Genomic DNA, 144,179 nt, shown 5'->3' with positions numbered 1-144,179 from the left:
GTCTTCAGCCCATTCAATAAAACACACACACACACACACACACACACACACACACAGACACAAATCTATGTGGTTTTTCTTTTCTGAAACTTCTTTATCAAGTTAAAGTATCTTAGAGATTTCTCTGCATCAGTATCAGCCTTATTCTTTTCCTCATTTGCATATTCAATGTATGGATTTTGTCTGGATTGTATGGATTTCTCCCATCTGCAAATTCAATTGTATCCATTGCTCCTATTGTAGGATTACTAAAGTGGACTTGCTGACAGCCTGTGCACTTTTTATTTTGAAGGGTGTTACCAAATTGCCCTCCAGACAGGCAATATAAATGTACATGCCCACCAGCAATGCATGCTAGGCAGGGTGTGGTCACTGGGCCTGGTGCAGGCATCTGCAGGGAGCTTGTTAGGAATGCAAATGCTCAGGCCCCACTCCAGACTTTATCCATGAGATTCTGCAAGTTAATCACATCTCCAGGTGGTCTCTATGTGTGTAAGATTTAAGAAGTCCTCTTGCCTCTTTATTGACAGCTGTCACTCTGACTGTCTTTTTATGGTTTTATTTTGTATTTCATCTAGTATGAGTAAGGTTGAGAATATGTTTATGTACTTTAAGAGCCATTCGTAAGTCTTTATATAGTAAGGAAATTATCTCCATGTCTGTGATATGGGTTGCTGTTACTTTTCTAGGTGATGGTTGTCTTGAATTTTTGTTTTTTCTTTGTTGTGCAGAATTTTAAATTTTCACATGGTTAAATTTACCTTTTTTATAGTTTCTGTGTTCTGAGTCATAGAAAGTTCTCGCCACTCCATAATTATTTTAAAATGTTTTTGTTTTCTTTAATACTCTATGGTTTTATTTATATTTAACTATGTTTTCTACCTGGCATTTGTTTTGGCTCAAGGAATGAGATGTGGATTTATTTAACTTTTTCCAGGTGGCTACCTCCTTGTCCTAGTACCATTTATTGAATAATTGAAATTTCCCCATTTATCTGAAATATAACCTTTAATACACACTAAATTTCCCTATGTGAACTCTCCATCAATTACTTATTGTATCATGCTGCCTTTTGATTAACCAAGATTCTCTACTGAATTGCTGAATATGTTCTCCCAGGGCTGTGCTTCTAGCCTCCAGATAATAATTAAAAGGATCAAAAGTTATTGCCTTGTACCCCATCCATCAGAATTCCTATAGGTGACAATTCATCTGATAAAGAAATGCAGGATAAAGGCTTCCCAGCATTTACAGGTGCGTTTTTTTTTTCTTTCATTTTGTTTTAAATAATGCCTCTAAACGAAGTAACTGAAAGGGATAAGAAATTCTAGAATAGGTCAGGTTTTTAGAATTTATTATTTTATATCACAGAAGCAGTGGCTTACTGTGCTTTCCCAGTCCTAGTTCTAAATTAGGAAACCAGACTTAAATTCTCCCCCCTCAATTTTCCTAAGTTTTCAGAGCTGTTCGTTGACCATCTAGCACTCTTTATGTTGCTGTCATCATCTTTATCACCTTCTTGCCTCTGATTCATTCCTTTTTCTTTTCTTTGAATCAAAACTTTAAAGTACTTAAGTTTCTTGACATTCTTTTTAGCATCTCTCTTTAAAGAAATTTGTGCAGCAACGCTGATAAGTGAAAACAAGGATTGGACCTCAGCTATTATCACTTAAAAATAGGAATATCGGCTTTTGCTGTATGTTTTTGTCATATTCCTTCTAAATATGATAGAGTTATTTTCTCTGATGATGTAAAATGAGGACATTATGACCAGAACAAGGCTGGTTCCTTGTGGGTCTCAAGATATTCCTACAAACACACTTGTGCGAATGTTAGCAGATGACTTTATGTGAAATGCAGGCAGTTTTCCACTAAGAAATGAAATTCTGGGAATTCAGCTGAAGATTCCTTCTTAAGGGCACCACACATTTTAACCACAGTTTAGTTTGGAAGAAGAAACTCCATTAAACTCAGTAATAAGAGGGATGTGTTAAATTTCTTTGTCTCTTATCATGATAATCTTCCTCTTACCCATTTTGGAACAATTTTAAGCGCCCTCCTTTTGTCAGACTCGCTTGAATGTTGCAAGCCTGCAATCTGGGGACACTGGTTGTTACCGATACCATTAGCAACAAGCACATGGTAGCATAATGTACAGTGGATTGAAGTTCATCTTCCTCTTTAAGAGCTCTGTGTGGTAACACTGTCACAGAGCCTTGGCTAAAATCCATGCAAGGCTCATGCCATCCTGCTCTTGTGGTCTTTCCTGCTGTCTGAGCCTGGAAACACACAGCCAGAGACTAGGATTGGTGCCTAGTCTCAGACTAGAGCAGCCAGTATACTTAGGGATTTGAGCCCAAGAAACAGAAGGAAGGGGGCACTGGGGAGAGTGAAACAGAGAAAGAAGGAAAGCCAATTCAAGGAGGCATGATTGAACTTGTTACGCCTGTAATCAGTGGGGATCTAGCCCACTGTGGCCCCTCTGAGAAACCTTCTAGAATGTACTTTGGGACTATCCAGAGAAAGGGAGCATGGGAGTATTTACTCCTTGTCTCAACTTCTCTTGCTCAAGGATTATTCTGAAAGTGTTGACTCCCTTCTCTCCCAGAACTGTATAGAATGTGGGAGTATGTGTGGCTCAGCGGCCTCTGCAGACATCCCAGGTGGAGAGCTCCCGGCAGCCAGCAAGAGAAAAGCCACTCCACCTGAGGGCGCCTGGCGACCTCGGCAATGGGCACAACAAAAAGAGGTGCTGAGAGGGTACAAAACAGGCATTAAAGATGCCCCCCATCCCATACACCAGGAAACCTATTCCTAAACGTAACCGGGCTTCTGACTACACGTCATCACCTGCTCCTGGCACCGGGGGGTAGATGTGGACATGACATTTTAACACCAGCAAGATGGTGAGTGACAGAGCACTGCTCCTTGTGGCTCTCATCCACAATTCTCAGGGCCTGGGGCAGCATTTTCAGAGTCCCACAGAGGGCAGGCCACCCAACCAGCACCTACACCTTATCCACTTGGGAAGTGTCCTTGGGCTTCTGTGATACCACAGACCATTTCTACCTACTTACACCTGCCAGGCCTCAGTGCTAATAAAAAAAAATCACATCCCAGGGAAGTAAGTTCTGAGGTTTTGTGGTTACCTGCTAGTGCCAGGAACACGGCTAATGCTGCAGGGGGCACTGCACAACTCACCCAGATTCAGCCAACCGGGGCTAAAGCCACACACATGTCATAAAGCTATTTTTATGGGCATTAGGTACGTACTAGCCCAACCTTTGGCAAATGATGGGCACCAGTTCACAAAACTTTCTCCAGTGGCCTCAGATCATTTCTGGAATAAAATAGAAACTCCATCCTTATGTCTATATAGGTAAGCACAGCTATAAGCATATACATGCCAAGACCAGTCCTAGTGTGAAGACAGACAACTGTCTATAAAAATGCTCTCGGGTTGTCTCTGAAGATCCAAGTCAAAGGGATGTCTGATGAGGAACAAAAGGATATGTGGCCTTTTAGGAAGAGAGAAATTTTATTTTTCTGGGAGAACCAAGAGCAGGACCCAGCCTGACCCTGATGCTCAGAGAGGCAGATTCAGGTGTGGATGCTCACGCCTGCTCAGCAACATGGGATGCGGGGTGGAATCCTGACCTGGCTGGACAGCTCACTTTACACCCAGGCTCCCTGCCCCTCTTTGTTGTGTGTTGGCTGACCATCTCAGCCCCTGCATCTTCACAACTTGTTTGAAAGCACTTAAGAACACATGTTATATGTCAAGCATTAATCTAAGAACCTCACAAACACGGACTCAGCTCTCATAAAAATAGTACGAAGTGCATAGTATTATCACTCCCGTTTTACAGATGAGGAAGCAGAGGCAGGAGAGGCTATGGAATTCAATGCAACGGTGAGGGAGGGGAGAACTGGGACATGGGGTGCTTTCTGTGCCCTTTTTTTGTCTGCCCCTGAAGATGGATTCACCACTTCCCCCCTTTTCCACAGTGTTTATAGTTGTGGGGTTTGATTCTAGTCCGACCTATATGATTCTCAACTGTTTTGCATGTTTGTCTTGTTTCCACAACTAGATTGTGAGACACCCACAGGTAACATGCAGAAGCTTACCAAGTCACTGAAATTGTCAAACAGAGTCTGAAGGGTATGATCTTTCAGAGAGTCCCCAGATTGTCACTGGGGGCTTATTAACTCCACTGATCATCTTAGCCAGCTTAGGTGTCTTATTTCATGTAAAGAACAGACCATCAGCAGAAAATCAGAAGTGGGGAGGTTGGAAGAGGCAAACACACCAATGGCAGGGGGCACACAGTGGAGAGTGACCGAGACTGTGGCAGCAAAGGAGAAGCAGAAACTACCTTGTTGCTGCGTCAGAAATGTCAACCTTGTCCCTCAAGGAAAACTCACATGATGTTCTATCTTCTTTTTTAAGAGATGAGGGGAGATCCACTCTATCACGAGGCAGTCAAGATGCAGTAATAGGCTAGGGAAATTAACTGCCTTTTACAGAAGGAGGGGAAAGCAGTGTTTAATAACAAAGCGTACGAGTGCAATTTCTCAGCTCTGTTGAGAAGCCAGGTTAAAGCATTTACGATAAGCCAGGCATCGAGTGTTATTCCCAATCCTCCCTACAGCCACTGGAGGTGGGTATTATTATCCCTAATTTTATGATAAGAAAAGAAAATACAGGGACATTAAGTCACTCGCTCTAGGTCACAACCCTAACAAGTTGCTAACACAGGAGTCTAGCCTTGAACATCTGATCAAGTTCAAACCCTCTCTCACGGCTGCGCTGTATAATAGAACGTGGATAGGTGAAAGGCAGGCAGAGAGATGGAAGGATGAAATGATCCAGGGCAAGGTTGTGAGGCGGCATTTGGCTAGAGAAAATGCCAAGTGTAACCAAGAGCTGTTCTCTTGGAGGGAGAGCTGAGATTCCTTGATGGATAGTAACACTGGACTTTACTTGTCCTGCCTCTGTATTTTTGGGGGGGAAATTGAGAAGGCGCAAGACGCAGGTGTCAAAAATTGAGCAGGAGTAGGTGTGTTGTGAAAGGTGGTTGTGTGATAGGAGCTCTCCCTGCTACTCCAGTGGAAACCTAATTGAGGCTGTGCTTCGAAATGCAGCCAGGGAGTGTCCTGGTAGCAGAGGGGAAGGGGGAGGTTTAAAGGAGAAGAGCCCAGAGAAGAGAGAAGGGAGTTTGCATTCGGCCTTGGCTGAGAAACCAAACAAGTATTTGGATGCAAACATGTATGACAGTTTATTCGCTCAGCTGCTTGGTCTTTCTGGTCCATTTCAGCTGAGCCACCAAGCAAATCACTAAGAGGCGAGCTCTCTAGGTGCTGGAAAATGGGGACTAGAAGAGCTTCAGCCCCTTAAAAACAAACATACCAATCCCTGACTCCAAGTCTTTTGAAAAGAAAATCTAGACCTTAGAAAATAAGCAGCCATTGATAAACTCGGGGTAAATCTTGTCTAACTGGCAAGGAACACAGTGGCCTCCTGGCTGGGGTGGGGGAAGGCAGCGGCTGAACGTGTTTGGACCACGTTCCTCCTTTTAAAGGCCCCTTGGCCAGCTGGAGGCTTTACAAGGGCCCCTACTCAGGCCAGCCAGCAGGGAGTTAAAGTAATCTAATTTTAATTATGTGACAAAAGCATGAAGAATCATTTAAAGGTCTGTCGAAGGGAAAAATGGCTCCAGTCTGCCAGGACTCCTTAGATGGTAATAAAGAAACCTATGGGCTAAAAGCTGGGTTTTGGTGCTGAAAAAATAAAACTCACATAATAACCAGATTGTACACTATTGAAACAGAGACAGGCAGTGAGGAGACAGCCACAGCTCTATCAGATAAAGACAAAGGCGGCTATGAGGCAGCCGGCTGCATGACAGTAATTCTAAATTGTTATTGGGGTTAAATAGTCATAAAAACAAGGTTAGTATTCTCCATTTCTCTAAAAAGTTCAAAAAGCACTTTCAAGTACATTATCCAATTGGGGCTTCAAAAATATTAGCTCATCAGGTCTTTAAGGAAAGTTCTTAGCTTTAAGTAAAAAGGGTTGATTTTGAGATCTCATCTGTTTAATTTACCACTGGCTATTATTTATGTAACAATGAAATGTCCTTTCGACTAAATGCTATGTTCTGTAGCACTACTTTGAAATTTTGAGAGCCTAGAGCCAAGAGGTCAGTTTTTCTTTGGAGCACCTGCCTTGACCAAAAGATCCTGGAAAATTGGAGGCAGCCTAGTGCTACAGAAAGTCTTCAACATCAGTTGAATAAATGGGAAGGAAGTGTTGAAATCATTAAGCAAATTAAGACCAGTGGCTTCATCAAAGGTGTTGCCACATCTTTTTCCAAGTTAGCACAGAATTCTGTCCAGGCTCGACTCCAGGTAAATGCAGTAAGGTTTACTGAAAAGTTGGTCACAAAAGGCATTAGTCAGGAGATCAGTGGGGACCTCAGAGAACTAGGCAAATAGATACAAAATTATCTTGCCTCACAATGTTCATATCTCATCTGTCTTTGTGGCTCTCATCAAGTGGGAAGGTAGCCTTCCTGAGTTGATTTCTAGAGTAGTGGCCATAGTCTTTCCTCCCTGTACATAGTTTTCCAGTAAGAAGAAGAGCAGAATCTTTTCCCCATTTTCCTCAGAGACCATGTGAGTCAAGGTAAAGCTAGGTTATGCTTCAATAACAAATAAAGCTCAAGTAATTCTCAGGGGCTTAATGTAACAAAACTGTATTTGTGCTTGTAACAGGCTGATGCAGGCTTCCCTTGGTAGCTCTCATCCAAGCAGAGATTTGGGAGTCTGGGCTTCCATCCCACTGCTGTGCCATCTGCATCATACAACTTCCGGTCACTGTGCAGAGAGGGGAAGTGAGAGGAAGCACTTTAGCTTTGAAATGTCCAGGCTTGGAAGTGACAAACGGCACTTCTACTTGAAGTTCATTGTCCAGATCTAGTCATTAGGCCCCTAACTCAGCTGTAAGGAGTTGGGGGCAATGCAGGGAAGCCCACCCATATTTGGGGGATATTAACCAGCTCTGTCCCTGAGGACTCTGTTCGGCACCATTTCCCACTACACCCTTGCCCAGTTATTGTGAACCAAATAAAAGGAAGTTCTTTCACATGAGAGATCGGGTTTATACGAGAAAACGGTGGTCTGTGTTACTACTGACCAGAACAAATTTTTTCCTTGCTTCTCTCATATGACTATCTACAAACTACTTTAAATTTTAGATTCCATCTGCAATAGAGTACAGGCATGCCTTGGAGATATAGTGGGTTCAGTTCCAGACCACCCCAATAAAGATAATACTGCAATAAAGTGAGTCACATGAATTTTTTGGTTTCGCAGTGCATATAAAAGTAATGTTTGCACTATACCATAGTCTATAAAGTGTGTCTAAAAACACCAATTTACATATCTTAATTTAAAGTTACTTTATGGCTAAAAATGTTAGCCATCACCTGAGCCTTCAGCTAGTTGTAGTAGTAACATCAAAGATCACTAATGAAAAAGTTTGAACATTTCAAGAATTACCAAAATGTGACACAAAGACACGAAGTGAGCAAATGCTGTTGGAAAAAATGGCGATGATAGACTTGTTTGATGCAGGGTTGCCATAAACCTTCAATTGGTAAAAAAATGCAGTAAAACGAGTAAAAAACACAATGAGAACATGTTTTGTTTTGCTCTTCTCTCGTGATGCTGAAAAATCAACTAGTCATGGTAACAGCTTGTTAATAAAAGTAGATATAAATGCTGAAAAGGTGGAGTGTTGCCCCAAGGACCTTGCATCTAATGTACAATGGGAGCAGAAAGTCCCTGGGGCAGCACTGCAGCTCCCAAAACTATGTTCCTATTTACCTGATATTTGCATATCTGGAACCAGCCTCAGAGTGTGGGGGTGTATCCATGGAGCAAATGAAAGTACTTAAAAAAGCAGCTCCACCCCCTTATTTGTGTTTCTCAGAGAATGTCAAAAGGATCCCTTTCATAATCCACAGTAACACTTTTTCTCTCCCACCTAATTCTCTCAGACCCCAAAGCTGGTCCAGAACAAAATTCTCTCAACAAACAGCCAATGCAGTTTTCTGGTATTTCTCCACCTTCCAACTTCCACCATCTAGATTCCCTTCCATCTGGGGGGCGGCGGGGGAGGAAGAGAGTTGAAGTTAAGTCGACAATCCAAAATTCTCTTCAGCAGTGGGGAAAGGGCAATGCCGTGAACACTGAGGTGCTCATAACTCGTGCCCCATCACGTTGGCCTGCATTGCGATCCACGAAGCATCTTGCACAGTTCTGGTTCCTATCACCTCTCCCCACAGTCTCCCTTAGCATTCACGTTACCACTCAAAATCAGAGGCCCAAATATGAATCGTGCTAACGAATGCCTTTGAAATAGCAAAAGAAAAACAAAAACTTTTTGTTTTTTTTGCAGTACGCGGGCCTCTCACTGCTGTGGCCTCTCCCGTTGCGGAGCACAGGCTCCGGACGCGCAGGCTCAGCGGCCATGGCTCACGGGCCCAGCCGCTCCGCGGCATGTGGGATCTTCCCGGACCGGGGCACGAACCCGCGTCCCCTGCATCGGCAGGCGGACTCTCAACCACTGTGCCACCAGGGAAGCCCAAGAAAAACAAAAACTTTGAACGTGGGGCTAGAAAAAGACATTGGAAAGGGAAATTAAAATCAGAATCCCTCTCAGCAGAAAAATATCTATTTTCTACTCAACTGTGAAGAAAAACTTTAGTTGGTGCTAGGGTACCTTCATTTTCCATGAGTCCAAAGTTATAGAAATAGGGTTTTCCTTTCACATTCTTCCAGGTTCCACCCTGTATTGTCATGTAGTCTTACAAAGAGTCCCTCCTGCTCTCTTCCTAGTGAGACATCCTCACAGACGGACTTCACAGTGGACTCTGCCAGCTTCCAGTCTCTGAAGCCGTCTTCCTCACGTATCTGGTGCCAGTGACTCCTTTGTAGCTCATGTTGCAGACTCTCAGGTCCTACCTCTCCTGCTCAGGAGTTCTCAATCCTGGGTGCATAGTGGAATCATCTGGAAAGCGTTGACAAATACCAGTGCCCAGGTGCACCTCAAACTGCTTAAATTAGCAGCTCTGGGGTGAGACCCAGGCACCAGTGTTTTGTAGAGTTCCCTAGCTGATTACAGTGTGGAGCCAAGGTTGAGAACGACTGCTCTAACCCAATGTCTCTCTCTCTTTTTTTAAAAAATTTATTTTTGGCTGCATTGGGTCTTCATTGTGGCTTGGGCTTTTTCTAGTTGCGGTGCGCGGGGGCTACTCTTCATTGAGGTGAACGGGCTTCTCATTGCTGTGTCTTCTCTTGTTGTGGAGCACAGGCTCTAGGCTTGAAGGCTTCAGTGGTTGCAGCACGTGGGCTCAGTAGCTGTGGCGCACGGGCTTAGTTGCTACGCGGCATGTGGGATCTTCCCGGACCAGGACTTGAACCCATGTCCCCTGCATTGGCAGGCATATTCTTAACCACTGTGACACCAGGGAAGTCCCTTGACTTTTAAAATGATGATTTAAAATGGTTTTACATTCCGTCATTATCCTGTCACAAAGCCCAGTATCTTCACTTTACTTGAGCCCTGTGTTATCCCCTCCAAGGTCTCAACCCCTTGAGCAGTGTGGTGTACACAGTGGGTACTCCATAAATGCTAATGATTTCTTATGATTACAGATGTGTAGATACAACACACACATATCCTCCATCACTCTTGAGACTGTCACAATTTATTAATTACAATCCATGAATTGAGTGACTATTACATGTGTAGGACTGCATCAGACAACCCCTGAAGATAGAGTCACATACCCATGCTACTGCCGCTCAAGGGTTCCAATAAAAAAAATCTACAGTCATTTTAAAATATATTAAGTGGAATGATTGGTACCTTTTAAAATGTACTGTTGCAAATTCAGAAAGATTATATCATTCTATAAGAGTCTTTATCAGTAATCCCTTTTTTCTTAAACATTTTCTTCTTTATTTCAGGCTTTCACTTTAGGGAGTCAAAATAATTTCCCCTAAAACAGCCTCTTCCGTCATGCCCCATGCCGGCCCCTTTGTTATTTTTATAATATAGACTCAAAGAAACATAGCCTTGTAGAGCTGGAAGGAAGGTTGGATACATATCCCTTTCCAATTTTCTCTTTGAAATGTGTGTCATGTTACTTTCCACTCCGTTATATATATTGTGCAGCTGCTCAAGTTTTGAACATGGGGAAGGCCACTGGTATAAATAGGACACCTCACCAAGTGGGGGATGTGCTCCCAGGACCTTTGGAAGTGAGGGAGCTCAATACCGCCACCATCACTAAGATGGAGATTTACTGTTCCCCTTGCTCCTTAGTCACTGCAGATGGGAGAGGCAAAAGGGATTATGGAAGCTGAGCAGAAGCTGGGAGAGGACTGTGAGAAGTGATTTCCTCTGCCAAGTTGTGTCCTCAAACTAGTTTGGTGTTTCCAAGGTTCAGGTCCTTGGAAATGGCTTGGAAAAAAGTCCTCAATAAGTAAATTTGTGTAATGCCCTTGGTGGTATTCAGGCCCAACTCCCAATATGATGAACTGACTTTAGGAGGGAAGAAAAACATAATCCAAGGTGTTAAATCACCCAGAATGAGGTCTTTGACCATAGAGTGTCTTAAGAGGCCTAGCATGTTGTCAGGTTAAGGTCTAAATAAAGTTAAGACCTAAATAAAGACCTAAATAAAGTTAAGGTCTGTATTAATTTCACCTGTATTTATAACTACCATATTTTTTAGAAATACTGATTCATTTTTCTTCAGAATGTATCTTACATTTAATGTATGAATGATAGGAATAACTTTCTTAACTTTGGAGCCTGCCAATAGGAAAATTCACAACGGAAAAGAGTAGCGTATTTGACCACGTAACTATAAGGAACATTCATTTATTTGTTTATTCAACAAATAGTTAATGAACTCTCATTTTGTGGCCAACCCTGTGCTCAGGGCTCGGGGCCCTGCTTAACTTGATCATTCCAACTCTGTGCGCTGAAAAATAAAAACTAAACACAAATATAGTGGAAAATATTTCCATGAAACTGGCGAATTGCTCTTCTGTTTACTGTATAAAGTCCAGTAGAATATAATCTGTGATACTGATACTATGCCTGGCTAGGTTATTAAAACATGAAAAAGCTGACAAGATAATAAGAAATTAACAGGTTAAAATCTAAATGGAAATGGGAACCAAGCGGACTACATGGGAACCCAAGCTCTTAAAACTCTTGTGCCCTGAGGGCATTTGTTCAGCCAGGTAAATGTAGGCTTACATTTTGACAGTTCCCTGCTGCGAAGGGGACAGATGCCAAAGGCAGCTTCCCCCTAAGGTAGGGAGCCTCCTAGGAGCTTCTCACTGTTATGGCTAAATTTTGCACCCCCTTCCCAAACTCTTACGTTGAAGCCCTAAACCCCAGGATCTCAGAATGTGACCCTTTTGGAGACAGGGCTTTTAAAGAGATAATTAAGTTAAAATGAGGCCCTTAGGGTGGATACTGATGCAATCTGACTGGTGTCCTTATAAGAGAAGATTGAACTAAAGGTTCAAACTAAAGACAATACATTTTAGGCAGTATAACTTATTCATTTAATCCCCAAATTTTGTAGACAGATAGATAGATAGACAGACAGAAATGTAAGAAAAAAGAGACAAATCCACAGTCATAACAGATTTCAACATACACCTTTCAGTAATTGATAAATTTAGCATATAAGAATTAGATAGGGTACAGAAGATTTTAATAGCATTATTAACAAACTTGATCTAATGAACATAGATGTAAAACTGAACCCACTAACTGCAGGATTCAGTTTTCCCTGGCACACATAGAGTATTTATAGCAAAGGACCAAATACAAGGTCATGAGGCACGTCATAATAAATTTCAAAAAACTGAAATTTTACACAGTTTGGTTCCAATTGCAATGTAATTAAGCTGAAAATCAATAATTAAAATGAGTAGAAAAGCTTACATTTTTATAAATTAAATATGTAACTCCATGTAACATACAAGTCAAAGAAGGAACCATAATAGATATTAATTACATAATATTTTGAACTGATTATAAAACTAGTATATGTTTAGCTGCTTATGGAATGCCGCTAACATGCCTTATAAAGGAAAATATATATTAGATAAGAAGAGTGGCTGAAAATTAATGAACTAAGCAGCAGAAAATACCCAACGTGCCCCCCCAAAGTAGAAGAAAGGAAATAAAGTACAGAAATAAATTAAATGAACATTAAATGAAGAAATCATATGCAGACTCAAGCATGGGAAAGGCGGTTCTTTGAAAAATATATATATACTGAAAAATGTCCAGTGAGATTGTTTAAGAACAAAAAAAAAGGAGGCACAAATAACCAATAACAAGAATGAAACCAAGTTTCCACTACTGATGTTCTGGTTATTTTACAAATAAGAGGATAATATGAGCAACTGTGTTCTAAAATTAACATCTAACAACTAAGATGATGACCTCATTTCTAACTTCCATGAGAAACTGGAAATAGTCAGAAGAGAACTTCCACAGACCTCGACCACCCAACACAAGCACCCTCGTCTGCACCCACATATTTCCTATTAACATAATGAACTTACCCATGCTCCTAACCCTTCCTTTATGCCCTACATCCCATTCCTCTCTCCTACTTAAGGATATTGCTTTATCAATTCTCCCTTCTCCTTGTTCCCTATTCACTTTTTTACTCGTTACTGGGTTATTTCCACCAGTGTGCAAACATGCTTATTTCTCCATCCTAGGGAGCAAAACTCCTCTCTTGGCCCCAAATCTCCCTCCATCTACCCATTTTTCTGCTTCGGTTTGTTTTTCTGCTTCTGTTTCTGCTTACCTTTCCTGTTCTCCCATTCTTTCTCCACTCACTCATGTCCTTTCTCCTACCACTTTACCAAAACAGCTCTTGTCAAGGACAACAAATGACCTTGCTAAATTTAATGGCCAAACTCTGCTCTCAACTTAAGTTACCAATCAACAGCATCTGACAGAGTAGAAGTGCCCTTATTCTTTCTTCTTGAAGTACCTTTTCCTTTGGCTTCCACAACAGCACAGTCACCTGGTTCCTCACCTCCCTCACTCTCTATTCATCCCCTCTCTCTTTTGTGGATTCCTCCTCTTCTCCTCAAAGTCTTAATGTTAGGGTTCATCAGGGGGAACCCCTGAATCCCCTCTTCTTACTTTTATGTACATACACTTCCTTGGTAATCTCACCAGACTATTAACTCCAAATATCGTCCATATGCTGAGAACTCCCAAATTTATATTGCCAGCCTGAACTTCTCTCCCAATTTCAAGATCCAACTACCTAGTTGACAAAACCACTTGGCTGTCTAATAGAAACCTCAAACTCAACATATACCAAAATGACCTTGAGATTTTATCTGCCAAGCACTCATAACCATTCTTCCGGCCACATGTGTGAAAAAAAATTGGAGCTAGTTTTAACTCCTCTTTTTCCCCCCTCACTCTCCACATCTAATCTGTCAGGAAATCCTGTGGTCTCAGCCTTCAGAGCATATCCAGAATCTAACCACTGTTCACCATCTCCACTGTTATCACCCTTCCTTGAACCACCACCACCTCACGCGTGGATTATTTTAATAGTCTTCCCTGTTTCCAAGCTTGCCGTCTTATAGTCTATTCCCAACACAGCTGCCAGAGTGGTCCCTTTACGGTGCAAGTCAGATCATGTCATGCCTCTGCTCAAAACCCTCAGTGCCTCTTCATTTCACCCAGAGAATCCCAAATCCATCAATAGTCTACAGAGCCCTATATGATCTAGCCCTTTAACTTTCTGACTACCTCACCTACTGGTCTCCCCATAGCGACTCCAGTTCAGCCACACTGACCTCTTTGCACTTACTCTTGCTCTTCCCTACTCCTACAACGCTATTCATCAGATATCCACATGGGTAGTGCCCCTTATCTATTTTAACTCTTTTCTTAGCTGTTATCTTTTCAACAAGCCATATTCTTATCATCTTATTACACTGCACCCTCCCATCCTATCCCTGAATCTCTGTATCCTCCAGCCCCTGCTCCATTTTTCTTTATTCCATAGAACTTCTCATCTTCTAACACACTGAATAGTACTTATCAATTATGTTTAGTTATTCTTTTCTGTCTCTCCCTGCTAAAATTTATGTTCCATGAAGGTAAACATCCTGGTTTGTTTTGTGGATGTGGAACTGTGTCTGGCACATTGTATGTGCTCAATAAATATTTGCTAAGAGAATGAATGAATGAAATATATACATTTCCACAAAAATCAAATCCATCAATATTCTAAAAGGGCAATATATTATGACCAAGTTATGTTTGTCCTAGGAATACAAGGTGATTTAACATTAGAAAAGTCAACTGCAGCAATCCACCACATGAAATTCTTACAGAAGATTCATCCTATTATTTCCTTTATAGATTAAAAAAACCACATTTGATCAAATTCTACACCCGTTCATAATAATAATTTAAAAGATACTTTTAGAAAACTAAGAACAGAAGGAGAATTTCTTATGTTCGTCTGAGTATCTAAACAAATCTTTAAAAAAAAGGAAGCTTTCTCTTTGGTTAGGATCAGACAAAGATATCCACTATCACCACTTATATTTACCAGAGATTCAAGTCGGAATGATAAGACAAAAATAAATAAAGATAGTAAGATTGAAAAATAAGAAACAAAGTTGTCATCATTTGTAAATGATATGACAATGTATGTACAAAATACACAAGACTATACAGATAAATTATTAGAGTTAATAAATGAGTTTATCAAGGTTGCTGGATACAAAACCAACATGCAACATTTACTTGTATTTTTAGTGCTAGCTACAAACAACCAGAAAGTGAGGTAAGAAAAGGAATGCTTTTAACATGAACAACTAAGCATACCCAGGAATAAATCTAACAACAGATGTGCAAAAGACCTGTATGGAGAAAATAATAAAACTTCATTGAACATTAAGGAAGACCTAAATAAATGGAGAGCTAAACCATGTTCATGGATTGGGAGATTTAGTGTTACTTAAACATGCTAATTGTCCCTAAACTGAACTATAGTCCTTTTAATCATAACAAAAATTAAAGCAGATTATTTATTGAAATTGACTCATTGCTTCCAAAGTGTATGGAAATGTAAATGATTTTTTAAAAAGGCCAAAACACTCTTAAAGAAAATACAAGGGATGAATTTGTCCTCCCATATGGTATAAAGCTACAGTAATTAGTGTGGTATTGATGCAGAAATGGTAAAGAGAGTGATGGAATAAAGACCCCAGCAACAGAGATATACTCGTATAGAAAGTTGATATGTGACCGCTATGTCCTTGTATATCAGTGGGGGAAAGTGGACTTTTCAAATGGTACTGTGGGGACAAGTATTATTCCGTAACATCCAACGGGGAAACCGAACGAACTTTTTGGCCAACCCAATAGGTATCCATATGGAAAAAAGCAAAAGTGGATCCTTGCCTCATATTGTACATAAAAATCAATTCCAGGTGGAGGAGAGACCTAAATATGAAAGGCAAAATTATAAAGATGAAGAAGATAGGAATATATCAATGACTCAAGAGTAATGAAAGATTTCTTAATCATGAAGGAAAAAGTTGATATATTTAATTTTAATAAAATTAAGAATTCTGTTAATCAGAAGACATCATAGAGTGAAAATGGGGAGGGGGGGGAAAGCCCGAATAGAAAAAAATAGTTGGCAACATGTGTTACCAAAAAGTCTAGTATCTTGCATATATTTAAAATTCCTACAAATCAATAAGGAAAGAACTGAGAACTCATAGAAAAAAATGAGAAAAACTCCCACATAAACAGGCACTTCACAAGAAAAGGAAATAAAATAGCCAATAGACAAATGAGAAGCTGCCCAGTCTAACTGGTGGTCAGGTAAAGTACTTTAAAGTCACATATAGAATCTACATTTTAAACACTTCCTAGGAAACTTTAAATTCTTTTTAAAGTTTCAGAACTATCTTGTAGCCCATGAATTATTAAAATCAATGTTGCATATATGTTTTTCTCCTTCTTTGGGTGATTTACTTATCAGAAATGAAATGACTACATCAAAGGAATAAAGAAGAACTAAATAAATGGAAAGATATTCCATGCTCATGAATAGGAAGACTCAATATTATCAAGATATCAATTCTTGCCAACTTGATCTATTGATTCAATGCAATCCTAATTAAAATTCCAGTAAGTTATTTTGTGGATATTGACAAACTGATTCTAAAGTTTCTATGGAGAGGCAACAGACTCAGAATAGAAAGCAGAAAATTGAAGGGCAAGAATAAAGTCTGAGGACTGACACTGCCTGACTTTGAGACTTACTATTAAGCTACAGTAATCAAGACAGTGTGGCATTGGAGAAAGAATCGACCAACAGATCAATGGGACAGAATAGAGAGACCAGAAATACATACCCATACATATAGTCAACCGATCTCTGACAAAGTAGCAAAAGGTAATACAATGGAGCAGAGATAATCTTTTTAACAAATGGTGCTGGAACTACTGGATATCCATATGCAAAAAAAAAAAAATAGAATCTAGACACAGGACTTACACCCTTCCCAAAAATTAACTCAAAATGGATCACAGGCCTAAATGCAAACACAGAACTATAAAGCTCCTAGAGGATAACATAGGAGAAAATCTCGATGACCTTGGGTTTGGCAATGACTTTTAAGGTACAACATCAAAGGCATGATCCACGAAAGAAAGAATTGATGAGCTGGACTTCATTAAGCTTAAAAATTTCTTCTATGCAAAACACACTGTCAAGAAAATGAAAAGACAAACCACAGACTGGGAGAAATTATTTGTAAAAGACATAGTTGATAAAGAACTGTTATCCAAAATATACAAAGAACACTTAAAACTCAACAATTAAAAAAAACCTGATTTAAAAATAAACCAAAGACCTTAACAAACATCTCACCAAAGAAGATATACAGATGGCAAATAAGTGTATGAAAAGATGCTCCATATCATGTGTCACTTGAGAAATGAAAATTAAAACAAAGACCTACGACTAGCACCTATTAGAATGGCCCAAATCCAGAACACTGACAACACCAAGTGCTGACAAGTTTGTAGAGCAACAGTAGCTCTCATTTATTGCTGCTGGAAGTGAAAAATGGTACAGCCACTTGGGAAGACAGTTTGACAGTTTCTTTCAAAACTAAACGTCCTCTTACCATACAGTCCAGCAATCACACTCTTTGCTATTTATCCTAAAGACGTTAAATTTATGTTCACATAAAAACCTATACACAGATGTTTATAGAAGCTTTTTTCACAATTGCAAAAAGTTGGAAGCAAACAAGGTGTACTTCAGTAGGTGAATGAATAAATAAATTGTGGTATGTCAAAACAATGGAATTTAATTCAGCACTTAGAAGAAATGAGCTATTAAGCCATGAAAAGACACAGAGGAAAATTAAATGCATATTGTTAAGTGAAAGAAGCCAATCTGAAAAGGCTACATGCTGTATGGTTCCAACTACACGACATTCTGAAAAACGCAAAACTAAGAAGACAGTAAAAGCATCAGTGGTTGCCAGGGGTTAGTGGGGAGGAAGGGATGCCTAGGGTAGGGCACAGAGGATTTTTAGGGTGGAAAAACTGCACTGTCTGAAACTAGAATAGTGGATACATATCATTACAGATTTGTCCAAACACATAGAACGCACAACACCAAGTGTGAACTCTAATGTAAACTGTGGACTTTGGGTGATAATGATGTGCCAATGTATGTTCATCTATGGTAATAAATGTACCGCTCTGGTGGGGGATGTTGATATGCGGGAGGCAGTGCAAGAACAGGAGCAGGAGACACATGTGAAATCTCTGTATCTTCTGCTCAATGTTGCTGTGAACCTGTATCCCCATATACTGGGTAAAGATAACTATACCACAGAGACCTGACATTGGAATGTTAGCAGGGAGTGCTGGAGTAGTGGAGCATGGAGTGAAGTAACAGGGGAACTTGGAGTTAGGGGGACTGAATGATGGACCCAGGAGGATAAAATTAAGCTGGATGTGAGAGCACTTGGTGCTCTTGGGAAGAGTAATGGTCCTTCTCCCTGCTGGTCCTTTACCTCTCCTCTGCCTTGTTCCTCCTCAGACCTCTCAGATCTACATTCTGAAAGATGACCAGACAGAAGAGAACTACTGTATTCCAGGACTTCCTTGGTAGTCCAGTGGTTAAGACTCTGTGCTTTCAGTGCAGGGGGCACAGGTTTGATCCCTGGTCAGGGAACTAAGATCCCACATGCCATTTAGCAAAAAAAAAAAAAAAAAAAAAGAGCTATTCCAAGAGATTTTAAACACAATAATTTAACTGTACACCCCCAGTGGGTTATACCTTTAGGATAAACATAATGGGGAAAAATCTAAACACAAGTTTCAGTATTCATATTGTCAGTGAGTGGTGGCATTACTTCTCTAAGACCGTTGTGAGTATACTGTGGGATAAAACAAATGAAAAATGGTGTGATATTCTAATTGTATCATTTCCAGTGTCACTGACAACCAGTTTTATTGGTGCAGGAAAAAGGACATATCTATGATAGAAAAGGTTAAATAAACCCTTTACTCCTGAATTTGAAGTATCAATATGTTCTCATGATGTATTTTGTCTTTTAAAAATTAAAAATAAAATCTTTTTCGAAAAAAAATTCCTAGTTCTGTCTACAGAAATAGCCAAAAAAATAATGATCAACTTCATAGCAATGTATATCCTGAGTGGCCCGACTGTGATCTTACAATACCATTTCCCACTATAAGGAAAGATTTCTCTGGAGAGATGACTTCTTCTAGGTCTGGGTCAGGAAACATACAAGAAAAACCTGGAATATGTGTTCAGATCAGAAATCAAGGAAGAAAGGATGACGGCAAAGACATCTTACTCTAAGGCATGTCAAAAGGACTTGGGGCTGACCTAAGAGGCTCTCCCTAGCTAAAGACTGAGCAATTTTAACATTATTAAGGACAATAATTGCAATGGATTGAAACACATAAAATATGTTGAAATCCACAAGTTCACAATGGTACAGAAAAACAAACCAAAAAAATCAACTCAGATTAATTACCAATTGGTCCCCTTTGGAGAATGCTGGTGAACCAACACATTAATTTGAAGCCAATAAACAAAGGGAAATAATCAGGATTTATCCTGATGTTGTTATCTAAACTGTACTGGATAACCAAACAGTAGATGAGGGAAAGTTTCTCTTTACAGAATTATTCCAGCTAATAAATAGATAAGGATCAACAGAATATTATCATTTTCATCCCTTAGTGAATTAATGGGTCTATGTGCCTGCCATAGTGCCTGCCATCAGTGCCTGCCAACATCACAGAAACAACTAAATATTATCTTCATTCACATGGAAGATCACAGCACCCTTATAAAGCAGTCTTGAAAGAATTCGTCCTGAATCTTGCCAAGCCTAGAGATCCAACTGGCCATTTACAGGAAATCACAAAAGAAAGAGGAACATTTTAAAATACCATGAAGATAAGACAAGCAAATCCAAACAGGGGAACCCTATAGGATAAATCGTCTGGCTTTCCCCACAATGACAATAACAAACAACAACAACAAATTCAAGGAAATAAAATAATGAATGTGGACCCAATCGATTATAAGAGACTTAAATGACATAGAATTAACTGCCGTTGATGGCCCTTTCTTGGACTTTGACTCAAATAAATTATTTGTAAAAATAAAAATGCACACATTTATGAAACAAATGGAAATGTGAATATCGGGTACTAGATAGTTGATGGTATTGAGGAATTACTGGTAATTTAAAGGGATGTGATCATTATGGTTATTTCTGAAAACTTATCTTTTGGAGATAATGCAAAACATTTTATGGATGGAATTTAAAAAAAGAAAGAAATCACCCCAGAAATAATAGAGAACTCATCACAGATGTGAAAGAAATAGAATTAGTTTCAGGAAAGTTTCATTCCCTCCTCACCACACCCCTGAGAAGCCAGAGTTTATTGATTCATGGATGAACAAGCAGAGCCTCCTTGGGAGGTGGATCTTCAGCTACAGACAGAGAGGAAGGCGGATGAAGAAATGGTTCCATGTTGTCGTAATCTTGGCTCTGACACTATGCCCCCTGTATCAGTCAGCTCAGGTTGCCACAACAAAATACTGTAGCCTGATGGCTTAAACAACAAAAATTAATTTTGTCACAGTTCCATAAGCTGGGAGGTCTAAGATCAAGGTACTGGCTGGTTCAACTTGTGGACAGCCACCTTCTTGATGTGTCCTCATGCGGTACAGGAGGTGGGGAGAGAAATGGAGAGAGAGAGAGAGAGAGAGAGAGAGAGAGAGAGAGAGAGGGAAATAGAGAGAGAGGAGAGAGGTCTCTTCCTCTTCCTACAAGGCCTCAGGTCTACTGTATTAAGGCCCAACCCTTATGAACACATTTAACATTCATTACTTCCTAAAAGCCCCATCTCAAAATACCCTCACATTTGGGGTTTAGGGCTTCAACATATGAATTTTGAGAGACACAATTCAGTCCATACCACCCCCATGCAGGACTCTTCTGCTCAGTGCTGGGTCCACGCCAGGTCTCTGTGTCAGTAGCCAAGTACCTGGAAGGATCCAGCTACATGAATATTTGCTGGGCTTCACCACAGCCCATATGGCTTTGCACTGTCCGCCAGGGCTGAATGAATTAGATCAAATCAAAGAAGAGAGCCCAACAGGATACTGCTTTTTTGCTAGTTCTTTCCCTCATTTGAACAAATACTAAATATAATTAATCATGTGATAGAAATGGGGAAGGTTGGTTTTTTGTTTTGTTTTGTGTTCATTTCGTTTCATTTTGTGAGGGATTTCTTCAAGGACCATGCCCAAACATTTAACTCACCTGCTTTTTAACGTAAGGATAATGAACATGAAACAAATCTAAGGAAACAACAGATTCTACTGGGAAGACTTCAATATTGAAAGCAGTTGAAAGGCAGGGAGGAGCAAGAAAGACAAAAGAAATAAAGAGAAAAAGAACAATAACAAAAGAGAAGCCCCCCCCCCCCAAAAAAAAAAAGAGAGAAGGCCCAGGGCAAGTCTGGAAGGAGGGGGAAGAAGCACAAGGAGGGCAAGGGAGAAGGGGAAGGGGGAGGGGAGGGAGGGAGGGGAGGAGAGCTCCCTGGAGAAAGGGCAGACACCAGCGGTATTCCAGAGGACAACCAACAATTCAGAAAGAGAGGGAATGGCTCAGGAGCCCCTGAGGTTGGTATTTCTTTCTTTCTTTTTTTTTTTTTTAACATCTTTATTGGAGTATAATTGCTTTACAATGGTGTGTTAGTTTCTGCTGTATAAGGAAGTGAATCAGCTATACATATACATATATTCCCATATCTCCTCCCTCTTGCGTCTCCCTCCCACCCTCCCTATCCCACTCCTCTAGGTGGTCACAAAGCACCGAGCTGATCTCCCTGTGCTATGTGGCTGCTTCCCACTAGCTATCTATTTTACATTTGGTAGTGTATATATGTCCATGCCACTCTCTCACTTCATCTCAACTTACCCTTCCCCCTCCCCAGGTCCTCAAGTCTATTCTCTACATCTGCGTCTTTATTCCTGTCCTGCCCCTAGGTTCTTCAGAACCATTTTTTTTTTTTAAGGTTCCGTATATATGTCTTAGCATATGGTATTTTTCTCTTTCTGACTTACTTCACTCTGTATGACAGTCTCTAGGTCCATCCACCTCACTACAAATAACTCAATTTCATTTATTTTTACAGCTGAGTAATATTCCATTGTATATATGTGCCCCATCTTCTTTATCCCTTCATCTGTCAGTGGACACTTAGGTTGCTTCCATGTCCTGGCTATTGTAAATAGAGCTGCAATGAACATTGTGGTACATGACTCTTTTTGAATTATGGTTTTCTCAGGGTATATGCCCTGTAGTGGGATTGCTGGGTAGTATGGTAGTTCTATTTTTAGGTTTTTGAGGAACCTCCATACTGTTCTCCATGGTATTTCTTAAAATAAATAGCTCTCATTTCTTGCTGAGGTTGATTTGGGCTGAAAGCATAAAGGATTAAATCATAATCTTTTCTAATTGTAAGGTTAGTTAAATATTGTTCATGCACAGTTCTGTAGCCTTAAGTCATGGGATAGTCTGTTCTAAAATCTCAAAGCCCCAAGTGAATGGAATTTGTTTTGGCATTTCAGAATGATGTCAACACGACTGTAGAAAGGAATCAAACCGAGGACCAAAATATCTTTATCCCTCAATGTGAGCTTTTTAATTAGTAGGGGAGACATCATTGGTGGCCTCCCCAATAGCCATTCTCCATTCTTCGTTGCTAACGGAAGAGTGATTTTGTTTGAATGGCAATGTCCCCCACCCCATGGAACAATCCCATGTGCCCTTGGTAGTGGCAGGACTAGGGGTGAGCAGAGAGGGATAAGGGAATATCCGCTTGTGGGTTTATGGGAAAGATTTTCTACCTAATAAAGGAGAGAGTTCCTTCCTGCTCTGGGTGCTATCGTGTGAAAATGAGCTGCTGCAGCCAGACTGTGTCCAGGTGTAGCAGGCCACGAGCTGCTGCCCTAAAATCCTGGTGTTCTTGAACCACCGAGCAAACTCTGAAGCTCCCTCCCTCAAGGCTTCTTGTAACAGGGGACAATTCAGTGGCTTCTTGCTCAAATTCTAGCTACTCTGTCACTTGCAACTAAGCACCCTTAACTGAGAACATTAAGTACAAATAAAGCTAAAGGATGTGAGTAGGATTTGGCTCAGTTATGAGGTACAAACCCCCAAATAGCAGTGGTTCAAAGGAGACAGAAATGTATTTCTCTTTCATATAAGAATCTGGAAGCCATCCGTCCATGATGCTGTATAGTGCCCTACAGCCTCGGGAACTCAGGGTCCTTCCGGCTTAATGATCAGCAATCCATGACCTCATTTTCCAAGGTCACCTTCTGGTCTATGTTGGCTGTTCCAGTTCAGCCACCAAGTGCATTTTTCAACCAACGGGAAGGAGTAAAGGGGTAAAAAGGGGCACAGACATATAGCTTATGTCCAAGTCCTCAAGAAATAAAGGTATAATAATAACCCCAAATAACCATCCATGTAACGGCCTCTGCTTAATGCCTGGGAGGAGAGCCTCCCTTTCAGAAGCAGCCACGGAGCGGGGCTTTGGAGGGTGTTGGCCAGAGGACACGCCTGGCTGGTGGGGCGGGTAGTACAATCCCCTCACTTCTCACTCCACCTGGATGGAGTTTCAAGGTGGGAGAGGGGAGCAGGAAGCCCTGGGGAGGAGGGGACTGCAGAGCCAGAGAAATATTTTGCATTATTGTCAGCAGGCCTTCGTTTTCTCTCTGCGTCAGTGTGAACTGGGAAACGTAGGCTCCACAACCGCGCATGCGAGTTACGCACCAGAGAGGCCGAGCCAGGCAGGCAGGGCCGTGGGTAGATGATGTGGGAGACGTCAGCTAACTCTCCAGTCCCCAGAGCTCACCCCACTTCCAAAATTAACCCCTACCCTTAGGTGGGCATGACTGCAGCTGTGGCTTCCCCAGCTGATAGGAGACAGCTAAGGGAGAAGAAGCCTGGGGCCAAGCTCTCGGGAGAGCTACAGTTCAACTCCCAGGAGAACAAATGAGGCAGAGCAGATAAAGACAGATCTGGGTTTGAAGCTGGCTGCTTGACTTCCCAGTTCTTGTTCAAGATACCACCTGAGGGCTTCCCTGGTGGCGCAGTGGTTGAAAGTCCGCCTGCCGATGCAGGGGACACGGGTTCGTGCCCCGGTCCGGGAAGATCCCACATGCTGCAGAGCGGCTGGGCCCGTGAGCCATGGCCGCTGAGCCTGCGCTCCGCAACGGGAGAGGCCACAACAGTGAGAGGCCCGCGTACCGCAAAAAAAAAAAAAAAAAAAAAAAAAAAAAAAATACCACCTGAGTTCCGAACCAAGAGAATCCCAGGGGTGAACATGTCTTCTTCTTTAAAAGAGAAGTGTTTCTAATTCTTAAATATTCATTCCCCCCAAATAGTAAATTCTACCAATTAAAGATTTCTAAGAATCCTCTCTAAAAATGGAAATGTTTTGAGCAAATGATGGCATTATCTATTCTGATGAGAACTGATTCAACCAAATAGATTTTCTTTGAATCTTTAACTGACATGAGCCACATTTCAGAAGCGGGGGCTTTTCTCCAAAGAAGACATACAGGCACATGAAAAGATGCTCAACGTCGCTAATTATTAATGAAATGCAAATCAAAATTACAATGAGGTATCACCTCAAACCAGTCAGGATGGCCATCCTCAAAAAGTCTGTAATAATAAATGTTGGAGAGGGTGTGGAGAAAAGGGAACCCTTCTACACTGTTGGTGGGAATGTAAATTGGTGCAGCCACTATGGAGGACAGTATGGAGGTTCCTTAAAAAACTAAAAACAGAGTTACCATATGATCCAGGAATCCCACTCCTGGGCACATATCCAGAAAAGATGAAAACTCTAATTCAAAAAGATACATGCACCCCAATGTTCACAGCAGCACTACTTACAATAGCCAGGACATGGAAGCAACCTAAGTGTCCATCCACAGGTGCATGGAAAAAGAAGATGTGGTATATACACACAGTGGAATACTACTCAGCTATAAAAAAAGAATGAAATAATGCTATTTGCAGCAACATGGATGGACCTAGAGACTAAGTCAGACAAAGACAAATATCAAAGGGTATCGCTTCTATGTGGAATCTAAAAAAAATGATACAAATGAACTGATTTACAAAACAGAAACAGACTCACAGACGTAGAAAACAAATTTATGGTTACCAAAGGGGGAAGGGGAGTGGGTAGGGATAAATTAGGAATTTGGGATTAACAGATACATGAGAAAAAAAAAAGACGTGGGGCCGTTGATAGTGGGATGGGAAAGTGGAAGGTAGAGATGAGACGTAGTAGGGGGTGGGAAGATGGTGTGTAGAAGGGAGGTCTGTGTGGCATGGGGAGGGATGCCAAAGGGCTTTGAGACTGTATGAGTGTCCTGTGGCTGCTGTGACAAACTGCCACAAATTTGGTGTCTTAAAATAATAGACATTTATTCTTTGACAGTTCTGGAGGCTAGAAGTCTAAAATCAAGGTATCAGCAGAGCCATGCTCCCTCTGAAGGCCCTACGCAAGACTCCTTCCTTACCTCTTCCTAGTTTCTGACAGCTCTTAGCATTCCTTGGCTTGTGGCAGCACCACTTAATCTCTGCCTCTCTGCTTGCCTCTTTACAAAGCCTCTTCTCTATCTGTATCTCCCTGTGTCCTCTGTTCTTATAAGAACAGTAGTCATTGGATTTAGGGCCCCCACCTAAATCCTGGATAATTTCATCTCAAGCTTTTCAACTAATTACATCTGCAAAGATCCTATTTCCAAATGAGGTCACATTCTGAGGTTCTGGCTGGACATGAATTTGGGGTGGGACACTCTTCAACCACTATATAGGCATTGCAAGAGTGGGAGAGAGGGGAGGGGGCCTCATAGGTGGTGCTGGGTAGGACATGTACAAGCTGCAAAATTTAAATGCGTACTCTAGAACTGGTCCTTCTTCCTCTTCTCTTTGCCAGGTGAGACGTGGCTTCTCCTTTTGGAAAATCAGGCCCAAGGGAGCAGGAGATGGTACCTGCAGATGCCCACCTGGAGGGTCGAGCTCTCTTCCATTCCTTAGACCTGCTGTGTATCTGGAGAACCTTCTCTCCTGCCTTTCTCCTCTGCCTGCTTACTCCTCCCTACAGAGGACCTGATTCTAAGGCGCCTGGGTAGGCTTCACAGGGATAGGGCCATAGTGTTCTGAACATGATAGGCTGGTGTTTGAGGTTTCTGCCCAGGAAATAAATGACTAGTGGCGTTCACTCATATAAATGGCATTCTCCAATTGCCTAAGTGTAATTGTTAATTATTGACAAGACTTGAATGTGATTGGATCCCCTCAACCTCTCTATAGAGCACCATTTTGAAAATTTCGTCTCTACATTCAAAGACTTGTGTTTCACGGATTCCTGAGCTCAGCTTCTTTTGGGACAGAGCACAAGCCCGGGGTGGAGTGCTGGATTCCTATTAGCATTTTCCACCAGCCAGGCTGTGCGCTCTTATGCAGATGTGCTGAATGCTTTCCTTTTATGTAATGTCTGATGCACAGCAGGACTACCCTGTGCCTGCTCTCATCTTGCTCAGCTCTTACCGAGTCCTTTTAAGGTAGGGACCATTTGGCAACTCTATCAAAGAAGTTGGCTTCCTTATATCAAGAAGTTAAAATTCTGACATAGTCCTGAAATTTCTTGAGACGAATAGTTCATATAGTTTCAGTTTGATGGCATGTTAGTCAAGAGTTGTTTTTTTCTTTGAATGTGATAAAAGATCAACTCAAATGAGCTTATGTACAAAGAGAGATTTGATGGGATATGGGAGTTTCTTATATCATCAAAGGAAACTGACACCCAAAGAGCCAGAGGGGCGAGGATGAAGATGCAGCCCTGCTTGAGAAACTATGATGGGAGACCGAAATATCACAGGATCTGCGCTTTGTCTATGCTTTTCTCTACCTGTCGACTTCATTATCACTACACACTGGTCCACATTTTACATCTCGCTACTCCCACAACTAGAACAGGACCAATCCACTTTCTTCTTGGTCCCAAGGTTAAATAAAATGCCAGGGAAGGGCAGTGATTGGTTCAACTTGGGCAAGCACGTCACTCCTGGATGAAGAGCCCTCAGATATCTGGAAAAGTTGTTTCCTTTGGACAGTTTATCAAATTATATTGAGTGCTTGAGCCTAAATCATCTCTTTTGTGTAATGCAAATCTTGATGATTTTGCTGTGTACATGTCACTTTTTGAAAAATGAATGCTTTGAATATGGTGTTTGTTTCCTTCAACAGAACCTTTCTGGAATGAGTGGAAACATCGATCCATCTCGGCAAAAAAGTCTGCCATTTATGAAAATGGGTCGGACATTCTGTTCAAAATCCTGTATTAAATGCTATTGTGTAAAAAATATTTAGTGTTGTGAATAATCGATAGATTTAATAAGCACTATAGCATTGTTTCTAGCGAGAAAAAACTTTTAAATATACATTTCATTTGTTGAGGAATTAAAGCTGAGGTTTTGGGGGAAAAGCTGATAAAAGCAGCTCTGGGCTATGTGCCCATATTTTAAAATAGGAATGAGCACTGGTAGTATGTGTCACCATCCTTTAAAAAGCCAAGTATCGATTGCAGCAGAAAAGCAGCCCGGGTTCCACCAATAGGTTCAGCCTTGTTGCATTCAATCATCACTTCACAGAGCAGAATTCTTCCTTTATCCCGCCTACGCCCCATTCCCGGGTCCTAGGGGTAGCTAGTACTTCACTGGAGATATTTGTTTGCCCCCTTTGAAGGATGTGGACAAAGTCTGGAAAACCAAGCAGAAAACCCTGCTCTCACAAAGGGTGAGACTTGGAGGCAGACTGGCCTGGATTCAGGTTGAGACCCGGCCACGTCCTGTGTGGCACTGACTATAGCATACTCAACATTTTAAAGTTTTTATGTTCTCATTTGTAAAACCGGGATGATATTGGGCTGTCCAAAAAGTGCCCTCGGTTTTTAAGTAAAACTAAAAGACACATTTTTCATTTTCACCAAGAGCTTTATTGAACAACGTATTCACCCTTTTGTTCCACTACCTTCTGCCATTTTTCAGGCAACTTTATAATTCCATCTTCCCAAAACTTTTTATCTTTTTGAGCAAAGAACTGTTCCAGGTGCCTTGTACAGTCTTCCAGGAAATTGAAATTTTTTCCATTAAGAGAATTTTGTAAAGACCGAAATAAATGGAAATCTGAAGGAGCAATGTCTGGTGAATACGATGCATGAATCAGAACTTCCCAGCCAAGCCGTAACAGTTTTTGCCTGGTCATCAAAGAAACACGCGGTCTTGCGTTATCCTGATGGAAGATTATGCATTTTCTGTGGACTAATTCTCAATGCTTTTCTTCAAGTGCTGCTTTCAGTTGGTCTAATTGGGAGCAGTACTTGTTGGAATTAATCGTTTAGTTTTCCAGAAGGAGCTCATAATAGAGGACTCCCTTCCAATCCCACCATATACACAACATCACCTTCTTTGGATGAAGACCGGCTTTTGGTGTGGCTGGTGGTGTTTCATTTCGCTTGCCCCACGATCTCTTCCATTCCACCTTGTTGTACAGTATCCACTTCTCATCTCCAGGCACAATTTGTTTTAAAAATGGAACGTTTTCATTAAGTAGAGAATTGCATGAGGAAATATGGTCAACAGGGTTTTTTTTCGCTTAACTTATGTGGAACACAAACACCAAAGCTATTAACATAACCAAGCTGGTGCAAATGATTTTCAATGCTTGATCTGGATATTCTGAGTATGTTGGCTATCTCCCTCGTGGTATAACGTTGATTGTTCTCAATTAATGTCTTGATTTGATCGCTATCAACTTCAACTGGTCTACCCGGCCATGGAGCATCATCCAGTGAGAAATCTCTAGCATGAAACTTCATAAACCACTTTTGACATGTTCAATCAGTTACAGCACCTTCTCCATACACTTCTCCAAAAAGAGAGCACAAATCTCTGTTTGCACTTTGGTTGAGTTTTTACCTTTCTTGAAATAATAAAGCATAATATGCTGAAAATGTTGCTTTTTTTCTTCCATCTTCAATATTAAAATGGCTACACAAAAATTCACCAATTTTGATGTCTTTTTTTAAATGCACGCTGATATGACAGCTGTCACATACAATCTAACAAAATGGTTTTGAATGAAGTTAAAGACAACTAAGAGCTACTACAGCCATCTTATGGAAGAAAACAAATGAACCTTTTGGCCAACACAATACTATCACCCAGGGCTGTTTGGGGTCTTAAAGGAGATGGTTGATGTAAAGTGCTAGGCACATGATGACTTGGTGAGAGTTGTACTTGGTCGCAACCATACTCTGACCTCCTTCCCTTTGCTGGGTCATCTGAGCCTCTCTCGGTCCCCTCCGCTCCCCCCAGCATACAGGGGCATGTTGAGGATGAGCCTGACCATACCCACGTTAGCCTGACTTCCAGTGGCCCCGCTTAACTCACACTGTCCCTTCCCTCTCTGCTGTTTTCACATGAACTGCGGGTCATGGCTGGTTGGCTGGCCTCACGTAGGACAAGCACCCATTCGACGTGGACGGTCTGCCTGTCCTGTGTGTCCAGCTCCCCACTGAGGTGAGAAGTCGGCCTTGAGCAGAAGATTGCTCTTTTAAAAGCTATGACTTAGGTGTTCCAGTCCTGCATCCTCTCACCTTCCATGTTTACTTTTGTGTTCATTCCAAGTACCCCATGTTCTTGGAGAACATTTCTTAGAAGGAGGAAGCAGTGTTCGTGTAAAAGCACCAGCACAGATGGTGGGGCTCTGCTTTGTGGTGTGAGAGGCCGGCTAACCCTATCCACAGCTGACTTGGGCCCTGGGAATGACGGGAAAGAGAATTAACTAGCAATCCGAAAGAGCACCATGTAAACACTCAGGCACCAATATCCTCATCCAAGAAGCTGCTACGAACGTCAAGTGCATCATATTTGCCGAGGCAGGCTCAGAGACCAGCCAAACTCTAGGCCATACCAGTGGAAGGATGAAATACTACTGTCGTTTTCCCTGCCGTTAAGATCCAGTTTTCTGAGGTTTCCTCACACTGAGGAAACCTAGTGCGAGAAAGAAGCAAACATGTCTCTGTCCTTCTCTGGCTCTTGATATCAAACTTAGTTTTATGAAGAAGCACCCAGGCTCATTCCAATGGTCTATCCATATCAACAAAAATGGCAGAAAGAATCTATGGGGCAGGACCTGCACTTAGATGTGGATGAACGCAGGATACACTGTGGCATTTGGGCTTCCTGGACGGTCAAGAATCCTGCCCTTTCCAGAGTAGCTGAAGGAATGGCAGTGACCAGCTGCCTTTGGAATTTGCACAAGCACCACGAGTGGCAACTCCACCCTGACCTGCCTTCTGCTGAATACTGTATATTAGTCTAGCCAAGGGCTCAACCACCCAGGCCCAGGGCCAAGGACAGTCCTACTTCTGTTGAGAAGAGTCAGGAATGCTTTTCTTTTAATCCTGTCTCAAATAACATTCAGATGCTTTAACACATAAAAATAAATTCAATTCTCTGAGGCCTAATGTGTGTTTGGATCTTTATATATAGATGATGGGGGCTGTATTTCATTATTGGCTTTAACAGAAAAAGAAGGGACTGAGTGTCTGTAAGATGAAGCCTGTGAAGCCATTTTGAAGTCTATAATTATCTTGATAATTGGGTGGAGATGCAGTAGAATTTAATAACATAATAAGGTAGATTTTTAAAATTCTAAAGACAATATTTGGATTGATCGTTATAAATACTGTTCAAGCAGGCCTAACTTCATTTCTCAATTAGAAAAAGGTAAGAAAACCATTTCTGATTGCTGCAGATCCAGACCATGAATGAATAGCCATTTCTGCCACAGAAAGATTGAATTTCTCTAACGGGACCCCCAACTGTGGCAAAGGCAACAGCTTATGAATTTGTCCAGAGTACCACCTAGTGGAGAGAAGTATTGCTGCAGAAACCTCAGGGGGCGATAGTGTAATGAGTTAAAATTTCTTGTTAAGAGAAATAACGTGAAAACCCTCTTTAATCTCTAGTTTGTAAATGATTTTTCTAATATGTACATATATATTTTTTACCTCAGTAAATGTAGCATAGTGAACGTAACCAACCATTTCTTAGGCAAGTCGGAATCTGATCGTGCTTTAAGGTCAGCCTTTTGAAATGATGCCACTGGTTGATCAAATTATAGGTTATAGTTAAGTGGCACACATGGGTATACATACGTGTGTATGTGCAAATACATGTATACACGTGTGTGTGTATATATATACATACATATACATATATATAAAATCACTCCCTTATGAAAACATTCAGAATGTGCTTTGTCCCCCAAACCACCCAGTTGTGAGCTCCCTAAGAGCAGGGCTCACTGCATATGGGCCTTTGCAGCCTGAGTGCCTGGCGTAGTGCTCCTGTGGCTGCAGATTCAAAACAGTGGTTCCCAGCCTCGGCTGTACTTTGGAATCCTCAGGGGAGCTTTCCAAAAACAGTGATGTCAGGTCCCACCCCCAGAGACTCTGATTTAATTGGTGTGTAGAATGTGCTGAGAGCTGGGAATTTTAAATGCTCCCCAGATGATTCTAATGTGCCGTCAATGTTGGCAACCAGTGCTTTCAGGAATAAATTCTCCCAAGTTCAGAAACGGCATTCTCACTCCTCTGAGGGAGCAGGGGGCAGCAAGAAGGAAGAGGGTAACGCAGAGGCGGCTGGGGATTTGCCTGGAACCACATGGCAATTAACTGGTTACCTAGTGTTACCCACCGAGTTACCTAGTGTGAAAATAGAGCATTACGGGCATTTTTCTGGCCTGCCAGTCACAGGTAGTGGAAATGAGTGAAAGAAAGAGCTTGAGGACATTAGAAAGTTCCAGAAATCAACCTGCCATTGGTTTACAAACTATCACAAAAACAATTCACAAAAGGGAAATAAATTAATAAAGAATATATGGAAAGTGTTTAATTTTAGTAGTAATTATATGGGTGCAAATGGACATTTCTTCCCCCTTAATTACAACGAAAATTATTTTAATGATATTCAGTGTTAACAGGGAGAGAGTGAAACTAATCTTCAATTGACTAAATCCGTTTTGGAAAACAATTGAGCAGCACGGATCAAGGCTGATAAACATGTTTACCGCTTGACCACATAATTCCCCTAAGAATCTAAGGAAACAGTTCATAATATGGGAAAATCTAGATGGACAAAAATGTTCATCATGGTTAGCCCCAACAGTGCAATATCAGAAATATCCAAAGTATTAAACAACAAAAGAAAGTTTAAAAAAGATAAGATTTATACCCACAGGGAGGAATATTATGCAGCCATTATAAACATTGATAGAAATAAAAATGTTTCGCATCAAAATCTTTATGCTCTACACTGCTAAGTAAATCATGATATAAGGCTGTTTGTAAACTATGATTTCAATTGGGTTTTTTTTTAAAAGTCACCTGGGACATCTTTAATTCCAAAAAATTCTTCTCCAGGAAGGACTACTATTCTGACACACCAAACATTTGCTGTCTCTATTGATTGGCCTATGATGGCATAATTTTGTCTTCAGGTCTTTGATCTAAACTATCATTTGAAATAGCTGTTGGTTCTTTTCATGAGAGCTGACTATGGGTACAGAGTCTTTTAAAACTCTCTCTCTTGCACTTTCTTAGATGAGCCAGAGATCAATAAAAGGGGAGCTAATCAAATCCCATGGGAATGTTCTTTTTGTACTGGAGAGAGGAGGAACAAGAAGCCCATTCCATTCATCTTTTAGATGAACTATTCCTGGGGCCCCTCCCCTTCAGGTTGAGATTTCTGGGTGTTCTTAAAGGGACTTGCCAACCACCTTGAAAAGCAGTTTAGGGGCATGGTGCCTTACCAGCAGACCGGGGTCTCCAACTCGGGCAGTGACAAAAATAACCAAGTAGGAAAGAGGATGAACAAGAAGGGGAGCCGCTCCAAAATGAATGAGAATCATCTAGCAAATCCATGTGAGGTTTTCAGAACTTATATGGATTTTGGCGCTTTGGAGCAGAATCAGTTGCGTACTAGAAAGCAAAGCGGTTGCCTGACGCATAGGCCGCAGTTCATTTTTTCTGCTAATGAAACCAGTCAGCACTTTTAGATTGTGCAGCAAAATGCGCCACAGCCAGTACAGCAATTAGTGAACACACTGAGCTAAATGCAGATTCAGTTGTGGTAGAGCACATGTACTCTGTTATTAACCTATTATTTAAGAAAGGACTTACAACATTGTGGTCTGAAGGATAAAATAAAAGTCAGGCTGGATCCTATAGTATGCCTTTTTCCCTGTTTTTAAAAAAAAATTTTATTGGAATATAGTTGATTTACAGTGCTGTGTTAGTTTCATCTTTTTTTTTTTTTCTTGAAGGAAATAAAAAAGGAGTTTGATTGTCTCTCCTAACTGAAAATGCCAAAGGGTTACTGTTTCAGGTATTACATGACCCAGGGGCTCAAATGACGTCACTAAATCTCAGTCTTTGTTCATCTTTTGACTTTTTATCTCCTCTTTGTTAAATCATGATTCCTTTCCAGCAGAGAGGATGGAAATCCTTCTAACCAGATAAGCAGCAACCCTACGGGTGAGGTGATAAATGGGGGTTATTTGGACCTTAAGACTCTCTATCTATCTATCTACTTACCTACATATCTAACTATCTATCATTGTGGTAAAAGAAACATAAACTTTGCCATCATAATTATTTTTAAGTGTACAGCAGTGTTAAGTATATTCCCATTGTTGATCTCTACAATTTTATCATCTTGCAAAACTGAAATTCTATACCCATTGAATAAGCACTCTTCATTTCCCCTCCCCTCAGCCCCTGGCAACCACCATTCTCCTTTCCTATTCTATGAGTTTGACTACTTTGGTTACCTCGTCTAAGTGGAATCATACAGTATTTGTCTTTTTGTGGCTGCCTTATTTCACTTAGATAAAATGTACTCAAGGTAAATACATCCATGTTTCATCGTGTGTCAGAATTTCCTTCTTTTTTAAGACTGACAGGCCTCTGTTTTTTTTATTGTTTGTTTCATTTAACCTACAAATATGCTCAGTGATTCCATCTAAAAATAAACATACAAACATAATAATTCCCTGTCTTTTCTCAGATAAACCCTCAAACTTCTCTTTTTCCTTTTTTTCCTCATTATTATAATAAAGGTCTATTTACCCTGTACTTAGTCCTTTACTCTTTGGGATCCAATTTCTAACTCACCACTTTTCTAAAACCAATTCCTTGAAGAGTATTAGAATCTTCTTCAGTTAAAAAAAAAAGTATTTTAAAAATAAAGTCTTCTGTAGCATGATGTACTCATGGGAAATCTACTTCCACTTCTTGGTTTATGTTTTCTTCCAGACTGGGTTCTTTGCCCATTTGTTGCATGCTCTTTTTTTCACTTTTAATTTTCTTTTAGTTTAGTTTTGTTTTCAGCCACAGAACACCTGTAGAGCAGACAGAAGTTATTCGTGCTTTAAATAGCTCTGCTCAGTTGTCTAATTGCTCTCATTTGGTGGAATGGATTCTACTTGATATGTTCCCCACCTTATTTTGAGGCCAGGTTATTGTGCCTTTCCAGTTTGAAGGAAAGGTGTTGCTCTTAGATCACTTTTCTGTAGCCTGCTGGTAGGAGGACTGTGGAGGTGGAGCCAAGCTGGGGCTGAAGTCTGAGCCTAGGAGACATGAGCTCTGAAAGTGCTTGGAGATTCTGTCAAGTGTAACGGAGCTCAGTCAACCCAGCAAGGGATACACCCAACTTCTGTGAGGTTTGGCTCATCACTCCAACTCAACCCAATGTCTTGGAGGATGGGAAGACCTTGTAGTCTTTCCGGCATCTTTCAAGGGCCCCAAGGGAGAGAAAAGCGCTTCTAATCTTGAAGACTTTTCTACAGTTTCTCCCCGGGATGCCAATCCATGCCCTTGGTCCTCTTCTTTGCAAATAGGAAGGTGTTAGTGAGAAGATTCAACATTTTGTTGGCTTGATATAGTGCTTCTGGGGAGGAAAAAGCAGAAGCCACAACAGACTGCACCACTCCAGGATCACTTGGTTCTTCTGTTGATGCCTCTTTTTCAAAGTGTATGAGGTGAAGTTTTGCCTTTTTTCTTATTTAATTGAGGCTGGTAAGTTTTTATTGTTTTATTGTTTCGTTGGCTTTTGTGTATTTTCAATATTTTTTTTGTTGCTTCAACTCTTGGGGAGAGAAGAGAGCCCATGAGTTGGCTTTGTTCTGCCATCTGTCTGGAAGTCCAACAGTTATCATCCTCATTACTAATCATAAAGATGTTTTATGGTACTCAACCTCCTTCACCTTTTAAGCATTTTAATACACTTGATAATAGCTTATCTGACCCAGGTTACATGGTCTGCTCCTCCTTGACCCTAGGATCTTTTTTTTCCTCTTTTTTCCTAAAGTGAAGCTGTTGGACTACATTATAGTTCTTATTGCTGGTTGCACATTAGAATCACCTAGGGAGCATTTTAGAAATACATCACTCCCAGGAACTCTAATTTATTTAAGCTTGAAATTGAGCCTGAGCAGCAGCATTTTAAAATAAATTGTCCAGGGGACTTAATGAGTGGCAGGAATTGAGATTCCTGGGTCTCTTCGTGGTGACAGCACTTCTCAGCTCTGATGCTGTAAGGCCATCTTCCTCCCTAAAGAAAGCAGGTGGTACTTACAGAAACTCCCCCAAAGTGCAAGTAGTTGAACAACTTTAAAAAGAAGGAAGATTCCATGAACAAACACCACAAAATGCAAAGAAGACATAGGAGCAGCAGAAGAGGATCCCCAAATAGGATGCCAATTCTGTTTAATGAGTCAAGAGTGGGACCCAGGACTTCCCTGGTGGCTCAGTGGTTAAGAATCTGCCTGTCAGTGCAGGTGACAGGTGTTTGATCCCTGGGCCGGGAAGATCCCACATGCCGTAGAGCAACTAAGCCGATGAGGCACAACTACTGAGCCTGCATTCTAGAACCCGTGCATCACAACTACTGAGCCCACACGCCGCAACTGCTGAGCTCGCATGCTGCAACTACTGAGGCCCACGCAACTAGAGCCCATGCTCCGCAACAGGAGAAGCTGCTGCAATGAGAAGCCCGCACATCGCAACGAAGAGTAGGCCCCTCTCACCACAACTAGAGAAAGCCCGCGCGCAGCAATGAAGACCCAACACAGCCAAAGGTAATAAAATTTAAAAAGTAAAATTTAAAAAGAGATAAAAAAGTGGGACCCAGAAGATAAAAATTTTAAAAGTCACCCAGAAAATGCTGGTGAGATTTGACAACTGGTGCTCCAGATATCCTTTGCTTATCTCCTGCCAAGTGTAAGGTTTTAGAAAGTTCTCTCTAATGCATCCTGTCCTGCCCACACTCATGCCTCTGGCTTTTTTTCAGGACTGAGCTATGTGGAACAGCCTATCGAGCTTCAATCTGTATTTACCCCACTGCATCTTCCCTGTTGTTACCGGAACAGTGGTTCTTAAACTTAAGTGTGCATCGGAATCAGCTGGGCACCTTGATACAACACAGATTCCCAAGCCCCATGACCAGAATTTCTGATTCTGAAGTCTGGGATTGGAGCTGAGAATTTGCAGTTCCATCAAGTTCCCAGGAGAGGCCACTGCTGCTGGTCCAGGGCCACACTTCTAGGAGCGCTGCACTGGAATGAGCGTCCTAAAATAGACTGATGGGTTTGTCCTTTGCCTAAAAGCCTTGCATGTTTACAGCAGAAAGCCCAACCACTGAGCAGGGTCCACAGACACTTCAGCTTTCCCAGTGACCTCTCCCTCCTGTCCACATCTCTGGCTCATGTACACCAAACACTTCCCTGTGCTACCACCATGCTGTGTTCCTTCATACTCACAGTCTTTGCAGATACAAGTCTCTCCCTGGAGAGATTCTCTTCTTTCTATATTGGGTCAACTCCCACTCATCAGTCAAGATTCTGCTTAAATGTCACTTTCTCCATGAAACCGTCACAGGATCCTTCAGAAATATCATTCCTCTCTCTGCTCCTCTGTGCTCCGATGTGGAATACAGTGCCTTGCATTTTGATTCTGTTTGAATATCTCGATTATCTGTTTACATATCTTGCTAATGCTTCATGAGCCTCTTAAATAAAGCTAAATTTTATTCTCTGTATTGCTTATTCTCTATATCCCTAAGACCTAGCACAAAAGACATGCTAGATTAACACTTGTTGCACGAAAGACTGGATAGTCAAGGGCACTATAGGCAAAGAGTTGGTTGGCTTTTTCCTTAAAGCATAAAAGTATTTAAAGTAAAAAAACAGAATCACTGTTTAATGGGGGTTAAGCTATCAGCGAGATCTGGAAACTGTTTAAGGCTGGACAGTGTGGAAAATATAGATTTCATAAAGAACGTCCTTAGAACACTATCCTTTCTACACAGGAATTAATGCTACATTCTCCATTCCTTACCCTACCCTCCAAAAAAGGTCTTAGCATTTAAAATTTGGTACAAAAGAGTTTGGGTGTGGTCTCTCTCTTCTGAGCAAATAAACTGCAAATAAAATTACTTCACCTGACAAAAAAGAGAAATGGCTTAATAACACCCATCACATTTGAAATATAGGACATGTAATTTGGAGGATAGAGACCCAAAGTCCTTCCTTTTTATTCAGATTAATGCAAGTATCTTAGGGCTTAAAGACACATAAGTGGCTACAGGAGAAACTTATCGTGGTTCACAAAAATAAACTACAGTCATCCATTCTCAGGGTTCTAAAACATTGGCTAGGCTGACAAAATCCTAAATTTATAGATGATTCTAAGGGTGAGGATGCTTTTCTCTCACTGGCTGGTATTTTACAACACATGTCATTGTGTTCAGCCTTGTAGAATTTATGCCATTAGGAGTCATACATTCAGATAAAAGCTGGATCAAGGAAAGAGGATTGTTGGCAGACTATCTGTCAGTAAATGATTTACAAAAGCATGTGACTTCCTTTGTTCTGAGTTTCAAACTTCCTTTTCAATAAAACCTTGACCAAGGGCTTGGAGATCTGCCCATGCTTGTACTTCGGAAGGGCAAAGTACTCTATGTCATGAGGGCTAGGTGACATTGGTGTGCTGAGAAATATTGGGATTCAACCACTAATTCAATGTAATCATTTATTTATTCACTCATTCAACAAGTTTTTATTGAGGGCCAATCATGTGCCAGGCACCCTTGTTGGCCCTGAAGATACAGCAGTAACAAAACAAGCCTCTTCCCGCATGGATCCTACGCTCTAGCTGGGGAAGAGATGGGTTAAAAAAAAAAAAAAACCAAATGTGTGCATGCGCGCGTGCGTGTGTGGGCATGCCTGTGCGTGCATGCGCGTGTGCGAACCACCCCAGGAGAATAAAGCGGGGAGCACGCTAGAGAATTATGGGAGTTGTAGGACTGGTTTTCATCCAGGGAAGAGCTCACTGGCTGTCCCACCTGGAGAGGTGGAAGAGTGACCAATCAGCTGTCTGGGGGAGGAACCTTCCAGGCAGAGGGAACGAGAGGCACAAAGGCTCTGGGTGGTGTCACGCCTGTCACGCCTGAGGAACATGGAGGGACTAGTGTGATTGGAGCAGAGTGAGTGAGGGAGAGTGTTAGAAGATGAGATCCAAGAGAACAGGGTGGCGGGAGTTGGGGGGTGGGGTTTGGTCTTACATGGCTTTGTAGACCACTATTATTTTGGCTTTTACTTGGGGTGAGGTCAGAAGTCTTTGTATCGTTGAGTGGAAAAGCGATAGGATCTCTCCTATGTTTTAACAGAGTCAATCCGGCTGCCGTCTCTGGAACTGACTGAAGGGAGACAGGGCAGAAGCAGGGAGATGAATCAGAGGGCTATGACAACCGTCTAGCTGAGAGATGGCTGCTGCTTAGACAAGGATTTAGTGCATAGGTGGTGAGAAGTGGCCAGACTCTGGATATATTTTTAGAGAAGAGCTGACAGGATCTGCTGAAGGACTAGACAGAAAACGTGAGAGAAAGAGAGAAGTAAAAAATGATGTCAGGGTTTGTTTGGGGGGTGCACATGGGAAAGGCTTTGAGAGAAGCAGAGAGCTCTACCTGGAACATGTTGAGATGCTGACGAGACATCCAAGTGGAGCCTGGACTTAAGGAACATGTCCATGTTGAAGATATAAATTTGGCGGTCATGTGCATGTAGATGGTATTTAAAGCCATCAGACAGGATGAGATCACCAAAGATGAGTATTGTAAAAATAATTAATAACCAGAAATTGCAATTAGAGTTGGGAAACCAGAAGGGGGAGCTCTCACACCCTGAGCCATGCTTAACGCAGCAGGAAGAAGAAAGACTCCTTTCCTGGCAAGGACTCAACCAATGAAAAGCTATGGACTCTTTGTTTACTACAGCCCTCCCAACTTTCTTTTCCTTTTATAAAAGTGTTCCTCTCTTCCTCTGCAGGGACTTGCGTGTGACTCACCATGGTTGCAGACCCCGAATTTCAATTCTCTGCTGATCCCAAATTAACCCAGCCTTGCAGGAGAAATATGTCAGTCTGTTTGTTTCAGGTCAACAGTATGTATATAGATAGAAAAGAGAAAAAGCCCAAAGCAAAATGTTCTGAGCTCTCCAATGGGAAGAGATCAGAGATATAAGAAAGTCAAGGAACCAAACCAAGAAGTGAAGGATGTGGGAAGGATCTTCCACGAGGATATTGAAATCACCAAGAATTAAAACAAGAGGAGTGTTGGAGAGTGTAACAGTGACCCAGGAGCTAAAATATTCAAGGGACAGACCATCCAAAGTTTTGATTATTATGCAGTCAAGTAGGACTCAAAATGCTGTATACTCCGACAGATTTTTAGTCTACGGTGGAGATGCATATTTTCTATTAACTATCCTTTAGTGCCACCTGCTGGACATAGATCAAAGCAAATATCAATAACTACAGAAGGATGAACCCTTTAAGGAAAGTCCTTGTGATTAACAGAATTTCACAGCAGGTGGGAAAAAAAGTTCTTAGTGTACTCTGATTAATTAGATAATCACTTTGCAATTTCACCAGAGGTAATCAATTTCACAAAGCTTGGTTTCTGAACTATCTAGGGGAAAAAATAGAGAACAAAGGAGGATATATAAAGAGGGAAGTAGAATTTGGAGAAGACTAAAAAAATAGGCACACAAAGGGATAAAAAAAGAAGTGGAAATGAGACAGAAGAATTGTCTAATTATTCTATGATTTGTCTTTTGGGAAATACACTATCCATTTTTGAAATTTCTCATGTGTACACGTGTTATCCCCTCTCCCAAAGGTTAAAGTTTTCTGTCATCAGGTCTCCCGTCTTACACATTACTAGTGACATGCCTATCCTACCACTGTATCTATGACAGAGCCAGGCAGAGTAGATGCTTACTATTCACCAAGGACTGCAGTAAGAAGAAACAATCAAGAGTAAAGATAGTTTAAACAGACTCACAGACATAGAGAACAGACTCTTGGTTACCAGTGGGGAGAAGGAATGGGGGAGGGGCAAAATAGGGGTCTGGGATTAAGAGATACAAACTACTATGTATAAAATAGATAAGCAACAAGCACATCTATTTTACATATGTGTGTGTACAGCACAGGGAAATACAGCCATTATTTTGTAATAACTTTGAATGGAGCACAATCTATAAAAATATTGAATCACTGTGTTGTACACCTGAAACTAATATAGTATTGTAAATCAACTATACTTTAGTTAAGAAAAAAGTTAGTTGTACAATATGAATTCTTATTACCAAACTGTACACTTAAAAATGTTAAGATGGTTCATGTTATGTGGTTTTTAAACCCACAATTTAAAAAATTTAAAACAATTTTAAAAGGGCACCATGAAGCGTCCTTGTGGTGATGGAAATATCCCAGATCTTGATCGAATTGACGTTAATTAATATCCTAGTTGTGATATTGTACTACAGTTTTGCAAGACGTTACCCCTAGGTAAAGGGCACATGGATCTCTCTATGTTATTTCTTACGACTGAAAAATAAAAGTTTAATTTTAAAAAAACGAATATCTAATAAAATGACTTGGTATTGAAAATAAACTGCTCAAAGACCAGAGCATGAATAAATTAGATACTGGTGAATTGAAAGGATGGTCTAAAGTTCGCTAACGTAGCTTTCTCAAATGCAGCCAAGATGAAAGCAAGTTATTCAAATCCCTTAGTGATAAATAGCAGGAGACAGTCAGACAGCAGCTTGGGAGGAAGATGCGCTGCATAATTTTAGGTTTTTGGTAGAGAATCTTAAAAGAGCTTTCTTATGTGAAATAGCCATAACGAAGAAAACCACATAACAGTATGAAAAATTCAACATATGATATTAGCAAAATGAGTCCAGCATCATATTAAAATAACAACACCTCACAACTGTGGTTTACATTGTACAGCACTCATTTGCCCTCCTCTTTTCTGAATGGAACCCAATTTTATTCAGGTATCCACCCCTTTCCAACTTGTCTCCAAGAAAACAATTCTGTCCTCAACTCCAAGCAGGGGAATTTGATTGTCCCAAAGGTAACTCCCGTTCCCTTGACAGCGGCTGGCTCAGGAATTGGCATGGACATGATCTAGGCATATGGAATGCAAAGGGATGCTTTCAGGGTTCTTTAGGAAACTCCCCCTTGCTTTTATGGGAGCGCTTCCTGAAATGACTCTCTTCTGCCGAAGGTAAGTGAGCATGTAGCCCCAGCTGCTACTTAAAACCATCCCATGACCACGAGGAATACCTGCCTTAGAAGGAAGCTAATGATGTGGGTAGAAGAATGAGAGCCGGAAAACCTGGATCCAGGATGACTGCTGAGCACTGGATCCACATACCATGGACTCGCCTTGCCTTTTATTTCTGATTATATACATCAGTACATTTCTTTATTTCTTTATTGTTTATATTGGTGCAAGTTGAGCTCTTAATTATTTCTACGTGAAAGCATCCTAACTGATAAAATGACTTGGTTGAGGGTTTAATTCTGGGAGTGACAGTGTTGTTCAGTATTGGCAAAGATGCTGTATATTCACCCCATCAATGGGTCAGAGGAGAAAAACACCGTAACCATTTTGAGACCGTGTGTGTGTGTGTGTGTGTGTGTGTGTGTGTGTGTGTGTATGCATGTAATCTCAGAAAAACTGGGAATTGGAGTGATGGGGTAGTGACTAAAATCATTCCAAAACTTTCAATTTAAGACCATGGGAAGGATTTGGGATTAGCAGATGCAAACTATCATATATAGCATGGATAAACAACAAGGTCCTACTGCATAGCACAGGGAACTATATTCAATATCCTGTGATAAACCATTATGGGAAAGTCTAAAAAACAATGCATATATATGTATAACTGAATCACTTTGCTGTACAGCAGAAATTAACACAACATTGTAAATCAACTACACTTCAATAAAATAAATTTTTAAAAAGACCAAAGGAAGGAGAAAAACAAATGGAAGAATATTCACTGATCTTGTTGAAGCAATGTGGGAGATGGGGAGAAACACTTCATGAAGTGGCCACCCCTGGGAGGGCTCAAGCCGCCTGGTGGTTGGGAAGTTGGGGAGTGTGCTCACTGTGAGGGTCCTGAGTCCCCCACTGAGGCTGTCCTCACACTGGCCTGGGGAAGTGCTGTCTAGGCAGGCCCTGAAATGCTCCTTGATCATATGAAAGAGCAGGCTTTTATTAGACTGAGTGACATAAAATTGCCAATGACTGGACCACATTTAACCTACAACTTCCATATTACAGCGAGTTCTAGCACCTGACTGGCGGGCCAGCAGTTGTTCATCTTGGGCTGAGGACGAAGGTCCAGATGAATTTCTCCACCTCGGCTGCAGCTGGTAATTACTTGCTTTTTTCTGGTGTGGGTTTCCCACATTCAAGCTGCACAGATTTCAACAAGTCTGGAAGGACAAAGGGATAAACAGTCCCTCCTTGAAGAATTAAATAAATGGTTCCAAGTATTCTGGGCTAATCTGGCAATCGCTCATTGTCACCATACTCCTGTGGAAATAGCAATTCTCTGCATCACCAACTTCTCTGCAATGCTAGACACAAGATCCAAAATGAAAATGTCCATTTTATAGAATTTATGAGGTGAAATTTAAGACTAACAAGCTGGCATTTTGGTGATGACTGTAGAATTGTTTACAATAACTTACTGATAAACTGAAAATAACCAAAACCTCCAACAAACAGGCACTGGTTAAATAAATAGTAGCATCTTTCAACTTTTTAAAAACTGTAAACCCCTTAAGTGGTTTAAAAATTTTTTTTCTGCAATTTTGAATGGCATGTGAGAAAAAAGCTCATTTTAAATTTAACATGTTAAACATTTTGGGGTCAATATACTAAAGATTGTGTTAGAAAATTTCTTAAAAATACAATAGATGAATCGTGTGGAAGATTATTAGTTAATAAAAATAGTCAGTTAGACAGGGAGTCTTAAAAAACAGTGCGTATATACCCTAAATATTTTGTTTGAACTTAAAACATTTATATATGCTTTCACCTGAATATACTGTGATGTAACACCAAGGCATGGTCAGGATTCTTACAAAAACCACATTCGTAATGCATTATCTACAATTGCAGGTTTAGTTTCCTTGAATTGGAGGGTGAAATTTGTACATTTTATGAAACCATGTGAGTCTAGAAGCTTCCAAGATTTTTTTTTTTTACAATCTTGTCTATTCCTTTATAGAGCACATTTTTTCAAAAAGCATTTCAAAATTAAATGTAACAGCCAGTTGTTGGGCTGCACCCCACAGGCTTGCAAGCCTTGTAGTTGCCCAGCCTCTAGACCAAAGAAAGAAAGAGCCCGCAGACAGTGACAGAGACATCAACGGCTATCGGATAGGGGATCTTACGCATCTGAAGCAAAAGGTCCTGGACTGACATCCTGCCATGCACAGCAGACAGCAGGCAGGACACAGCTGCAATCTTCAGTACTCGCAAGAGAAGGAAGCTACCATTTATATAGGGAATTGACATCAGGTTGACTCATCAGTTACCATGGAAACCAGCGAGTAGGGCAGGGGGCAAGCAGGTAGGCAGCTGGTTAAGCCTTATAATTAAGAGAAGTGGATAGTCATGAGTGAAGCAGAGACTGGTCAAGCAGGGGGATGTACAGCGAGCAAGAGTACAGCCATCTTGAATGGCCTGACCATACATCAGTACAAATGGTGTTAATACGTTTTAGAAGAGACATAACTGACTCTCGGTAAATATTCAACTTGACCCTTGGGTGCATGGGTACTTGAACTTGCTGGAAGTGGCCGACTAGTCATAAATGGGCAGCTTACTGTGGGCATGGCTGGATAGGCTTACGGAGTGAACGAACACACAGGGCAAACCTGAGTGTGCATCACCTGGAGGGCTTGTTAAATTCTGATTGCTCAGCCCCGTGATTTGATACAGAAGGTCTGGGGTGGGGCTGAGAACCTGCATTTATTACATGTTCCCAAGTGATGCTGATGTTGCCAGTGGGGGGGCCACACGCTGAGAACCACCGGCACAGGCCAATCCCACAGGGTTGGTTAAGGGCTAAAATCCTCTGTACAGTCTTTCTCTCCTTTAACAAGTGAACACTGCTAGTTCCTCCTTAAGAGGAAAAAGCATGAAGTGTCATATACCTTTTATTTGTCATACATCTTTTTAAGCGATATGGTTGGTTCAGGAATTGAACTGTATTACACAGAGAGGAAATGTATGTTTCAATTACTAGAAATGACTAGGAATTGAATCACTGCTTTCATGATCCTGATGTTTAGAATGACTGCATTTGGTGCTCAAAATAGCTGATCGCTTAATTTTTCTGACAGTAATTTCTTGTTTCTAAATGACAAGAGAAAAGGTTACGGATCCTTAACTGCAAACACTTTTCTGTCAATAACACGTTGCAAATGTAGGTAGCCTTTATTCCTGATCAGTGAAAAACTAACTCAGACATAACTGATTCACTGTGTTATAAAGCAGAAACTAACTCACCACTGTAAAGCAATTATACTCCAATAAAGATGTTAAAAAAATAATTTTATCATGTGGGCTTTTGAAGCATACTTGAGATCTCAGTGTGCTGAATACAAACTATGGTGAAGTGAATACAGTTTCCTGAACAGGAGAAGAGTCTGGAGGTGAATTTGCAAGACTGGTCATTTGTCCTCTGAGGGACAGGGACCAATAAGGGCAATGGAAAGCGGGGTCCTGGACAAGCAAGCATGGCAGCTGTCCGACTTCCCGGGGGTTCAAGACTGTTGTTAAACGGGGAGTGTTCAAATTATTTTACTCACCAACTTATAAAAAACAGAAACAGAAATGTGTTATGACTGGCTTTAAGGATGAGAATCCCTAAACACATAACAGGGAAACTCAACAATGTTACATCAAGAATGACACTGTGGGGCTTCCCCGGTGGCGCAGTGGCTGGGAGTCCGCCTGCCGATGCAGGGGACGTGGGTTCGTGCCCCGGTCCGGGAGGATCCCGCATGCCGCGGGGCGGCTGGGCCCGTGGGCCGTGGCCGCTGGGCCTGCGCATCCGGGACCTGTGCTCCACGGCGGGAGGGGCCGCGGCGGTGAGAGGCCCGCGTACCGCAAAAAACAAAAGCAAAAACAAAAAAAAAAGAATGATACTGTGGGAGCAGATTTAGTTACATGAAAAGATATTGTACTTCTGAGTGAAAAAAGCAAGTTACAAAACAGTTTATGTTGTATGAGTCCATTTATGCGAGGAAAAAAGCTACAGTACCTGCAAAATGTTCCCAGTAGTTTTCTTGGTAGGAGGGGAAAATGTTGGATTCTTGGTGTTTTTTGATTCTTATGTTTTTCAGTGCATATTTCCTATAACATATTACTTACGGGCTTTAGAAAAATAAAAACAACGAGGTGGCTATTATTTTTAAGAAGCAAATACAAGTGACACAGAGAGACCGTAAGGGTCATCTCCCACTGTTTATTTTAAAATAATGCCCTTTATCGATCTCCTGAGACAAAAATTCCACCGTCCTATAGGAAGGCGCTGTATACACAGGTTATATGGGTGCAAAAGTGATCTATCTGCTGACACACCGTAGCATTATATATCTTTAGAATGCAGCATTTACTGTATAATTACTCCTTCAAATATGAGCTATTTACTGATAATGAAATAACAAAGACAGAAATAGGCACAGTCATAAATTACTGGTAGCCACTATACCAACACCCTATAATAAATTCTATTTTTGTCCTTGTGATTGTAAAATTTCTTTTGTTAACATAAGAATCTTACATTGTGTATCTTTTAAATATATGTGAAATATTTTTAAATACATCTTTTAAATATTATTTTAAATAAATATGTTATCCGTAAGTTTTTTCCCCCAGAAAAACTGGGGGATTTTTACTAGATATCAAAGTACCTTTTATTAGACACAGCAAGGCCATCTTTCACAAGGAGATCAATACAGGCATGTTTTCAGCCGCCCTCAATTAAAATGCTTACAAAGATGTCTATCTAATCCCTTCTTCTGACTCATAACTTTCCTGAAGGTTGTGGTTTGGTTTTAATTGAAGTACGCTGGTGATGTTCAAAATTTTGTTTTAAGAATGAGAAAACCAATTATGTTATTTCAATAGATAAAATTAACATTATTCCCAGAGGAAATATTTTAGAAATCTCAATCCTTTAACGTTCAGTGTGAATCATCTTTAAAAAAGAAAGAAAGTTGATCATGGAAAAAAGTCACATTTACATTTGAAGTTGTTGGTTTTGTTTTGTTTTGTTTGTTCGTTTTTTAAATTTTGCAGAGATGGGGTTAACGGCTCATTAGAGGCAGAGCGGATTCAAAAACAAGCCTCCTGCCCAGTTGATGCTAGTGGCTCTGGGAATGTGGGAAGTGCCTACAGTCTCTGAGCCTCCTCTTCACCCCTAAACCCTGAGAAAGTTTTACGAGTAGTAACACGCCTAGAGTTTTGGGGCAGTTCCCAGAATCCAGGTAACTGATCGTCCCTCCATCCTGTTAAAATGGATGGTCTTGCTAAGAAAATATATGGCTTACCGTTTAGGGTGTGTTACTACTTGGCAAGTTTCACTCTATATATAGAGAGAGAGGTTTTCAAGCCAGGGTATCAGTGATAATGCTCACATCTATATTGTATATATTTTAACTCAATAAACATGTCTTCCAAGCCACTATAAATAGCATAGGCAAGAGCATGAGATTTCAAGAGAAAGTGTTATTTGGGTATTTAGCAAGTTTGAGGATTGATTTAACTTACAAGAATTACTAAAATTTGAACTGAATGTACTTTTGGTCATTTAAATTTTATTATTTGCAGAGATCTGAATGATAGTCCAACTTTTCCTAAGTGTCCCAGTACAATCATTCTGTACTAGTAAATCACCTGCTGATCTAATATTTCGTAAGATTGGCACATGCCACCACGAGATCATCTCCACAGAAAAAGCAACGGACAGACGAAAAACATCATGCTGTCCACGTAGGATTTTATATAAATAATATGCTATAAATATTGCGGCATATTCTAGTTTGCACAGTAGTTTTAAACATTATTTCATTTGGTATAACTCCGGGAAAATGGCGATCCCAAATTAACATATACAGTATGTCCCCTACATATGAACGAGTTCTGTTCCGAGAGCGCATTGGTAAGTCCACTTTGTTCGTAAGTCCAACAAAGTTAGCCTAGGTACCCAACTAACACAACTGGCTAAACAGTACTGTACTGTACTAGGTTTATAATACTTTTCACACAAGTAATCCATAAAAAACAAACAAAAAGTAAAGAAAGCATTTTTAATCTTACAGTACAGTACCTTGAGAAGTACAGTCCAACAGCTGGCATACAGGGGCTGGCACTGAGTGAACAGGCAAGAAGAGTCACCGACTGGAGGAGGGAGAGGAGGTGGGAGACGGTAGAGCTGAAGGATCGTCGGCAACAGGAGACGGAGGGCAAGCTGCAATGTCACTCACGCCTGACACTGATGGAACGCATGTTCACATCTTCGAAAGCTCTCAACCAGAAGGTTCGTATGCAGTGGACTTACTGTAAGGTAAAAGAGGTCCAGGGAGCCTAAAGGACTTTCCAAGGTACCGCTGTAAGAAGTAGACTGGTTCTTCAAGGTTTTGGTTCTGGAATGAGTTAGGAAAGAAGCCCCCTCCACCACCACCATCATCATATCTCACTGCTGCAGGAGTTCTCAGTCCTACAAGCTATAGGAAGATGAGGTGTCCATTTGCAACATCCCAAAGGGAATGTACAAACAGGAGGTGCCCAGTGGTCTTCTGCTCAAATCAGCACTGCCATGGGTTCCCAGGGAAACAAGCCATCTCCTGGGGCTGTCCTCCAGCTTCTGGAGGATATATGGGTATACTGATTTATCCACAGAAGAAACATCTACACACCATGTATCATGTGCCATTCACTTTCCAAGGTACAAAACTGCAACCGTGATCAAGACAGACCCATCCTCCGTCCTGTTAGAACTGACACATCTAGCGATAAAGATGGACACGCACCCGGTAATTCCAAAAGAGGGTGGCAAGTGCGACACTGAGTAATCCGGGCTGCCAAAAGGCAACTATGAGAGAGGGCCACCAACCCAGACCAGGGGCTTCAGAGAAAGTGCTGTCTGAGTGGAGACGTGAAAAACAAGAAGGCATCAGGCAAGTAAAGCAGTGAGACGGGGAGAGGGGAAGGAGGGAACAGCATGTGCAAAGACGCAGAGGCTAGGGAATGTGCTGAGTGTGACAAGCTAGAAGGTCAGCAGGAGTGAGTTATGAAAGCTGAGAGTCTTACCAGTCAGAAGGCGGAGGCTGGACTTTACCTTGACCATAAAAGGGAGCCAACAAAGGGTTTCAGCAGAAGACCATTGAATAGGGACTTCCCTGGTGGTCCAGCAGTTAAGACTCTGCGTTCCCAATGCAGGGGGCCTGGGGTTCAATCCCTGGTCAGGGAACTAGATTGCACATGCCACAGTGAAGATCCCGCATGCCACAACTAAGACCCGGCGCAGCCAAATAAAGAAATAAATATCAAAAAATAAAAAAGAAGACTGTTGGATAAATACTAAGAAGACTGTTGTAGTCATATAACTGAAAATGGTCGGGTGGTCTGAACAGGTAATGACAGGGGAAAGTAGGAAAAGGGATGCAAGAGATCTTCACAGAATGTAGACTCATAAGACCTGATAACTTTTTCATTTTTCATATGAAGAAAACTCCATACTTCATTTAATTCTGAGAAGTGGATTTTGCTTCCTTAGGCTATATGGATGAAGCTATAATTCAACCAACTTCAGGATATTGCTTTAATCACAACACAACACAAAGAGAATTAGAAAAAAAAACACACCTAAACATAGAGCATAAGAAGCATACAGATCATTAAAATACTTAACACAAATCCATACAATTTGTCTTAAAGGACCCTCAGAGGGCAGACACAGCCAAGAGACAGGAACCAAAAAGAAGGATTTCATTTGGCACGAATACATTAATGGAAGCTGAAAGGTGCTCATAAATGAAAGACATTTTCACATGTTGGAAGCCACATTGAAGGAGAATGACAACTTTATAAAACCAAAGCTAGTCAAATCTTCCTCTTCTTTTTTTTAAGCTAACATAGTCATTTGGTTTACTCAGCTAATCTCCAGCCCAGGCAGCTCTCACAATCATTCCTAAACCCAAGGCACATCCCAGTGGGTCAAACAAAGAAAACATGAGACATACTAAGAAAGTCACACCTGGGGGAAAGGATGCCTTTTCACGAAATTCACATAAAACGGCTCATTAGAATACGTCATCTGCTTGGTTGTAAGACATGTCTGACTCCACGACCCCGATACCTTCGTACCTGTAGTTTCTATAATTTTATCATTTCAACAGCTTTCCTTCCGGCAGGTCAGAGGGTTCAAACGCGGCACAACTCACAGTTTTAAGTCCTTCTGCAAACGGAGCCTCCTTCCCACCTGCTTCAGCTGAATCTGAATGATGGGCTGGGGGCAGAAGTCGGTCACTCCGCAGCCTTTTTCTTATTTCTTCTTCTTTAGTCTGAAAAGCAGTATTAAAGAGTGAAAACGAGTCCGAGTGACTTTCTCCAAGTTCTCATAACTGCCTGTAATGAACATTCCTGGCTTCCCTATTTCATTATGCAATCATTCGACAAGCAGAGGTTGAGGAATTACTGTTGAAGAAGACAGAGCCAGCCGCCAGCCCCCACCCCATACCCTCCAGACACCCTCCAGACATACCCTCACAGGGCTATGGTCTGTCCTTGCTCTCTGAGAGGCCAAGTAGGGACACCGAAGTAAAGGGTGTCAGACCAGAGCAGTGAAGGCTGGTTCCGGCAGAAGGGCAGACAGAGGGTTTATGGGCACCACGTGTGTGTCAATGTTGCAGAAGTTGTCTGAGGGTCTGCACGGCCTCCTCTCATCTCCCATCCTCCACCTGGGACCTCCTGCCACCCCTGGCCCCAACTGAAGTTTCTCTTTTTTTTAATAGGAAAAAAACACCATACTTAATTCTCAGAAGTGGATATTGCTTCCTTAGGCTACAGGGATGAAACTGTAATTCAACCAACTTCAAGATAGTGCTGCATTTCTTCACCACACAAAGAGAACTTAAAAAAACTAAACATACAGCATAGGAAGCATAGAGATCACTAAAAGAATTAATACAATCCACGCAATCGGTCTTTAAGCTGGCGACTGGAGAGGATGCGCGCGTTTCAGAGGCAGCGCCCCTCACGCGAGACCTGGGCTACCTTCCTGCACTCCTCCACTGCCTGCATCTTCTCTTCTATGTCCTTCATCAGGAAATCTTTTATTTCCTTTTTAAGTTTTTTCAGCCTGGCTGGTGGCTTTCTCAGCAGCTTCTCAGTCATGTTTACGTGCAGAAAGACACTTTTTAAAATGCAGAAACAAATGTATTTATTAGCAGAGGAGAAAGATAAGAGAGAGAGAATAAACATTGTTTAAGGTTTTAGTCCTAAAAATCTAAACAGATTTTTGGATAGATTTGTAAAAATAATTACGTGAAAACTGGTAACAGCTGAACTCATCCCTAAAGACTTTATGCCTGGTAACAACAGAACTAATTCCTAAAGAAAAAATATCTATTAGATGTCTAGGAAAAAACAGGCTATTATCAAAAAACATGAAAGAAACATGCAGTGATGGAGGAGGGCTCTTGAGAAGTAAAAAAAAACCCTGGAGAACAAATAAAAGATGGGAAAAGGTGGCGAATGAATGATGCATTTGTAGTTCAAGGTAAAAAGTTAAACCCCATGATTTTATAATATTCCATAAGCTACAAATGACTTTCATTTGGGGTCGAAATTAGTTTTAGGACTTTTGGTCTGGTGAAAGAGAGAATTAACACTGGCCTTTGCTGTCAGTACTTTACAAATGTTTTCATGACAATAGAAAAAAACCCATACTATTTCCTGACTGACTACCGTTTATATGTTTAGAGCAGTGCTAATGACTTTGATTATAATTTCTAGTTATTAAAAAAGGTTAAACTGTTGTAAAGGGTTTATAAAGTTTAATTTTTTTAAATTGGTTTTTAAAAATAATATACCTTGGTTATAAAAAAATTCAAATGATACAGAAATAGTCCCCTAATTCTCTGTTTAACCAGCTGGCCCCCAATCCCACTCATCAGCACGAACCGTTTTCAAGAGTTTGGTGTGTGTCCTTCCAGACATTCTCTGTGCACATATATCTACATACACATATATTAACAGTGCATCTGTCATGTTCAACCAATCAATGGGATTATACCATATACACTGTTTTGCAATTTACTTTCTTCATTTAATATGGACATCTTTCCAGGTCAGTATATAAAGTATATATAAAGAGTTATTAAACTGACTTAATGAACACCAAGCCTTCATTATAAAATGAACCAAAACAGGCAGACCTCATTTTATTGTGCTTCACAGATAGTTTGGTTTTCTTTTTTTTTACAAATTAAAGATCTGTGGCAACCCTGCGTCGACCAAGTTGCAGGTTGGCGCCATTTTTCCAACAGTGTTTGCTCACTTTATGTCTCTGTGTCACATTTTGGTAATTCCTGCAGTATTTCAAATTTTTTCATTATTATTATATTTGTTATGGTGATCAGTGATCTTTGATGCTACTACTGCAAACCGATAATGACTCGATGAAGGCTCAGATGATGGTTAGCATTTTTTAGCAAAATAAGTATTTTTAAATTAAGATCTGAACATTGTTTTATTAGACATAATACTATTGGACACTTAACAGCTACACTATAGTGTAAACATACCTTCTATATGCGCTGGGAAACCAAAAAATTCGTGTGACTCGATTTATTGTGATATTTGCTTTATTGCAGTGGCCTGGAACCGAACCCACAATATCTCCAACTAGGTACTCCTGTATTATTCTAGATAATTTCTCTAAAGACTTTTAAAGACAAAGGAGCTATTGATATCCATTGTCATATCGAAAAGACGGTCTCTTCAGATTGCAATACTGTAGTTACTGAGAAAGTAAATCACACAAAGACAGACAGGTCAGCATAGCAGGAAAGGGTACCAGATCCAGACACATACAGCCCTGGGTTTGAATCCTGGCTTGGTCACGGTGTGGCTTTGCATGAATTCTTAAACTCCGTAAGCCTTCCCTTCCTCATTTATAAAATAGGTTTTATTTCACAGGATTCTTTTTAGAAAAAAAAGAGGAAAATCTTTGCCAACTTGGTCTAGCAGGCAGATCACTTCTCTGGTTGAGGCACTGACTGGTGCATCTCTCCTGCCACGTCTGGCACAGAGAAGCGAGGCCCAGCCACCAGTGGTCAGAACAGAGCAGGTAGTGGGATGGGCCACGACCCTGGATCAGTCAGGGGAGGAGTGGTGCCTGCCGAATGGCGTACCAGGGTCGGCCGAGACGCAGCCCCTAGGGATTTCCAGGTGGTAGTGCGAACTCTTCGGGCAAAGGAGGGTGGGCAGGAGGGCGCCCAGCCCATAGTCAAGGAGTACTGGGATGTACAGCCGGTAGGAGAGTGGGAAGAGGCAGAAGAAGAGGAGGAGAGAGTTGGACAAGGAGAAGGAGAGATGAGGGAGAGGATGGACCAAGAGGAAGAGGGGGACGATCCTCCTGAGGGCAGGGTACTAGATTCTGCTGCTGATTTTAAATTGGGATACTTTTTCCGCCAACTTATGATCCCAAAGTCTGTATGGTTCTAAAGAAAGAGAGTGAATATCAATATGAAAACGCTGATGACGAGGATGGGAATGAAAAACCAGAAGAAGGACTCAAAATAGATACGGTCTCAGCAGAGGGCAGCTCTGGAGAGCACAGTTGGAAGGCATAAAAGAAATGGACGGCAAAAGAAAGATGCATTTGCTCTTCATGGATATTCTAGTCTTCATTAGCCCAAAATACCAATTTTGCTTCAAAGTTCAACACCCCAAAATGATATTAACTGACATCTGACTTTACTCTTACCTTTTAGAGATAACAGTATTGTTCACATTGAAAATAAAAGCTTGTTTGAAATGAAAAAAATAAAGAGGAAAGTATACAGTAGTCACTCAATAAATGGTAATTACTTATTCAGTGAAAGCAGTGACCTTTTTCAATGACAGCACACAGAATCACAACCAAATACAGTTTTTGTAATGAAGGGGAGAAATGAGACTCAGAATCACAGGGGCCAGCAGGCAGGAGGCCTGGGCTCTGTTTAACCCCGGGTCTACTGCTAATACCCACTGTGTGACCTGACACAAAGCACTTCTCTTTGGACTCACTTTTCTCAAAATTATACCATATAACGCTCCTCTGCAACTTGCTGAGGATGGCTAGGGTTCCTTCCAGCTTTAAAACCTATGATCCTTGGAAAGAGTCCTTCTAAAGGATAAACATTTATTAAAGTTCTGGTTCAGTTGCAGCCTTCAGACACTTTTATGTGATGAGAAATTTTTCACTACAGGAAAACTGGGAGATGTTTGTCAAAGCAAGTTCCCCCTCCCCCATCCTTGTGTCATCTTTTATGACAATTGGCTTTTAGGCTCCCTGCTGACAAAAGCCATCTGCTAAAAAGACGGGACATGCTTGCTATGGAGGCTCAACTAGAGATACTGTGAAATTAGGATGAAACAGTTTTTGGGGGAAGTTCACTCATAGATGGCTAACAGAGAATGGAATAGTCATCTAAGATCCAATAAAGCAAGTCTCCCTCAGGCTTACACAGGAGTCTCAGCCTTGATTTAAATCATGAGATCAACAGTTTCAAGAGAGCTTGGGCTTTCTGGTTTGGCTGACCTCTTCCTGTGGCTTTATCCCAAAATGATGCAAAAGAAATCATGTACTTCCTTTCCCTTGTGGAAGTTAATCCTACCTGTGTAGCCCTTGTCCTTTCTTGAGTTTGACACTTTAAAGAAAAGCACTGAAAGACCTGAGGAAAGCTATCTGTATTCTTTACCACTGGATTTTATAAAGGCAGGAGTTACCAATTGTTGGCACTTAGAAAATGATAGCATTATATGATCACATTATACGTAGAGAGGTACTACCCATAGAAACTCTAAAAAAAAAAATTAACTTTAAAACCTATAGAAGTTACTAGTTCAATTATTCTCCTTAAGAACACCAGCAGGGGATGGAACCAAAGATGCTGCGATAAGAAGGGGATCTCGTTTCTAGCCAACCTGCTTGTGTACATTACTTCTTGCATCTGCTGTGTCTTCCTCAGAGCTTTCCTAGTTAATTATTGACCGACAGATAAACCTACCCTGGCTATGTTCTCTTAATAGGACTCTTGTGCATAGAATAAGCCGAAGTTTCTCACAACAGATCTGTCACTCCTGCTCTGCCACTGTCAAGACCTCCTAAGATGGTCACTCTGAGCGTTAACTGCCATTCTTTTGTCTTTACCCTGGTCAACTTCCTCCTCCTTAAAAGACTCCCCATGAGGTTCAGCAAATAATGTTACAGACTCTGATCCATTGTCAACAAACTCCCTAACTGCACTGAAGGTTATCAAGGACAGAGGTTGCCTGGAAAAGGGAATCAACTTGGACTAGAGACAGAAGGGATCAATAGAGGATTGAGAGTCTTGTGTAGGGAAACCCAGAACGGGAGAAATGAGTTTGGATGAAAAACACCTAAAGTGGATAATACCTATGTGGATAAATGAGAGCCACTCCCATCTCTTTAAAGAGATCTGTACCAATCCATACATGTATTTACATGTGGATATAAAACTAATATACATTTATAATACAGCCACTGGAGTCTCAGTAGAATGTTTTAAAATATACTGGAAGATTCACTTAGTCTGATAATTTATCTCCTTAACATCGTATTACTTACATATCATTATAATTCTTTCTGAGTGAGCGTAACATCTATTAGCGTGAATGTGCTTGCAGGCGGGTTACCCAGAGGGGCTACAGAATGGCTGTAGCACTGGCTAAAAAGCTGATGACGAAAAAAATTAAGAAAAAAGACGACAGGGGGCCCTGTGGACACAGATACTGCTGTGGATTTCTAGGAAGAGACTAGCTCATAGGGGAGTCCCCTTTTCAGCATCCTTTATTATATTTCACTCTAAATGATAACTGAATTAAAGATAACAACCTGGCTAAGACAGGGACAGATCTATGTCTAAAATTCCCTTGTATTTATATATAATATTGGTCTACAGAAGGAGCCTTCTTTTTAAGTATTCTCACTTTCATTGTTCTGTTTTTTTCTCATAATATTTCACTCTAAGTTTTTTTTAAAGCAATGAAGAAATGGTGTTCACATGTCTGATTGGATACATCGTATTGTAGTATCTGCTGCCATTAACATCCCTTTTTTTGACTATCCCCTTTTTGTTTCCTTTGGCTCTTTGTTTCTTAGTTAAAAGTATTAACTGTCTCATAATATTTTCATTTTCAGTCCTTCAATATTCATTCTCATCTTTTTGTACTGGCCTCAGAACTTTCCCCTGAATATCCAAGACATCTGGTGTCTGACACACATGTTCTCAGCTACACCTGGATTGAAAGAGACTTTACCTGTGACACCGAGCAATTATCTCTCTTCATTTCCATACGCTTCCTGGGTATCATCTCAGTCCTATAGTGAACACATGTTCTATTTTCAGGAATATTTTAGGACTCTCTTTCACAGTGAATGGGGGATTTCAGTTTCGAAAGCTTTAACCCTCCCCAGCTGGATAATGGATTTGAGGGCTTGGTGTACATTTTTATTGAAACTTCATGGCAGCGGTTCTCAGCCTGGGCTGCCCACTGGAATCACCTGGGAGCTTTCAAAAGCACCACATTCTGGGCCCACCCCAAGCCATTTGTCCCAGGAGTTTTGAAAGTTTCCTGGGTGATGCAAATGTACAGGTTAAGGACTGCACTAGGCAATAAGATGCACAGCTGTGCATTACAGCTCCGGCATGTTGCAAGTCTGGCTTTTGTTGGCCATCTTGGCCCAATTCCAAAGCAAAAAAATAATAATAATAACTGTGTTATTCTTTTTTTTTTTTTTTTTTTTTTTTTTTTTTGCGGTACGCGGGCCACTCACTGCTGTGGCCTCTCCCGTTGCGGAGCACAGGCTCCGGACACGCAGGCTCAGCGGCCATGGCTCACGGGCCCAGCCGCTCCGTGGCATGTGGTATCTTCCCAGACCGGGACACAAACCCGTGTCCCCTGCATTGGCAGGCGGACTCTCAACCACAGCGCCACCAGGGAAGCCCAACTGTGTTATTCTTGCCTACCTTTGCAGTCCTGTCACATTTAAATCCTTCTGAGAACACTCCACCAACGCCCCTGACAACCATTCTATTTCTACGTAATACGAATAGGATCACAGTCTTCATCTTTGGCTCTCTTAATGATGTTACTGAAAGTCAAGCCTGTAGTTTTCATTTCTTAATAGATACGTTTCCTTCACAATGTAGCTTATATTAATTAACCTTGCTGGTGCCCTTGCAAGGTCCGAGTCTGAAGTCATTCATCTCTGGCACTGGAATCACTGAAAAATGTTTTAATGTTACTCCCACTGATGTGAGCATCAAGAGTCCATAGCATCTCTCTTCAGAAGGCTTGCTTAGCTACTGTATGTTCCCACAATCTATCCTCCTCCAGATGGCTCTCCTGTTTATTTTTTTTGAATTTTTGAATTTTATTTTATTTATTATTTTATACAGCAGGTTCTTATTAGTCATCAATTTTATACACATCAGTGTATACATGTCAAGCCCAATCTCCCAATTCATCACACACCCCCACCCCCCGCCGCTTTCCCCCGTTGGTGTCGATACATTTTTTCTCTACATCCATGTCTCAATTTCTGCTCTGCAAACCAGTTCATCTGTACCATTTTCCTAGGTTCCACATATATGCGTTAATATATGATATTTGTTTTTCTCTTTCTGACTTACTCCACTCTGTATGACAGTCTCTAGATTCATCCAAGTCTCTACAAATAACTCAATTTCATTCCTTTTTATGGCTGAGTAATATTCCATTGTATATATGTATCACATCTTCTTTATCTATTCGTCTGTCGATGGGCATTTAGGTTGCTTCCATGACCTGGCTATTCTAAATAGTGCTGCAATGAATATTGGGGCACATATGTCTTTTTTTTTTTTTTTGCGGTATGCGGGCCTCTCACTGTTGTGGCCTCTCCCATTGCGGAGCACAGGCTCTGGACGCACAGGCTCAGTGGCCATGGCTCACGGGCCCAGACACTCCGCGGCATGTGGGATCTTCCTGGACCAGGCCACGAACCCGTGTCCCCTGCATCGGCAGGCAGACTCTCAACCACTGTGCCACCAGGGAAGCCCCACATGTGTCTTTTTGCATTATGGTTTTCTCTGGGTATATGCCCAGCAGTGGGGTTCCTGGGTCATATGGTAATTCTATTTTTAGTTTTTTAAGGAACCTCCATACTGTTCTCCATAGTGGCTGTATCAATTTACATTCCCACCAACAGTGCAAGAGGGTTCCCTTTTCTCCACACCCTCTCCAGCATTTGTTGTTTGTAGATTTTCTGATGGTGCCCATTCTAACTGGTGTGAGGTGATACCTCATTGTAGTTTTGATTTGCATTTCTCTAATAATTAGTGATGTTGAGCAGCTTTTTATGTGCTTCTTGGCCATTTGTATGTCTTCATTGGAGAAATGTCTATTTAGGTCTTCTGCCCATTTTTGGATTGGGTAGTTTTTTTAATATTGAGCTGCATGAGCTGTTTATATATTTTGGAGATTAATCCTTTGTCCGTTGATTTGTTTGCAAATATCTCCTCCCATTCTGAGGGTTGTCTTTTTGTCTTGTTCGTAGTTTCCTTTGCTTTGCAAAAGCTTTTAAGTTTCATTAGGTCCCATTTGTTTATTTTTGTTTTTATTTCCATTACTCTAGGAGGTGGATCAAAAAAGATCTTGCTGTGATTTATGTCAAAGAGTGTTCTTCCTATGTTTTCCTCTAAGAGATTTATAGTGTCCAGTCTTACATTTAGGTCTCTAATCTATTTTGAGTTTATTTTTGTGTATGGTGTTAGGGAGTGTTCTAATTTCATTCTTGTACATGTAGCTGTCCAGTTTTCCCAGCACCACTTATTGAAGAGACTGTCTTTTCTCCATTGTATACCCTTGCCTCCTTTGTCATAGGTTAGTTGACCATAGGTGCGTGGGTTTATCTCTAGGCTTTCTATCCTGTTCCATTGACCTATATTTCTGTTTTTGTGCCAGTACCATATTGTCTTGATTACTGTAGCTTTGTAGTATAGTCTGAAGTCAGGGAGTCTGATTCTTCCAGTTCCGTTTTTTTTCCCTCAAGGCTGCTTTGGCTATTTGGGGTCTTTTGTGTCTCCATACAAATTTTAAGATTTTTTGTTCTCATTCTGTAAAAAATACCATTGGTAATTTGACAGGGATTGCACTGAATCTGTAGATTGCTTTGGGTAGTATAGTCACTTTCACAATACTGATTCTTCTAATCCAAGAACATGGTATGTCTCTGCATCCATTTGTATCGTCTTTAATTACTTTCATCAGTGTCTTACAGTTTTCTGACTACAGGTCTTTTACCTCCCTAGGTAGGTTTATTGTTAGGTACTTTATTCTTCTTGCTGCAATCGTAAATGGGAGTGTTTCCTTAATTTCTCTTTCAGGTTTTTCATCATTAGTGTATAGGAATGCAAGATATTTCTGTGCATTAATTTTGTATCCTGCAATTTTACCAAATTCATTGATTAGCTCTAGTAGTTGTCTGGTGGCATCTTTAGGATTCTCTATATATACTATCTTGTTATCTGCAAACGGTAACAGTTTTACTCCTTCTGTTCCAATTTGTATTCCTTTTATTTCTTTTTCTTCTCTGATTGCTGTGGCTAGGACTTCCAAAACTATGTTGAATAATAGTGGTGAGAGTGGACATCCTTGTCTTGTTCCTGATCTTAGAGGAAATGCTTTCAGTTTTTCACCATTGAGAATGACGCTTGCTGTGGGTTTGTCGTATATGGCCTTTATTATGTTGTGGTAGGTTCCCTCCATGCCCACTTTCCGGAGAGTTTTTATCATAAACAGGTGTTGAATTTTGTCAAAAGCTTTTTCTGTATCTATTGAGATGATCATATGGTTTTTATTCTTCAGTTTGTTAATATGGTGTATCACATTGATTGATATGCGTATATTGAAGAATCCTTGCATCCCTGGGATAAATCCCACTTGATCATGGTGTATAACCCTTTTAATGTGTTGTTGGATTCTGTTTGCTAGTATTTTGTTGAGGATTTTTGCATCTATATTCATCAGTGATATTGGTCTGTAATTTTCTTTTTTTGTAGTATCTTTGTCTGGTTTTGGTATCAGGGTGATGGCGGCCTCATAGAATGAGTTTGGGAGAGTTCCTGACTCTGCAATTTTTTGGAAGAGTTTGAGAAGGATGGGTGTTAGCTCTTCTCTAAATGTTTGGTAGAATTCACCTGTGAAGCCATCTGGTCCTGGACTTCTGTTTGTTGGAAGATTTTTAATCACAGTTTCAATTTCATTACTTGTGATTGGTCTGTTCGTATTTTCTATTTCTTCTTGGTTCAGTCTTGGAAGGTTATATCTTTCTAAGAATTTGTCCATTTCTTCCAGGTTGTCCATTTTATTGGCGTAGAGTTGCTTGTAGTAGTCTCTTAGGATGCTTTGTATTTCTGTGGTGTCTGTTGTAACTTCTCCTTTTTCATTTCTAATTTTATTGATTTGAGTCCTCTCCCTCTTTTTCTTGATGAGTCTGGCTAATGGTTTATTAATTTTTTTTATCTTCTCGAAGAACCAGCTTTTTTATTGATCTTTGCTATTGTTTTCTTTGTTTCTATTTCATCTATTTCTGCTCTGATGTTTATGATTTCTTTCCTTCTGCTAACTTTGGGTTTTGCTTGTTGTTCTTTCTCTAGTTCCTTCAGGTGTAAGGTTAGATTGTTTATTTGAGATTTTTCTTGTTTCTTGAGGGTAGGCTTTTATAGCTATAAACTTCCCTCTTAGAACTGCTTTTGCTGCATCCCACAGGTTTTGGATTGTCATGTTTTCATGGTCATTTGTCTCTAGGTATTTTTGATTTCCTCTTTGATTTCTTCAGTGATCTCTTGGTTATTTAGTAACGTATTGTTTAGCCTCCATGTGTTTGTGTTTTTTACGTTTTCTTCCCTGTAATTGATTTCTAATCTCATAGCATTGTGGTCAGAAAATATGCTTGATATGATTTCAATTTTCTTAAATTTACTGAGGCTTGATTTGTGACCCAAGATGTGATCTATCCTGGAGAATGTTCCATGAGCACTTGAGAAGAATGTGTATTCTGTTGTTTTTGGATGGAATGTCCTATATATATCTATTAAATCTATCTGCTCTATTGTGTCATTTAAAGCTTGTGCTTCCTTATTAATTTTCTGTTTGGATGATCTGTCCATTGGTGTAAGTGAGATGTTAAAGTCCCCCACTATTACTGTGTTACTGTCGATTTCCTCTTTTAAAGCTGTTAGCAGTTGCCTTATGTATTGAGGTGCTCCTACATTGGGTGCATATATACTTATAATTGTCACATCTTCTTCTTGGATCGATCCCTTGATCATTATGTAGTGTCCTTCCTTGTCACTTGTAACATTCTTTATTTTAAAGTCTATTTTATCTGATACGAGTACTCCTACTCCAGCTTTCTTTTGATTTCCATTTGCATGGAATATCTTTTTCCAACCCCTCACTTTCAGTCTGTATGTGTCCTAGGTCTGAAGTGGGTCTCTTGTAGACAGCATACAGATGGGTCTTGTTTTTGTATCCACTCAGTGAGCCTGTGTGTTTTGGTTGGAGCATTTAATCCATTCACGTTTAAGGTGATTATCAATATGTATGTTCCTATGACCATTTTCTTAATTGTTTTGGGTTTGTTTTTGTAGGTCCTTTTCTTCTCTTGTGTTTTCCACTTCAAGAAGTTCCTTTAGCATTTGTTGTAGGGCTGGTTTGTTGTTGCTGAATTCTCTTAACTTTTGCTTGTCTGTAAAGCTTTTGATTTCTCCACAAATGTGAATGAGATCCTTGCCGGGTAGAGTGATCTTGGTTGTAGGTTCTTCCCTTTCATCGCCTTAAATATGTCATGCCAGTCCCTTCTGGCTTGCAGAGTTTGTGCTGAGAAATCAACTGTTAACCTTATGGGAGTTCCCTTGTATGTTATTTGTCATTTTTGCCTTGCAGCTTTCAATAATTTTTCTTTGTCTTTAATTTTTGCCAAGTTCATTACTATGTGTCTCGGCGTGTTTCTCCTTGGGTTTATCCTGTATGGGACTCTCTGCGCTTCCTGGACTTGGGTGGCTATTTCCTTTCCCATGTGAGGGAAGTTTTCGACTATAATCTCTTCAAATATTTTCTCGGTCCTTTCTCTCTCTCTTCTCCTTCTGGGACCCCTATAATGTGAATGTTGTTGTGTTTAATGTTGTCCCAGAGGTCTCTTAGGCTGTCTTCATTTCTTTTCATTCTTTTTTTCTTTATTCTGTTCTGCAGCAGTGAATTCCACCATTCTGTCTTCCAGGTCACTTATCTGTTCTTCTGCCTCAGTTATTCTGCTATTGATTCCTTCTAGTGTAGTTTTCATTTCAGTTATCGTATTATTCATCTGTTTGTTTGTTCTTTAATTCTTCTAGGTCTTTGTTAAACATTTCTTGCATCTTCTTGATCTTTGCCTGCATTCTTTTTCCGAGGTCCTGGATCATCTTCACTATCATTATTCTGAATTCTTTTTCTGGAAGGCTGCCTATCTCGACTTCATTTAGTTGTTTTTCTGGGGTTGTATCTTGTTCCTTCATCTGGTACCTACCCCTCTGCCTTTTCATCTTGTCTATCTTTCTGTGGATGTGGTTTTTATTCCACAGGCTGTAGGACTGTAGTTCTTTTTGCTTCTGCTCTCTACCCTCTGGTGGATGAGGCTATCTAAGAGGCTTGAGACTCCTGTCTTTTCTTTCTTTTTTTTTTTTTTAATAAATTTATTTATTTATTTAATTTATTTGGCTGCATAGGGTCTTCATTGCTGCACGCAGGCTTTCTCTTGTTGTGGCGAGTGGGGGCTACTCTTTGTTGTGGTGCGCAGACTTCTCATTGCAGTGGCTTCTCTTGTGGAGCACGGGCTCTAGATGCGCAGGCTCAGCAGTTGTGGCTCACGGGCTCTAAAGTGCAGGCTCAGTAGTTGTGGCGCACGGGCTTAGTTGCTCCGAGGCATGTGGGATCTTCCCAGAACAGGGATTGAACCCGTGTCCCCTGCATTGGCAGGCGGATTCTTAACCACTGCACCACCAGGGAAGTTCCTGTCTTTTCTTTATGACCCACCTTTTATTTTCTGACCCCCAGTGATTCACCTACAGCAAGAAAAAAAAATCTCTCCTTGTCCTTTCCATATTAAAGATGCATCATTTTTTAGTACTTTGAAGTAAGATAAGGTACTCGAAAATGCCTTGCATCCTGATAGCTAGCCTTGTGCAAATGTAAATTGCCATTATGTTGGCATCAGTTTTTCCATTATGTGGTCCATTTTTACCTTCCCCCCAGTTCCTCTTATTATTGGCAGCCTGATAATATCATTTATAAGGCTTAACAAACTTCTTTCCTTGCCAAGTACTTTCTGCAGTACTTATTTTTCCTTCTTCAAAAGAAAATGCCACTTTGAATTTTATTTATGAGTTCTCAGCAGGTCCCAAACACAGAGAAGGAAATTACCTTTATTGAAACACTAAGTGACCTGGTCTAGGTGCAAACTTGATTTCACTAATGAATCTTTTTATTCCCTATTAACTGTTTTCCCTACAACACAGGGGACTGGCCACCACTAAGGTGCCTTTGATATAATTTCTGGTCTCAATTTCCACACTTCTGTTTCTTTCTTTTCTTTCCTATTCATTTTCCCTTATGCCTCTTTTCTGTGTTATTTCTTCTTTTTATCTTCCTTCCTCTGTCTATGCTTTAGGATTACTGGTGCTGCTGGCAGTGGCTTAAAAAGAAACCCAAACCAATGAGAACTAAACAAAGCAACAGCAAATCTGCCATCTTCTTCATAGGTTTACAAAGAAGTTATTAAAAAGTCAAGAACTCAAGACTTTGGCCACGACAAGTTAAAATCAGGCTACAAATAATGCTCACACTACAGAAAGACAATGATAGATCAGTCAAGATGAATCAAGAAAGAAAATTAAGGGTATAACAATTTTTATCATTGTGTTTATTACCTCATGGTTGACCTCAGGGTGTGTATATAAAGGTATACATGTATCTATTTTAGCTTTGACATTTAGGCCTATTTCCTTATCGGATAAGTCAAGGTTCAGTTTTATATTCACATGCCTAGTACATAGGCAATGTTTAATAAAAACTGCTGAAAGAATGAAGGCATTTTATTCAATGGGGCTTATCATGTCTCAAATTTGGTAAAACCCAAGATATGTTTCATTGGATTCATTAATCATTAACAATCAGGCAATTCCTGAATCCGTAGAGAAGGATGGTGTGCAGAGGGGTGAGGGAGTTTATGGGAGAAAAAACTGGCTTAGATAAATGCCGTAATCTGTACTGTGACACTAAGATGCATATTGGTGGAAAAAATAACTTGTGATCAGTCATATTCTGTTGCTATTTTAACTATAAGCTACTGTTAATTACAAAATTACTTGCCGTGACATCACATGATTCTCCATTTCTAAATACTTTGCTGTGGCTTTGTATTATTCCTTGAACAATTAACTCCTCTAGGATGTCTGATGACTTTTGTTGCTCTCGATTCTCTAAGGGTTGGGGTTTATGGATTAATCCACTGATCACTAGGTCTTTCAAAGGAAAAGAAAAAAGAAGAAAAGAAAAAAGAAATTTAAGCACGAAGATTTTATCAATCAAATGCTAAATACATGCCTTATAAATCATGCTAATTAACTCTTAGTCTCAACACTTGTACCTAAATATCTGTTTCTACTACAAATCTTTACAATCCTTTGAACTTCAAATCCTTAATGTTCTTACAGAGGATACACATCAACATAATATACTGTTTACTTAGCAGGTCGAATATTAACATAACAAAAAGTCTTTGTGCTGCTATGTACTACTTTTTTGTTGTAACAACACTTACACACTTGGGTACGATTATACAGGTTCTGTGCAATAATTATGAAGCTAAACCATAGCCACAAATGAGATAGTCTTTCAGTGACTCTGAGTTGCAGTTTGGTTTCTATGCTTTGTATACAAAGGATAAACAGCGTGATGTTGCCAAGAGACTTCTAGTTCTGCAACCCTGAGTTTACAATTACGCCATCTGCTAAATCTACATAAGTAAAAGCATGCCTTTTTGAAAAGAGTCTTTGAACCAAATCAGAATTGGAGTCGAGTGGTAGCTAAATTTTTATTCTAAAAATGGCGCTGAAATAGTTTATAGGGGAGCACTAATGAGAGAGACCGCTCCCATTACAAATCACCCAATTATATAAATAAGCAAGCAAGCATCTGTTTTTACAACCTCATAAAATAAAGGTGCAATGAGGGGTCCTCAGAAATGAGCTCTCTTCTATTTTAAGAAGTCCATTTCATCCAGTGGATGGAATCTTTTTATGAAAATTTCTAAACCCACTGGTTAACAAAGACAGTTTTCATGAATTTGTAATGGGAAGACAGGAAAAACACACACACGCGCGCACACACACACACACAAACCAGATGTCTCTCACTTCAGAATATTAACCTTCCTGGTATCAGAGACTTCTCTAATTGCCTGCTGCAATTAACCCCAACGAATTTCCTATAGTCTTATCACCTTTCCAATGCTATGTCTTCTACTCATACACGTGTTTGAAATAGAGTCAGTTCTCATTTTAAAGTGCTCTGTACAGATTTTGGTACAGAGTAGTAAAGCACGGGTTTCAAGGAGGTAAACTAGAAACTAAAAGAACATTAAAAAATCAATAAAGAAGAGGTGAATCCTCTTCAAGGAATTAGAATGAATTATTTGTTAGAAGCTGGGCTTATCTGCAAGGGTCAAAATAATAATAATAATGACCATTTATTGAGCACTCATGTGCCTGGCACTATATTAAGTACTTTATGTTCTTTGTAAGATCTAATTCAAACATAAATTCTGTGACAGAGGTGTTAGTATCTCTTCTTTTTTTTTTTTTTTTTTTTTTGCGGTACGCGGGCCTCTCACTGCTGTGGCCTCTCCTGTTGCGGAGCACAGGCTCCAGACGCACAGGCTCAGCGGCCATGGCTCACGGGCCCAGCCGCTCCGCGGCATGTGGGATCCTCTCGGACTGGGGCACGAACCTGTGTCCCCTGCATCGGCAGGCGGACTCTCAACCACTGTGCCACCAGGGAAGCCCAGTATCTCTATTTTATACATAAACTATATGAGAGAGGCTAATTAACTTGCTCAAGGTGACACAAGTAGTAAGTGAATTAACTAGGATTTGAATCCAAGTCTATTTGACATTAGCATCCACGCTCTTCACCACCTCACTGTATTCCTTCTCAAATAGGTTATGTATCAATAAATGGCTCCCACTGTTCATGGTCCACTTCTCTCTCAGGATGTTCTTAAAAAGAATGTCATCGTTGACATCTGTCACTACCATAACAGAATTATTTTAACCATTTCTATCCATTCTTTTCTGAGTCTACCAAAGTACTTGGCTTGACATTTACAGCTCACTTATACAGAAATCCCTGGACTACATCAGTCATTTCAGCTAATATTCATGATTTCTTGGGACACTGAAGACTATTGGGGGAATGTTTAAAAATAACATTGTGCTTCTTTCTGATTATAAAAGAAATACATAGTTATCAGAGTAAACTTGGAATATATAAAAAAGAGTAAAGAGGAAAATTAAAATGTCCATACTCTTACCTTTCAGAGGTTGCCAGTTAACATATGAAATTTAATTTTTATAAATTTGACATCATACTGAACATCCAGTTTTATTTCTTATGTAGTTAATATTTACAGTAGCATCAGTTCATGCCATTAGAAATTTCATAAGCCTAAGTGTAAAAAGTGAAATTATACAAGAAAACATGGGTGGATTTGTCTTTAATCTTGGTGTAGGGAAAGGCTTTCTAGCTATGTCTCAAAATCCAGGTTCAATGAAAGAAAGATTGATAACTTTTACTACATTAAAAAAAACCCTTCAGAGGCTTCCCTGGTGGTGCAGTGGTTGGGAGTCTGCCTGCCGATGCAGGGGATGTGGGTTCGTGCCCCGGTTTGGGAGGATCCCGCGTGCCGCGGAGCGGCTGGGCCCGTGAGCCATGGCCGCTGGGCCTGTGCATCCGGAGCCTGTGCTCCGCAATGGGAGAGGCCACAGCGGTGAGAGGCCCGCGTACCGCGAAAAAAACCACAAAAAACAAACAAACAAAAAAACTTCAGAATGGCAAAAAAAAAAAACCCACAGTAAAAGTCAAAACTAGGTATCACGTACCTCCTGATTTGATGTACTAAGCAGGATACAGTATCATTTTTGGTATTCTCGCTCAAAATGCATATTCTGAACCTAATCATGAGGAAATATCAGACAAACCCAAACGGAGGAATGTTCTACAAAGTAAGTGGCTTATATCTCCAAATATATCAAGGGTTTAGAAGACAAAAAAAAGCCAAGGAATTGTTCCGGATTAAAGGAAACTGAAGTCACACGACAACTACATTTAAACGTGTGATTCTGCATTAGATCTTGAACCAGAAATTTATTTCCAAAGGACATTTGTGAGACAACTGACAAAATGTGAATAGGTGAGAAAACAGCACTGCATCAGTGGTAATTGTCTGATTTGGATCCTTGTACTGCGATTTTGCAGAGAATGTTCTTGTTTTTAGGTAATGCACGCTGATATATTTAAGAGTAAAGTATCATTATGTCTGTGACTTACTCTCAGAAAAAATATAGATGTATATGGGAGAAGGGCGGAGAGGGGAGAGGGAGGGAGGGAAGAGAGGGGACAGTGATAACACAAACGTGGTACAACATTAACTTTGGAGGAATCTGGGTGAAAGAATACAGGCATTCTTTGTTTTGGACAACTTTTCTTATCTGAAACTTCTCAAAATCAGAAGTTCTTTTTGTTTGTTTGTTTTGTTTTCTTTGTTTTTGTTTTTGGCCGTGCCATGCAGCTTGTGGGATCTCAGTTCCCCGACCAAGGATTGAACCCGGGCCCTTGGCCGTGAGAGTTCAGAGTCCTAACCACTGGACCACCAGGGACTTCCACAGAAGTGTTAGTTTTTGTTTTTTTACTAAAAGGAAATACTTGGGAAATGTTAGTGTGAAACTTGAAATTAAAAAAATTTTTTATTGACGTATAGCTGATTTACAATGTTGTATGAACCTTGAAATTTTTAACAAGTATACTCTGTAGCTATGAAGAGCAGGGATGCAGAGAGGAAACTGGGCAGAGAACAAGTAGAAAGCTCAGGGTACCGGTTCTTATTCATCCTGTGGGAAGAGCTTTCCTGAAAACGAATTTACACAACATTTTGAAAACACCTGCTTTGGTGGTTCAGTCCCTCCCCTGCTGGTCTCTCTTAGCACCATCCTGCTTACCTGGGGCCCTCCCTCCCCACACTGCTTTCAACGGTGTACAGATGGCAGGACTGCCTGTCGGAGGGCACCCCGTCCTCCTAACAATCCCTAGTCTGTTAACACATGGATATTGAGTATTCGTGTTGCAGTCTAGGAGGGATTCTCATCAAGAGAGTCATCAGAGAGAAAAAATACATGTGCTGGCCCAACACAGAGGCAGAGAAAGAGGCCATCCCTGCCCTGCATCCCCCATCTCCTCCTTCATCCTCAGAGGTCATGCTACACCCTATCAGAAGCACAAGAGGAGGGCAAATGTGAAATTTGCGATGGACCTAGAGAATATTATGCTTCGTGAAATAAGTCAGACAGAGAAAGAAATATACTGTATAATACCACTTATATGTGGAATCTAAAAAATAACACAAACGAATGCATATGCAAAACAGAAACAGACTCACAGGTATAGAAAACCCACTAGTGGTTACCGAAGGGGAGAGTGAAGAGGGGAAGGGCAAGATAGGGGTAGGTGATGAAGAGATACAAACTACTATGTATAAAATAGATAAACAACAAGGACGTTTCATAGCCCAGGGAATTACAGCCATTACCTTGTAATTACTTTTAATGGAGTATAATCTGTAAAGATACTGAATCCCTATGCTGTACTCCTAAAAACTAACATAATATTGTAAATCAACTATACTTCAATTTAAGAAATAAATAAAAAGGGTATTAAAAAAGGAAATTTGTCATAACCCGAGTTGCCACAAAAGTCCAGGAAAAAGAATCTCACTTACTATCCAATCTATTTTCCAACTCTAACTGGTCCCTAGGGAAGAAACTACAGCAATGAGGAAGGAAAGCCTCCCCCTACCCCAAATAAGTCTTCCTTGAAGTCTGTTAAGTTCAATTTGTTTCAAAGGCTGATGAAACAGAAACAAGAGCTCTTAACAACAGAAGGGTAACTCAAGTAAAGTGAAAACATACAATAGGAAAAACCACAAATAGTTTCTAAAGAACACACCAGGTCTACATCACATCTTTTATGTTTTTGAAAGATATTTTTATTGTACTTATAACTTTGAATGGGGAGAGACAAGAGAAAAAGTTTGATGTAGATTTTACTTAATTTTTCAAATGTAGAACTTTGCCTTGGAAAGAGGTTAACATAGTGCAAGTTTTGAGGAATTTAACTAAGGCCTGTGCAACTCGTATTCCCAAGGCCTTATCCCAACCACCAATAAAGCCTCTTAGTTTAAAAAAAGATAGTTTTAATTATGTCATCAACAAGAAGATTAATGGTTAGTATTACTCACCTAATGAAGGCCTAAGGCTATGTCTTGGAGATGGCGACCTTGACATTTGAAGCACTGCCTGGTTCACAAAGCTGTGATAAGTCACCAAACACACATTATAGAATATATTCAGAGAAACAGTATTTTATATAGATCAACATGAACAGGGGCTGTTACCTGAATTTATTCTTCTGTTTCTTTCACTAGGAAATGAGGAACTTTCTGGAATGGTTCCAGGTAAGCTTCCCAACTGGGCCTGCTTGTCCAGGCTTCCAGGGCTGCCCACATTATCCTTGGGCAGCGTAGTTTCAATGTGAGGTCTGAAATTTTCCCCGGAATGAGCCACACCGACATCAGCCTGTGAAAAGGAAACGGCTCTGTAAGAGTCAAGATTTCTTAAAAAATGAAAATGCCACACGGTCTGCTTTGTGAATAGCTGAGTAGTACCCAGCACCCTGTCAACGTGACCTTATGTGGCAAAGGGACTTTCTTTGCAGGTGGGATTAAATTAAGGACCTTGTGATAGCAGGAGTATCCCAGGTTATCTAGGTGGGCTCTGAATGTAATCACAGGTGTCCTTAGAAGAAGGAGGCAGAGGAATATTTGATCACAGAGAAGATGGTGATGCGACGTCAGAAGCACGGACACAGTTGGAGATGCTGCAGTACCAGCAATGAAGATGCAGGAAGGGCCACCAGCCGAGGAACGCAGGAATGCAGCTCTAGAAGCTGGAAACATCGAGGAAAAAGATTCTCTCCTCAGAGCCTTTGAAAGGAACCAGCCCTGCAAACATCTTGACTTTCGCCCAGTGGAGCCAATTTTGAACTTCTGACCTCCAGAACTGTGAGGGAATAAAATTGTGTTGTTTGAAGCCACTAAACTTACATTAATTTGTTATAGCGGCAGTAGGAATCTAACGCAGTGACTAATAGGAATCTACCAGGTACAAGCTATCATGCTGAGTATTCTGGAGGACACCAAGATGAACAAGTTTAATTATCAAATGTGAAAAGTAAAGACACTGCTATGTATAAAGCCTTTTTATTTATTGTTTTAACATTTTTATTGGAGTATAACTGCTTTACAATGGTGTGTCAGTTTCTGATTTATAACAGTGAATCAGCTATACATATACATATGTCTTCGTATCTCCTCCCTCTTGCATCTCCGTCCCACCCTCCCTATCCCACCCCTCTAGGTGGTCACAAAGCACCGAGCTGATCTCCCTGTGCTACGCAGCTGCTTCCCACTAGCTATCTGTTTTACATCTGGTAGTGTATATATGTCCATGCCACTCTCTCACTTGGTCCCAGCTTATCCTTCCCCCTCCCCGTGTCCTCAAGTCTATTCTCTACATCTGTGTCTTTATTCCTGTCCTGCCCGTAGGTTCTTCAGAACCATTTTTTTCCCCCTAGGTTTCATATATATGTGTCAGCATACGGTATTTTTCTCTCTCTGACTTACTTCACTCTGTATGACAGACTCTAGGTCCATCCACCTCACTACAAATAACTCAATTTCGTAAAAGCCTTTTTAAAAATGAAACTACCATAATTGTTTTTGTTTCAATCAAACACTAATCTAGGCTTTGCTGTTATGGTATTTGGTAGATGTGGTTAACATCTAAAATTAGTTGACTTTAAGTAAAGGAAATGATCCTCAAATAATCTGGGTGGGCCTCATCCAATCAGTTGAAGGCCTTAAGAGTAGAACCGAGGTTTCTCTGAGGGAGAAGGAATTCTGTAGATGCAGCTTCAGCTCCAGCCTAGCTTTCTGGACCACCTATTCTATTGTATGGGTTTTGGACTTGCTTTGCCAGCCCTTATAATTGCATAAGCCAATTCCTTATAACACATCTATTTATCTATCTGTTCATCCATCCTGCTGGTTCTGATTCTTTGGTAAAACCCTGACTGATACAGAAACACAGTAGAAAATAAGAAAGACCATTCCCTAGACAGAAGCATTATTGACATCTTAGTATATAACTTCCCAAATATGCTTGATTATATAACTATAATCTTTAAAAATAAATTGGAATTGGCCAGTAAGCATATGAAAAGATGTTCAGTATCACTGGTCATTAGGGAGATGTAAATCAAAACCACAAAGAGATATCACTTCACACACACTAAGATGACTATCATGAAAAAGACACATCATAAGAAGTGTTGTCACGGATGTGGAAGAATTGGAACCCTTGCACATTGCCGTGGGAATGTAAAATGGTGCAGCCACTTTGGGAAATGATTTGAGAGTTCCTCAAAAATTTCCTCTTAACATAGTGTTACCAGATGACCCAGAAATTCCACCCCTAAGTATATACCCAAGCAAAATGAAAACGTCTGTTCATACAAAATCTTGCACACAAATCTTGCACAAATCTTCATAGTTATTATTCAAATATCTAAAAAGTGGAAACAACCCAAATGTCCAGCAACTGATGACTAGATAAATTAAATGTGGCCTATCCATACCAAGGAAGATTATTTGGCAATAAAAAGCAATGAAGCTTTTTATTGACTTACGTGTATCAGTAGATACACGCTACAATACAGGTGACACCTGACAACATTATACTAAGTGAAAGAAGCCAGTAACAAAGATCATTCCACTTACATGACATGTTCAGAAGAGGCAGATTAATAGAAACAGAAGGCGGATTTAGTGGTTTCTCAGGAAATGCCTGTTGGCTGCCAATGGATAGTGGTTCCTTTTAGGGGGACAAAAGTGTCCCAAAATTAGCTTGTGGTGATGGTTGTGAATTGTGCATTTTAATAGATGAATTGTATCAATATATGTGGTTTACATTTCAATAAAGCTGTTTAAGAAACAAAAAAAACCAGATTATATATTAAGTGATATATTGTATTTCTGTAACCCTTGTTTTCTAGTAACTATTATATATCAGAGACACTTACCTATGTCAATACATATAGGTCTATCTCATTCTATTTAATGGTGAGAGTAGTTGTTTATTTGACGACTGCATTGCAGTCCATTATGTAACTAAACCACCTACTGAAGGACATCTAGGTTTCTAACTTCTCAATATAATAAAGAGAACTGGTATAATATCTGTGCATATACATCAGTGTGAACTCACCCAATCCTTCCATGAGAATAAATTCCTAGATGTGGACCTGCTGAGTCAGAGGATATACATACTTTATATTAATATGTGTTTCCAGAGGGCCTTCTATAAATCCTGCACTGACTTACAATCCCACCTTCTCCTTTTAAGGATGTCTATTTCTTCATACCACAGTTTCACTGCTTGTAAATAGGCTGAAACATGGCATAAAAGGGGCTGATAGGTGATTTAGTAAACCACCAACTCCAAAATGCTGGTCCATGTCAAATTTTTCATAATTCCACAGTAAAAGAGGGAAAATATAAGGAGTCTTTCATAAAGCTAAATCAATTTGATTTAAAGAACTGTCATTTATTTTGAAAGGAAGTAAATTAATATGTTCAGAAAAACTTTTCTCTCCCACTCCTCATTCAATGGAAGTCAAGGCCTCTAGTAGATGTTATCAGCCAGCTCCTTCTCCAAGACACACTTACCAGAGGAATCCTCTATAGTATCCCTAGAAGAGGCAAGAACATAAGCCTCTCCTACAGACTATTGTCTTCTAGCTATTTCTTTTTTTTTGGCTAGTAATTTTTATTCAATTTTAAAAGCTTAAGGTAAAAAATATAGGCAGTAAGTTTTACTAGTCAGTAAAAAGCAATTCTACCAACCCAGTGGTAATATACTAAACGGAGTTGGAAAGCATTTTACTGAAAGCAAAATATTTAGAGAAAATAGACATTTATACAAAATTATAAAATGCTTGTAATAAGAATAAGTGCATTTCAAGGAAAGCACAAACTTATTTTAATCTACAGAGCCAGTTAAAGCCTTAAAAAATTTAAGTGGAGGGCTTCGCTGGTGGTGCAGTGGTTGAGAGTCCGCCTGCCGATGCAGGGGACACGGGTTCGTGCCCTGGTCCGGGAAGATCCCACATGCCGCGGAGAGGCTGGGCCCATGAGCCATGGCCGCTAAGCCTGCGCGTCCGGAGCCTGTGCTCCGCAACGGGCGAGGCCACAACAGTGAGAGGCCCGCGTACCGCAAAAAAAAAAAAAAAAAAAATTTAAGTGGAAACTGAAATATGCAAAAATGTATAAACATTCTACAAAAGATGGTTGTTCTTTTCCTGAGTATACTAAAGCTATGAAACATAAGGTGACATAGAAGGTAGAGGTTCGGGAACTCTTCTCAAGGGCATTTCCTTTCTACACACTGCTTCCCTCCTTCTTCATATTCTTGTTTGGAAATTAACATCTGCTGAAATGTGCCCAAAGAAGCTAGAATGGAGCCACCGATCCATGAACTAAACCTCTGTTCCACTGTTGTATTATTTGCAATCAGTTTCAACCGCATACTTGGGGGTGTTTTCTGAGAGAGTTCTCTATTCAACCTGTCAGTAAAGCTCTGTATTAGCGTGTTTCCTCCTGCCACTATAACGCTGCCATAGAGACCTGGTCTGATATCAATATCGCACATTCCAACACTTGTAGTGACAACGTGACTGACGCCCAGCATTGTATTTCCTGATAACCCCTTTACATTGGAAGAGTCAAATAATCCTTCAGGAACCTTTAACCGTTCTGCTCCAAAATCACAGTTGTAGTCGTCGGGGAATTCATAATGAACAGTTGGCATCTGTGCGGCTACTTGTTCATCGTAAGTTGAATCTGATACTTGAAGTACTGAGCCTTGAAAATCCTGGATAACACAGTTATACATGTAACTGTGCCAAGACCTTGTAACCTGTGGCCACTTCTCTCTTTTCCAGTTTGCTGGAGATCCTTCACAAACAGTTTCTTCTGATGCGATCATATATGGAGCAATCAGTTCTACATTCATTTCTTGGGAGAGTTCTCTGCACTGCATAGTAATACAGTCGCCAGCCAGAGGGGATTTTACAATGCCTTGCTGAAGGACATAGCCATCGTGAACTGGAACTGCAGTGGTATGAGCGGCTCCACTGGCTAAGATAAGCCCAGTAGAATGACCATTAGCAAATGCTGTCAAAACAGCAGTTTTGCAAAGGAAGAATGCAGGGATGTTGTAGTGTTCAAACATTAACTCTGTCAGTTTCTCTCTCTTTGCTCTGGTATTCCACGGGGCTTCTGACATGAGAACAGGATGCAGGTTGGCTTCTGATTTGACTCATTTTGGAGGTATGAGCCAAAATAGCCTGGAAACTACCCCAATCTTCAACCATGCCAGTTTTCAGTGGTGGAATATGGCCTCTGTACTCTCCCTCAGAACACGCAGGGCATTAGTATCTATGTAATAGGTGGGACCGCCTTGTTTGCCTTTATCACCATCTATTTCCATCAATGTACTTCCATCACCTCTTTCTACACCATACCAATAGCCATAGGGAAATCCATCTTGGGAGAGTCCTCACCAGCATAACCAGCTTTCACAGTATAGGATCCAATGTCAAAAACAAGGGTTCCGGGCTTCCCTGGTGGTGCAGTGGTTGAGAGTCCGCCTGCCGATGCAGGGGACACGGGTTCGTGCCCCGGTCCGGGAAGATCCCACATGCCGTGGAGCGGCTGGGCCTGTGAGCCATGGCCGCTGAGCCTGCGCGTCCGGAGCCTGTGCTCTGCAGCGGGAGAGGCCACAACGGTGAGAGGCCCGTGTACCACAAAAAAAAAACCAAAAAACAAACAAGGGCTCCAACTTCATCTCCCCCGTACACCCCACTGCTCATGGCTGCTATCGATGCGACTCCTACGCTAAAGGCCACAAGGCGAAGTGACTGCAACGGCCGCGACTGCGGGTCCCGAAAAGCGCTGCCCCCGACTCCCTTAATTTCCACCGCCACCCGCCTCAGGCAACAAAGCTGCGTCCACACCCTTCTAGCCATTTTTAAAATCTTTACTGATTTTACTATTTCGGCCCAAGGGGTGAGCTTCTTCTCCTCTGAAACTTCAAAGGGCCTCAAGCCTCCACCCTCCAACTCCCACTCTTTTCAGCACAGCCCTGTCACACGGATACACGTGTGTGTCTTGTTGGGGGTCACGAATGGTATCAACGAGAAAATGCCTGGATTGGGTCTTGATGAATGAGCTTCCAGTGGGGAAGGAGAAAAGGTCATTCTAGACACAGGAAAAAGTACACACAAAGATAGGGTGTGAAACAACATGGTGTGCCGAGGAACTTGAATTACTCCAGTTTAGCAGAAATAGACTGAGGTAGAAAGTGGTCGGTGCTGAGGTGGGAAAGTCTTTTGCCACAGGTAAAGACGTGTCATTTTATTTTGAAGGCAACAGGAATCTTTTGTAGGATTTTTACACATGGATGTGTAAAAGCATCAGGTATGATTTTTAGAAAAATCACTTTGGGGTTAGTGCAAATGGCAGGAGTAGAAGGAAGGATGGGACAGCACGGAAGGATGGGACAGCACAGAGCAACCAGTTACGATGCCTACAGGTGGCCAGGTGAGATTGGATTACGCATGAACTAGGACCGTGGTAGTGAAAATGGGGGAAAGAGGTGGGCCCCGAAATATCAGAAAGGTGGATAACGGACCTCTCAGAGCTTCAGTTTAAAGGAGAGAGGTCCCTTCTGGCTCTAAATTATGACTCTAGGAACTAAACAGAAAACATTCCCTTTAGGAAAACAATAAAAAGCCAGGACACCAGCATGAAACTCTCGGGACTTGCACAATAAAAATCATACGAATTTAAAAATCTAAGCACGTTTGACCACCTTCTGGAAGCATTCCAAAGCTCCCTCAGAGGCTAAGGAGAAATCATCATAGCTAGGTGGTGGGCCCGTCACCCTCGGGCTCTCAGAATTCAATTAGCGATTCTCACGTGTTCGAAGGGAGACTCGCATTGCTTACCACCCTGTTTACAGAACATGATCACTCCAGCTAAACCAACATCAGTTCATTGTGTTGATGGTTAATTAGTTCTGTGGCTCAGAACTACACGGGAAAATATGAAAAAACAACCAACTGAACAAACAAGTAAGCAAATAAAAACTCAACAGATCTGTACTATGACTCAGCGCAAGGAGAAAGTGGGAGAGGACCTACATGCTTTTCTCTTTCTCTCTCCATCTCTTTCTTCACAGACTCAGTTGCTGCCCATGTAGCCCCTGAATGGTAAGCTGACCCAGGAAAAGAGTCTTTACATATTACATGCTATGTTATTATATAATAACAATCATATCAGACAGGGCCTCCTTTTCCTTTGTTATACGAAATATATATATAATATGAAATACACACACACACACACACATACACACACACACACACACACATATTTTATATAACAAAGGAAAAGGAGGCCATGTCTGATATTTATCTTTTAGGGGCTCACAGTTCACACTGAAGGTAAAGATTATACTGTCCCTCTTTCCAAATGAACTATTAAAAACCAATATCTACAGTGATAGTAAGACAGTTATTTTGACAAGTTCACTTCGTTTCACAGATCCATCGTTTTTTGAACCTAGTAAAGCACTGAGTTACACACAGGGACTAATTTTGCCATTTAAGATTTCCCAGTGGAGATCCTGAAACAGGGAACTGATTTAACAACAACAATAAACAAAATGCCCATATTGGAACTGAGAGCAAACTTGAATGTTTTCAGTCTAACACGTGGCTTTTCACAAAGATCATCTGTCAAATACAAGTCAGAATAGATTTAAATGCCACAACCCTGAACAACCTCCCAATTGTTCCCACAAAGCAATTCATCCAGGCCTTAGCAAGGAACTTTCCCATTTATGCTTATTTAGGTATGGTCTGCCTTCAAGCTCTGTCAGTGACCAAAACTTAAATTGTAGCCAATGAAACACAAGCTTCCAGCATAAAAGAACATGCACCAGCCTTCAGTTTCCAGAGCAGAAATTTAAGGTTTTTCTCTTTTGCAAACTAAGAAGTCTTTCAAACATCTTATCTATGTGCAACACATTCTGGAAATTTTAACACCCAATTTCATAATCTAGACTTGAGAATAGACATAGTCCAAAGATGAGAGATACTTACAAACTAATTAGATCTATGCCTCACAGGGATACGGCATAGACAGTTTTCCTGGTCTACCTATGCGTGCACTTATATTTTCACACCAATAAGAAGTCTGTCTGCAATGGTACTGGGGGAAGGGGGTGGGGAGGTGGGTCGAAGGTTTTATTTTTTCCTTGAGATGAAGTTGTAGCAGAAGTACAGATTCAACGTTTCCACATTTTGTATCAATTTCATTTTATGCTTCCTTGTCTTAATAAAAATTGATAAATTTTAGACAGAATTGAAAAACTGTGAATTCCAAGGTAACAGCTATGCATGGGAATTAACACCATTCCGAAAAAGGTATTACTTTTAACTACAGAAAGGTATTTTGTTTGTTGGTTGGTTGGTTGGTCTGGCAGTATTATATGTTGTGTTCTAAAGCTTTGGGGAAACAAATTTGCCAAACAGCTTGGAGGGAGGGAGTCATCTGTCAAGGCTCCCTGGAGCTGAAACCTTCTTAAATCAAATTATTGGTAGGTGCATTTTATAAATATATTTGTCCGTAGACATATAGGAAGAATTTTCTCATCAAATTTTGATTTTTTTCTAGTGTACTTCAAACAAATGTAATAATCAATAGCAACCCTCCAAAAACCAAACAGAAATATATATTCATATTTTAACATCTTTATTGGAATATAATTGCTTTACAATGTATATATATATATTTTTTTTTTTAATTGCACTTTAAAAGTTAGCTCCTTTTACTGACAACAAGAATTTTCTTGTCAAAGTTTAGGGGAAAACTGTGAAGGATACTTAGAGATCATCTATTCCAATCTAGTCTCTCCCCTTTTATATTAAGCAAGAAACTTTGAGTTAATCACATAGAAGAGCAATTCTCCAAATAAAAAAGTTTCCCATGCTTTCCTTCTTATGCATTATTTTATTACCATGTCCTCTTTCCACTTTAAGGGAGAGTGAACAGAAACTCTGCAGGCAGATCTCAAGAAGTTTGATTCAGAATATTTTGTGCCGCTAAGAAACATAAATATTTCATGCAAGCAAATATGTTGATCTCATTTAAAAGACATTGCCGAACTAGTAAACTCTCAGCCCTACGCATTTATGAAGGTAGCAAAAAGTACTGTTCTGACAGCCTGACAGTGTTTAATTAATAATCATACTTTTCCCAGATCAGATTTCCAAAGTCAAATGCTTGGGGTAGGGAAAGAGAGGTACAGACGTGAGTCAAGTCTGAGTCTATTTTCAGGTGATTTTAATATTAAACTTCCTCCTTGCTGAGTGTCATTAGTCTATAGTTATGCTACTAGGAAACAGGAAGATGCTAAGGAATTGAAGGAGCCGGGAGGGACATGCAGTCACCCAAGAAACATTCGTTAATGTCTGCTCTGCACCAAGCACTCTAGCGAGCACTGGAGACACAAAGACAAAAAGCAGTTCTTGGGCTTCCCTGGTGGCGCAGTGGTTGAGAGTCCGCCTGCCGATGCAGGGGACACGGGTTCGTGCCCCGGTCCGGGAAGATCCCACATGCCGCGGAGCGGCTGGGCCCGTGAGCCATAGCCGCTGAGCCTGCGCGTCCGGAGCCTGTGCTCCGCAACGGGAGAGGCCACAACAGTGAGAGGCCCGTGTACCGCCAAAAAAAAAAAAAAAAAAAAAAAAGCAGTTCTTTTCCTCAGTAATAGCTTAGGATGGGAGGCAAGCATGGAAACAAATAAGTACAATGAAAAATTCTGAAATATGATAGGAGAAGGTGTAAGGTCCACTCCACCAGCAGGGGGGCAGGGGCAGGGGGACTGCAAAGAGTGGTCTTGAGTCATATTGAAACCTGGGGGCATATTTGCCTGTGGTCCAGGAAGACAAAGAAGGAAAGGTCTGAAGGAAAGAGAACAGGTGCAAAGGCACAGAGGTAGGAACAGAATGGGGTTGCGGAACACGTGGTGAGGTCTGACCAGAATCGGAGGGAAAGGAGAGATGAAACTGGAGAATTTGACAGGCGTCAGCTCGAAAGTCGCTAGTAAGGCACACTAAGAACTTAGGATTTTATCTCACATAAATAATGGTAATAATAGTGATTGTAATAATTAATATCAAGTGCTTATTCTGTGCCAAGCTTTGGTATGAGCACTTAATGTGAACTCAATTCATTTAATCCTCACAACTCTATAAAATAACTATTATTACGCTCATTTTACAGATAAGGAAGCTAGGGCACAGAGAGGTCAAATGACTTAACCAAAGTCACACAACTAACAAGTGGTGAATCCAGAAATCAAACCTAGGTAGTCACATTCTTGACCATTGGTTGGTGTGTCTACCTAGTGGGTCACTGACTTTTTTTCAGCAGAGAACTGACATAATCAGATTTTATTTTAGAACGATCCCTCTGGAGGTCATGTGGAAGATTGGAGCTGCAGGGCAGGTGGAGGCTGGTCATGAAGGAAGCACCCAGGGAGACTAATGAGGAGTCTTGTACCAAAATCCAAGCAAGGAAATTCAGGAAGAAACCCAAACCCCTCCCAGGCCTTGAGATGCTTGGCCCAAAGGGACCTAGTGCATTTGACACTTGGAGAGGATTGCTTTTCAGCACTCCTTCTCTATACAACAAAATTATTTTCAGTAATAACCATGAAATGGGACAAATGATAAATGGCCAGAAAACAAACTCAAATAGTGAAAATTTTCTTCTACTGAAGTCTTATATGTAATCATGCCAGTAAAATAAATTTTAAAAGATTTTTGCACAAACAAGGAAAAGCCAAATGGATTAGTACTTTAAAATCACATTATTTTTTGGAGAAGGAGAGGGAAAAACAGCATTCTTAATGTTACTCCACAGCAGTGATGAATAATAACAAAGATGACCAAATTGCTCCCAAGAAGCCCATAAATCTATTAGGGAGAAGCAGCTTTAAACAAACATTTACCACGTGATAAGGGAGCACCAGAGTATTTGGGCAGTGGTGCTTGGGCTCAGCACTGACAGGAGAAGTAGGATTTCACGAGGCAGACGGGAAATGGGGCCCAGGGAGGCATTTCAGGAAGAGGGAATGGCATGGGGAAAGGCACGGAGGGTGAGGAAGCCTGGAGGAACTGAGCACTGCAGGTTCTTGGCTTGGCAGACCTGAGGGTCCACGAATGAGAGCGTCTGGGGAGCAGAGGATGACATTAGAGAGACAGGTAGGACCAAACGTAAACTTTTGCACACTGCAGGGAATTTTTTTCTTAGCAAGATAGCCTGGTTAGGGTGGTGATGGGAGAGGCAGAAAGACCCAATAATAGGTAATGGGGCCCTAAAGGCAGACAGTGGCGGTTGGGATGGAAAGCAGAAAACAATGTTGAGATGGGTGGGCATCTGGGGACAGGCATCCCCCAGGGCACCAGGGACTAAGCCTGAGTCCCAGCCTTTAGCTGCCTCTGGTTTGTTTTAGATGGACGCACACACAGTAGGTGCTGTAACTGATACTGAAGAAGGTCTTGCCCATCATCTGCTGAGAGAAAGGGTGTGCTCTTTAAACTGGAGTTCCAAAAATGCGCTTCAGGAGGGGTGACCTTAAGTCTTGGTTTGTGGCAGGCAGTATGGGCTTATATCAGACTGTCTGGGCAAAGTTATTAATAGGGTTCCCTTCCATTCTTAAGACTATTCTGCTTTTAATGATAAATTATATGGTAACGCTGTCTTTGGGTAACCGCTCCGGAAGGAACCTTTGTGGGTTCCTAGTTCTGTTTGTGGAATCTCGCCCTGGTGGTGAGGATGTAAAGAATCACGGACCGCATTTCCGCCTCCCCCAGCCCATCCCTCCATGCACTACCCTAGAAAAAAAGCGCCTATTCTTTTCTCCAGAAGAATTACGGGAGATGCAACCTTGAGGGAGAGTGGGCAAAGTCCTAGGACGAGACTCTTGACAACTGGTTCTATCTCCAGCTCTGCCCCCAAACGAGCTGTGGAGCCTCGGGCAAGTTGTCCACCTCTCTGGGCTTCTAGATCCTCTTGTGAGCAGCACGAGGGCTCAGCCAGACGGCTGCTAAGATCTCTTCCAGCGCTAAGGAACTCCCAAGGGGCCCACTTTCCGGAAGCCTATATGGCGGCTCCCAGGAACTCTCAGTTTCCCCTGCGAATCACCACCAAACCAGCTCTGTGCCGAACGCCCCGCTCATCCCGTTATTCCTACCTCTGCCCTGGGGTGCGACCACCTTCGCGGGCTCTTGAAACACAAAAGCTAGTCCTGTAGCAGCACGAGACCTGGTTAAGACAGCAGTTAAGCGGCCCCAGAAGAAAGTCGCTTCCTCCCCGCCCACCCACTGCCCGTCGTCCAAGCCGCCTCCAAGCGTGGGAATCGCCAGGCCTGCCGGGTAAAAGACTTTGTTCCCGTTTGTCTCTGTTTTTACCTTGAATCCCTCTTTCCAGCCCTTCTGAGGCGCGGGCACACGTCTCTGTTCTGCAGCGGCCTGGGAAGGTCCGCAGCCCACGGTGCGCGCCGCGCGCCTTTCCTCGGGCCGGGCCGCCCCCTGCTCGCCCTCGAGCGCTCCTCGCCGCGCTCTTTGCGCACGTGCGTTTCGGCCCCACGCGCTGCGCCTCCCCCCGCCGCCCTCAGTGACTCCAGACTCTCCCGCCTCGCGCACTTAAAGGCTCGGCAGGAGGCGCTCGACACCAGGGCCGTGGCCCGGAAACGTCGCCACGGTAAACCCCATCACGCGGACCTAGGACCTGGGCGGCAATGGAACTTTTGTAACCGGGACCTGCAAGATCGGAGGCGTTTAAAGGACACCTGGGTTGCCCTCTCCCGAGCCTAGTGAGGGGAGAGACTAATGCCTGGCCACGCTGGTTTTAAAAGTACCCTAGGCGCCAGCATCCTGCGGGGACCTCTTTTTTTTTTTCCTTTCCAAGGCATCGTGGGGAACGTCCCCACCTCTGCTGCCTGAGCCGGGCGCTCAAGCTGTTGGCTTTGGGGCTACAGACCCCGTGGGGACTGTGTAGAAGGAGTTTGCGAGGAAGGCGACCGTAGGAGTCCCGCCGGCGGAAGCAGCGCTTGAGGACAGGTGGACGGTGGAGGCGGCCCGGCTGGCAGCAGACTGCAGTGGCGCAGGGAGACCCTGGAGGGGACGGGCACGCAAACAGAAGCCCACTCAGTGAAGAAAACCAGACTTTTAGGATCATAAACAGCTCAGCAGCCACGAAATGGGTCATGCAAATCATTTTTATGGAAGGTGCATTTTATGAGCTGTTACCTTGTAAGGAAAGAGGGTGGATGGGTGTGCATATTTCTCTCAGAGAATTAAAATGGTGGCATCCATCAAAGAAAGGCAGACCAGGCGGACTGCCCAAATGAGCAACAAGTTGTTCCTTCCTGGATTTTTTTTTCTTTTTATCTTATTTCCAATTAATTTTTATTTTCCAGAATAAATTATTTTTAAAAGAGTTGAAAGGGATCTAGACGTTATCTACCAGCCCCTTATTTTACAGGCTGCAAACTTAGGCTCAGTGAGGTTGAGTGACGTAGACGGGGGTGGGGGTGGGGTGGGGGTGGGGTGGGGGTGGGGGGGCAGTTAATGAGGGAGCTGGAATGAGGCACCAGGTGGCCTCACTCTGTCCCGTGTATCCGTAACACGAGGCAAATACGAGAAAGGATTCTTGGAAATGTCGTAAAAGTTCTGGATCCTGCTAAGGAAATTAATGGTCATTTGTGTTATAGGAAGCTGATTATTTGCTTTATACCATTTAAGCTCATTTCACTCTCCTTACTGCTGTGAGGGTGCTGCCTGTCAATTTTCCTTTGGCTAAAATTGAAGAAGAGGAAAGATGAGATGAAACTCAAGCCAAGGCATTATGATTGTTGAGCGATAGGCATTAAAAATTTGTGAATGAAGAGTTGAAGCCAGGCTAAAATGGTGTTTTGGGAACATTTCTGTGTTAACTCATGGGTGTAATAAGTCACATGAAATGTTCCAATTGGAAACTGAAAAATTCTCAACTAGAACTCAATACAGAGGACACCTATAAAACGTTCTTGAGAAAGTTTAACGGAAGTTTGTAGGATGAACTGTAAGAGTGAAATACTACAGATCTTTTTTTTTTCCTTTGAAGGCAATCTGTGAACAGAGGCTTGCTAGGACATCAGTGTGAATGAATGATACCCAAATGTATTGTGCAGCTATCTTTTGAGGCATCCTATCATTTACAGTCCAAAGTTGTGAAAAATGCCCCTGTTTTTTTTTTTAACATCTTTATTGGAGTATAATTGCTTTACAATGGTGTGTTAGTTTCTGCTGTATAACAAAGTGAATCAGCTATACATATACATAGATCCCCATATCTCCTCCCTCTTGCATCTCCCTCCCACCCTCCCTATCCCACCCCTCTAGGTAGAAAAATGCCCTTTTTAAAGGTATGTGCTGGAGCCTGCTTGTACTGTCTCATGAGAGCCAATTCTCGGGAATATTTGGACGTAGTTGTTCAACACAGCCATTACTAAAAATTAAATTATATAAACTCACAATTAAATTAGTTATATTAAAAACAAAGGTAATAAGTACAACTCCTCAGTTTCTAATTGAGGAAGAGGAAATTATTTTAATCAGTTCCTGATTATTACAACTAACTACGTTTCTGAGTTTATTGGCGCCTCTCGTATCTGTATGGTGTGCTACTGTGTGTCTCTTCCCAACTCCACCTTCGGTGATATCACGTTGATAGTTTAAAATCAGCCAGGGTAGGACTATGTACACCATGAAAACTGGTAAATGCTCCAAATCAAAGGCTTTCTCCCCAGCCCTCCTCCCCCTCCCCCAGAGAGCACAACACTGACTGTTTATTCCAGAATGCCAAGGAATGCCTCTGCCCTCTACACCGTCCTCTGACATCTCTCTGCAGTGAAGTGGCCTCTGTTACTCCCAGCCTGAGCCACAGAATGTGTGCTGGTATCATTTCCACATCTCCCTTCACTGGAGCTGGGGCGCTATTCTAAGGCTCCAGGCTCTGTGTCCTTAACTATCCTGTTCTGGTCTTGGATAACCGGTTTCCACCTGGATGACTGCTAGAGGGAAAAAGCCTTCGAGGCTCACCCAAGCAGGGCTGTCACTTGCTCACTTTAAAGTTTGACTACTACTCTCCATTTTTCTCCTCAGATATGAATAATCTCTGGAAGGTCAAGTTTTTACTTCCCTCCGGAATCTATTTACGCCTGAGGTTTGTCTTGAGCTTTTTTTCCTCTGGAGCGATGAGGGTATTGTAAGGACTTGGGCCTCTCACACTTTACAGTGCACACCCTGGAGATCTCGTTAAAATGCAGATTATGGTTCAGTAGGTTTAGGGTGCGGCCCCAAATCCCACATTTCTGAAAAGCTCCCAGTGCTTCTGTCGCTTTTTGCACAGGGTCACACTTGGAGTGGGAAGGGTGCAGAACTCATCAGAATATCAAATCATGACTTCAAAAGGCAGAAAGGAGAAAGGAAAAATGGGAGGAAGGAGAAAGAATCGAGGAGGAAAATGACAGGGAAGAATAAAATGAAGTTTATTAGACAAGCATAGGGGAAAAGAAACCCTGGCCTCGTTTTATCAAGGTATCCTCTGTCTAGGAAGTACCTTTATCACATAAAATTACAACTAGGAGCCTGAGTGCCACACCAGCTTCTCATCCTCTTCCCTGGTAGAGAAAGGATCTTTGCAAGTTAGTGGATCAGAGTGAAGAAGAAAAGAAAATCCTTACTTGCCATCACCCAAGCTCTGGAGGTAGCTTTTCCTCTTCTGTCTGTTCTGAAAGTTACCCTTCCAGGGATGACGGGCAAACCAGAGAGCAGACGTGTCTCCCCGCAGCACTGGGAAGGTTAGTATATCAGGGCGGCGGGGGTTGGCGGGGGCAGCGGTCGGTACCACGCAGCCAAGGGGTTTCAGAGTTCACATTGAAAACTCTACAGTTTTAGTTCAGACCCTAAGCTTTTCTAGAAAGTGGGACGTCAGAGAAATCAATTCTGATCCCACCACCAAATCCACTGAGTTTACCAGCATTCTTCCTATGCATAGAAAAATTACGTGCTGACCTTCATTCCCAAACGTGTCCCAACTGACTAATTATTTCAGTAATAGCTGACATTTTTGAGGGCTTGCTAAGGATTAGGTAAATGAGGGAAGCTGATGACTATGTTGGTATTTCTGTTTTATCAGTCAATTGGCTTAAAGCAAGGATGGGAAAACTATGGCCCACTGCCTGTCTTTATCTGACACATGAGCGAAGAATAGATTTTAAATGATTGAAAAAATATAGGAAAAAAAGAACATTAATTAGTAATTCCTGAAAATTACATGGCATCCTAGTTCCATTGTCTGTAAATAAAGTTTTATTGGAACAGAGACACTCCCATTCGTTTACACATTATCTCTGACTAATTTTTGCTACAATGGCAGGGTTGAATAGTTGTGACAGAGACCATATGGCTTACGTAGCTGAAGATATTTATTATCTGGCCTTTTATGGAAAATGTTTGCTGATCTCTGATTTAAAATGATAAAGTAATTCCCACAAGGGCATGAAATAATTCTGCGGAACCCCAACAGCCTGAAAGAGTTTGTACTGCTTCCAGAAGGGCCAAAAACTCCCAGGAAAGAGCTGCCATACGAGGGGAATTTATCTCATTAACTAACAACTCCCAGGCCCATGAAACATTTTGTTAAGTGGCTTCATTCAACTGCTAAAACCCTCCCCTGCTTCGATGGAGCGCCCTGTTCAACAGGATGGCTATGGAGTAGCGAACAAAACTTCCCTGTGCCGCTCAGCTGTTTTGCATCCTGAGACTTAGCGCAGGGACGCTTGTCGTTTCTGGAAAAAGAAAAAAGAGCACCAGATTGCAAGAAAGAGGGTGGTATTTCAAGTGTCATCTTGAATTTAAAGACCTAATTTAAAAACCCCATATTGTTCTGGTTCTTCACGTCCCTTTGTCAGACGCTTCAACCCAAACATTGTATTTCTTGAAAACAGTCCTCCCCTTCACGCACACATTGTGTCGCTCAGATGTGAAGTTTATAGCTGAGGAATCCAATGGGGCAGGTTGCCACAGTAACAGAACCAAGCACACTTAGAAACCTCATGGATCTGTCTGTGAACGGTTGTGTGATAAAACTACTATGAGTCAAGGCAAGTTGTACCAGCGTATTGTTAAGAAATACACAACAACACAATTGCATAATCAAGATTTTTGCAATCCCTGTGCGAAAGCTTGCCGTGACACCAGCGATGAATTAATGGAGTTGCCTAAAATGCAGAGTGCAAGCGTATTTTAGGCCTCCCTCTAAGGGACTTGATAGGACAGATTCTGGCAGAGAACACCCAGAAATAAATGAATAAGCCCACAAACAGGGGAACAATTGTTTACCAAACCTTGGCATTAAGCCACCAATCTGGATGTCGGCTCATTCAACACAAACTGGGTAAATACAGAGAGAAAATGCCAATCTCAGAGGAATACCTCAGTGAATGGCAGCTTCACAGGAAGTGTAGCCATGATAATCTCATAGAATTATAAGCCTTCCATTTACATCGACCCTTAAGAACCAGTTCTGAGCCACCTTTAGGTCTTACGTGGGTCTAAGACTGCGCTGAGGGCTTAATGGGGGTGTGTAAGAGGGGAACCAGTCCTCCCTGAATGGCAGTTGGAAAGGCAAACTCGCTTTTTAGAAAGCTGCAACAACTCTTAAGGTTACACATGGCAATTTTCACACACTGATATTCTCACAATTAAAGAAAAGTAATATTTAAGTGATTTTCACCGCTTCTAATTTTGGCAGTACGTGGGCACGCAGCACTGAGCCTTTTAGAATGAGTGGTGTGATTTTTCCGCTCTGGCCTTGAACATATTGTTTGATACTCTAGGGGAGTTTGGCTGCTTGCAGAACTGAAAGACTAGGGGGAGAACAAAGCTTTCTAAGAGACTTGAATTTTTTCTCCACTGGAATGTGGTGGAAAGAATGCTGGGCCAGCTGGCTCGGTAGTGGACTGGCCTCCAGGAAGTTGTTTAACCTCTGGGGGTCAGCGCCTCACTCTTGTAATAAAAGGACTTGACTAGGAGGATGCTGAATATTTAATAGCCCCTGGAGCACCTATTCTCAAAGTGAGGTACTGTAGCACCTGTTTCAGAATAACCTCTGCATGTTGTCATAAATGCAGATTCCCAGCAATACGAACAAACGCATTGGATCAGAATCTCTGAGATGGGTGCCCCAGAATCTGCATTTTAAAGAAGCATTTGGAGTTATTCATATGCATAGGAATGCTTGCCACATTGCAAAGAGCAGAGGGGAGAAGAATCAGGGCTTCAGAGAAGATCAACCTTTGACCTTGGGAAATTATTTCACCTTCCTAAATCTCAGTGCACTCATCTTTAAAATAGGAGATAGCAATAATACCTACCTCCTAGGGTTATTGGGTTATATATTTAATCGTCCTAATATATATATTTAATATATAAGTAACTAAATATATATATAGGCATGGAAAATGCTTCACTCACCCACAGTAATTACAAAATTCAAGGCAGCTAAGACGATTTAGACTATATTTTGACATTTAGGGTTGACCTATTTTTTTTTATTGTAAAGTTGTAAAATTCTAAACTCTAACTGAAAGTCCACAGCTTTATCAAACTAACATCACTGCAAGTGAAGAAAACAATTTTTGTTGGATAATCTAGCTTTTGAACAAGATTAGTTTTTTAGGTTTTTTTTTTAACCACAAGCTTGCTTACATCTCATTTTTAGACCCACAAGGACAGTTCAACTGCCCTCTAGCCCTCATGCATCAGGACCCAGAGCTCTAGGAAAATAATAATTTTTAAAAAGGAGTGCAAATATCACTTGTCATTTACCACCAACCGAAAGCAAGCATTGCCCTTTTCACAGTGGACGCTGCCAATTTTCTGTCTTCTGGAGAAGCCCCCTTCTGAGCGGGTGGGGTTCACACAAGCCCCATGATTCCCTGCTTCGCTCTCCTTCCCTCTGTCTTGTCTTTGATCAGGCTCTACAATTATAGCAGCCCCAGCGAGCTGCCTGCTCCGTGCTCTCTTTCGGAACAAGCTGTGGTGAGGGCCTGATAGTCCGAATTACTTGGAGGGAAATTACAGCTCTTCTCCCCTCAAAAGTCTATTGAGTCTCTCCAGGAGATTCATCACAGGGAGGCTGTTACTGATTTCTCTCTCTCTGTGAAGACTGAAATTCAGGTACAAGGACTCTTTTTGAGAGTCAGGGATGGCGGAGGGAGACAGAGAGAGAGAGACAATAAGGAAACAGAGAGAGACAAAGATGTTTTATGAAGGGGAAAGGTTAGGACAACTTTCCCAAACAGAGAAGTGTATGTGTCTTGAGTATGCTCTGGACCAGCCTCCGGTGGGAAAGAGGAACTCAGTTCTTCAATTCCCTGTGCCTGAATGGGCTTCATCCCCATACCAGGTGGCACCAGTGTCCTTGTTTGCAGAAATAGCTCCCTTCCATTTAATTCCCCAAACATGGATTGAGCACCTACTAAGTGTCAGGTGCTCTGCTGAGCTCAGAGTTGGTGTGTGATAACATCTGTTTTAGCCCTACCTTTCAGCCAGGTGTCAGCAGGGGGAATTCTTGTAGGGACAACTATTAAGAGTAGAAGGGTCATGCAGAGACTGTGGACCTAGAATGAAAAAATGTCATTGATTCTTAAAAAAAAAAGGTCCGTGTTCAGAATGCCAGCTCGAGGGCTAATGCTAAACTCCAGCTCAGTTTTGTGAATGCTCTTGAGTGGCAGCTGATGGTCACTTTTTGCACGTGGTGAGGTACCTGCCACCACACTTTCAGGTGCTAGTAAAGTAACTGTGTGGGTCAAAAAAAGCCTGTGCTGTTCCACTCTCCATGGAGTGTACATCAGCCAGCTACAGGATGACGGCCGCCCCTGTCCTTCCAGAGGCTCTTCTTACTAATTCTTGGGGAAGTGTTTCAGACCCAACCTGCCTCATTTTTCTCATAAATCCTTCATCACCTTCCTAGATTGCCCCTCAGGCACCCCAGCTGACACCATACCTATAGGCGCCATGAAATCTCTGATTGTCTGATGTATTCAATTTTAATTTATGGCCAAGCATCATTTGTTACTTCCACCTAACCAAGCCAATCTTCTTGTCATCCACACATACTTTTGTAGCCTGCCATTTGTTCTACATGTTTGCTTATTTATTCACTCAACAAATATTTAGTGAGCTCCTACTGTGCACCAGGCACCGTTCCAGGTGCTGAGGGTACAGGAGGGGCCAAAACAAAGTCCCTGCCTTCAAACAGCTTAGAGTCTAGAGCGGCAACAGAATAAACAAAAGAGTAGACGGATACCCTGGGAGGTGGTGAAAAGTGCTGTGCAGGAGAATAAAGCTCAGAAAAGGATAGAAAGTAACTGGGATGTGGGCGGGAGCTATAATTTTAGATTAGGGGTCAGGAGAGGTAGAGAGGGAATAAGCTTTGTGGATGGAGGGAGACGGCGTTTTCTAAGCAGAGAGAACAGCAAGCAAGAATGTCCTGCGCCAGAGCATGCTTAGACCGTGCAAGGGAGAGGGTGGAGGCCAGTGTGGCTGCCCGGGAGTTAGGAGAATATAGGGTCCAGGTCAGTGAGGCAACTAATGTCAGAATCATTGCTCATAGGACTGGGTGGAACCCCAAGAGAAGTAGTACCATCTTCTTCTTGTTCTTGGGGAGGTTGTGTATTATTATACTCATTGTATAAGGTGTGTGAGGGTCAGAAAGGGGCTCATTTATCAACCTATGGGCCCACGATATGGTTACACCCAGTGATCCTAAGTCCACGTCGCCTGCATGAATCCCACTGTTTCTTCTTCCCTTAGCAGAGTTTCTACAGCACTCAGCAGAGGATCATACTGTATTTCATGACAAAAATCCTCCTTTTTTTTCCAAATGTATTTTTACTTTACCAACAGGCAGTGGGGACTCTGACGGGGACCCCAAGATTATGCCCGGACAGTGATGTGCTCCAGAAGCACTGCAGCAGGGAACATCCTTCTCTCCTGACAGGATTTATCACTAATGGATCCATCAATCTCTTTCAGTGCAGTATCTGAAGAATTAAAAGAACTGAAGAACTGTCCGTAGTGGGCAAGCCTACAACTTTCCTGCTGAGTTTATTCTTATTCCCCCTCCGGAGTGAATCCCAGCTGACTATTAATTAGGCTGACTATTTACCAGCTAAGTGCAGAAAGGGCGACAGTAACAGATATTTGCAGTAATATTAGCAGTGATGCTCACCTAGGAGGGAGAATCTTACTTTCAAAGTACACCACACGATGCAGTAAAATTGTACTTTCAGTTGTTCAGAGCACATGTGATATCCCTTCAAACTGCTAGAGGGGAATATTCCGCTTGTTATCCTCTTATACAATACATTTAGCTTGGGTTGAATTCAATTTAGCAACAATATAAAAATTCTTTTATTTCCCATTCTGTTAGGGAAAAAAAGCAAAGAATGCTTCAAAGTTGCCACAAGAGGAAAAAAAGAGACATCTCCCCTGTCCTCTTTCCTCAATCTGTTATATATTTTTTAAAAATTATCTGTTTTATGATTATTATATATCTTGACAGCATCAAAAATTTGGTTAAGTGATGCCTCCAACCTTCTTCCCTTTCCCCTGATGTAACATGATTCAGGTAGACTTCCAATCAAGATTGAGTAATAAGAAGCAGACTTACCCTCCCACTAGAAAAAATTAAAAACAAAATATGTGAAACAATGGCTTTTAAGACAGTGGACACCAGGCAATGAAGGACAGTGGTCCCTGAGAGATGAAAAGCAAATAGAGTGAGCCTATGATTACCTTTATCTAACTGCCTTGAGAAAGATTCCAGATGATGGTACAGGGAAGGAAAACCCCAAACAGCCAGCAGAGACCTTGAATTGAGGAGAAGATGCTGGGAGTCCAGGGGGGGAGAAGGTGGCAAGAGTTTGCAGGGCAAAGTACCTGAGAGGAGACAGAGAGAACTCTGGGGACTGCAGAGTGTCCCCTTGAGTACTCAGCGGAGGACTGATCAACACAGGCATGTGAGAAAACTACTCAAGGCTGGGGAAAGAACCACCCAAAAGGATTAGAGGGAATGGAACTCTGAGCTCTTACAGTGCCTGTTCTCACCAGTCAGACTAGAAAACCTCAGTAGGCATAGGTTGGAGTACTCAGAAGGTACTAAATACTTGTCCTTAGTAGTGGGAAAAAAATTAGCCCTTCACTAAGCATCACTATGGCCCCACCTAACAAATCATAAAAGCAAAATCTGAAACTGCGTGCAAGTAATGGAACTGCACCCCAGAGTTTAGGAATATTTATAGAGACTCAAAGCTATCCAGGACCCAACAAGATAAAATTGATAATATCAGAATTCTAATTAAAAAAATGGACCAGGCATACAAAGAAACAGGAAGATACGATCCACAATTAGGAGAAAAATAAGCCAACCAAAACAGACCCAGAACTAAAACAGATGTTGGAATTAGCAGACAAGGGCATTAAAACTTATGATTACTGTGTTCTATATGTTCAAAGAGCTAAAGGAAAGATTAAGCATGTTAAGATTAGAGCCAGGAAATATTTTTTAAAAGACTCAAACTGAACTTTTGGAGATGAAAACTTCAATGTCTGAGATTTAAAAAAAATAACCTGAATGGGATTAATGACAGTCTTAATCCAGTCAGGATGCTATAACAAAGTACTATAGACTGGATGTCTTATAACCAAGATGTTTATTTCTCCCAGTTCTGGAGGCTAGAAGTCTGAGACCAGGGTGCCAGCATGGTTGAGTTCTGAGAAGAGCCCTCTTCCGGTGGCAGACTTCTCACTGTATTCTCACATAGTGGAAAGAGGATGAGAGAGCTCTCTGGGGTCCCTTTTATAAGGGCACTAATCCAACTTGTGAGGGCTCCACCTCCAATACAATCATATTGGGGGTTAGGATTTCAACATATGAATTTTTGAAGGGACACAAACATTTAGTCCATTGCAATGAGCAGTTAGACATTGCAGAAGAAAAGACTAGTGAACTTGAAGACATAGCAGTAGAAGCTATCCCAGGTGAAACACACAGAGAAAAAAGACTAAAACCAAAAATGAACAGAATATCAGTGAACTGAAGGCCAACTTCATACAGCCTAAAATATCTGTAGTTGGAGTTCCCATTGAAGAGGAGTGGAGGGATAGGAAAAGTATTTGAAAAAATAATGAACAAAAAAATTCCAAATTTGATAAAAACTATAAATCCATAGATCCAAGATGCTCAAGAAATCTGCTGCACAAGAAACATAAAGAAAACTACACCAAAGTACATCATAATCAGCCAATCAAAACCAGTGATGAAGGGAATATCTTAATAGCAGACAAAGAAAACTTGCCATGTACAGAGGAACTATAAAATAGCATCTTAAAATACTGAAAGAAAAAGGGGGGGCAAGTTATAAGTTTATAACCTGTGAACATATCTTTCAAAAACAAAGGCAAAACATACTTGTCCAGATATACAAAAATTGAAAGAATTTATCACCAGCAGACTTATATACAGAAATGGAAAAGGAAGTCCTACAGGCAGAAGAAAAATGATAGAAGATGGAGATATGGATCTACACAAAGGAATGAAGAGCACTGGAAACAGTAACTACTATGCATGAATAGAAAGGAATGTTTCCTACGATTTAAATCTTTTTAAAAGATAATTGATTGTTTAAACAAAAATAATAACAACATAGTATGGGGTTTATGACCTATGTGATACAATGTATGACAATGATAATAGCACAAAGCCCAGGAGGGGAGAAATGGAAAAATATACTGCAAATATTATTAAAAAACCAATGACACGATCTCTGAATAAACTCCTAAATATTTGGAAACTAAAAAGCTTTCTTCTAAATAACCCATGAGTCAAAGAAGCAATCAAATAACTGAAAGAAAGAGTCTTGACATCTAGTCTCTTTTCCCAATTCTTTGGGAAATTAAAACACCAGTAAATATTATGGTAGGATTTGGGGGGAGTAATAAGTACTAGTAATTACTTGTAACAGTAATTGGGGAGTGTATTAGTTTTCTATAGCTGCGTAACAAATCTTCACAAATTTAGTTGCCACTGTTGTGGCCTCTCCCATTGCAGAGCACAGGCTCCGGACGCGCAGGCTCAGCGGCCAGGGCTCACAGGCCCAGCCGCTCCGCAGCATATGGGATCTTCCCGGACCGGGGCATGAACCTGTGTCCCCTGCATCGGCAGATGGACTCTCAACCACTGCGCCACCAGGGAAGCCCAGCACGCATTTATTATCTCAGAGTTTCCATAGGTCAGGAGTCCAGGCCTTCTGTTCAGGATTTCACAAGCTGCAATAAAGGTGTTGGCTGGGGTCTCAGCTGGGACTCAGGATCCTTTTCCAAACTCACGTAGTTATTGGCAGAATTTATTTTCTTGCATCTGTGGAACTCATTGAGGATTGCTTCTTCAAGACAAACAGGAGAGATTCTCTATTTCTTTTTATCTTTGACCTGCAGACTCTCCTTTAAAGGGCTCACCTGGTTGCCAAGGGAGAGAGGGGTGGGAAAGGGATGGATTGGGAATTTGGGATTAGCAGATGCAAACTGGTATATATAGGATGCATAAACAAGGTCCTACTGTATAGCACAGGGAACTATATTCAATATCCTGTGATAAACCATAATGGAAAAAGAATGTATATATATGTATAACTGAGTCACTTTGCTGTACAGCAGTAATTAACACAACATTGTAATTCAACTTTACTTCAATAAAAAATAAATTAAAAAAATAAAATCAATTGCTTAACAAAACAAGGCTCACCTGATTTGGTTAGGCCCATCCAGGATAATCTCCTTCTGACTAACTCAAAATAAACTAGTGTGGAACCTTAGGTGAAACGCCTTCACCTTTGCCATATAATTTAACCTGACCATGACTGTGACACCCCATCATAATTACAGGGTCTACCTACATTCAAGGAGATGGGATTATACAGGGGGTATACACTAGGGTCCTGGGATATTAGGGGCCATCTTAGAGTTCTGCCTGCCCCAGGGAGACAGGAAGAAATAAGTGTAGAAAATGAATATTATTTGTCAAGTATTTGTTATTCATAATATCTCCTAAAAGAGATTCTCTTCTTAAAAGAGATTAACTATTGCTCCTGAATGCAAACGATTAGCTTTGATTGGCTTTATGTTATTTTTTTCCCCTCAAGATCATTCATACCCTTCTGAATAACCTTAAGAATAATTACAGTTATGGTAGTAGCTACTGTTTCTTGGATGCCTAATATATGCCTGGCATTTTGCATAGTACTTTACATATAATATTACATTCGAACTTCACAACAAGTGTATGAGGTGGGTATCATTATACCCATCTTGTAGATGATGAGAAGATCCCGAGGCTTAGAAATCTTAAGTCACTTACCTAAAGTAGCACAACTGGTAAGGAAGGAGTCAAGATTCAGACCCAGAACTGTCTGATTCTAAATCCAGTGCTACAGAGAAAATAATGGGAATGCAGATAGCAGGGAAAACTGCGTTTCCACTGCTAGCTCTCCTTTTTGAACAGTCAGTCACTTCTTATTGAATTGTTTCCTTTAACGATAAATGCAGTCATCTCTGAAGATATATATATATATTTTTTAACTCTGTTAAAGCATTTTCTATCAATTAGAAACATTCCCCGTATCGACCTTTTCCCTACTTCATCTCAAAGGCTAAAAAAGGGATGTACAATTGTGAGTAGCTGACTTGTGTCTCTTGGGTAAGCTTCTGATTTGAAGAGTGAAAATGCATTTGGAATCATGAAAACGTGTACAGGTGACACTTCCCTAGAATGCAACTATTGTATGCAGTTGTTATACATAACCTCAGATGTCTGATTGTTGGTAGTTCTTCTATTATTCTATACATTTGAAACAATTTGCTGCCTGAACATCTAAGTCCCGCGTGAAAGCGAGCTCCTATCGGATTGAATATTGTTCTCTAAAATGGGGGTCCCCAAGCAGTTGTTCTTTGAGACCAAATGGCTAATCGCTCTGGTGGTTGCCTTCCTGGACGGCGACTCAGAGGGGACAAAAACGTCTCCTGGGGGAAGGGACATAAAAGGGAGGGAGCAATCGCCCTTAAGGAAAAAAATGCATGTGGAGCCGACACAGAAGTTTTCATCAAGAGAATGCCCTCACGCCCTTTGTCTCTAGTTTTACGCGAAGAGAAGCGAATACCATGATCTGCAGGGGAAAATCTGTGGACCCTGGTTTAAACAGCAGCATCTTCAAACGTGCAGGGCTAAGTAATTAACGTCGCCACCAGGGGGCAGTAAAACCACAGCGATGCTGGAGAAATAATAAGCTTGCCTTTATTGTGTCCAAAACATCTCCAAGGATAATCTTAGGTGAATGGATTTTGTGCTACTCATGGTCAACGATGCAATTAAGAACGAATACACTAATTACATTTCTACTTTAAAGTAACAATAGTAATCAGCCTATGCAGCTGGGCAGTACAGCTGGGCAGGCTCTGCGGGGAAAACTTTATTCCCCTCTGCTACCTTCCCCCACAGAAAGAAATCTTAGCCTTAAAAGGGATTGTGATAGGAATCATGGGGTGGGTTGGGGGTGGGCATAGACAGGAGCAGGGAAACTTCCAGATAAGAAAAATGAAGCCCAGCGACATGAAAAGTGGATCATCCAGCACCATTCTCCTAGAAACAGGCTCGGACCCCAGAGATCCTGAGTCCCATCTACTAGGAACCCCACAGGACTGTGCAGCCTTCTCAGTGAGGAACGGGGTCACCAATCATATTCTTTGTGTGCCCACAGTATGTAACACGGGCGTAGTGAGTTCCTAATAGGGTCAAGGCATTGAGGTATGCTGGAGAGAATAATAATAATATAACAACAATAATAATACAGACATGACCCCTGCCCCCAGGAACTCAGGGTCTGGTGAGGATACAGATAATGAGTTAATGATCAGACCAACATCTAATCACAACGATATAAAGGAAAGTACAAGTTAGTGTGAGATCATATAATGAGATGGGAGTGGGGGTTAGACACTTAACCTGAGGCTTGAGGGGAGAGACAAACAAACAAACAAAAACCTGGAGAAGAACATTCCAGGCTGACACCAAGTTATACTGGATTAGAGAGAGAGAGGCTGGTGCCATTGAGTGCAAAGTGCCCTCTAGGCCATGTCAAGGGTTTGGGATTTCATTCTAAGTGCAATAGTAAGTGTTGAAGGGTTTTGTACAGAGGATTGACATGAATGCAATTATATTTTTGTAAGATCAGTCTGGTTTCTATTTCGAGAAAAAATTGAAAGGGAACAAGAGTTAAAGCAGGGAGAATTATTAGGAGGCTGTTATGGTCCGCCGGTGATAAACAATGAATGCCTAGTAGTGAAGATGGAGAGAAGTAAACAGATTCCCTCTGTAGTTTGAGTGAGACTAGATCTACCGTTGCCTTCGATGTTAGGGTTAAGGGAGAATGAGGCATCAGTGATGACCTCCCCAAATACTGGGCACGTGACAGGGTGGATGGGTGACATTTACTGAGTTGGAGGAGGCAGGAAGAGGGACAGAGATAAAGTGTTCGATTTTAGACACGATAATTTGGGAGGTCAGGAAACCATCCAAAGGGGATATAAGGTTAGAGCTCAGAAGGAAGGTGGGAGCATATTCAATTTTGGGGATCATCTGCACAAACCCCGAGAGTAGATGAGGTTGCCTAGCAAAACAGGGTTGAAAGAGAAGAGGGCCGAAAAGTGATCCCAGGAAGACCCCAGTATTCAGAAGACAGGCAGGAAATGGATTCATGCAAAAGTGACTCTGAAGGAGCTGCCAGATGTGTTTAAGAAAAGCTAGGAGAAAGTGGTATCATGGAAGCCAAGAAAAGAGGATCTTTCAAGAAGGAGGGAGTAATCCACTGTGTCAAATGCTTCTGAGTGATTACTACCTAAGGTAAAGCCTGAAAGGAGAATTGGAGGAGGATGGTTGCGGGGGGGGGGGGGGGGGGGAATCAGAGCTGTGAAAGTGGGGACACAATGAGTCAGTCACTGTACAGATGGGCTATGTCAGGTGTCCACTTGAGGTTGGAAACCATGAGTTTATAGTGATATCAATTCTCTCATTTGTATAATCACTTTGACTGAAATGTTCAAAATCAGGGAGTACACACCCCTCCCCACCTTCCCCGACATACATAGCAATGTGCCACAGTGGCCACTCAAAGCCGCATGATAAACATGGCCCAACTTTCGGAAGGTAAATTTACATGACAATAATTAATTTAAAGCATTTTTATTTAAAACCAAGAACACATATAAAATGGATTCGAACACAAAGTTCAAATAGATTTTTATAGAAAATCGGAGTATTTAAAAAAATTTTTTTTAATTGAAGTATAGGTGATTTACAATATTGTGCTAATTTCTGCTGTACAGCAAACTGATTCAGTTATACATATATACATCCTTTTTAAAATATTCTTTTCCATTATGGTTTATCATAGGATATTGAATATAGTTCTCTGTGCTATACAGTAGGGCCTTGATGTTTATCCAGTCTATATATAAAAGCTTACATCTGCAAACCCCAATCTCTCACTCCATCCCTTCCCCAACACCCTCCCCCCGGCAATGGTTCTCTATGTCCATGTAAATCGGAGTATTTTAAACAGGATATTATGATTTCAAGAAGTTTCTCCAGGCCCTCCCTCAAATTCCTAAGTGACTTGCTTGCTCCCCTTTGCAGATAAGGGTTCCCGTGTGAAAAAGTTTGAGAACTAATGACTTAGGCTATAGTGGGTGTGGGAGTCCCATAGAAGCCAAGTGGAGATTAGGAACCATATTTTTGGACTCCAAAGCATGTGATTTTTCTACCTTCCCACATACATCTAAAGATTGTTCTTCAAGATTGTTCATTTCTGTGTTAGAATGTTCTGTTAAACTGTGTTCTAAATGATGCATACAACAATCCTGTATTTCTTTTATTTAAGAGGCAATTGTGAATGTGGCTCCAGAGGCTGGCTATAAATAGAATTTTATTAAAACCCGTGGCAACCCTGGCCTGCCATTTGGCTGGTGGATTGCTCAGCTATTTGGGGCCTTTCTTGTGGTAAAATTCAGAGCTGTGCAAACTGGGCTCGACATTGTACTAATTCTGGACGCTGTTTAGGGAAATACATTTGCATTTATATCATCCTTGCTGTTTGACAGATGAGTAGAAGGAGTCACAGAGGTGTTGCTTGCTTGAAAGGCTAAAACTCACAAGCAGAAGCTGCTAGTTTCCTATTCTGTCAGAGTAAATGGTGCTACTATTTTTGGTTCGGTGTTCTTTTCCATTTCTGGTTAGAGTGATCAGAGAGAGACACATTCTACTTTGTTTCTAAGATACTCTCTGATCTCTTTCAGGCAACTCACAAGCCATGTATTGTCACTGAAGCTCTCACATAGTAAGGTCCTTGGGTGATGGTGGCAGGTGGGGGATTAGTGCTAAAGCCCATGTAACAAAATAAAAAGGAAATATTACCTCAAACTCTGTGCCAGGAATGATGATGAAATCTGTGGACTTAACCCTTCTTTAATAACTTGTCAAAACCTGTTATCTCCTTAATGCTATGCCCTTTGAAAAGAGCCAGAGGTGACTAAATCTCACCGGTAATGAGTAACACTGAAAAAGCATTTAAAGAGTGTTTAAAAGGGTAAAAATTATTTTAAGCATTTAGGGAAACCCAAAATTCTATCTATATGCTAAAAAGGGTAATATGATAATGGAGTCTAATAATATAGTAGTAATCAGATTAGGGAACAATTTAGGAGATAGGAGACTGGGAGCCAGTGACATTGTCATCCCAGGAAGGGGCTTGGTTTCAGGGGTACAAGAGAGGTGCACAAATTCCCTGCAGTGACTGAGAAGATAGGTGGGGGGGAAAAAAAGCAAATTAGGAGGTTGTTATAGATCCAGCCAGAATTTTCTATCATGTTTTTCAATTGGGAGGGTATTTTACAATGCAGGGCATATGGATAGAAAGTTACCAGTCTCCTTCTAGACATGGAATGGCCTCTCTGTGGCAGGGAGACTCCTAAGCTGCTCCTGCCTCAAATCCCCACCTTCCAGTACACTTGCTTTTGTGTAATCTTCTCTCCTCGAGTGTGAGCTGGTCTAGTAACCGGCCTCTAATCAATGACATCCAGCAAGATGATGGGTGACCCTTCTGGACTGAGCAACATAAGATGCTCCAAGTTGCTGGCGGACTCTCCGCTACTGTCTTTGATGAAGCAAGCTGCTGGGCTGGGGAAGCTCTCGTGGCCTCAGGAACTCAAGACAGCCCTTGGCCAACAGTCAGCAAGGAACTGAGGCTGCCAGACCAACAGCCTGCAAGGAACTGAATCCTGCCCAAAACCCCATGAGCTTGGAAGTGGATCCTTCCCAGGTCAAGCCTTAAAATCAGACCCCACCACTGGCCAACACCTTGAAGGCAGCCCAGTGAGAGACTCTGAAACAGATAACCCAGTTACACCATGCTCAGACTCCTGACCATGGAGTCCTAACTGTGAGATAATAAATGTATGCTAAGTTGGAAAAAAAATACCATCTTCTAAGGGCAGGAATTCATCATGCTCTCTCATACTTGCATCCTTTGCCCACCTATCCCTTCTGCCAGGAACGTCCTTCCTCATCCTTCCCTTCCATTTGGAAGACTCCAAGTCTTTTTGCGATAGTCAGCCATGACATTTCTTCCCAGAAACTTCCTTGAATAGTCAGGCTTTTCCCCCCTGTGCCTCTTTGGCAGCTTGTGCCATCTCTTGTCACATGTGCTGCATCGTCATCGATCAACGATCGGTATGACTGTTCACTAGACTGTGAGATCCTTGAGGGCAGGGGCTGAACATCTCCATCTATTTCCCCAGCATCTACCAGAGTGTCTACCCCAGTGTTTACAATAGTAGTACCTGCCAACTGGATAAACTGTGTCCAGAAGAAAAATACCCAGACTGTGACTTTGTAAACATGCCAACGATCACAAACTCACCCTGGTCAAATCTCATTGTCTTAGAGGTTTAAATTAAGCAAAAGACTTCCCAGTTTGTGCTGCTGGCCCACCAATTTTGAAATCACACTCATGTGGTTCATTGCATTAACATTTCAACATAGACAAAAGACCTGAGATACTCAGATAATTTATTGCCAGGAAATTTTATTTCAATAACAGAATAACCCCTGACTGCCTAAGATGCTGCCCTGCTTTCCAACCTTTTCCCCACTTTGCATCCATTCCAGTTGTCCCACTTCCACATCCCTCCTCCTGCCATCATCTTTTGTTTCTCTGTTGCCCACCCCTCTCCACCATGGCCTCCACACTAGGCGGTATGCAGAATCATTAATAGGGTGCCTAGATGGTAAAGGTGGCCCCATTACCCTCCCTGGTCTGCCAGTGAAATTGCAATCTGTGGACACCTCCTGTACAATATTAATTAATATTAATAATAATAATAGGAGCTTTATGCTGGCTCTTCCTTTGCTTTGCAGTACCAACCAGTTACAAAGCCTCACAATGTTGTGCTGGGAGATTTTTTACCACTTGGAGGTTAAGTGCATGAGCTCCAGTTAGACTATCTTGATTCAAAACCACTACTCCATTTGCAAGCTGTGACACTTTGGGCAAGCTATTTCTCTGTGCGTAAGTTTCCTTATCAGTAAAACAGGGTGATAATAATAATGCTTACCACACAGAATTGTTTCAAGAGGATTAAGTGTATTGATATGTCCCAAAAGCTCTTGAAATAGTCCCTGGCACTAGATAACTGCTTTCTCTCGTTGAAGATTCCAAAGTTTGCCAAATAATTAGAAATGTGGTAAAAGGGATCTACATGGTAAGTTCTGGCCAACACGATGCTGGAGAAACACCATACCAGAAGCATTCAATATTGTGCCTTTGGGCAAGTCCAGGTTATGTTAATGGATGCAGTTTCTTCAGGTTTTGACGCCTATCTCTTATTTTCTTGCCTTTTCTATTTGGTTAACAAGATAATGTTCTTCCTTCAGGTATCTCTGCATCCTGGCACCTTTATCCCAAGGATCTCCCTTGGTAATCATCCCTTCCCTCTATGAGAAAGGATAAGTGTTACCTCCAGTTTTTCAAATGTGAAAACGAAGGCACTAAAAGATAAAATAGAAACTGATGGATATACTTTGGCGTAAACTTATTTAAAACCCTTTTAGGTGCAAGGTTTCCTGTCACAGCTTCATGAATAATGGTAGTCCACATTAATTTTTCCTTTTTCTAAAGCCTATAATTTGCTCCTTGCTCAATTAGACATTATTTTGTTGTTCTCTGTTTCATGCATATTAGTTATGTTTCATCAAGGATGCTGGAAACTTCCTAAGGCTGGGGACTGTACTCTGGGCCACTCTCACCCTGTCCTAATCACCCCAGGGCCAGATACCAGATGAGTAGGGACAGCCCCTATGCCCCAGAGCCCACAGAAATTATTCAATCTAGCCAGTCCTAAGCCTGCTTCCTTACCAAGCCCATTATTTCCCTCAGAAACCACAATAAAGGCTCCTGCCAACTGTTTCCCTCTCTCTCTTTCTCTCTGCCCACTCGTCTTACCTCAGTGCTTCCTGTGTGGCTCTTCCTGGCACGCTGTGCCTCCTGTTTCTAGGAGACTGTGAGTATAATGAAAACTTCCTCCTCTCTGGTGACCATTTCCATGTCTGTGTGTCTTAACCACAACTGCCTAAAACAAATCCTGCTACCAACTGAATGCCAACTCAAATGGCTTAAACATTAATGAGATACAGTACTTCACATAGCAAGAAGTTCTTGGACAGGGAAGATCTAAGGTCCAGTTAACTCAGTGGTTAGATTATGTCATTCCTTCTGCCTTTCTGCCCTGTCTTCCTCAGAGGGTCAACCTTGACTTTGGCTAGCCTCCTCTGGGTCAGAAGATCGTTGCTTCTGTTCGAAGTATTACATCCAGATACTACTACAAAATGGAGTGGAAGAGGGACCATTTCTTCTATTTAAGGAAACATTTTTTTTCCATAGGCCCCTCCCAGCAGATTTATCCCATGTCTCATTTAGCCAGAACTGAGTGACATGCACACCTTAAATAATCATTGGCAAGGGGGAATGGACCACCATGATTGTCTGAGGCTCATAAATATTTATTCATTCGTCACAAAGAGGAGGGAAGGATACCCAAACAAAAAAGTAAGGGTCCTGCCAATAACGGAGAAGTTTGGATGGAACCAGCAGTTGCTACAATACACTTCCATGCTGATCTATCCTTTAATCTTAAGGAGATTCTCATTTGCATAGGAAGGAGTCTAAGAACTTAAGTATAGAATAAAGAGTTACTATTTCTGGGTTAATATATCAAAACACATTTTCTGGAACAACAACGTCCCTTATTTTCCAATTTTGTCTGCGGATGTAGAGTTCCTCCTGATGAGGGTCTATGGCGCCTGAAGACCCCTCTTCAGCATATTCTGCTCCAGGTGTCATCTTCCTTCCACTCTCTCTCCCCTCTCTTTTTTCTCTTTGCTCTGCTAAAATTGTATGAGTTTACTACAACACTTCTCTCTTCTTTCTTCCTGCAGTTTTACTTTCCAAGGGAATTTCGTGGCTTCCCTGACACACCTCCCTTCGTTGCATCAGGACAGGAAGAACTAAGGTTTCAATTTGCTTCAGAAACTGAGCTTTGAGCTTGTTGCCATAACTTGACGGACTTTGGGATCATCTTTATGGAGATGGGACAAATACGCACTGTGAGTATATAAAAATATCGGTGAGCCAAAAGGGTGGACTGTGGCAGACGGCACTCATCCCTGTTGTTCCTGAAATCTCTTCTCTACCAAATCCTCCAAGTGTTGGTCTCTTCCATCCTAATCTTGCTAATTCTGCTAATGAATGATGACTGCAAGGGAAATGTTTGACAACCATATCCTGCATGACAACGTCTGTGATCTAGTCTCTTTATCTAAGAGCCTTGAAATATTTGATAATCCAAATTAGAACCAGGGCTATGCAGAGGGTTACAGTTACTCCAGACTTATCCCAAAGAAAGGCCAAAGTTAGCTATGATGTGGGTGCACATGAAATCTATGAAGCTTCTTTCAGCCATCTTAAGAGCAGACAAGGACTTCCTGATGTCACGTGTGTGTTATCATAGCATCACATGGGAGGCAGAATCACCGTGCTGAAGGGTGAGGCCTGGAGCCAGACTGACCTGCGTTTGAAGCCTGACACTGCTGAATCACTTTGAGCAGCATCCACACCTTCCCTCACCTCCATTTCCTCTTCTGTAGGTTGGTGATAATAGTAGGATCGTGGTAAAGGACAAATGTTTGTAAAGCCCCTGCCTATTACAGTGCCTGGTATGGAATATGTATTTGATCAGTGGAAACTGCTACTATTATCACAAAAGTGTATACAACTTAAGTCATCACTTCCTGGTCTTGATTAATTGGGTAAATAAGTCTTCCTTATTTCTCAGCTTCCTTAGTCTCCCTGAGGGTGAATCTTCCCAGAAGACAGAATTACCTAGAATGCCTCCATCAATACTTTCCCATTTTCAGATTAAGATCAGGTGTTATCATTTTGCTTTGTATTACTTGTGAACATAAAATAAAATCCTAGCCATTTAAATGAAAACAATAGCATCTATATTTAAAAATCTATGTCATAGGTTAAAGTATTAAAAGTGACAGCAGGGCTTCCCTGGTGGCGCGGTGGTTGAGAGTCCGCCTGCCGATGCAGGGGACACGGGTTCGTGCCCGGGTCTGGGAAGATCCCACATGCCGCGGAGCGGCTGGGCCCGTGAGCCATGGCCGCTGAGCCTGCGCGTCCAGAGCCTGTGCTCCGCAGCGGGAGAGGCCACAACAGTGAGAGGCCCACGTACCGCAAGAAAAAAAAAAAAAAAAAAACTGACAGCAAGGGCCAGAATGAGGTTTTAGCAATATCTTAATGGTGCACTAAGAAAACTCCAAAATGTTTGCTTTATCTCCATCCTCAAGTAATCACTGGGAGGATTTTTATTTATAATACATGGGACACGATATCAGACTGACAGCAGGGACTAGCTGTCTAAAATTCTTTTGGGGACAGGGCAGATATAAACAAACCAACCAATAAAAACTGTAACCAGGGAGACTTTCTCCATGGGAATGTGGTTTAGGTGGAAAATTCCTATGCACCAGTTAAATAAACTATTTTAAGTTTGTTCCTGTGGCATAAAGGCCATTTTCTTGTTAGCCAACATCCAAATGGCCTGTGCTAAACATGGACCTCCTAAACACAGAGGATATTTGCATCACTCCATATAACATCCAGACGAGGCACTAATAGATGTCCGAGTAATGGGGACCTGGATAATTTTAGTTTCCCTTGATTTGCTTTCCATTTAAATGTGATAGAATCACAATATGAGAGGGCAAGACATCTGAGAGGTTATAGCCACACAAATACTATATGAATTTAAATCTCAGAAAAACCCACCGCACAAAGACAAATGACCAGATGATACTCTGCTTCAGATGCAGGGAACAGGGCTGCGGTCCAGGTGACTGGAGTGCTTTTCTTCTCATTCTAAAGCTGCTTGATATGTGTAAAATATCGTCATAGTTTTAATACAGTTAACCACCCTTACCCCCCACAGCAAATATAAGTGCCATAATAAGTGGTATATCTGCTAGAATCTCATGAAATTATTGCAGGTCAAGATGATATGGATAAAGAAGATGTGGCACATATACACAATGGAATATTACTCAGCCATAAAAAGGAACGAAATTGAGCTATCTGTAATGAGGTGGATAGACCTAGAGTCTGTCACACAGAGTGAAGTAAGTCAGAAAGAGAAGGACAAATACCGTATGCTAACACATATATATGGAATTTAAGAAAAAAAAATGTCATGAAGAACCTAGCGGTAAGACAGGAATAAAGACACAGACCTACTGGAGAACGGACTTGAGGATATGGGGAGGGGGAAGGGTGAGCTGTGACAGGGCGAGAGAGAGGCATGGACATATATACACTAACAAACGTAAGGTAGATAGCTAGCGGGAAGCAGCCCATAGCACAGGGAGATCAGCTTGGTGCTTTGTGACCGCCTGGAGGGGTGGGATGGGAGGGTGGGAGGGAGGGAGACGCAAGAGGGAAGAGATATGGGAACATATGTATATGTATAACTGATTCACTTTGTTATAAAGCAGAAACTAACACACCATTGTAAAGCAATTATACCCCAAAAAAGATGTTAAAATAAAAAGATGATATGAATGGTTCAGAAATGAATGTAAAATGAAAGGGTTCATTCATGAGAAAATATGGTATATATTGAGTCTTACGTGAATTCACTTTAAAACCTATATTTTTGTGTTATGGTTTCTTCTCAAAGAAAAGTGCTTCAAGGTCCATCTTTAATGGCTGTTTAAACATCCTGTGTCTGAATTAGCAGCCTCCTGGTACTGAAACGTGACCATAATATGTTCTTTGTTGTCGAAGGAAGCTTCTGTGGCCTATTAATTTCTTTCAGTAACTGATATTTACTTTGAACAGGGACTGTGGAAGAGCTGTGATGATGATTCAGAAGACAAACAAGTGAAGGAACAAAATAGCACAAGATAGTAGTTGCTCAGGTTATGCTGAGGCCAGCTGTGTACACATGGAGTTAAGAGAGGGAATGATTTTGGACCAGATTGGGGAAACTTTGGACTTGGAGCTAAACTGATTCTTCAACTTCAATTTAATCCTCAGCACAAGACAAATAACAAGAGCCTGTATTTTCCCTTATCCCATGGTTACCCAAACACAATTATATCATACAAAAGTGACCACTGGCAACTTCTTTAACGGGGACCTGGACGATTTTAGTTTCTCTTGATTTGTTTTCCATTCAAATGTGATAGGATCACAGAGAAGGCAAGACATCTGGGAGATTATAGCCATGCAAATATGAATATGTAGTCAATTGAATATATATTTGAATATATGTATTGAATATATATAATTGAATATTTGTGTTTGAGTTCTCCAGAGAAACAGAGTCAATAAGATATATATGTATATGGGGAGATTTATTGTAGAAATTGGCTTACATGGTTAAGGAGGCCAAGAAGTCCCACGATCTGCTGTCTGCAGGCTAGAGGACCAGGAAAGCCAGTGCTGTAATTCAGTCTGAGTCTGAAGGCCTGGGAATCGGGGGGACTATGGTACAAGTCCCGGTATAAGTCCAAACACCTGGGAAGCAAGAGCACCAGTGTCTGAGGGTAGGAGAAGATAGATGTCTTGGCTCAAGTAGAGAGAATGAATTCACCGTTTCCCCATTTTTTTGTTCTTTTCAGGCCTTCAATGGATTGGACGATTCCCATCTGCATTAGTAGGGTTGACCTTTTTTCAGTCTACTGATTCAAATGCTAATCTCTTCTGGAGACACCCCCAGAAATAATGTTTTACCAGCTGTTCGGGCATTCCTTAGCCAAGTCAACACATAAAATTAACCAGCACATGTGATGTCACTCCTGTGGTTATGGTAAATTTTACAAGATTTTATCTTCCTCCTTCTTAGGAGGTCCATGTTTAGCACAGGCCGTTCAGATGTTGTTCTAGCCTCTCCATTCCTGTCTCTCTGTGTCTCTTTCTTGTTAGCTTTGAAGAAACAGGCTGCCATGAATCCTACAGTTAGTTGCAAGGAAATAAATTCTTCTAACAACCTGAGGGAGCTTGGAAGTAGGTCCTCCCCAGCCCAAGTCTCCAGATGAGAACTCAGCCCTGGCTAACAGCTTGATTGTAGCCTTGCAGTGGACCCAGCTAAGCTGTGCCTGGACTCCTGACCCAAAGAAAACCCTGAAATTCTTTAAGCAGTATAGTTTGTGGTTATTTGTTATACACCGTAGAAAACATACAGTTGATATTTCTACAGAGTAACTTTTTCTATCCTTTAATTTCAACCTTTCTGGATCCTTATATTTTGAATGTGTTTCTTATAAATAGCACATAAATAGAAAAAAAATCAACCATCACAGTATTCAATTAAATATATATGCATACATATGTGTGTGTATGTATGTATTCAATTGCTCTCCTTAAATCTTTGGAGTTTTACTCCATCCATCAGTACTTATTTTTAAAATTTTCAACACTATTTTTTTTCTTCCTTCTACTTGTCTCCCATTCTCTCCTTTAAAAAGAGCCAAGATATGAAACAATAATTTTTATTATTTGTTTTCTTCTCATTTGTTTTCTTGTTAACAATTTTAAATACACAAAGTGGCTGAGCCTTATATTTGATATTTACCTGCTTTTTACTTATATAGCCACTGAAAAACTTTCTCTCATGGTCAGTGACGTTCTACAGAAAAATGTCCCCACCCTTGTTCTAAGAAAACAGTGGAGCGTAGCACCAGACAATGCAGCCTGACTATGGAATGTGGGTAGCAACTTTGCAGCCCAGCCAGCCTGTCAGGGAAAACATTCAAGAGGGCTCTTTGTGTTGGAGCAAAGAAGCAGGATAGGACTAAGGGCAAAAGAGGTAACACAGGCCAAAGCTTGCTGGCATCTGTGGGATTGATTCCTACAGGTTTAATATAGCTCAAGTTAATTGAGCACATGTGGTTGTGAAGTCAAGCATCACTAGGATGGACTATTAAGACTGGCAATGGGGACCTGCAGGCAAAATGCTTGAAACAAATGTATGGTTTTTCTCCAAGATAGGCTGGGAGAATATGCCCCATCATGATACTACAGTTCTGATTTCTGCCTTAAACTATGTGAAAGCAAGTAGAGCAGAATGCTGAGGATTTTGTCATCAGAGTGAGAAAGGTTCAAACTATACTCTGTGTTTGCTACCTGAGCTATCTTTGGCAAGGTCACGGGGGAGATTTCGGACCTTGGATCAGTCTGGTGAGATAGATTCAATGGGGCAGACTAAATGCTCAGCACTTCATATAGACATAATCAATCCCAACTTCCAACTATATAAAAATAGGGCCAGTCCATCAGGGGGTAAGGAGGCAATACATGGTACTCGTGAAGATCTACTTTGCTCCAGGTTTCTAAGGACTATGGCTAACTTAAAAGCGGTTTCTGGGGGCTTCCCTGGTGGCGCAGTGGTTGAGAGTCCACCTGCCGATGCAGGGGACGCGAGTTCGTGCCCCGGTCCGGGAGGATCCCACGTGCCGCGGAGCGGCTGGGCCCGTGAGCCATGGCCGCTGAGCCTGCGCGTCCGGAGCCTGTGCTCCGCAACGGGAGACGCCACAACAATGAGAGGCCCGCATACCGCAAAAAAAAAAAAAAAAAAAAAAAAAAAAAAAGGCAGTTTCTGGCTCCTCAAGCTAAAAAATCATATCACATCTTTACAGAGTCCTGCTTGCTACACAGTGTCTGCGTGGGGACATTAGCTTACGAGAGCCTCTGCAATATCATTCTTCTATCAAACATTGTATTCAGATTCTTAGAAATCTGAAGCTAAAAATGTTCCTTCATCTTATTTGAGGGGGGGATTCTGAATTTTGTTACTTACATTATAGCTAATATTAATTAAGTTCTCATATATGTAAGGCAATGTGTTAAGCACTTTACATGATTTCATTAATTCTCTCATATCCTATAGTTCGGGATAACTGAATTGTGGTTATAACAAATAACCACAAACTATACTGCTTAAAGAATTTCAAGGTTTTCTTTGGGTCAGGAGTCTAGGCACAGCTTAGCTGGGTCCACTGCAAGGCTGCAGCCAAGCTGTTAGCCAGGGCTGAAATAGTAATGTTTTGAAACTATATATGGAAAAGCCACCCCATACACCTGAGAACATCAACCTAGAATGACTAACACCCAGGCTTACTCCAATAAAATTACTGGACCTTAAAGAAAAGGGGAAAAAATCCATTGGGCATCTAGCTAAAAAGAACACTCAATTTATACAGGAAATTAAATTGGATTATTGTCAGACCTTCTAATAACAACAGAAAATAAATTATATATATATATATATAATATTAAAGAAAGAAAAATGTGAGCTAAGGATTTTATATCCAGCAAAACTGACTTTCAAACATAACTAGGACAAACTAGTAAACATGCATAAATGCACGGAATATTATTCATATGACTTCCTCCTGAAGCATCTACTGAAAAATGCTCTTCAGACAACCAAAATAACTAGAGAGATACTGACATTTGTTAATACTGGCAAACATTAAGTGTGCTGTTACTTTTAGAACTAAGACTAAAAGAGGCTCAAAAGGAAGAGGATATAGTATGTAATGGATATATGCTCTGACAGTGTAGATACTGGACAATTGTGAAAAATGGGGAGAGTGTGAAAACTTTAAAAAATATTTTCAGTAATTACATGGGTGGTGGTAGAATTAGCTTGCTTTTATGAGACTGTTGCATATGCTTTGTGGTTTAAACAAATAATTATGGTGTATTCTAAGTCTATTGTCCTCAGCATTCTTTGGAACTAGGATTCTTAGTGTGGAAGAAAGGAGATACGAATGTAATACAGAAAAGTTCGAGTAAAAAATCTGTAATCTTGAATTTAAATAGAAAATGTCAGTTGAGCTCATTAGATATTTTATCTCATATATATTTTTTCTAGGTCTATACACTAAAACTTCCTTAAAAACAATGACCAACGCAGTAGCAATAATCACCCCTAGCATTTAGATGATGGTATTGAAACACAACTTGACTTCCCACTGAATGAAATCAATGATTCTTGGGGAAATGGCTGATTCTAGATTTGGAGTAGGAAATACACAAAAAGTCCCTGGAATATCTTGCTATATCAGGTAGCAAGGAAGTTATCAAAGATGACTAGAGTCATATCAAAAAAAATTCAGTAGCCAACTTGAAGAGGATCACACTCATCAAAGATGGAAGAATCTGATCTTTGGTAAAGATAATAATTGCAAGGAAAGAGAAACATTATCCTGACCTCCCTATTATAACTATACCCTTAAGTAACCAAATAACAGAGAGAGGGATGTGTCTCTCTTTATACGTATTCCAATAAATCAATAAAAAAGAAATTATGGAAGTTAATAATGTCATTTTTACCATTCATTGCACCCACTAATGAATTAATGGATCTAGAGGTTGAATATAATGGCTGTAAAGATTATAGAAAAATAGGCAAGACATTATTTGCCTCCCATTGAAAGAATACCCTATCACCTATAGTTTTGCAAAAGTGATCAAACCTGAGTCTTAATCCACAAAATCTAGAGTATGGGAAATGTATTACAGCTCAAATGGCCCAAGTCCTTTAACAAATGAATCATAAGGAAAAGAAAAGGATGGATGGGAACATTAAAAGAGGCCTAATATAGATATTAAATTTTCTTTAAATAGGAAAGACCAGACTTCCAATTTCAGTTGATGGAGTAAGCACACTATACGCTATCTCTCCTACAGCTTAGCACTAAAAACCCTGGACAGAATATACAAAGCAACTATTTGAGGACCCTGAAAATAAATAATAGGAGGTAGACTGGAGAAGGAATTAAAAAGTTGAAGAATGGTGCATAGGGTAACAACTTTCCTCTTTTTTTCTCTTCCTATATCTCCTGGATTAGTCCCACTGTAGCCTGAACTCGGGAACTGTGCTATAGGCAATGGTCAGAACAAGGTCCAGGAGAAAATCCTTCTTTCTAAGCAGAGGAGGAAGATGGGGGGGATGGGAAGGAGGATGGAGAGTAGGAAAAACCACCTGTTTTCTTCTCTCCTGGCCATTCCATGAGGCAAGACCTAGTCCTGAAAGTGAGTCACTGCTGCTAACACTGCTGCAGCAGTGCACAGGCACCTAAAACTCCTGGAGAGAAAAAAATTCCTTCCCTCTGTGAAAAGAAATGGGGGTAAAGGGAGTTACTTTACTTGATAGTGGAGGGGAAGTCCTGCCATGGTTTCTTTTCTTTTACTGCTTCGCTCTGGAAGTGGAACCAACCATGGGAAGTGTGAAACAGAAGGTGAAAGATAAAATCCTGTATTTTGGACCCAGGAACTAGGAAAATGGGACTCTGGGAGCTGAAGAGAATGGAGGAAGTCATGACGAGAAGGAGCTTGAGGAAAGAATCCCATAAAACTCTCCGTGAAGCCCCAACCTGTACATGCGTGTGGCTGATCTGAAACAGAAAATAAAGGAGAGAACACTTCCCAACTCATGTAGAAGATCAGCATTACCTTGATCTTAAAATGGGACAATGACAGTACAACAAAAAACAATATCCTCCATGAAAGTAGATGCCAAAATTCTCAACAAAATATTAGCAAATGAAATCCCACAATATGTACAAAATAAATCACATCTACATGGATTTTATCTCAGGATGCAAGTCTGGCTCACCATTTGAGAATCAGTGTACTTCACCATATTAGCAGACTACAAAACAAAAACCACATGATTATCTCCAAAGAAGCAAAGAAAAAGCATTTGACAAAATCCAAAACAACTTCATGATAAAAACACTCAGCAAACCAGTAACAATAAGGAACGTCCTCAACCTGATGAGCATCAACAACCTGCAGCTAACACCAGAGTTAATGGGAAAATGAATGCTTCCCCCTTGAGATCAGGAGCAAGACAAGGATATCCATTTTTATCGCTTCTATTCCACATCACAATGGAAGACTTAGTTCGCGCAATTAGGCAAGAAAAAAAGAGGCATACATACGGGAGAGGAAGAAATAAAACTATCTCCCTTCAGAGACAGTATGATTATCTGTATAGAAAATACCAAGGGGTTTACAAAACAAGCCTCTAGAACTAATAGGTCAATTTAGCAAGGTTGCAGGATACAAGGTCACCGTACAAAAATCAATCTTATTTCTAGATACTAGCAATAAACAATTGGAAACTGTAATTTAAAAAAATTACCATTTATAATAGCTCCAAAAATTAAATATTTAAGTATAAATATGACAAAAGACTTGTAGGATCTATATGCTAAAAACACAAAACATAATTTAAAGAAGTCAAAGATGCAAATAAATGGACATGCTTTGCTAATATATTAGAAGACTCAGTATAGTTAAGATGTTAATACCTCCCAAATTAATCTGCAGATTCAATGTAATTTTAATAAGAAAATAGCAGAATTTTTTGTAGAAATAGACAAATTGATTCTAAAATTTGCACAGACATCAAAAGAATTAAAATAACCAAAACAATTTCATGAAAGAATAGAGAAATCACATTACTGGATTTGTATGACTTACACTTATTAAGGGTAGTGTGATTCTTGCATAAGAATCACATAGAAAATAAATCTAGAAGTAGACCAACACAAATATGGCCAATTTATTTAACAAAGGTCATTCAATGGAGAAAAGATAGTCTTTTCAACAAATGGTCCTGGAACAATTGGACATCTATATACCTCACATTGTATACAAAATTCAACTTAAAATAGACTTTATATTTAAGTCAAGAATTTTTTTAAATTACAAAACTTTTAGAAGAAAATGGGAAAAAAATCTTTATAATCTTATTAGGTAAGGCAGAGTTCTTTGATATGACACCAAAACTGTGATCCATAAAAGAAAAAATGATAAAGTGGACATCATCAAAATTTAAAAATTAAAATATGAAAGGCAAGGTTAAGAGAATGAAAAGAAGCCACAGAGATAAACTATTTGCAAATCTCATATGCATCAAAGGACTTGTATCCAGAATATATAAAGAACTCTCAAAATTCAATAAATAACCCAATTTAAAAGTGGGACTGGGATCTGAGTAGACACTTCTCTAAGTAGGATATAGGGATGTCAAACAGGTGCATAAAAAGATACTCAACACCATCACTCATTAAGGAAATGCGAATTAAAACAACAATGATATACTACTATACATCTGTTAGAATGGCTAAAACAAAAATAGAAGTATAAAACTTGCAATTCTTGTGATGGCAAAGAAGCAAGGCTGGTGGGACTGTGAAATGGTGCCGCCATTCTAGGAAAGAGTTTGACAGTTTCTTACAAAGTAAAACATGCCCTTATAGTCTGACCCAACAATCTCACTCTTACGTATTTAACCTAGACAAATGAAAACTTAAGTTCATCAAAAAACCTGCACATTAATGTTTATGGAAGCATTCTTCATAATCACTCAAACCAGGAAACAACCCAAAGGTCCTTCAGTGGGTGAATGGATGAACAAAACTGTGGTAGCCCATTCAGTGGAATACAAAGCAATAAAAAGATACCAATTACATGGATGAATCTCAAATGCATTATGCTGAATAAAAGAAGCCAGTCTCATGGTTACATGCCATATTGTTCCATTTATATTACATGCTGGAAAAGGCAAAATTCTAGAGATAGAGATCAGTGGTTGATAGAGGTTAGGGGTGGAGGAAGATTTGAATACAAAGGCATAGCATGAAGGAATCTGGGGGCCAATGGAACTGTTCTGTGTCCCAGTTGTGATGGTGGTTACATAAATTTATGCATGTGCTAAAAGTCAATGAACTGTACAGCCCCAAAGTTAATTTTACAGTATATAAATATTGAAAAGATGGATAAGACTATACTTGTATCATAAAGAATTTCAAGAAATTGGTTACTATAAAATTTAAGATGGTGGTTGACTTTTTTCGGGATAGAGAACACGGAGGAGATTTTAGAATGGTTGGCAAATTTCTGTTTCTTTACCTTATAATTATTCATTAGGCTATACCCTCGTGTGGTCTTCTCTATCTCTATTTTATTTAACAATAGAAAGGTATATAGCTATTGAATCAATAAAATTTTAACAAAAATTCCAGTATGGTTTTATATGGAACTTGTCAAGAAGAGCAATTCTTAAGTACTGATAATGTTCTGTCTCTGAAGCGGGATGATAAATTTTTGAGCATTCATATCATTAGTATAGTTTAAGCATTACACATATTATTAGTATAGTTTACGCCGTACACATATGTTTTATACACTCTTTTGTGTGTGTGATCTATTTCACAGTAAAATCCTTTTAACTGAACAACACTTGGAGCATTTTCAAATATGCCAAATGACAGTATTCTATTTATAAAGCTGACATTTTCCTAAACACTTATTTTATGCCTAGTATGTGCAAGATCTTTTCAGGTAGACAACAAAAGTACAGAGCATTACTTGAATTATTTTACATGGAGAATGTATTCATGTTTTATTCCTGTAAAAAGATAAGTAGAATTAAAAGTAAGAAAACTACAAAGCTTATTTCCTGCTTCAAAGAATTAGAATCTTATTCAGGAGATGAGAACACGAATGATAGTCTTGGAGAATTGTCAGACCGATCCTCTGGACCTCCTGCTATGAGTGGTGACTGTGTAAATGAGTATACAGTGTGTCGAGGATGTGCATTTTGGGGAAGAATTGGGGCAAGCAGTTGAATCTCAACCTGCATGGGTATTCATTCCAGTCATACTGAAGTGAAAGTTTATTAGACTTTTAAGTCCACTTGTTCCAGGAGAATGTACAAACACTGAACGACATATTTTAAGTTGAAATTCAGCAGGAACATAAGCTATCATAAACAGAAATTTATTTTACAGGCAGCTTTTCTTACAGGCAGAGCGGTACTTATTCCAAATGGCAAAATACACCTACTTACACATTTAGCATTAGGAAGCTGAAGGAAGAAGTAAGATTTTGATTTTTCTATTTTGTTGTAATTCATTACACTTTATTATCGTTCACCCGCATTCCGACTATCCCCCATAACCTTGATACCTTAACATTCTTCTCTCTCTTTGCCATCCTTTTAGAAATGGGACAGCCTAAGATTATTAGCTTACTGTTGACTTAGAAGTCAGTGGATCGCTGTTCTCGGGAGCTCTTTTGGGGGAAGTACTAGAAGTGACTCCCATTGGGATTTCGGCATCTTCTTCTGAGCCTCACACATGAAGCTGAGCATGACTAGGGGACCATATAATTTAATGTCCACTGGTAATTACTTGAGGATAATGTGTGTAAACTAGGACTGTCCTGGACAAACAGGGACATAGGGCACCCTGGGTGTACCCAAGCTGTAAGGTACAGAAGAGAGCGGCCAGGAGGGCACTGGTAACTGAAACGGTGACGGATGAGGCACTGTGGATGTTTGGCCAGGTAAAGAGATGGAGGCAAAGGTGCGATGACCACCTGGCCTGGCTTCATGCTTTGGATGAGTAATTGAATTGGACAACCTCTATGCGTCTGTACAGATTCCTATCACAGAAGGAAAAGCACAGAAGCATCAAGGCTGTGAGTGTGTGTTGCATGGGAGAGTGTTTCATGGTGTGAGAGTGTGTATGTGTGTGAAGTGTGTGTGGCAGAAGTGGCTTTTGTCAAGGTCCTTCCCTCTCCCCCCACCTTTTGCTCACTTTCTGGATCCTGCTCTATTTTTATAAGGATACTGATCTTTTATAGAGTCGGCCCACGCCTTGCCTTACTTGAGTAGCCATAAAATCTGCTATTATTTCTAGAGGGTTCAGCGTGCCTTTTTCTTCCTGAGTCGTAACAGCTTATGAAGTTACACCCGTGGGTCATGAGCACATGTGTGGAGGTGCTGGTTAGATGAGATCTTTGCTTGAGTGCCCAGAGACAAGATCAGAGGGGACAGAGGGCTTTGGAATGCACTGAGAGAATAAATCCTTGATATATAGTGAAACAGAAGCAGGAATTCCCCAGAAACCATCTGACCTAAATATGCAGCTACTGTGTCCTCACCTCTTTTTCATCACACCTTTGCTCGTTGGTCTCTAATATACATACATCTAATGTTCTTTCATTCATTAACAACACATATTTATTGGGTCCCTACTAAGCACCATTCTAGAATGCTGGGGACAGAGTGGTGAACAAGACAGGGGACTCCATGCCTTTGTCGTGGTGAGGACGACAATAAACAAACACAAACAGTTGAGATAATGTCAGAGAATGAGGTGTGTCACATAACCCTAAAAGCTTAATCAATATTTATTGAGTGTTTACTCTCCATCAGACACTGATTCACATGTGTTAATTCATTTAATCCCACCAACGCTTCTACGCTGTCACTGACATTATTATCATCCCCATTTTATAGAGGAGGAAACTGAGGCATAGAAAGCAAGATTAAGCCACTTTCCAAGGTCACCCTGCCAGTAAGTGGTGAAAGTAAAATTTAAATTCAGACCACCTAATTCTTGAGCCCACAGTCTTAGCCATTATGTCACGTGACTCCTCTACTGCTAGGAGGGCCATGGGTCAGTGGAAGGGTATAAAGTGCAAAGGGAGACTTAAAGCTATGGCTGGGTGAGGAGCCTGCATTAAATAGGGTAGTCAAGGAAGACTTCTCTGAGGAGGCGGCATTTGAGTTGAAATCTAAATAATGAGAAGTAGTCAGATATGTAAAATACTGAAGGAAGGACTTTCTAGGCAGAGAAATCAGCTAATATAAGGATCCAAAGGCAGAAACAAGCTTGAATTGTTTGAAGGACAAAGAGAGGGCACTGAAGTGGTTATGATCTTCGTGAAAAGGGAATCCAGATTTAAGGCAGAAAAATCTGGCTTACTATTTGAGTCTTTCTTCATTTATAAAAAGGAAATGACGAGTCGACCTTACTTGTTACAGAATTAAAGGAGATCATGGTAGCCAGTATGATAAATCACTGTTACTAATAATATGTCCACAGTAAATATAGCCAGGGTAGCTTGCCTTTTTCTGTAAAATCACATCTGTGTTACTTGTTAAAGCTTAATTGAGCAGGTCCTGTGTACCTAGCACAACACACATGTATTTTAAAGTCATCACATCTATTTTGGGAAGTACCTGTTATCTTCATCTTGTAGATGAGAAAACAGAGGATCTCAGAGGTTAAATAATATTTCCAAAAACAAGTATCTAATGTATGTGATAAGACTGCAGTCCTAACCCAGTTTTGTCTTACTTCAAATCACAAGTGTTTCTTCTACACCATACTCCTTTGTAAACAGCAATCTCATCTACAGCAGGCAGGGAGCAATGTCTTGCTGTATTATAGCGTCGTCTCAGATACAGACGTAATAAATCTTTTTTAGATGGAAGTTATGATGAAGATGATGATAATGTTGGACGGACGAAGATGAGGTAAAACAAAGTGAATTGGAGAAATGGATGGCTTTGGCCACGTTCCTGTCCTCAGCTGTCCAAATGCTTCTGACAAAAGCACGCTCTTTCCACTGCTCTTAAGCTGTGCGGGCTTGGCCTGAGAGAATCAAGAATAAAGCTGATTGCAAACTTGGTGCATAACAGAGAAAATAAAGACATCATTTACTGACTGATTTGGACTAAGAAAAGATGTATTTACTTGCAGTTTATTATGTTGGATGTGACAGGCATACATTTGGGCTTTTTATTGAATGATGACTTACTACATACAGGAATTGGTGCAATTTGTAATGCAGATTATGTTTTTAAACAAAAAAGGGTGCAAATACACTGATGACTGTCACATGACTTGCTCTGCACTTCTCAAAAAGTGGCTTGAGCGTGGGTGGAACGACAAATATACCCTAGATGCACAAATGTAATTTCCAAAGAAGATGATTCTGGGCAGCTTCCAATTCAGTCGGGCAGATTTAGACAGAAGAAATCCATGGCTAAGAAAAGCTAAGGATCTTAAAATAGCCAGAATTGGAGTAGGATCATTTGAATCACTCCCATTAACTGCTGAAATGCCTCCAGACAGAGCAAGAAGGGCCACAACGAAAATCAGGATATGGGATGAGAGAGTACATGTCGCATCTTTGCAAGATTACATAAGTTAAACACCTGGGAATCCCATTTTTACTTCTAATAACAGGAGATGGGGGCAGGAGAAAAGTGGAAGAGATCTCCGTTGAACAGTGGAAAGCAATAGCATGAGAGCCTGGTCCACTGCATATTTCCTGAGTAATGAGTTTGACCTCATCAGCTTCTGGCATTGGGCCAAATCTTGTCTTGTGATACATTTGTGCAATTCCTCGAGGTCGCAGACTTGGGTTTTCCACTTGGAGCACATTTGTGAATTGACCCGAGGGCAAGATTCAGTCTACTTTTCCTGATAATCAACTACCATATTCATTTCCCTCAGCACATAACTGCACGAACAATCCAAGTTTCTTTTAGATGAAGGCAAATTCTATTAATTGCTTTTCTCTGTCTGACTGTTTGGGCTTTACAAACGATTTCACCCAGGATTCAGCCATTAAGAAAGAGTGTTCATTCATGCTAATAACTTCCGTTAAAGCTGCCGGTGCGTAATATCAGAGAGAATGTGTGACTAACGGTGCAACCCATGCAAAGGTGCAAAGATTTGAAAATCAGTGGAAACATTTTTTGTTTTGTTTTTGTTTTTGCTATACGCAGGCCTCTCACTGTTGTGGCCTCTCGCTTTGCGGAGCACAGGCTCCGGACGCGCAGGCTCAGCGGCCATGGCTCACGGGCCGAGCCGCTCCGCGGCATGTGGGATCCCTCCGGACCGGGGCACGAACCCGCGTCCCCTGCATTGGCAGGAGGACCCTCAACCACTGCACCACCAGGGAAGCCCCAGTGGAAACATTTTTATTTCAAGACTTTTATTTGCCATAAGGGAAGGCAAAGCAGGGCAGAATATTTTCAAATCATGTGTCATGGCTTTCTCATGATTTAAAATTAAAGCTTTTCTTGTTTAACAGAGCCATAGCATGCCTGACATGACACATCAGAATGGTTTCTTCTCACAGAATCTTGGAACTTCACAGTAAACTCCGCTATGGAGGTCCTGACTCCTATCTCCCCCACTTGGTAATTTACCAGGGCAATTTCCCCTCCTGCTGATGACGCGCAAACCCTGCAGCTCACACAGGCTGGAGAGCCCTGGCCCTCATGTGAGAGCAAGTGCTACGCGCTCGTCCACATTTCAAAGAAAACCTCAGCTTGCCAGCTCTTGTCAAAAGTTCCCACAGACAGAGATTCCGTTTAAGGTCTGGGTGCAGTGTTGGAGGCTGGAACAATTCAGGTCTACACCGCAAATCCCACTCCCAACACATGCGTATGATCCAGACTCGCAGAGAAGGGTAGTACTTTGTTTTCCTAGGTGGTGAGGATTCCGGTCTAATTTTGGACAGCCCAGCATGGATTTCCTTACCTTGCCTTCCACAGATCTGCTTTTTCCTTCTCTGATTACCTAAAGGGGCCTTGCGTTTGTGCGAAAACAGGTGAAACTCACTGGGTGATGAAAGAGTGAGAGGGTGCTGCCCAGGGACTCTGCTCCTCAGAGATGCCAAGCCGCGTGAGCCCCGATGCTCTGCCTAGTCTTAGAGCTAGCTGGTCTTCTGACCCAGAGGTAAGTTTGATTGATGGCGTTTGGTCTTATTTTGTTCTGTTCAAACACCCGGCAAGAGGTGAAGTAGGAAAAAGGGACCCGCACTAACCATCCCTCCCCCTCCCCCAACTTACCTACACTGATCCCCCCACAATGTCACCACATCCCCCAGACGCCTCCAGGATAAACCTTAGGAGCTGACGGGTGGGGGGCAGTGGTGTGGTGGCAGAGGAAGAGGAGGTGAACTTGACCTCATCTAGAAGGAAAGAAGTGGCCTTAGGACAAGTTCCATTCTCCTTCAGCACAAATGACACTTTGGGTGAGCTCTTGGAGAACCTTAGTTTGCTTGGTGTGTAACAAAGTACCACAGAGTGGGTGCCTTAAACAGCAGAAACGTATTGCCTCACGGTTCTGGAGGCTGGAAGTCCACGATGAGGTGCCAGTAGGGTTGCTTCCTTGTGAGGGCTTGAGGAAGATTCTGTTCCATTCCCCTCTTCTAGCTTCTGGTGTTTTGCTGGCTATCTTTGGCCTTCCTTGGCTTACAGAAGCATCAACCCAATCTCTGCGTTCATCTTCACGTGGTATTCTCCCTATGTGTGTGTGTCTGTGCCCAAATTTCCCATTTTTATAAGGATACCAGTCATTGGATGATAGCCCACCCAAATGACCTCATTTTTACTTGATTACCTCTGTAAAGACCCCCTTTCCAAATAAGGTCACATTCTGAGGTCCTAGAGGTTAGGACCTCAACATATCTTTCTGGGGGACATATTTCAACCCATAGCAGAAACCCTGTTTACTTTCTTTTCTAATTCTACTCCCTGTGTACGTGCAACCTCTAGCGCATGGGCCAGCTCCTTCCAAATTTGCTACTGCTGTTCCTGCAGGGATTTTGCGGATGCTTTTGGCATTCTTTGAACTTGATATTACATAGAAGAGTAAGAAGTTTTCCTTGCCCGTGGTTTTTGACTTTCCCATGCTTCTCCAGGCAGAGAAGAGCCAGTTCTACGACTGTTTACTTGATACTACTCTTGAGGGCCAGGACCATTAAGGGAAGGGGATGAGCCCTCTGCTCCTACATAGACAGAGGTAAGTTCTCCCCAGATCTGCCAGATACACCTGTGTGCCCCTTTCCACCTGCACATGAGGAGGATGGGGGAGTCAGTCAGCCAGTCAGTGTCTATGCCAGGATCAGAACTCACTTGCTGTGACCTGCTAGACTCTGGACCTAGCCAGGCTGCCTTCAGGTTGAGAGGATGCTCTGGACCAGCTCACATCTACCTGGATCACCAAGGCCCATGTGATCCTTTACATATGTTTTTCCCTCAGTAATTTTTTTTTTTTTTTTTTTTGCGGTACGCGGGCCTCTCGCCGCTGTGGCCTCTCCCGCTGCGGAGCACGGGCTCCGGACGCGCAGGCTCAGCGGCCATGGCTCACGCGCCCAGCCGCTCCGCGGCATGTGGGAGCCTCCCGGACCGGGGCACGAACCCGCGTCCCCTGCATCGGCAGGCGGACTCTCAACCACTGCGCCACCAGGGAAGCCCTTCCCTCAGTAGTTTGATTCCTCACCTGCCATGGTTTTAACCAGGCCCTATGTGCAAGTGGGCTCTGCGTCCTGTCCCCATCTGAATTCAGCACCCCAGCTTCCTCTCCAGAGCCATTCTATCTCTCAGAGAGCCAGGAGGCAGTGGAGGTAGGAAGGAATGCTGGTCTTGCCTTCCTCACAGGATCACTGGCTGGAACAAAACTGGCTGTGACCCATGAGATGTTTCACAAATGTCAGGTGTTACTACAATTAGACAGAGCTGGTGAAATCACACGCAGTGTAGACAGAGTGCTGTGTATTCTTGCCAATGTGTGGTCTTCACAATAGGTCTCTGAGTTACTGACCGTTTCCATTTTACAAATGAAGGGACAAAGATGAGTTTTAATGAAGGTGTACAGTTAGTGATGGATACGTTTGAGATGCAAAGGTAAGATTTCTGATTTTGAATCCAGTGTTCTTTGTAGTATCCCAGGAGTAATGGCCATGAAAACACGCCATTCAGATCTTCTGCTGCAGGAAGCAAAATTGAATGACGGTCAAAACTGCTGTGCTCCAAATCCACCTCTGTGTCCACGCACAGGCCGTGCTTACCCGGAGTCTGCTCCAGGCAAGGATCTGGCTTGGCAGAGTCCTAATGCAGCCTATTGCTGTGAGACTCCTCCCACCGGGGACTTTAGCTTAGGGACTCCATAGCTGCTAGACCAAGATTGTCTTAGAACTGTGCTGCAGTCTGAGAGTCTGCCTAGCCAACCCTCCTTCCTTTCCTTCTCTTTCATAGGGGTTAGCCCGGCATCATGTTCTAAAGACTGTTCCCACCTCCACTGACTCTCTCCTCTTTTTCCCTCACAGCCTTTTTAGCCCAAGAAATCTCTTACATAAGTGAGACTCCCAGTAAGTCTCATTCTGTCTCGTTATTTACTTCTCAGAGGACCTGAATGAACATGCCAGGCTACCCCACTCTACCTATGAAAGGAGTTCAATGTCAATTCATTATTTGGGGAGTATCTTTCATGTACTCAATATTTGCAAGGCCTGGCTGGGGGCAGGGGAAGGAGGCATAAAAATGGCAAAGAAGGAAAGAATGAGGGGTAGGGACGCAGAACCATGATAAGCCATGGTCCTTGCCCCCAGGGTAAGACTCCTGCACATGAAATGTTAGGGGGATATAAGATAGCTATGTCATCAAGCGCCAACTTACATGTGGAAGAGGGTGAGTATTGTAGGAATCAACGGCGATAAATATTGAGACCTGGAGTTTTCAAGAAAGATAAGTTGTCAAGGAGAAAGGATAATGCTGGCAATTGGGCTTTGAAGGATAAGTAGGATCTTTATAACTAACAGGTAGATCAGTGGCATTTCAGGAGAGGGAAACACTGCAGGTAAAAGAAATACGACCTTCCCGGGATACAGGGAGATGAGATACATGAACATGGGGTATCCCTTGGGTTCATACACCTCTCTGTGCTTCTGTTTTCTCCTGTGTAAAAATGCGAGGTGATATTACCTACTGTGCACAGGGCTTTTCTGTCAGTTAAAGTTTTAATATGTATAAGGCATTTAGAAAAGTTCTGGGGAAAATACAATTTAAGGGTTTGTTAAATAGATTGGTGGAGATGAGTCTATATTTGAGGAGGCAGAGGGAAGGAGTTTGAGGTTAAAAAGTGGAAACAGTCAGAAAATGAAATGCCTCATAGCAGGAAATGAGAGCCACTTGTTCAGTGAGGAGAAATAGTGTGATTAGAGATTACTTTAGAAGAGTTTTTTGTTTTTTGTTTTTTGGCAGTGATAAGAGGCAGACATTGGAAATGGGGAACCTGGGACCAAAAAGACCACACCTCAATACATATTTATTCTGTTCTGGGAGTATATGTACATGCCTATGGGGAATGAAGAAAAGAGGAAAATTAAACATGATTCCAAACTTTAAATCATGAGTGATTGAAAGGGTGTTGGTACCATTAACAAAGACAGAAAAGATAGCAGCTGAAGTGTATTTAGAGAAAGAAGATACAATTTTTGGAAAGGATTGGATGTGGAAGGAGATCTGAAGTGAAAATATCTAGTGAGTAATTGAAGATGTGGAACAAAGTCGAAGGGAGGTTTCAGATCCAGATTTTGGATTCATTGACATTAGCTGTCAACGACCTCATGGCTGAACCGCATAAGGGCACTGCCATGCTGGCTAGAGGGAGTTCCTCAAAGCTGGTCCTAGTTCATGGTCTCATGAAGGCAGAGCAGCTCAACGACGCCTGAGCTAAGGATCCATGTGATACCTTCGTCAACGTGTAAAGTAACTCGGCAGGTATGGAAACAACTAATAGTTCATTGAGCTTTAAAAACTCTCCGTCCTTATTTCCCAATTTTCTTTCTCAAGTGGGGCTATATGTGGAATATCTCCATGAAGAAGGCTGTATTATTTCATTCCTTCATATGTAGCCACACCACTATCTGGATTGGTATATTATTTTAGCTCACAGTCATTTGGAAAAAGCAGAAAAAATTTTAAACATAATCATTAGTCTGGCTTCCTGGCCTGTATCTTCTAGTTTCAAGTCAGAAGTTTTCAAACTTCTTTTGGCTGTGACACTGAGAAATGTATTTTACATCACTAGATACCTGTACCTCAACTGAAACCATTACTATGTGCAGTGCCCTTCATTACCTTCTTTTCTCTTCCATTCCAGTCTATTTTATTTATTTTCAAGAGTGTTCTTTACTACCCACTAAACCAATTTCATGACCATGGATGGGTCATGACCTGCAGCTTGAAAAACACTGGCTCAGCCTATACAACCGTCAGCTGCAGGCTGAGCTCTAGTAAGTCAGCAGAAACTTTCTCAGCTGAGTAGATCAAGGTCGAGGCACACTTGCTGCTCAGCTGACTTTCACCTATTCTAGCAATCAGGCTCTTGCTTTGTTTCTTGTGCTCCAATTCCAATCCAGGATCACTGTTTGGGGCTCCAGCACAAGACCCTCTTTGTGATTTATTCTTCTTACACTGAAGTCTTCTCGCTCATGTGGTTGTGTTTCCACTGCACGCTCTCAGATTTCCCCAACACAGACTTCAATTGTCTAGCAGCTACCATAGCACCCTGCAAAAGTGGCCTTCATTGGCCATTGAATAAATACAGGTATGGTCATTGTTTGCTGCTTCTTACTGAATCAATAGGGTGCTAACTTTTTGCCCCCTTGAACTTCTGGCTAAGCCCATGGGAGTCCTCTCAGGAGCATCTCTGTGCCCTCTGCAACCCTCCTTGAGTTAAATGAACCCCAGCTCTGCCGCTAAGGGAAGAAATAGAAGTCTGAAGCCAATCAAATGGGGGCTCTAGAATGAGAGGCTTTGGGTGACAGGGTGACAGGAAAGCACAGAGCATCTGAGACGGAAAGTCAGGGAGGCAGTGGAGGAAGAGGCTGGTACCAAGGACAAGGTTCGCGAGAGGAATTGGGGCAGCGTAATGAGTCCCACAGACCAGGCACTTATTTAGTGGCTTGTTCACCTCCAGCTCTATACCTCACTTTGTACCTCCTTAAATTTGGAATGATATTACCACCTAATAAACCAGGCTGTTGTAGGCATAGATGAGATAGCAGTTAGTGCATTTAGCAATTATTATTTTGTGATTTTGCTTGCAGCTGAGTTTGATAACAGCTTGAGTACAGAGTTCTTAAACTTCGCTATGGCCAGCCTTCGGCAGATTCTGGTGTCCTCTTTTCTTCTTTTTTTAATATTCCCCTCCTTCCCCATCTCCTACTCTCCTAAAAAGGAATCTATATGAATTATTCCTGCTAAAGTAGCTGGTGGTAACGACGTGGAGAGTTTCCCTATCCTATGGATGTTGGCATTTTAAGAGAAGACTAACGCAAAAGCTCTTACTAACATAATTGAACAAATTGCTACTAATGGAATTTCAGGCATTAAGATGAAAGTGGAGAGTACATTTTGGCTGAGAGGGTCTCATTGGTATCTCTCAAAACATTGTAATTGGGGTAGAGTTCAGGTTTAGAAGTTGGCACCACTCATGGCTTCTATTTATACATTTAACCTTGACCCTAGTATTATATAAAGCAGACAAAACATTTTTTCAGTTTTGCTCAAAGATCAGGATTTTTCATATTCTTAGGAAAAACCCAGTGAAATCAATCACTGGTTTGCCATGAAACACTGGTCAGACTAACTCTGACAATAGTTTTTCAAGTAAAGTACTATATGTGGAAAATCTGAGTAAGTCATGTGTAATTAAAAATGGATTAGGTACTCTTATCCCAAAAGAGTCTTATCACACTCTTTTGTTTACACCTCTCTCAAGATAGTGTATATGTGTGTATTTGGTGTGATATGTGTGTGTGTGTATATATATATAATCTGGATATGTTTATAATATTCAGACATATGCTTATAAATATTCAGTAGGCAATTTATACATAACTGAATAATTTAAATTCCTTAGCATCACCTGATCTGTTTATAGAATTCCTGTTCTGTCCCAGTTGAGTGTCACCTCATTAAGCTCTTTCCAAACCCCTCTCAGCTAGCATTCTGAATATGCCTAATGCAACTGATAAAGTTTATAGAACTGCATTAGTTTTCTATGGTTGTATAATAATTGACCCAAAACTTAGTAGCTTCAGACAATGCAAATTTACTATCTTTCAATACTGGAGATCAGAAGCCTTAAAAATCAAAATGTCAGCAGGACTATGTTCCTTCTGGAAGCTTTAGGGGAGAATCTGTTTCCTTGATTTTTCCAGCTTCTAGCAGCTGCCTGCATTCTTTTGTCCATGGCTGCTTCTTCCATCTTCAAAACCAGCAATAGAGTAACTTCAAATCTCCCTCTGACTTTGTTTCCATCATCACATCTCCTCTGACTTTTGACCTTCCTGCCTCTCTTATAAGGACCCCTGTGATTACACTGGGCCCACTTGGAGAATCCAGGGTAATCTCTTCATTTCAAAATCCTGAAATTAATCACATTTGCAAAATCCCTCTTGCTCTGTAAGATAACAGGTTCCGAGGATTAGGACATGGACATTTTTGGAGGACTCTTATTCACTCTACCACACGTAGAAAAGAAAAAGTTTAATGTAATAATTTTATGTCCGTCAAACTATTTCTTGCAAAAGGAAGGAATGGAGTTTCCTCATGAGGACACATATGCCTGCTCCAACCCTCTTGGTGCCATGCTTTCAACGGCTTTATCATTTGAAACGCCAAATATATACAGGACTCCAAAGAATGAATATAGGAGACTGCAAACAGGCCTCCAAGGTTGGGAAGTCTTAAAAACAAAACAGGAAATACTTTAAAATTATTAATAATTTAGTTCCCTAACTTAATTTCTAAAAGTGTTCAACCTTACATGTGTAGGATAAAAAAGCATTGCCATCTTGATATTCTCCCTAGTTAAAGTCAACATATTTAAAATCACTCATTCTTTATTAAATCATTGATTTAACCAAACAGTGCTTACTCAGCACCTGCAACATACCAGGCTCTGCACTGGGCACTGGGGCCTAATGTTGACCAAGATTGACAAGGTCTTTGCCTTCCTAAGCCTACAGTCTAATGGAGGATAGGAAAAGTAAAGAAGTGATTTTAATACTATATAGTAAGTGTGTGATAGAAATGTTTTTCACTATTGTCCAGTTACACCTAAGTCTTAGTGCAGGGACTGTCTACTATCTCATCTCTGGGTGTCAGGGCCCCAACCCTCTCTGTTGGGAGAAGAATTTATGAGTATCCTAAGCTTTTTAAAAATGGAGGAGAGCAGTGACTACCCATACATTTCAGGTGGAAAGCAACAAACAACTGAACTGTTATAATGGAAGCAGCCAAGGACAAGATGAATAGCTAACACTTCACCATTTGGGTAGAGTGTCATATGCCCTAGAATGGCAACAGATGGTCTGCAGGCACTGGTTCAGCTTCAACAGGAATTCCTAGTGCTGTTCAGTCTGGTTAGCGATTCTTCTGTTGCTGACCCTGTATTCTCTGTATCTGTCCTGCCCAGTCAGGCCTCTCATTCCCAGCCCCCACCTTTTCTAAGGTCACGCCCATCTTCTACTCCACGCTCCCAATTCTCAGCCCAACAGACCCTCTATTTATACGTAGTCGTGGGGAGGCAATGCTCCACTTTCCTTTTATCCTCTTCCTACTTCTATTTTTATGGTCTAAACTCTGTTCTCTGATTCCCTCAGGACTTCTCTTCAGATATTCAAAAGTCTGTTTAGAGGTTAAAAAAAAAAAAAAAAGAAAGAAATTCTGAACATTGACTGTTTCCTGCTTTTTAAATTCCTAATTTAACTCTCCTACTTTTCCTCCAAGCAAAGTAAATGCCTCTGACAAACAGAAAAGTCATGCAAGTATATGGATGCTGGGAAAATAAAAGCACAAAGACAGACGTTTCAAGATATTATCATGTAATTAGTGTTATGGCAGGGAAAGTTCAGAATGCTGACGAGCCAACCACCAATCAGATTACACAGGGTCCATAAGAATGTTAAGAGAGTTGGACTTCATTGCAGAGCCAATAATGATCTTAAGCAGGGGGATGTCACGATTAAATCTCAGTTTTAGAATACCAGTTTGGCGGCAATTTGGAGAACAGACTATAGGGAGAAAAGATTGAGTGAGAGGAGAACAGTTAAAATACAAACGTAGAATCGAAGTGAGAATTGAAGGTAGATTGCACTAGTATAATACAGTGGGGTTGGAAGGGATTGGATGGGCTTGTGAGATTTTGAGGAGGTTCAACTGGCAAAATAATGACTGACTGCATGTGAAGGACTGAGGAAAAAGAGGAGTCAAGGATGACACCCAGGATTCTGATGGGAGCACCTGGACATCCCATTCCTGTGAGATTAGGAACACTGAAGGACGAGGTGGGGTGGAGGTGGGGAGACAATGTAGTGAGTTCAGCTTGAGGGGAGTCTGGACACTCAAGTGGAAAAGTTAAGTAGACAGTTGGATATAAGATCTGGGGCTCAAGAGAAAAGTTTGGTCTGGAAATAGAGATTTGGAATTCATCAGGGTAGAGACAATAATTGAAACAAAAGGAACGACTGGGAATGTCTGGGAGAATTTTTTGGAAATGAGGGAACAAAATGCAGTCAACTTCTTTAATAGATATAGAATAATTTAGATTTTCCATTTCTTTTAGTTTCAGTCTAAGTTATATTTATCAAGAAATTTGTCCATTTCATCTAAGTTGTCAAGTATTGGCAGTCATAATATTTTCTTATTATCCTTTTAATATCTGTGAAATCTGCAGTGACGTTCCCTTTTTCATTTTTGATATTTGTAATTTGGAGCTCTAGTCAAGGCAGTAAGACGAGTAAAAGAAATAAAGAAATTTAGATGGGGAGGGGTAGAAAAGAGGGAGTACATAAAGGCACAAAAAAACTTGAGTGTACTGGATATATTCACTATCTTAATTACAGTGATGGTTTTATGGGGCTATACCTGTGTCAAAACGTATCAAATTTTAATAATTAAGTATGTTCAGTTTCTTCTATGATGATTTTTATCTTAAAGCTATAAGAAAAGAAGGCATACAGATTGGAAATTAAGAAGTAAAGTGGTCTTGCAGATAATGTGATGTTTTATAGAGAATACTAAATATTTTAAAGAGTAACTACTAGAATAAGTAAATTTAGCAAAGTCACAGGATGCATGATCAATATGCATAAATCATTTACATTTCTATAAACAAACAGTAAAGAATAGGAGAGTAAATTTTTAATTCCTTTAAAACAGAATTTAAAAAAATAATAAAATACTAAGGAATGAATTTAATGAAAGAACACACAAGACATGTTGAGAACTATAAAATATTCCTCAGAAAAATTAAAGAAAATGCAAATAAATGGAAGAAAATACCATCTTCATGGATAAGGCAATTCAATATTCTCAATACGTCAATTGTCCACATATTTATCTGTAGATTTAATATACAGTTGACCCTTGAAGAACATGGGTTTGAACTGCATGGGTCCACTTACATGGCTTTCTTCCAGTGGTAAACACTACAGCACTACACTGTCAGCAGTTGGTTGAATCCATTGGTGCGGAACTGCAAATCTAGAGGAACCACATATACTAAGGGTCAGCTATAAGTCATATGTGGATTTTCAACTCTGAAGAGGGTCAGTGCCTCTAACTCCCATGTTGTTCAAGGGCCAACTGTACTCTCAGTCAAAATCACAACTGAAGAGTTCATTCTAAAATGTATCTGGAAATGTAAAAGACCTAGAATAGCACACAATCTTGGAAAAGAAAGAGAGAAAGAGAGAGAGAGAGGAAGGAAGGGAGGAAGGAAGGAAGGGAGGGAAAGAAAGAAAAGAAGGAAGGAAGGAAGGAAGAGAAAGGAAAGAAAGAGAGGGAGGGAGGAAGGGAAGAAAGAACCAAGTTGGGAGGCCTACAGTGTATGATTTAAAGACTCAGTATACATTTCAGTAAACAAAACAGTGTGATAATTGGTGTTAGAATATACAAACGGAGCAGTGGAATACAACAGAGTCTAGTCATAAGCTCACATATATATGGTCAGTCGATTTTCAACAAGTGTGTCAAGAGAATTCAATAAGGAAAGGAAAGTTTTATTAACAAAATAGTTCTGGAACAGTTGAACAAATGCATGAGGAAAATCAACTTTGAACCCTACCTTATGCCTCATAAAACTTTGAACCCTACCTTATGCCTCATAAAACTTAATTCAGGCTAAATCATAGACCTGTACTTAAAAGCTAAAACTATAAAGATTCTAGAAGAAAACATAGAAGACTATCTTTGTGACTTGGGGTAGGCAAATGTTTCTCAGAAAGGACATAAAAACACTAAAACTAACAGGAAAAAAGCCAACAACTTGTATTTCATGAAAAAATTTTAAAGTCTTGTGTATGTATAACTGAATCACTTTGCTGTACACCTGAAACTAACACAACACTGTTAATCAACTGTACTCCAATATACAATAAAAAGTTAAAAAAAAGATTACCTATAAAAAATGTCATTGTTAAGAAAATATTCCCTGTACGTATATCTGACAACTACAACTATCCAGAATATACAAATTAAGAACAAGGTTGAATTATCAGACCAACAGCTTCTGTGAGAGCCTACTAAATTTAAACGGAAGTAGGTACGGTTGACAGTCCTGTGGCACCCTGGACCTGGCCCTAAGGCCCCAGGGGAGAGATTTCTAATTAAGAAAGGCTTTCCCAGACAAAGACATCTCAGGACATGATTCACTCTCCTAGTTCCATTTATTCACGAAAATATGGTTACTAAAATCTTACCAAAGAACTTTTGTAAGTCAACTTATAACACTATATTTTCATGTAATATTCCTAAAGTTTACCTAAACCCTCTGAAGTTTGCAACTACAGAAAAACCCTGGAGGATATGGGAAGCTGCTCCAAAATATTTCTGAAAATCTTGCATGTGGTTTGGTAATCAGGGCTGTGGTAATTTTAATTCAATAAAGGATAAATATAGAAAGTTATCAGAGAGTCTAAGAATCTCAGAAGGAAACATTTATACAGTTTATTTTCTCAGGGAGTCAGACATCAGAGAATTGGTTGGTGGGTCGAGTCACAAGGTTTATATAAGTGTTCGAATTTCTGTCTTTGAGTCTACAGTTTTCTGAGGATGATTGTTAAAGTAATATTGGTATATTGTAGAGACTCTGCAAGACCTCAGAAACTCAAAAGGAAAAAAGTACTTATAAATCCACATTCAGTTTTTCTTACTCCTATCATCATAGTTTAGATAATATCTTTCTCCTTTTCTCCTAACACTGTATTATAAACATTTCTCTATATTTAAAATTATCTGCAAATCATTTTCCTTAACTATTTCCCTAATGGTAGATATTCAAATTCTTTCCAATTTTTCTTTCTTTATGCAATGATGAATAATACTGTAATGAACATCTCTTTATTATTTTTAAAATCATTTCAGAATATATGCTTAGAATCCTACCCGGAATTCTATGTTACTATGTCAATGGATATGAAAAAAAATGTTAAGGATCTTAATGTTCCATCAGACTGATTTCCAAAACCTCTGTGTCCTTTTATGAGTCCCTAAAAGTCCCTTTTCCACTGTATCTTTAACAGCACTAGTTATTCTCAGTTTAGAATCTGTGCCAATTTAGTATGTGAAAAACACTCTCTTTGAATCTACTTTAGAAATGAGTAACTTTAGTTAATTTTCACTTATTTTAGTCACCCTTTCCCAACTTGGAATATATTTATTCCAAGTTTTAAAAAAGCACTTTCCTCCAGTGTTTTTGTACACTCTGATCATCGTTCCTATTCTTTCTTACGCTCCACTTTCCTCCTCCCAATTATGAAAATTGGTTAAGATTTCACTCAGAATGTCCACCAGATGTTGATGTGGCCGCTGGATAGGAATGTGGGGGAGGGATGGATACTAGAGATTGCCTTTATTTCTAGTCATCAGAAACTCGTGGAAGGCTGGTTTGAAACATTCTTATAGCAAGGATTGAATATAATCAATTTTCTAAAATCTTCAGAAGAGCCTTCATCTGAATTCTGATGGCATCATGTGACTTGGGCTTCAGCTCCATGACACTCCTCGTGAAGTTATCGAATTCCTGATTATTGCCTGGGTGTGGTTAGAAGACGGGGCACTCCATATTCCCAGAGGCATGGCATGCGTCTTCCTCTTCTCTATATGTCTTTTGGCAGACTGCTAGACCATTCTTTTTTTTTTTTTGATCTTACTTTCCCAACCAGGGATTGAAACCTTGGCAGTGAAAGCTCAGAGTCCTAACCACTGGACTGCCAGGGAATTCCCATGCTAGTCCATTCTTAAGCATCCAAATCTTGGGAATACAAAAACATCAGTTTCTTCTTCCCTGGAAAACCCTTATCCAATCAGGTCTCTATAGTACAAGAATAGACTATAAATGGGGTAGGTCACACTGGCTCATGTGACCAACTACTGGCAGCCATTTAACAATAGGGTTTTCTTATTTTAATGAAAGGACTACACTGGGAAAAGTAACATGGGAGAACTAGACAGATAAAGATAGACACAGAGTCACAGAGATTGAAACAGAAAGAGTGGAAAGTCATGAAAAAGACAGACTGATACAGAAAGACACAATCAGACACAATGAGAAATAAAAGATTGTATCTGTGTGTCTCAGTGTGTGTGTGTGTGTGTGTGTGTGTCTGTCTGTCTGTCTGTGTGTGTGTGTGATAGAGAGAGAGAGAGAGAGAGAGAGAGAAATACTAATGTGAAACGGGGGATTTAACTTTCAATATGCAGTGCTGACGTCCCAAAATATACCTTTGCCTGCAAGGCTCCTGCAAGTTCATTTCAGCCCTTGGAAAGGCTGGCCTAATTTGCATGGTCTCTCAGAGGCTCCTGTGGTCCCTGTCTGTGAGGCTGTCCCCTTGTAGATGATTGCCAACAGGCAGAGAGCTGCTTCTGGACAGCAGGAGAGGACAAGAAGCATCCAACTATTGAGCTGATGATTCCATTAGATGATTCTAGAATAAGTAAGTAACCAGCAAAATAGAATTCAAAGAGACAGAGCAAAATCCACAGGTTAAACATAAAAGACAGTATTTATGGTTTTTGGGGTAACCAGAAAGCCTTTGGGAATCCTAGAAAACAGTGACTAATTACTAATGAGGAATTAGGATCTTTCAGATGAGAGAGACCAGAAGGCTTGAGAGTTGTTCTTTGGTGGAATGTCTACCCAAGGTCCTCCATGGAGGAAGTCCTACCTGCCAGCCTCTTCAGATTCCGAGACAAGAGGCATGCTATAAAAAAGCACTCCAAAGAAGAAAATGACTCAGATATTTCCTCTGAGCTCATGGGTTGCTGCTTCCGGAACAGCAGGTGGGCAGCACACACTATGAGGTGCTGATGGTCCGTTCTCGAGGGAAACACCTGGAAAATGTGGCAGTGGTTTCAGAACAGAGAGAAAGCAACTCTTCTGTGATGTTATCATCAGCTATTCACAGCTGGATATATTTGTCTTGGTTCTGTATAGGATTAGGAGCTAAAGTTCCCCCACGTTCATCAGAAGGAAGATAGGTGAGCTTGGAAATTGTCCTACATTCCCCCAACTTCCTGAGTATCCCTTAGGGATAGACTCTACCGAGTAACAATACAACCTTTGCTTGTTGATGTTTAATGAAGTTAACTGAGCTTGGCTGAAGGGTGGCATGTTCAGGGATTCTGAAAAGGAGCCCTCGTGAGACTACGTACGTGATTGTTTCCTTGTCAGCACAGGTTTGAGCCCATCTTTTTATCACCTCTGAGATTTCCTGGCTTTAGGGTGTGCTCTCCATGCCTCGTGCAGCAGGTGGAGCTCTATAACTATGCAGGGAATGACGTTTCTAAGCCTGGAGATTTTTCTTCTTTGATTCAATAGAGATCAGACTTTTTGGAGAGGGTGGAATACCATGGACTATGGTGACACATTTGTTCTTGTGGGATTTTCTTCAAAGAAAGTGCTTCTTGATGCATTGCTTCTGAGAGTGTGCAGCTATAGAGTTCATGATAAGCATGTTCTCTTCTACTATGACTGGTATTCTTTGTAATTATTCCAGGTCAATTAAGTTTGGTTTGGAGGATTAGATTTATTTGTGTTATTAGCACACTCAGCACTGGTAAGGATTACAGTTTGCCAAGTGCGCGTTGGGGGGTTTACTGTTTAACTTAGAACCATATGATCATCTCTCTCCATTTGCTCATTAGACCTTGAAGTCCCAGCTCTACTAAATCCTCAGGACTTTTACCTATTTACTCAGGTTTGCTTTCCCAAAGCAGTGTAAAAAAATTATTTTGCTTTCTTCAAAAGGTAACTTTCTGGACTTCCCTGGTGGTCCAGTGATAAAGAATCCGCCTTACAATGCAGGGGACGCAGGTTTGATCCCTGGTCAGGGAACTAAGATCCCACATGCTGTGGGACAACTAAACCCGGGCGCCACAACTACTGGGTTCACGTGCCTCAACGAGAGAACCCACGTGCCACAAACTACAGAGCCCACGCGCTCTGGAGCCTGCGCACCACATCCAGAGAGAAAAAACCCACACGCCATAGCTAGAGAGAAGTCCGCGTGCCACGATGAAGAGCCCACGCACCTCAACGAAAGATCTCGCAGGCCTCAACTAAGATCCCGCATGCAGCAACTAAGATGACACAGCCAAAAATAAAAAAGAATATAAATAAATAAATAATAAATAAATCTTTTTTAAAAAGGTAACTTTTCCCAAAACATGGCATATTTATCATCAACGCTGATAAAAGTGATTATGATTAGATAAAAATACCGATAATAAATGTGTTAAGGAGAAATGACACATCCATATAGTCTTTTCTCCTACTTTTAGTGCTGAAAATTCTATAAGAAATACTACAAATATCATATGATATCACTTATATGTGGAATCTAATTTTTAAAAGATACAAATGAACATATTTACAAAATAGAAGCAGACTTACAGATATCGAAAACAAACTGATGGTTGCCAAAGGGGAAACGTGGAGAGGGGGATAAATCAGGAGCTTGGGATGAACACATGCACACTACTATATATAAGATACGTAACCAACAAGGACCTGTTGGACAGCACAGGGAACTCTACCCAATATTCTGTGATAACCTATATGAGAAAAGGATCTTTAAAAAATGAATATATGTACATGTATGACTGAAACACTTTGCTGTACACCTGAAACTAACACAACATTGTAAACCAGCTATACTCCAATAAAATTAAAATATTAAAAAAGAAAGAAAGGGCTTCCCTGGTGGCGCAGTGGTTGAGAGTCGGCCTGCCGATCAAGGGGACGCGGGTTCGTGCCCCGGTCCAGGAGGATCACGCGTGCCGCGGAGCGGCTGGGCCCGTGGGCCATGGCCGCTGGGCCTGCGCATCCGGAGCCTGTGCTCCGCGGTGGGAGAGACCACGGCGGTGAGGGGCCCGCGTACAGCAACAAAAAAAAAAAAAAAGAAAGAAAGAAATACTGAAACGCATAAGACTTTAGTGTCTTGACAACATTTTGTGATAGAGTTTAAGCTTAACTGACATTAACTGGTGAATGGATGGGTGGATAGGTGGATAGGTGGATGGATGGATGGATGGAAAGAGGGACAGACAGATGGCTTGAAGTTTGGATGCTCCTTGCTGAAATTTGACCGCAGTACAAATTTCAGGACTGCTTCAGAGAAATATACAATGATTATTGTTATGGAGCTTACTAAGAAAAGTTAACCAACATAGATATTGTTTCACTTCCATCCATAACTTATAACAGGCTATTGCATATTTTGTCTCTAAGGTTTGCAGACTTCTGAAATCATTGGCAGTAATAGACAAAGAGTACAGTAGCACTTTTATTTTCTCCAGCACAGCAGAAACAAGGACAATTTTTAGAACTGGTATAAACTGGTTTTTATAAATTTGAGACTTGCTTGCATAATATTTGATAAGAGTTGTGTTAAGACTAGAATGATGAAATGTGTATTTGTTCAGTCAGACAAATATTAGCTGAGAACCTACTCTGTGCCAGGAAGTGTACTAGGCCCTGGGGGATCAAGAGTGAATACATCCATTTCTGACTCTGAGGACCATAGAGTCAACAACCTCATGGAGAAGGTACCATATATGAACAGATGATGTTGGGACATTACGGTGAAATTACCACAAGGGATCTGGGAGAAGAATTAGACTATGGTATTCTTGAAAGCAGGGACCACCTGATTCATCTTTATTTCTTAGTGTCTAGAGAGTCTCTGGAAGGCTGTATGGGTTTAAAAAGTATTACTGAATATAGTTAGGGAGTGTGGGATTGACATGTGCACACTGCTATATTTAAAATGGATAGCCAACAAGGACCTAATGTATAACACAGGGAACTCTGCTCAATATTATGTAACAACCTAATGGGAAAAGAATTTGAAAAAGAATAGATACATATATATGTATAACTGAATCACTTTGTTGTACACTAGATACTCTCACAACATTGTTAATCAACTATACTCCAATATACAATAAAAAGTTAAAATATAATAAAATAAAAAGTATTACTGAATGAATGAATGAAACCTGGAAATTGAACAGAAATTTCTTGAAGGAGATAATGTCTAGAACATCAGTAACAATAAGGATACTAATGATGATGGCTAATATTTGCTGAAAGTTGATTATGTGCATTGTTTAAAATTCTCATTTGTGTCATCTTCACAAAAACTCTCTGAGATACATACTATGATTATCCCTATTGTACTGAACTGAGGATAAAGCTAACACACAAAGATAGGTTAAAAATTTGCCCAAGGAGGCTTCCGGGAAGATGGCGGAAGAGTAAGACGCGGAGATCACCTTCCTCCCCACGGATACACCAGAAATACATCTACACGTGGAACAACTCCTACAGAACACCTACTGAACGCTGGCAGAAGACCTCAGACCACCCAAAAGGTAAGAAACCCCCCACGTACCTGGGTAGGGCAAAAGAAAAAAGAATAAATAGAGACAAAAGAATAGGGACGGGACCTGCACCAGTGGGAGGGAGCCGTGAAGGAGCAAAGGTCTCCACACACTAAGAAGCCCCTTCGCGGGCGGAGACTGCGCGTGGCGGAGGGGAAAAGCTTCGGGCCGCGGTGGAGAGCACAGCCACAGGGGTGCGGAGGGCAAAGCGGAGAGATTCCCGCACAGAGGATCAGGGCCGACCGGCACTCACCAGCCCGAGAGGCTTGTCTGCTCACCCACCGGGGCGGGCGGGGCTGGGAGCTGAGGCTCGGGCTTCGGTCGGAGCGCAGGGAGAGGACTGGGGTTGGCAGCGTGAACACAGCCTGCAGGGGGTTAGTGCGCCACGGCTAGCCGGGAGGGAGTCCGGGGAAAAGTCTGGACCTGCCGAAGAGGCAAGAGACTTTTTCTTACCTCTTTGTTTCCTGGTGCGCGAGGAGAGGGCTGCTTAAAGGAGCTCCAGAGACTGGTGCGAGCCGCGGCTAAAAGCGCGGACCCCAGAGAAGGGCATGAGACGCTGAGGCTGCTGCTGCCGCCACCAAAAAGCCTGTGTGCGAGCACAGGTCACTCTCCACACCCCCCTTCCGGGGAGCCTGTGCAGCCCGCCACTGCCAGGGTCCCGGGATCCAGGGTCAACTCCTCCGGCAGAACGCACAGCGCGCCTCAGGCTGGTGCAATGTCACGCCGGCCTCTGCCGCCGCAGGCCCGCCCCGCACTCCATGCCCCGCCCTCACCCCCCAACCCCGGCCTGAGTGAGCCAGAGGCCCCGAATCAGCGGCTCCTTTAACCCCGTCCTGTCTGAGGGAAGAACAGACGCCCTCCGGTGACCCACACGCAGAGGTGGGGCCAAATCCAAAGCTGAGCCCCTGGGAGCTGTGAGAACAAAGAAGAGAAAGGGAAATCTCTCCCAGCAGCCTCAGGAGCAGCGGATTAAAGCTCCACAATCAACTTGATGTACCTGCATCTGTGGAATACCTGAATAGACAGCGAATCATCCCAAATTGAGGAGGTGGACTTGAGAGCAAGATTTATGATTTTTTCCCCTTTTCCTCTTTTTGTGAGTGTGTATGTGTATGCTCCTGTGTGAGATTATGTCTGTATAGCTTTGCTTCCACCATTTGTCCTAGGGTACTATCTGTCCCTTTTTTTTTTTCTTAATAATTATTTTTTTATTTTAATAATTTTATTATATTTTATTTTACTTTATCTTCTTTCTTTCTTTTTTCCTTGCTTCCCTCCTTCCTTCCTTCCTTCCTCCCTCCCTCCCTCCCTCCCTCCTTTCTTTCTTTCTTTCTACTTCTACTAATTCTTTCCTTCTAATTTTTCTCCCTTTTATTCTGAGCCGTGTGGATGAAGGGCTCTTGGTGCTGCAGTCAGGAGTCAGTGCTGTGCCTCTGAGGTGGGAGAGCCAACTTCAGGACACTGGTCCACAAGAGACCTCCCAGCTCCACATAATATCAGATGGTGAAAAACTCCCAGAGATCTCTATCTCAACACGGCAACCAGCTTCACTCAACGACCAGCAAGCTACAGTGCTGGACACCCTATGCCAAACAACTAGCAAGACAGGAACACAACCCCATCCATTAGCACAGAGACTGCCTAAAACCATAATAACTTCCCAGACACCCCAAAACACACCACCAGATGTGATCCTGCCCACCAGAAAGACTAGAACCAGCCCCATTCAAGAGAACACAGGCACCAGTCCCATCCACCAGGATGCCTACACAACCCACTGAACCAACCTTAGCCACTGGGGCACACACCAAAAACAATGGGAACTACGAACCTGCAGCCTGCAAAAAGGAGACCCCCAAACACAGTAAGATAAGGAAAATGAGAAGACAGAAAAACACACAGCAGATGAAGGAGCAAGATAAAAACCCACCAGACCTAACAAATGAAGAGGAAATAGGCAGTCTACCTGAAAAAGAATTCAGAGTAATGATAGTAAACATGATCCAAAATCTTGGGAATAGAATAGACAAAATGCAAGAAACATTTAACAAGGACCTAGAAGAACTAAAGATGAAACAAACAATGATGAACAACACAATAAATGAAATGAAAAATTCTCTATATGGGATCAATAGCAGAATAACTGAGGCAGAAGAACGGATAAGTGACCTGGAAGATAAAATAGTGGAAATAACTACTGCAGAGCAGAATAAAGAAAAAAGAATGAAAAGAACTGAGGACAGTCTAAGAGACCTCTGGGACAACATCAAACGCACCAACATTCGAATTATAGGGGTTCCAGAAGAAGAAGAGAAAAAGAAAGGGACTGAGAAAATATTTGAAGAGATTATAGTTGAAAACTTCCCTAATATGGGAAAGGAAATAGTTACTCAAATCTAGGAAGCACAGAGAGTCCCATACAGAATAAATCCAAGGAGAAATATGCCAAGACACATATTAATCAAACTGTCAAAAATTAAATACAAAGAAAACATATTAAAAGCAGCAAGGGAAAAACAACAAATAACGCACAAGGGAATCCCTATAAGGATAACAGCTGATCTTTCAGCAGAAACTCTGCAAGCCAGAAGGGACTGGCAGGACATATTTAAAGTGATGAAGGAGAAAAACCTGCAACCAAGATTACTCTACCCAGCAAGGATCTCATTCAGATTCCATGGAGAAATTAAAACCTTTACAGACAAGCAAAAGCTGAGAGAGTTCAGCACCACCAAACCAGCTTTACAACAACTGCTAAAGGAACTTCTCTAGGAAAGAAACACAAGAGAAGGAAAAGACCTATAATAACGAAACCAAAACAATTAAGAAAATGGGAATAGGAACATACATATCGATAATTACCTTAAATGTAAGTGGACTAAATGCTCCCACCAAAAGACACAGATTGGCTGAATGGATACAAAAACAAGACCCATATATTTGCTGTCTACAAGAGACCCACTTCAGACCTAGAGACACATACAGACTGAAAGTGAGGGGATGGAAAAAGATATTTCATGCCAATGGAAACCAAAAGAGAGCTGGAGTAGCAATTCTCATATCAGACAGAATAGACTTTAAAATAAAGACTATTAGAAGAGACAAAGAAGGACACTACATAATGATCAAGGGATTGATCCAAGAAGAAGATATAACAATTGTAAATATTTATGCACCCAACACAGGAGCACCTCAATACATAAGGCAAATACTAACAGCCATAAAAGGGGAAATCAACAGTAACACATTCATAGTAGGGGACTTTAACACCCCACTTTCACCAATGGACAGATCATCCAAAATGAAAATAAATAAGGAGACACAAGCTTTAAATGATACATTAAACAAGATGGACTTAATTGATATTTATAGGACATTCTATCCAAAAACAACAGAACACACATTTTTCTCAAGTGCTCACGGAACATTCTCCAGGGTAGATCGTATCTTGGGTCACAAATCAAGCCATGGTAAATTTAAGAAAACTGAAATTGTATCAAGTATCTTTTCTGACCACAACGCTATGAGACTAGATATCAATTACAGGAAAAGATGTGTAAAAAAACCAAACACATGGAGGCTAAACAATACACTACTTAATAACGAAGTGATCACTGAAGAAATCAAAGAGGAAATAAAAAAATACCCAGAAACAAATGACAATGGAGGCACGACGACCCAAAATCTATGGGATGCAGCAAAAGCAGTTCTAAGAGGGAAGCCTATAGCAATACAATCCTACCTTAAGAAACAGGAAACATCTTGAATAAACAACCTAACCTTGCACCTAAAGCAATTAGAGAAAGAAGAACAAAAAAACCCCCAAAGCTAGCAGAAGGAAAGAAATCATAAAAATCAGATCAGAAATAAATGAAAAAGAAATGAAGGAAACAATAGCAAAGATCAATAAAACTAAAAGCTGGTTCTTTGAGAAGATAAACAAAATTGATAAACCATTAGCCAGACTCATCAGGAAAAAAAGGGAGAGGACTCAAATCAATAAAATTAGAAATGAAAAAGGAGAAGTTACAACAGACACCACAGAAATACAAAAGATCATGAGAGATTACTACAAGCAACTCTATGCCAATAAAATGGACAACCTGGAAGAAATGGACAAATTCTTAGAAATGCACAACCTGCCAAGACTGAATCCGGAAGAAATAGAAAATATGAACAGACCAATCACAAGCACTGAAATTGAAACTGTGATTAAAACTCTTCCAACAAACCAAAGCCCAGGACCAGATGGCTTCACAGGCGAATTCTATCAAACATTTAGAGAAGAGCTAACACCTATCCTTCTCAAACTCTTCCAAAATATAGCAGAGGGAGGAACACTCCCAAACTCATTCTACGAGGCCACCATCACCTTGATACCAAAACCAACAAGGATGTCACAAAGAAAGAAAACTACAGACCAATATCACTGATGAACATAGATGCAAAAATCCTCAACAAAATACTAGCAAACAGAATCCAACAGCACATTAAATGGATCATACACCATGATCAAGTGGGGTTTATTCCAGGAATACAAGGATTCTTCAGTATACGCAAATCAATCAATGTGATACACCATATTAACAAATTGAAGGAGAAAAAAACATATGATCATCTCAATAGATGCAGAGAAAGCTTTCGACAAAAACACCCATTTATGATAAAAACCCTGCAGAATGTAGGCATAGAGGGAACTTTCCTCAACATAATAAAGGCCATATATGACAAACCCACAGGCAACATCGTCCTCAATGGTGAAAAACTGAAAGCATTTCCACTAAGATCAGGAACAAGACAAGGTTGCCCACTCTCACCACTCTTATTCATCATAGTTTTGGAAGTTTTAGCCACAGCAATCAGAGAAGAAAAGGGAATAAAAGGAATCCAAATCGGAGAAGAGGAAGTAAAGCTGTCACTGTTTGCAGATGATAAGATACTATACACAGAGAATCCTAAAGATGCTACCAGAAAACTACTAAAGCTAATCAATGAATTTGGTAAAGTAGCAGGATACCAAATTAATGCACAGAAACCTCTTGCATACCTATACACTAAAGATGCAAAATCCGAAAGAGATTTTAAGGAAACACTCCCTTTTACCATTGCAACAAAAAGAATAAAATACCTAGGAATAAACCTACCTAAGGAGACAAAACACCTGTATGCAGAAAATTATAAGACACTGGTGAAAGAAATTAAAGATGATACAAATAGATGGAGAGATATACCATGTTCTTGGATTGGAAGAATCAACATTGTGAAAATGACTCTACTACCCAAAGCAATCTACAGATTCAATGCAATCCCAATGAAACTACCACTGGTATTTTTCACAGAACTAGAACAAAAAATTTCACAATTTGTATGGAAACACAAAAGACCCCGAATAGCCAAAGCAATCTTGAGAACGAAAAACAGAGCTGGAGGAATCAGGCTCCCAGACTTCAGACTATACTACAAAGCTACAGTAATCAAGACAGTATGGTACTAGCACAAAAACAGCAATATAGATCAGTGGAACAGGATAGAAAGCCCAGAGATAAACCCAAGCACATATGGTCACCTTATCTTTGATAAACGAGGCAGGAATGTACAGTGGAGAAAGGACAGCCTCTTCAATAAGTGGTGCTGGGAAAACTGGACAGGTACATGTAAAAGTATGAGATTAGATCACTCCCTAACACCATACACAAAAATAAACTCAAAATGGATTAAAGACCTAAATGTAAGGCCAGACAGTATCAAACTCTTAGAGGAAAACATAGGCAGAACACTCTATGACATAAATCACAGCAAGATCCTTTTTGACCCACCTCCTAGAGAAATGGAAATAAAAACAAAAATAAACAAATGGGACCTAATGAAACTTCAAAGCTTTTGCACAGCAAAGGAAACCATAAACAAGACCAAAAGACAACCCTCAGAATGAGAGAAAATATTTGCAAATGAGCAACTGACAAAGGATTAATCTCCAAAATTTATAAGCAGCTCATGCAGCTCAATAACAAAAAACCAAACAACCCAATCCAAAAATGGGCAGAAGACCTAAATAGACATTTCTCCAGAGAAGATATACAGACTGGCAACAAACACATGAAAGAATGCTCAACATCATTAGTCATTAGAGAAATGCAAATCAAAACTACAATGCGATATCATCTCACACCGGTCAGAATGGCCATCATCAAAAAATCTAGAAACAAAAAATGCTGGAGAGGGTGTGGAGAAAAGGGAAGCCTCTTGCACTGCTGGTGGGAATGTAAATTGATACAGCCACTGTGGAGAACGGTATGGAGGTTCCTTAAAAAACTAAAAATAGAACTAACATATGACCCAGCAATCCCACTACTGGGCATATACCCTGAGAAAACCATAATTCAAAAAGAGTCATGTACCAAAATGTTCATTGCAGCTCTATTTACAATAGCCTGGAGATAGAAACAACCTAAGTGTCCATCATCGGATGAATGGATAAAGAAGATATGGCACATATATACAATGGAATATTACTCAGCCATAAGAAGAAACGAAATTGAGCTATTTGTAATGAGGTGGCTAGACCGAGAGTCTGTCATACAGAGTGAAGTAAGTCAGAAATAGAAAGACAAATACCGTATGCTAACACATATATATGGAATTTTAGGGGGAAAAATGTCATGAAGAACCTAGGAGTAAGACAGGAGTAAAGACACAGACCTACTAGAGAATGGACTTGAAGATATGGGGAGAGGGAAGGGTAAGCTGTGACAAAGCAAGAGAGAGGCATGGACATATATACACTACCAAACGTAAGCTAGATAGCTAGTGGGAAGCAGCCGCATAGCACAGGGAGATCAGCTTGGTGCTTTGTGACCGCCTGGAGGGGTGGTATAGGGAGGGTGGGAGGGAGGGAGACGCAAGAGGGAAGAGATATGGGAACATATGTATATGTATAACTGATTCACTTTGTTATAAAGCAGAAACTAACACACCATTGTAAAGCAATTATACTCCAATAAAGATGTAAAAAAAAAAAAAATTTGCCCAAGATCATCCACTAATGAGTGTTAGAACCAAGATTCAAGCCCAGCACCACCCCAAATATGGAGGGGCATTCCAGGCACAAGGAATGGTAAGAGCAAAGGCAGAGTGTAAATCAGTGTTTCCAGAGATCTACTAAGGAGGTTGAATTTTCTGCTGCAGGAGATCAGAAATCACTGAAATGCTTAATCAAAGAAGTGACATAGTTAGATTTGTATTTTAGCTAAGGCATTCCAATTGCTGGTTGGAGGCTAGTTGTAAACCTTGGGGGTAAGATTGCAGGGGTACTGAAGGATGAAGAAGAGTTCACCATGTGATATATGTGAGGAGACAGAAGGGTTCGGGGCTCTGGGCAGAGTGTGTGTAAAGGCTGCATGATGAGAGAGTACAGCATTTGCAGGGAATCTGAAGTACTGCACTCAAGCTGTAGCATAAATTGCAAGGGTAATAAGAGACAAGGGCGATGAGGGAAGATGTTGAAGTGGTAAATGGGGACCAGATTGAGGAGCTTGAACTTGTTTCTTAAAAAAAATGCAAGACCACTGAAGAGTTTTTGAGCAGGAGTGAAATGATTAAATGTATATTTCGGAAAGATCCCTCCATTAGGTAGAAAATGGATTGGAAACTTGC

General features: G+C 41.1%; 1 protein-coding gene and 1 pseudogene across 1 annotated transcript; both read right to left on the bottom strand.

Moving 5' to 3' along the window:
* Positions 1 to 49,675: 49,675 nt before the first annotated feature.
* STMND1 (stathmin domain containing 1) lies at positions 49,676 to 84,914 on the bottom strand. The gene is made up of 9 exons (XM_029242319.1): positions 84,908 to 84,914; positions 82,112 to 82,295; positions 81,910 to 81,941; positions 81,591 to 81,823; positions 69,328 to 69,508; positions 63,968 to 64,123; positions 56,549 to 56,618; positions 50,565 to 50,703; positions 49,676 to 49,852 (listed from the first exon to the last, which is right to left on the bottom strand). The coding sequence occupies exons 1-9, from the start codon at positions 84,912 to 84,914 to the stop codon at positions 49,676 to 49,678; spliced, it is 1,179 nt and encodes a 392-aa protein (XP_029098152.1).
* On the bottom strand, positions 73,412 to 74,921 carry LOC114908035 (annotated as a pseudogene).
* Positions 84,915 to 144,179: the final 59,265 nt, after the last annotated feature.

This window comes from Monodon monoceros, unplaced genomic scaffold (genome assembly GCF_005190385.1).
Source record: "Monodon monoceros isolate NGI ecotype Baffin Bay Population unplaced genomic scaffold, NGI_Narwhal_1 Super_Scaffold_3, whole genome shotgun sequence".
Taxonomy (NCBI): domain Eukaryota; kingdom Metazoa; phylum Chordata; class Mammalia; order Artiodactyla; family Monodontidae; genus Monodon; species Monodon monoceros.
Note: the sequence above shows the minus strand (reverse complement) of the source record. Positions and strands in the feature narration are given on the sequence as shown.

Bases quoted from the DNA above. Each gene is read 5' to 3' on its own strand.
- STMND1 (XM_029242319.1), bottom strand. The intron at 81,942-82,111 runs GTGGGGACGTTC...CCGATCTTGCAG, and splicing joins GCCCGGCTCAGGCAGCAGAG to GTCCCGGTTACAAAAGTTCC. The intron at 69,509-81,590 runs GTAAAAACAGAG...TCCTTTTCACAG, and splicing joins GCTGGAAAGAGGGATTCAAG to GCTGATGTCGGTGTGGCTCA.